This window comes from Pan troglodytes, chromosome 13 (assembly GCF_028858775.2).
Source record: "Pan troglodytes isolate AG18354 chromosome 13, NHGRI_mPanTro3-v2.0_pri, whole genome shotgun sequence".
Classification (NCBI taxonomy): Eukaryota; Metazoa; Chordata; class Mammalia; order Primates; family Hominidae; genus Pan; species Pan troglodytes.
In genome coordinates, this window is record NC_072411.2 from 125,091,022 (window position 1) to 125,235,200 (window position 144,179).

Sequence of the window (144,179 nt, forward strand, 5' to 3'; positions counted from 1 at the left end):
ACCTTTCCACAGAGTATACTGAATCATGTTACGGGAAAGAATATGGGTAGGTGTTGACCTCAAGAAGTACTAGATTTGGGGATCCACATACCCATCTCTTTGCTGGGCTCCACTCTCTGCTTATTGGCCAGATGGCTTCTGAGAGAGAGTAGATATGAATTCAGTAAACTTGAAGCTTGGATATTCCAAATCAGTCTCTCAGGATACAGATGTAAAATACCGGAGATGAACTCTAATTGGTCTTCCCTAGACCATCTGACCACCCTTTGAACCAATACCTGTGGTAAGGGGAGAGGGGATGTTTTGATTGGTGGGTTGGTTTCTGTATCCACTTCTGTGGCTAATGTGGATGAGGTTTGATGTCCTGCAGTTCCAACAGAAACACACAGAATTGGGAGGGGCTATTTTCCAAAGGTAAGAGATAGCTTTTAATACAAAAAGTAGGAGGGGGTTGCTAGGCAGACAATACAAACAGAGGTCCATGCTGGAGATAATCTTTTGTAAATGATCGAATAGCTAGAATTTGTTGCGATTATATAGATTAGAGTTTTGAAATTTTATGTATCACGTTCTTTATTCCCTAGGAGAGTGTGTTTGTCACATCATTACTCCTGATAAATGTGTCCTAACGTATTGAGGGAAATTATTATTTTTTAGAGTTGCTTTAATAGTGGTAATAGGGAGGGCTATGATGAGGTATCTCACCAAAACAAAAAAATTCTTACTAATTGTTAATTTGGTGGTTTTCTTTCTGTACTTGCTAAAAGTAGCTGATTCGGAAGTGGATAGATGAGAATTTGCAATTTTGTAGTTAAAATGAATGTGTGATGAATTACTTTGATTTTCTTGAATTAATCCTACTGATATAAAATGAGGCTGGGAAGCATGTGACTTTGTTGCATACGCATTGTCATCACTCAGTTTAGTTCCATGAGAGGATGGGAGTAGGGAAGGTTGTCTTTAAGGTTAGGTGACACTTTGGAATAAACCTGGTTCTTTTTTTTTTTTTTTTTTTTTTTTTGTGAGACAGAGTCTCACTCTGTCGCCCAGGCTGGAGTGCAGTGGTGTGATCTCGGCTCACTGCAACCTCTGCCTTCCTGGCTCAAACCGTTCTCCTGCCTCAGCCTCCCTAGTAGCTGGGATTATAGGCATGCACCACCATGCCCGGCTAATTTTTGTATTTTTAGTAGAGACGGGGTTTCACCATGTTGGCCAGGCTGGTCTCGAACTCCTGACCTCAAGTGATCTACCCACCGTGGCCTCTAAACTTGGTTCTTTAAAACAGCAAAACAGCCATATATATATATATATTTTTTTGTTGTTGTTGTTGTTGTTGTTGTTGTTTGGTTTTTTTGTTTGGTTTTTTTTTGTTTTTTGTTTTGCTTAGCCCAGATGCTCAGGGGCTGGCAGGAGCTCCTGCTTTTTGGATGAGTAGTAAACAACTAGTATAAACATCAGGTCTGTCTTCCCACCGCTCTTCCCCCAGCCTTTTCTCCATCTATGTGCAGAAAGCTCCACAAGGTCCCTGTTCAGCATGCCAAGGCACTAGAAATCAGAGCTCCTGTATCTGTTCTCTGGGCCTGTCGTTTTCTTCTCTCTGTGCCTGGCTCTAAAGTAAGCAGCAAATATATCCACATTTGGTGGTAAAAGGAACTGACAATAATGTTGAGTCAGTGCTTCTCAAACCTTAATGTGCGCATGAGTCATTTGGCTAAACTCTTGTGAAAATGCAGATTCTGATTCAGTAGATCTGCGCATAGCTCCGTAGATCTGGGCTTGAGACTCTGCTTTTCTAGCAACTCCTAAGTATGGCTACTGCTGCTCCTGGTCCATGAACACATCTTAAGTAACAAAGCAGTAAAGTCACAGGGTTTCCCAAATTTTAAGTAAAGCTGTTTTGTACCTAGGTGAGGTAAATAGGTACTCTCGTTCGACTTTTAGTTAATCCTTTGATACTTCCACAATTTATGCAAGTTTGAGAAATATGCTCTTAAGCAAAGTATGATGACATAATGAATACAAGATTGTTGTGGTTTAAAGATTACATAGAAAATATATAAAACGATAAAATATACAACATATAAAATATTTTTATATTTGTGTGTGGGTTCTAGAAATGTTCCCCAAGATCATTAGAGATTCAATAAAAACAAGAATAAATTACTAGCAAGATGCATACTAATAACCTTTACAAGGAGTTTATTTTTAAAACATTGGTTGTGATGGCATGGTCTTGCTTCATTAAAAATTTCTAGACTGGAAACTGTCCTTATAATGGTAAGAAAAATATAAATGATAAAAAGCTTTTCTTATCTTTTGAGACGGAGTCTCGGTCTGTCGCCCAGGCTGGAGTGCAGTGGTGCCATCTCAGCTCACTGCAACCTCTGCCTCCGGGGTTCAAGTGATTCTCCTGCTTCAGCCTCCCAAGTAACTGGGATTGCAGGCACACACCACCAAACCTGGCTAATTTTCGTATTTTTAGTAGAGACAGGGTTTCACCATGTTGGCCAGGCTGGTCTCAAACTCCTGACCTCAAGTGATCTGCCTGCCTCGGCCTCCCAAAGTGCTAGGATTACAGGTGTGAGCCACCACACCTGGCTAATAAAGCTTTTCGATAGGCAAGATCTGAAAAAGCAAAAGAGAATAATTAAAATGACTTATCTGCTTTGTCAGCACCTTTGCTGACAAATATTTTAAACATCCTTCCCCTCAAATATACTAATTCAACAAACACACACTGGGTGCCCGTTACACATCAGGCACGGTGCTAGGTGCTGGGATACAGTGGTGAGTGAAACAGACATACTTTCTTGTTTTCATGCATCTTATAGTCCAGAACTGAGCTGATCAATACAGTAGCCCCTAGCCATATGTGGTGATTGAGCACTTGAAAGGTGGCTAGTCCAAATTGAGATGTGTTGTAAATATAAAATAAACACGAGATTTAAAGGACTACCCCCCAAAACCTCACTAATAAGTTTTTATATTGATTACAAGTTGAAATGATAATATTTTGGACATCTTGAGTTGCATAAAATACATTACTAAAATTAATATCACTTGTTTTCTTTTCTTTCTTTTTCTTTTTTTTTTTTTTTTAGAGGCGGGGGTCTCCCTATGTTGCCGAGGCTGGTCTTGAACTCCTGGGCTCAAGCAATCCACCCACTTTGGCCTCCCAAAGTGCTCAGATTGCAGCATCATGCCCAACCCTTTTTACTTGTTAATGTGCTATCAGAACATTTTAAATTACATACTTATCTCCTATTCCGTCTCCAGTGAATGGTGCAGGTCTACAGCAGTTGGCTAGCGATTCTCAAACTTTCTTGTGTCTATAAATCAACCCGAAAATCTTATGAAAATGCAGATCTGGGTCACATAGGCCTGGGTGGGGCCTGAGATTCTACAGTTTTAATATGCTTCCAGATGATGCTGATGCTGCTGTTCCATGCAGCACACTTTGACTACCAAGGAACTAGAAGATTTATGAAGATTAAACGTGGATTGAAATATGTGATTAAGGGCTAGGCATGGTGGCTCACACCTGTAATCCCACCACTTTGGGAGGTTGAGGCACGTGGATCACTTGAGGCCAGGAGTTTGAGACCAGCCTGGCCAACATGGCAAAACCCCATCTCTACTAAAAATGCAAAAATTAGCTGCCCGTGGTGGTGCATGCCTGTAATCCCAGCTACTTGGGAGGCTGAGGCACAAGGAGAATTGCTTGAACCTGGGAGGCAGAGGTTGCAGTGAGCCGAGATGGTACCACTGTACTCTAGCTTGGGTGATAGAGTGAGACCCTGTATCAAAACAAACAAACAAACAAACAGAAAATTATCCCTCTGAAATATTAATAAGAAAAAACATATAGGAATAAACTCGTTGTAGAAAGAATAACAAACTGAATATATCGCAGAAGAAATCACTGAAGTATATGTAGCATGAGGATAGTTTTTCAGTTAAACTTTTAAGAAACAGTTGGATGTCTTGTGAGATATTTAAATGTTTAGCCAACATTGGTGTATGTACCCCTCTGAACATGTGCGTGTACGCACAGTTTTCATAGTTGAATTCAACAACTGTGTATTGGGAGAGACATTGTACCAATCACCACATTGGATGGATCTTAGGGATAAAGAAATGAAAGTGATGTGCTCCTTGTTCTCAAACAGCTTATCATTGTGTTACAGAAGGAAATAAACACAACGGACAGTAATACAGCACAAGAAGTACTAAGCTCAGGGTGGTGCCATCTGATATTTTGTTCCACTTCACCTTTCTACTGATACCTGTGGCAAATTCACACCTGCCTCCCCAGCTACATTCCCTCTCTGTTTTGGGGTGTGGATGGCTGAACTCCACCCTCCCTAGAATCCAGTGGTGGAGCAAGTGAGTTAGGCTGAGACAGACAGAAAGATTGAGTGAGGGCCGGGCGTGGTGGCTTATGCCTGTAATCCCAGCACTTTGGGAGGCCAAGGCAGGTGGATCACGAGGTCAGGAGATCGAGACCATCTTGGCCAACATGGTGAAATCCTGTCTCTACTAAAATAAAAAAAAAATAGCTGGCCATGGTGGTGCGTGTCTATAGTCCCAGCTCCTTGGGAGGCTGAGGTAGGGGAATCGCTTGAACCTGGGAAGGGGAGGTTGCAGTGAGCTGAGATTGTGCCACTGCACTCCAGCCTGGTGACAAAGTGAGACTCCATCTCAAAGAGAAAAAAAAAAAAAAAGATTGAGTGAGGAGGGACACATAATCTCTCAAAAGAAATAAGATTTCTGGGAAGAGACTCTGAATTTCCAGTGAGATAGGAGTCTGAAGGGGCTTCTAGCCATCTTTCTGACGTGGGGACCTCAGGCTGGAGCAAACACCAACACCAAGGAAACCGATCTGTGGAACAGACAGACAAAGCTGTTCTTCCTGATTTTTTTTTTTTTTTTTTTTGAGACAGAGTTTTGCCCTTGTTGCCCAAGCTGGAATACAATGGCACGATCTTGGCTCACTGCAACCTCTGCCTCCTGGGTTCAAGTGATTCTCCTGCCTCAGCCTCCCGAGTAGCTGGTTTCATGCACATTCGTGTGAAAAGACCACCCAACAGGTTTTGTGTGAGCAACATGGCTGTTTATTTCACCTGGGTGCAGGCGGGCTGAGTCCGAAAAGAGAGTCAGCAAAGGGTGGTGGATTATCATCAGTTCTTACAGGTTTTGGGATAGGCGGTGAAGTTAAGAGCAATGTTTTGCGGGCAGGGCTGGATCTCACAAAGTACATGCTCAGGGTTGGGGAGAATTACAAAGAACCTTCTTAAGGGTGAAGGAGATTACAAAGTGCCTTCTTAAGGGTGGGGGAGATTACAAAGTACATTGATCAGTTCGGGTGGGGCAGGAACAAATCACAATTGTGGAATGTCATCAGGTAAGGCTATTTTTACTTCCTTTGTGGATCTTCAGTTACTTCAGGCCATCTGGATGTATATGTGCAAGTCACAGGGGATGCGATGGCTTGGCTTGGGCTCAGAGGCCTGACAGCTGGGATTACAGGAATGCGCCATCACACCCGGCTAATTTTTTGTGTTCTTATTAGAAATGGGGTTTCACCATGTTAGCCATGGCTGGTCTCGAACTCCTGACCTCAAGTGATCCACCCACCTCAGCCTCCCAAAGTGCTGGGATTACAGGCATGAGCCACCGTGCCCGGTCTCTCTTTCTGATATTTTTGAGCCCAGTCTCGAGTGTTCCCTGAAGGCAGATATACTCCAGGGCTGTTTAATTTTGTAAGCCAATAAATTCCATTTGCTTAAGCAAGTCTAATTTACATTTTCTGTTCCTTGTAACCTAAGGAGACCTAACTGATAACATGTTACCTAAACAACAGATAACTGATAACATAGCTAATAACTGAGAACACAATACCTAACCAATAGCATAAACAAAACAGAGAGAATGGGACGAGTAATTTTGCATGGGAGCCTCACAGACCACTTGATATTTGAGTTCAATGCCTAATGGACCTGTAGATGATGAGACTGTATTCCTTGTTACATTTATGGATTCTGCAAATAGGTCAGCATTCCTAAAAATGTCAGGCCCGGTCCACAGGATACAACAATATGTTCCTAATCTCTGGCAGAGGCTCTCGAAAGCTGGAGGAATCTTGTTCGCACTATAAATATCAGTCACTTCCTCATTGGAGCTTAAATGTCACCTCTCCGATTTGTCTTCACCGACCTCCCCACCCAAAATTGTCTCTATTTCTTTTTCCCGAGTCATCTGTTTAAATGTCTGAAGAGCACTTTGATTCTGTAATTGTCTTTTAAAATAATATTGTTTGCCGGGCGCGGTGGCTCACGCCTGTAATCCCAGCACTTTGGGAGGCCGAGGTGGGCGGATCACGAGGTCAGGAGATTGAGACCGTCTTGGCTAACACGGTGAAACCCCATCTCTACTAAAAATAAAAAAATCAGCCGGGAGTGGTGGCGGGAGCTTGCAGTCCCAGCTACTCAGGAGGCTGAGGCAGGAGAATGGCGTGAATCCGGGAGGCGGAGCTTGCAGTGAGCCGAGATCACGCCACTGCACTCCAGGCTCCGCGACAGTGCGAGACTCTGTCTCAAAAAATAATAATAATGTTTACTATTTTTATTTATTTATCATAATGATTTTATCTTAGAATATAAAATCCTTAAGGGTCAGAATCTCTTCAGTTTCCGTAAGTGCTATATCTGCAGTGTCTAGCATTCTTGTCTGGTGGCACTTACATTTTGTTGAATTGATGTTCAATTAATTAGAGCATTGAATCCAGGCTTGACTTCCAAATATTTTCATTGATATAGAGAAGCCATAGCAGTTCTAGAGAAAAGAGAAGTAAGTTCACTAAGGAACTTCAAAAGAAATTAATATGAATGATTTTGGAGAACACTCAGGAACCATTTATGTATTTCACAATTATATAAAGTCTCTTTATTAGAAAAATGTAAAAAAGAAAAAAAAAGCAACTGCTCTGTATTGTCACAAACTTCTAAATCAAAGGGAGAAACAAAGAAGAGGACTTTCACTGGCCCTAAAGAAGAACTTGAACTATCTTCAGGTTCTGGGAAGTAGTATTTTCAGCGCCCAACATATTGTGCCTTTCTTCAGCTACCCTACCTTTATCAAGAGGGCAGAGACTGTTGGTTGCTTACCCGGTAACTCTTCTCCCCTTCATGGTTAGTAACAGAACCCTGATTTTATTTCAGATGCCATTGTGTGCTTCTAAGAGATTGTATGTTCAGGCTTCGTTAGTATGTGGTGATATTCTGATCAATGTGATGTAAGATGAGGTGTTGTGTTGAAAAAAAAAAACTCTTTAAAGGAATTATTAGGAATTGCATCTCTTTTGTATTGTCCTCTTCTTTCTTTCTGATGCCTGGAACACAGATGTGATGGCTAAAGCTCCAGCAGCCATTTTATGACTTTGGATATAGATATCAGATGCTAGTAAGTCACATACAGAGACTGGAAGAACAAAAAGAGAGAAGCATCTTGGGTTGGGTGCCTGCTGATTTCATGGAGTTTCCATACTGGCCCTAAATTACCAAGTTCCAGATTCCTTTTATGTAAAATAAAAATCCTTATGTGTTTTAGCTACTATTATTTTGCATTCTTAGTTACATACAACCAAACTTAATTCTAATGATCTTGCTTTTCTCTTTTTAATCAAATATATACAATCTATATTATAAAAGATCTTAATAAATAATAGAGAAACAGCTATTTTGGAGAGAAAATATTATTTCAGAAACTGCCTGAATTCAGGGTTCTTTACGTATATACTTATAAAATAGAAAGGCCCAAATAAATGGATAAATTGCAGGGAAGCTTTAGTAAGTATAATATAAAAGATTTTATATGCAGAGTCTCATACATAGAACGGCAAACAAACAAGTCCAACAAAAGATTCAAAGAGACTTCTACACACATAAGAGTGTGTAGCTCATAAATGTTCACTTCCTTAACTGGGAATTATTATCAATCAAAATGAAACAGGAATAAGAAAGTATGCTTTGTTACTTTAAAAAGCAAATGCATTTTTAGGATATTTTAATGAAAACCTGATGTGTAAGGGCTGGGAATAGACCCTTTTAATATATTTTACAATTGTCAGGTCCTTGGTTAAAATCTGGGTATGCTATTTTATTCTCCAAATGATGAAAAGGGGAAAAGTGCACTAAAAATAATCAAAGGGATAGAAAATAGGTCATTTCGGAAAGACTTTTTTTCTAAAAAAAGATTTGTCTACAAACAAATGGAAAAACATTCTGTGCTCATGGGTTGGAAGAATCAATATTGTTAAAATGGCCATACTGCCCAAAGCAATCTACAGATTCAGTGCTATTACTATCAAACTACCAATGTCATTTTTCACAGAACTATAAAAAGCTAGCCTAAAATTCATGTGGAACCAAAAAAGAGCCCAAATAACTAAAAGAATCCTAAACAAAACCAACAAAACCAACAAGGCTGAAAGCATCACTTTACCCAACTTCAAACTACACTACAAGGCTACAGTAATGAAACCAACATGATGCTGGTACAAAAAAAGACACACAGACCTATGGAACAGAATAGAGAACCCAAACATAAAGCCACACATCTATAATCATCTGATCTTTGACAAAGTTGGCAAAAATAAGCAATGGGGACAGGACTCCCTAGTCACTAAATGGTGCTGGGATAACGGGCCATCTATATGCAGAAAAATGAAGCTGGACCCCTACTTATCACCATAGGCAAAAATTAATCAAGATAAATTAACAACTTAAATGTAAGACCTCAAACTATAAAAATCCTAGAAGAAAATCTAGGAAATACCATTTTGGACATCAGTCTTGACAAATGATTTATGGCTAAGTCCTCTAATCAATTGCAACAAAAACAAAAATTAACAAGTGGGATCTAATTAAACCAAAAAGCATCTGCACAGTAAAAGAAACTATCAACAGAGTAAACAGACAACCTACAGAGTGGGAGTACTTGCAAACTATGCATCCAACAAAGGTCTAATATTCAGAGTCTGTAAGGAACTTAAAAAAAATTACAAGCAAAAGACAAATAATCCCATTAAAAAGTGGGCAAAGTCTGTGAACAGACACTTCTCAAGAAAAGGCACACAAGCGGCCAACAAGCATATGAAAAAATGTTCATCATCACCAATCATTAGAGAAATGCAAATCAAAACCACAATGAAATACCATCTCATATCAGTCAGAATGACTATTAAAAAGTCAAAAAATAACAGATGCTGGCAGAGCTGCAGAGAAAAGGGAAAGCTTTCATGCTGTTGGTGGGAAAGTAAATTAGTTCAGCCACTGTGGAAAGCAGTTTGGAGATTTCTCAAAGAACTAAAAATGGACATAAAGAAGAGAACAACAGACACTGAGGATTATAGGAGGTGTGAGGGAGAGGACAAGGGTTGAAAAACTACCTGTTGGATACTGTGCTCATTACCTGGGTGACGGGTGCAATCATACCCCAAACCTCAGCATTACGCAATATACCCTTGTAACAAACCTGAATGTGAATCTAAAATAAAAGTTAGAAAACAAAGTTTTGTCTGGCTTGGAAAATAAAAAGAAGACAAAGTATTTCATGCATGTGAAGAGTTATTAAAGAAGGCTAGTCAGTTTTTAATCACTAAAGTAGAACAGAATCAAATGACTTTAGGTTGAAGAAATTGCTTATTGATAGTGTTGACAAAATCTGGTGTGATTGAAGGTGGCAGAAGAATCTCAGTCCCTAGAGATCTTTGTAAATCCTGGAGAGGATGTAGGAGACATCCCATTGTCATGTGTCTCCCCATGATCAACCATGAGCCTCACTCCTGAAGCTGAGAGCCTGTGTTGAAAAGGACTTCCTAGAAAGACAGAGTGATGTTTGGCCACAGAAACTCTTAGAATTCTTCTCCTGACTCTTTCTTTGAAATTCAGTCCCTGGAAAATTCCTTGAAATATATTCCTGGCTGGGCGCGGTGGCTCACACCTGTAATCCCAGCACTTTGGGAGGCCGAGGCAGGCAGATCACCTGAGGTCTGGAGTTCGAGACCAGCCTGACCAACATGAAGAAACCCCGTTTCTAGTAAAAATACAAAATTAGCACATGCCTGCAATCCTAGCTACTCAGGAGGCTGAGGCAGGAGAATTGCTTGAACCCAGGAGGTGGAGGTTGCAGTGAGCCACGATCGCGCCATTGCACTCCAGCCTGGGCAACAAGAGCAAAATTCCATCTCAAAAAAATATATATATATTCCAGTTTTTTAACATAAGGGGAAAAGGCAGCCACTGTTTTTCATTTTTATTTTTTATTATTTTTGAGACAGAATCTTGCTCTGTTGCACAGGCTGGAGTGCAATGGCTTGATCTTGGCTCACTGCAACCTCTGCCTCCTGGGTTCAAGCAATTCTCCTGCCTCAGCCTCCCAAGTAGCTGGGATTACAGGCATGTGCCCCCAAGCCGGGCTAATTTTTGTATTTTTAGTAGAGACAGGGTTTTACCATGTTGGACAGGCTGGTCTCAAACTCCTGATCTCAAATGTTACTCCTGCCTCGGCCTCCCAAAGTGCTGGCATTACAGGCATGAGCCACCGCATCCAGCCTAGCAGCCACTGTTGATTGTCTACTTGTAGCAGAGGTTTTGGGTGCCCTGCATACATCCCCTTAGTGTTCCCATGTCTAGGATGTGCTGTTGACACCTGTGACACCTCAGTGCCTCTACCAGTGCCTAAGCCAGTGATTTGTCCTTTCTGAGATAGATCTGTAACCTCGGTGTGAGTTTGCTTTTCCTGCCCACTGATCCTTGCCAGTACCACGATCCGAGGGCTCACAAAATGTCTGATTTGCCATCATAGAATCCTGCATAGCATCGTTCTGGGAGTGAGGGCCCACTTTATGGCAGAGGAGCAGCAATGAGCATGTGACAGTGGGACCTATGGGTCCTACCAAGTGCCTCATCACTGAGAAGTGTCACCAGATGGAACACTTAGAGTCCCGTTAAAAACCCAGCAAAGGAGCCAGCTTGAGGATGATATTCTATTGGAGTGGGGCCTTGTCTTTCAAAATGTGGCATATATAGTACTTTGAACCAAAGGTCAAATGTTACTGTGTCCCCAGTAGCTAGAATACCCTCCCCAAACCCTAGTAGATAATCTATGATTGAGATAGATTTATCAGGGTAATTTCATTTGCCAGTGATTAATTTAGGGGAAATTAGTTGAGTGCATCCTGGAAAGATGTAGCTGTTCAATAAACCCATACTGACGTGTAAGGAGAAACTGCTTTTCTCTTCTGGCTTTAGATGTGTTGTGTAAGATAACATTTGGAGCAGTGGCAGCCATCTTATCACCATGAAGAGAGAGACAACATAGAGACTGAGAATGGTAGAGTGAGCAAAGAGACAGGAGGAGCTGGGTCTTTGATGACACCATTGAGCCTTTAAAGCAGTCCTGGGGCTGGGCACAGTGGCTCACACCTGTAATCGCAGCACTTTGGGAGGCTGAAGTGAGCTGATCACCTGAGGTCAACAGTTCAAGACCATCCTGGCCAACATGGCAAAACCTCATCTCTACAAAAAATACAAAAATCAGCTGGGCATGGTGGTGCATGCCTGCAGTCCCAGCTACATGGGAGGCTGAGGCAGGAGAATTGCTTGAGCCCGGGTGGCGAAGGTTGCATTGAGCCAAGACTGTGCCACTGCATTCCAGCCTGGGAGATGGGAATAAACCCTGTCTCAAAACAAACAAACAAACAAACAAACAAACCCCCTCCCCTCACCCCCCCAAAAAACCAAAAAGCAGCCATGGAACTGTTTCCTCTGGACATTTTGTTAAGTGAAATAACAGATGGTTTTATTAAGCCACTTTTAGTCCAAAATGGGTAATTTCAGGTGATATTCATGGCAGATGTTGCTAGTTAGGCTTTCCCACATTTATCCCTTCCCATGGCTTCCTTTGTGCTGATAGTGCCTCATTTCCATTCCAGAAGCCCAAAATGCCTCTCTAACACTTTCCCAGCCTCCTTTACAGATAAGATATGGATGTGTGACTCAGTTCCCGTCAATGAGATTTGTGGAGGGGTCTGTTGTGAGCCTTCTGAGAAAGGATTTCCTCCTTAATAAAAAGTGACATTTAGGGAACATGCCCTTATTCTTTGGCCAGATGCTGTTGTGTGTTCATGTGATACTTGAAACTGTGGCTGCCATCTGTGACTATGAGTGGACAGTCTAAGGATGAAACCAATATGCTGAGAATGACACAGTGAATGATAGGGAAAATCCAGGTCCTCAATGATATGCAGAGTCCTGAACTCACCTTGGACTTGCCCTGCCTCTTTAGTTCTTTTAATATGACATAATAAATGTCTTTCTTTTGTTTTTTGAGACAGGATCTTGCTCTATCGCCCAGGCTGGAGTGCACTGGCACGATCATAGCTCGCTGTAGCATCGAACTCCTGGGCTAAAGCAACCCTCCTGCCTCAGCCTCCTAAGTGATTGGTACTACAGGCATGAGCCACCACGCCTGACTAATTTTTGTATTTTAAAATATTCATTTATTTATTTATTTATTTATTTATTTATTTATTTATTTATTTTGAGATGGAGTCTCGCTCTGTCACCAGGCTGGAGTGCAATGGCGCGATCTCGGCTCACTGCAACCTCTGCCTCCTAGGTTCAAGCAATTCTCCTGCCTCAGCCTCCCAAGTAGCTGGGGACTATAGGCGTGCACCACCACGCCCAGCTAACTTTTGTATTTTTAGTAGAGACAGGGTTTCACCATGTTGGCCAGGATGGTCTCCATCTCTTGACCTTGTGATCCGCCCGCCTCTGCCTCCCAAAGTGCTGGGATTACAGGTGGGAGCCACTGTGCCTGGCCTATTTTTTTTAAAGATGGGGCTTCTCTGCATTGCCCAGGCTGGTCTTGAACTCCCGGCCTCAAGCAAACCTCCCACCTCAGCTTCCCAGAGTGTTGGGATTACAAGCATGAACCACTGCACCCAGACAATAAATGTCATTTTAAAAACTGTTTTTTGTTGAATGTTCTGCTTCTCAAAGCCAGAGTCATCTGAACTCAAACATGCAGTATCATATGCCACCTTAACTCCTGCCTTCTACCCCCAAAATTCACCGGAAGTGAAAGAACTGAAAGATTTCTGTTAAAATTTTAAACATCAGCTGGTCTTGGTATTGTACTGTAATGACTATGGAAAGTGCTCATAGTATTTTATTATATAGTCACAGACTATTTCTGCCACCCTTCACATGAAACAGATCATTAGGTATTCATGAGAATTATGAAGACATCTCTTCTCAATGTCCCTGTTATTTGGACAAATAACAAAACTATAAAAGGAACTGCTGTACTCCTATAGATGTTTTCATTAATTTGAACATAATAGTTTCTGAATTTAATTTTTATAAAAAGAAGGAAAATATAGCCAAATTCTATAATTCTCAAAAGCTGTCAATAAAAATATATTGAAAACTTTTCAAGAGAAAATCAATTACACACATGATTTTTTAAATTAAAAAAATAAAAAATGTAGAAAGTAGAAATACTACAGGCATACCTGGTTTTGTTGCACTTTGCTTTATTGTGTTTTTTATAAATTGGAGGTGTATTAGTCTGTTCTCACACTGCTAATAAAGATATACCCAAGACTGGGTAATTTATGAAGAAAAAGAGTTGGCCGGGCACGGTGGCTCACACCTGTAATCCCAGCACTTTGGGAGACTGAGGCAGGTGGACAACGAGGTCAGGAGTTCGAGACCAGTCTGACCAACATGATGAAACCCTGTCTCTACTAAAAATACAAAAATTACCTGGGTGTGGTGGCGTGCACCTGTAATCTCAGCTACTCAGAGGCTGAGGCAGGAAAATCACTTGAGCCCTGGAGGCAGAGATTGCAGTGAGCCGAGATCATGTCCCAACCCCAGTCCCCAGCCTCTCCCTCTCCTTGGGCCTCCCTATCCCCTGAGACACAGGGATATTGAAATTAGGCCAGTTAATAACCCTATAATGGCCTCTAGGTGTTCAAATGAAAGGAAGAGTCACACGTCTCTCACTTTAAATCAAAAGCTAGAAATGATTATGCCTAGTGAGGAAAGCATGTTCAAAAGCCCAGACAGTCTGAAAGCTAGGCTTCTTGTGCCAAGCCATTAGCCAAGGTGTGAATGCAAAGGAAAAGTTCTTGAGGAAAATTAAAAGTGCTACTCTACTGAATGCATAAGAAAGCTAATTAGCCTTAATGATGATATGGAGACACTTTTAGTGGTCTGGGTATAAGATCTAACCAGCTATAACATTCTCTTAAACTGAAGTTTATTCCAGAGCAAGGCGTAGCTCTCTTGGATTCTGTGAAGGCTGAGAGAGATGAAGAATTTGCAGAAGAAAATTTGATGCTAGCCGAGTTTGGTTCATGAGGTTTAAGAAAAGAAGCCATCTCTATAACATAAAAGAAGTGCGAGATGAAGCAGCAAGTGCTGATGCAGAAGCCGCAGCAAGTTATCTGGAAGATCTAGCTGGGATTGTTGATGAAGGTGGCTATGCTGAACAACGGATTTTCCAGGTAGACAAAACAATCTTATATTGCAAGAAGATGCCATCTAAGACTTTCATAGGTAGAGAGGAGAAGTCAATGCATGGCTTCAAAGCTTCAAAGGACAGGCTGACTTTCTTGTAACTGGCTATTGCAGCTGGTGATTTTAAGTTGAAGCCAATGCTTATTTACTATTCTGAAAATCCTAGGGCCCTTAAGAATTACACTAAATTTACTCTGCTTGTGCTCTATAAATGAAATAACAAAGCCTAGATGACAGCTCGTCTGTTTTCAGCATGGTTTATTGAACAGTTTCAGCACATTTTTGGGAGTATTGTTCAGAAGACGTGATTACTTTCAAAATATTATTACTATTGACAATGCACCCGGTCACTCAAGAAGTCTGATGAAGCTGTACAACGAGATTAATGTTATTTTCACACCTGCTAACACAACATTCATTCTGCAGCCCATGGATCAAGGAGTAGTTTTGATTTTCAAGTCATTTAAGAAATTTCATGGGGCTGTGGCTGCCATAGTGATTCCTCTGATAGACCTGGGCAAAGTAAATTGAAAACTTTATGGAAAGGATTCACCATTCTAGATCCCACTAAGGACATTCACAATTCATGGGAGGAGGTCAAAATATTGACATAACAGGAGTTTGGAAGAAGCTGATTCCAACCCTCATGGTTTACTTTGAAGGGTTTGAGACTTCAGTGGAGGAAATACCTGCAGATATGTTAGAAATAGCAAGAGAACTAGAATTAGAAGTGGAAACTGAAGATATGTCTGAATTGCTGTGTCTCATGATAAAACTTGAACGGATGAGGAGTTGCTTCGTATGGATAAACAAAGTGGTCTTTCGAGATGGAATCTCTTCCTGGTGTAGATGCTGTGGACACTGTTAAAATATCAAGAAAGGATGTAGAATATTACATAAACTTAGTGGATAAAGCAGTGGCAAGGTTTGAGAGGATTTTTTTATTTTTTATTTTTTTGAGATGGAGTCTCGCTTTGTTGCCCAGGCTGGAGGGCAGTGGCGCGATCTCAGCTCACTACAACCTCTGCCTCCCAGGTTCAAGCGATTCTGCCTCAGCCTCCTGAGTAGCTGGGACTCCAGGTGCGTGCCACCATGCCCAGCTAATTTTTGTAGTTTTAGTAGAGACGGGGTTTCACTATGTTGGCGAGGCTGGTCTCGAGCTCCTGACCTCGTGATCTGCCTGCCTCAGCCTCCCAAAGTGCTGGGATTACAGGCTTGAGCCATCGCGCTCGGCGATTTGAGATAATTGACTCCAATTCTGAAAGAAGTTTAACAGTGGGTAAAATGCTATGAAGCAGCATTGCATGCTACAGAGAAATTGTGAAAGGAAGAGTCAACCTATGGTGCAAACTTCATTGTTGTCTATTTTAAGGAATTGTTACAGCCATCCCCACCTTCAGCAACCATCACCTTGATCAGTTAGCAGCCATCAACCCTGAGGCGAGACCCTCCTCCAGCAAAAAAGATTACAACTTGCTGAAGACTCAGGTGATCGCCAGCATTTTTTTTTTTGCAATAAAGTATTTTTAAATTAAGATATGTACATTGTTTTGTTAAATATAATGCTATTGCACGCTTTATAGTATGAACATAATTTTTTTTTTTTTTTGAGATGCAGTTCACTCTTGTTGCCCAGGCTGGAGAGCAATGGCACGATCTCGGCTCACTGCAACCTTCACCTCCCAGGTTCAAGCGATCTCCTGTCTCAGCCTCCCGAGTAGTTGGGATTACAGGCGCATGCCACCACGCCTGGCTAATTTTTGTATTTTTAGTAGAGACAGGGTTTCATCATATTGGTCAGGCTGGTCTCGAACTCCTGACCTCAGGTGATCCGCCTGCCTTGGCTTCCTAAAGTGCTGGGATTACAGGCGTGAGTCACCGCGCCCGGCGAACATAACTTTTATATTTACTGGGAAACCAAACAATTCATGTGACTCACTTAATTTTGATATTCCTTTAAGCGTCAGTGGTCTGGAACCAAACCCACAATGTCTCTGAAGTATCTCTATGTATTTCTACTTAGCTTAAGTGTTAAACAGCAAACAAGATGAGAATTTAGAATTTTAATTCCCAGGACTATTTTCTTTTAAATATAAGTCCATATCCATAATATATATTCCATAATATAAAGATAATGAAGAAAGATATTGTTGGAATTCTTCAAGTCTGTTTTAGGCTTATGGATAGATAAAAAGTGCAATATTAGTTTTCTTCTCTCGGAAGAAAACCAATATTTTCCAGAGGATTTCATGGTTCCAGAAGTACTACTTCTAAAGCCTGCTTCTCTCTGCAGAGCTGCGAATATCTTTTCAGATAAGAAATTCTGCATTCCATTTATCTTCAGGATGTATCCTTTGATAAGATTTCAACAGATTAATGAGCAACTGAACTGCCATATTTTGAAGTGGGAGAACAGTTTGCCTGAGTCAGGTATCCATCCCTTTAGGTTCTCGATTGGCCCTGGGCCCACGGTGAGTGAGCTCTCTTTGCTTGGTGCATCATCGCTCCACCTAGTTCAAGTTCTGGCGGCTTCCTGATTTTGATTCTCTTGGGAAATGAGGCCTGCTTTAGCCTGAGGCTGGCTCAGGAAGGCAACCTTTCACCTACTTAAGGAAAAGTTCACAGGCAAACTAAACAATATGTTGGGTTAAAAAAAGAGACCAATCCTACTAGTACTGGGTGAGTGAAAATCTTCTCTCTTACAGTACATGTAGTTAGTTCTACTACCTGCACTGGATGCTTTCTTTCTTATCCTTGTTTAGTGTCTAAAACGAGAAACAATGGCAAACTCCTTAAAATACAGAACCACTGTGGATTCCTAAGAACGTTCAAAAACAATAATTTGGAGTAAACTTTATTTTTTGAAAAGAAATAGCAAATTTGCATGGTGAGTGCATTTAGAGGAAAACGGGTTATATGCTAGGTCAAGTGAGGCCAAAACAAGAGAAATGATAATGGATAAGCTTTGAGTTTTTGAGGCTCTTCTTGCCCCAGGCAGTTCCAAAAGCCATTTTATTTGGCAGGATTTGACAGCAATTTCTGCAAGAACGGGATAACTAATCCAGTTAAAAACGAAAAAGAATATGCATACTATTTCATAATTTATATTGAAATTTATACATTACAGCAATAATTGTGCGACTGTAATTTTTTTTTTTTTTTTTGGTGGGGGGGTGTTTTTTCCTGGAGGGACGGAGCTCCTGCAGACCCTATTGGGCTAGCCGCTCCTCCCACGTCGCTGCCGCAGATCCCCGCTCCCCTCCCCCACCCGCGGTCCGTCCCTCCTGGTCGACCCCATTCCCGCCCCCGCCCCCGCCCCGCGCAGACTGCAGCCAGGTCCGGTCCGCGGCGGCTCCGCGGAATGACCCGTAGTAACCTCGCCCCGCCCCGGGCCGCCAGCGCCGCGCTCCCCGGCCCGAATTCGATAGGCCCAGCCCCGCACGCGCCACCGCTCGCGGGCCAATGGGCGGCAGCCTCTCTGCATAGGCAACGAGTGCGGGCCGGGGGTGAGCGTCCCAGGCGGTTCCGCTCAACAGACGCTGCTGTGGCGGCGCCGGGCTGCGACACTGCAGTTGTCGACGCGGCCGGGGCCGGGACGAGGAGGCGTTGGACGGGGTCGCAGACGTTCGTCCCCTCGCATTGCGGCCCCGACAGCTGCGCCAGGAACCCCGGGCGGCGGCGCGGGGCGTGAACGCTCTGGGGCTCAGCCAGGCCTGCGCGGCCCCGAGGCCGGAGGAACCCGGACTCCGGCGTAGCGGTGAGTGCGGCGTGGGTTGTGGGAGCGGCGGAAGCCGGTTGGCGGCGCGGCCTCCGCGTGTGGTTCGGCTGGGCCCGAGGGGCGCCCCAGCCTCGGGGCCTGGGACCCTGTTGTCGGCGCCGCACCTGACCGCTGGGTGTGCGCCCGGGCGGCCCGCGGCACCAGGAGCAGCGGCGAGCAGGGTGGGAGGCGGCCCGTTGGGGTCCGGGAAGCGGCTGACGTGGGGCCTCGGCCCTGAGCCCACGCGTGCCGGGAGCTGCAGCGCGAACGGCGTGGGGCGGCGCTGACCAGGCAGGGAGGATGCACTGCGTGCTTCCCGGCGCTGTGGGGCGGGGTGGGGGGGCCAGCCGCTTGAATTAAGGGGGCTCTGCCGCGGCCCCAGCAGTGCGGTGTCCGTGGAAGGAGACTCAGCCTTGCGATTTCGGAAAACCCTTGTTTGGCGGGGCGGGAGGGGCTGTTGCTGCGTGGGGTGAGAAGAAACTAGGTGCGTGAGGTGGGTCGACCTTGGTGATTGGTTCTGGGCACTATCGTGGTGGTGGGACTGGGATTAAGACTGATGTTTGGGGTTTGAGAGTTGCAGCTTTGCTTTTCCCCAAGTGCGTTTTAATCATATACTGTTGATGGGTTGGGTAACTCGGGGACTGCTTACTACCAGCAGTCCTGTTGGGTAGGTGTTATCAGGCTCGTTTCACAGATGAGGAGCCCGAGGCACAGGTTTTCAAATGGTTTTCGCAGGAAGTCTGATACTAGAAAGTGTGCTCTTAAGCTGTTGTGTAAAAGATCCCTCGAAAATGAAAAGGCTGGAGGAATGTCTTTAAAATTATATGGAAGCTAGAAAGGCAGTAGGCTTTGTGAACGAAATTATAGCTGAAAAGAATGACAAATAGCTGACATTTATTGAGCTTTTATTACATGCCACGCACTGTTCGGAGAGCTTTATGTACAGTGTCTTCACACTGTTAACAGTCCTCTGGGGTGGGGGTTATTCCCATTTTACAGCGGGAGAAACTGCAGATTGGACGAATTAGCTTGCCTCAGATCTCAGCTAGTAAGAAGCTGGGATTCAGACAGGCCTGTGTAAATCCAGAGCTCTGAAATCTAAGCACTATATTTTGCTGCCTCTCCTTGGTGGCTGGCTGAATAGTTTCCACAGTGGATTTTAGTCTGGGTGGCCAGGAGAGTTGTAGTTTGATGATACCTTCTTTCATGATCATCAACCTATTTTGTTTCCCCAAATTAGTTCTGAGAGTTAAGGGTGCTGATGAGTTGCTCCTGAAAGTGTATTAGAAGGGTATTATAGGGGACAGGTGGTGTGACATGGGAATCTTTTGCACAGACTTGATTTTGTTTTCTGGCATTTTTCTGGGCAGTTCCTCACACTTGGGGATGAGTAAGCCTTCTCTTATAATTGTCGCATGCGTTTTCTCTCTAGACTTTTCCTGGTTTCTCTTTTGTATAAAAAGTATTGGTTTTGTAGGATGACATTGGGTGTGGGGCAGAGTGGTCCATTGGACCTAAGGGTCAAGGTGACAAGTCACCTCGTATCTTTGGATCTCAGTTACTGAATTTGTAAGGCTTTAGACTCAGTGACTTAAAGCTTAAATATTCTGAGGGTCTAAAATGTTCTCCTTGAAGGAAGAAAGGAAGAATGGGAGAAATGAAGAACGCACAAATTATAAGGGGAAAATCATCCTCTGTCTGGTTTGGGGTGAGAGTCAGATCTTAAAGCCTCGAGGTCTGTTTCATTTGCTTATGTGTTTCCCTGCTGTTTGGTTCCAGTTAAGTGACTGTTTCATTCCTCATTTGATTAATTGACTCACCTAGAGCCATTTAATTTTTGTGATATGTCAGGCACCTTATTAGGTGCTGGGAATACAGCTGTGAATAGAGGGAAAAATAGACAAGAAGCAAATGGTCATACAAACGGATAGGTGGTTGCAAGTTTGATAGGTACGATGAAGGAAAAGTATTGTGTGAATGAGGATTATGAGCAAGATTGTGATGTAGATGGAAATCTAGTCTAGGGAGCTGTTTTTTGAATTGATGTGGTGAGATTTTGCTAGAGGACAGTCTTGAAATCTGAGCCTGCAATTATGTACATAATGCAAGAGTTTGGGAAGTTGTCAGCAACAATAATTCTTTTCATTGCACAATGTCTTTCATACTCAGAATGTGATCCCAGCTCTCATTGCAAGATACGAAAATGAGATAGGCAACTTTACAAGTTGTCATTCTGTCTGCCTTCAGGGTACTTAAAGCTTAAATAGTCCTCTAATACTTTCTCCCACTCAAAATGAACTGTAAGGGGGAGTAAGACTCTTATGTGAGATTTGGGCTTGAATATTGGATTTAGGTATTTTTTAGGAAAGCTAGGCCAAGGGTGATAGGCTTTTAAAACAACGAGCATCATAATGACTCAAAAGTATCCATTGTAGCATACGCTTCGCAGGGTCATTTAACTTAAAAGTCTCATCATCTTAGGAGATCATTTTTTGATGGCTGGATTGGGAAATATAGATTGTTAAAAATATATAAATGTCTCAGTTGAACATGTATGAAGCCAATTCAAATAATACATTGCAGTATATTTACTTAATGGCCATCTGCATGCAAAACACCGTCCTAGGGGTACCATGTGGCATAAATAAAAAAGATGAACTTGCCAAAGTTCCTGCTTTCAAAGAGATTTCAGTTAATGTATACTAATACTCAAATTTAAGGTTTTTTTTTTTTCAAAGTGCTAGCATATGTTGGCTCATCTGATCCTTTTAAGAGCCATATATGATAAACAGAAATACTGAGAAAATGGAGATAAGAAATTGTCAGGATATGGTGATAAATAGTAAGTGGAGTGGGAGAAAGAGGTGCTAAGTGATTACTAGGTTTCAGACCTATGCAACTAAAGAGGTATGTGTGCTATTCACTGAGCTGGGGCTTACTGGTAGAGAACTAGGTTCTGGATATGGGAAGAGCATGACTTTAGTTTTGGAGGTGTTCAGTTGGAGCTGCCTTTGAGGCCTTTATTGAGGTACTGGTTTTGTGCTGAGAATTGGGGTGGCCATTTACCGTTTTGAAGACCTCCATGTAGAGGCAAGAGCTCAAACCATGGGTACGGGTGAGATTGCCTGTGGGGAGGCTATAGAATAAGAAGAGAAGGAGGCCTGGGATGGAGCTGGGCAGAGGAGGTTGAGCTTGCCAAGGAGACAGGAGTGGCCAGGAAGGTCAGAGGACAGCCAGAAACAGATGTTCCTGCAAGGCGATGAGTCAGTACTGTGGAATGCTCCTATGAGAGAAGAATTGAGAACCATCATTGAATTTAGCAACATGGAGGTCACTGGTGACCTTTGAAAGAGATGCTGATCTGCAGGTAGGGGTGGGATGGGGAGCAGTGGGAGGTGAGGAAAACGGAGACAGAAACTGTTTCCAACAGGTTTGATTTCAGCATGTTTAAATGCTGATGGGAAGGCTCAGTGGAGAGGGAGTGGTTGAGTACAGACTAGAAAAGGGTTTGTGCAGAGTTCCTAAAAGGATGGGGTTGGGATGGGACCCAAAGTACAACTGAGGCCTGTGTCTTTGCTGGGAGGAGGGGACACCTTCCACAGTAACAGAATACAGGCCTGTAGCTTATGAAGTCCTAAGCAAATGCCAAAAATTGTCAAGAACTGTTAAATTTCTAAAAATTAGCCCAATTTTGGTTGACTCATGACAGTCTCTTAGAAAACTTTGTCGCAAGAGCATTGTGTGATTGATTTAAAATGTGGCTCAGTCTTAATTTCATCCCTCAATAGAGTATATATTTTCATCTGACTTTTGATTGTAATTTATTTATTTTCTGAAAAAGGAGACATTGTAAATGTTAAATCCCGTGATGCCTTCCTTACATGTTTATTTTTGGTTTCATTAGAAAAAAGCTTTCAGACGGTTTCTGTTTTCCTGACATCATAGGTGCCTTAATTCTTTTAATTTAAAGTTTAGCTTCTGTTATTATTGGAATATGTTTACTTATGTATTTTTGATGTTTCCCATTTTGAAGGATAAAGAATTGGATGATTCAGTAGTTTCAACTGATCTGCTAATTTTTGTTTAGAATTGAAGATACTTAAATAACCAACCTTTTGGATAAGTGGCCTCCAAATACAGCTTTCTGCTTGTTTGTGAAGGTATTTGTTATTAAGGATTCATTCATTCATGTATTTACTTAGTGTCTGTTTTGCAAGGTACTCAGAATTTGGAAATGATTGAGCGAGTTGCTGCTCTTAAGGAGCTCACAGTTCACCACAGGAAAGAGGTGTATGAACAAATTACAGCATGGTGCAACAGAAGAAGGTATATGAGCAAATGTATTACAGGATGGTATAATCAGTGCAGCAGTGGAATCTGCTAGGAAATAGAGAAAAAGTGCAGAGCAGGCACAGAGTAGGGAAGGAAAAGGGGAGACTTCTCAGTGGAGATGATAGCTGAACTAGGTTTTCCAAGATGAACTGGAGTTTTCCCAGGTCAACAGGGAGCCAGGAAATAGAATGTTTTACCTTGATTTTGGATCCTGTGTGTGTGTGTGTGTGTGTGTGTGTGTGTGTGTGTGTATACACAGATGTGTATGCATTGGAGATGTTATAACGCTACCAAAGAATATTGTTAGAAAAATTAAAAATTGCTTATCTTACTATCCTCACGTTGATTGCTCTAGCTGTGAAAAGCTGCACATTTTCCCCTGTCCTGTCATGGTCAACTTTTCTGTCTCCTGTTTGATGCAGAAAGTAACTGAACTTAATTATATTATTTGGATACAAAGCCTAGTTTTTGTTTTTCTAAATGAATGGTCTTTGGAATAAGGATAATAGCCAACACCTTTATAGTATACTGTGGCCAAATGCTGTTCTAATTTTTATCTCAGCCTTGCAAAATAGGTACTTTTTTTTTTTTTGAGACGGAGTCTCGCTCTGCCCCCCTGGCTGGAGTGCAGTGGCATGATCTCGGCTCACTGTAAGCTCCGCTTCCTGGGTTCATGCCATTCTCCTGCCTCAGCCTCCTGAGTAGCTGGGACTACAGGTGCCCGCCACCATGCCTGGCTAATTTTTTGTATTTTTAGTAAAGATGGGGTTTCACCATGTTAGCCAGGATGGTCTCGATCTTCTGACCTTGTGATCCGCCTGCCTCGCCCTCCCAAAGTGCTGGGATTACAGGCGTGAGCCATTGCGCCCGGACTGCAAAATAGATTCTTTTATCATTCTAATTTTTACAGCTGAGGAAACTGAAGCACAGAGCAATTTAAGTGACTTGCACGATTGTGTGCTAAATGTGTGCTGGATTTCATCCCAGGCACTTTGGTTCCAGAGTCCCTGTTCTTAACCTGGGCGCTGCATCTCCTCTCTGGAGTGACAGTTTGAAGTTCATATTAACCTTTGAAGGCATGATTGTATAGGGAAAGGAGCTGTGATGACATTTAGGGGCAGTTTTATGTCTGTTTTAATTACACAAAGTAGCTGCCCCAAATAAAACTGTCCCGCCCCCCGCCCCGGGGAAATCAAAAGGAAATTGAGAGAATTTAACTAGAATTTTCTTTTTTTTCTTTTTCTTTTTTTTTTGAGACAGAGTCTTGCTCTGTCACCTATGTTGGAGTGCAGTGGTGTGATCTCTGCTCACTGCGATCTCCGCCTCCCGGGTTCAAGCAATTCTCCTGCCGCAGCCTCCCGAGTAGCTGGAATTACAGGTACCCGCCACCACACTCGGCTAATTTTTGTATTTTTGGTAGAGATGGGGTTTCACCATGTTGGCCAGGCTGGTCTCTTAACTCCTGACCTCGTGATCTGCCCATCTCAGCCTCCCAAAGTACTGGGATTGCAGATGTGAACCACCATGCCTGGCCTAGAATTTTCTTTTTGGACTTGAACATAATTCCTCAGGATGCTTTCCCCTTTAACCTTCCTTCACAGGAATTGTTATTGACTTTTTAGATGGGAATATAAAGGAATTTGGGATCCCATAGTCTGCTAATTCCATTTTCTTTTCCTGTCTTTTAACTAAAATATTGACACACTTTCTGTATGTTTGAAAAATATTTCATAAAATTTAATCCACTTAAAGAAACCCACTCCTTTCCCCCAAATCTTACAGCTAACCACTGCTCTGAATTTGGTGTTTATTATTCGTGTGTATTTCTGTACAGCTTTATTACACGTGTGTTTCCTTAGACAGTGTATAGTATTGTTTTGTGTATTCTTAAACTTTATATAGATGGTACTGCATGTATTCTTGTTCAGCATACTGTTTATTTTATCCCCACTCAAAATCACTTATCAGTGTGGTTTCATGAATTGAGTTTCAACTCAATTCATCAGTGTGGGTTCATGTAGATTTAGGTCATTTATTTTTACTGTGACAAGTTAGTACATTTTAGGTCTATACCATATTTATTTCCCCTTTGCTCTCTTGATAGACTTTTAGGCTGTTTCCATTTTTTTTGTTATTACAGACATTATTACCGTTAAGTATTATTGAACACAAGTCTTTGTTTTAATTTTTGACACTGTAGTTAACCTGTGCTCCTTTTTCTCTGTTCTTCACATTTTTGTCTCGGCCTTCCTCTAATCGTTTCATTATTTGAGCTAAGGTACCATTCTTTTTCCATTATACTTAACAGTACAAAACTGTAATGGGCACTTTTCCTCTAAGGCTCTTTTTAGTAATCTTTAGTTAACTTTCTTTGCTTTTTTTTTAAAATAAAAATATCTTAAAATATAGAAATATCTTGAACATATTTTACAGATATATATTATTTTACTTGTAATTCCGTGCATGACTGTAGGGATAATTCACATGTACCCTTTCTCTTGGGAAACGTTTCTGTGTTGATGTACATTTGATTTAGCTAATTATGTATTTTAGTGTTTGTTTCCTTTAAATATTTTCCTCTAAATGTAGTGCACTTTTTTCATTGCAGTTTGGTGGATGGGAACATGAGCTCAGAGTTAAGATTGCTTGGATTGGAATCCGGGCTCTACTTTTTAGCTGTGTGTCTTTGGGCAGCGTATTTAATTTCTATGTCTCAATTTCTTCATCTGTAAAATGGAGATAATAGAAATCTACCCGTAGATTGTTGTGAGATTCAAATGAGGTGAGTGTCTGGCATAGTCATTACTCAATACATATTAGCTATTTTTATTAGTTTTATTTCTTGTTAGAGTATGCAGTATTTTCTAAGCCTACTCAGTTTGTGGTGTTGCCTTCTTTTTTGAAGCAGCATTTTAACACAGACATCTATGCCTCAAGGAAATGTGTGATGTTTTATAACTGTTAGTGGAGATTGGGAAGAGATACTGTAAACTGTAGCAAACCATAAGTTGAGGTACATTAACTAGATTGTTATATTTTAATATCAATAATTTAGGATTTGGTTGGGCGTGGTGGTTTATGCCTTTAATCCCAGCACTTTGGGAGGCCGAGGAGGGCGGATCACCTGAGGTCAGGAGTTTGAGTCCAGCCTGGCCAGTGTGGCGAAATCCTATCTCTACTAAAAATACAAATTAGCTGGGTGTGGTAGCGGGTGCCTGTAATCCCAGCTACTTGGGAGGCTGAGACAGGAGAATTGCTTGAACCTGGGAAGTGGAGGTTGCAGTGAGCCAAGATCATGCCATTGCACTCCAGCCTGGGCAACAGAGGGAGACGCTGTCTCAAAAAAAAAAATTAGGATTTATCGTGTTTCAATTTTTTTGAAATACGTATAAAGCACATTGAAAGTGAGTTGACATGGTGAAATTCTCAGATAATTACCAAGGGTCTACTCTTGTTAGTTTTAAATACCTTTTGTAATATGACCCTGATAATGATTCAGATGGTGTTTCTAAGTATATTATCCTATGTCATCAACCTTGTGTTGTTCAGTGGAGAAGGAGCCATTGCCATCCGTGTATGTAAAGCTTGATAGGTAAATTTGAGCGAGTGACTTAACCTTTCTCAGCCTTCCATTTCAATTTCTGTAACATAAAGATTTCAATCCTTTTTTTTTTTTTTTTTTGAGACGGAGTCTCGCTCTGTCGCCCAGGCTGGAGTGCAGTGGCGCGATCTCGGCTCACTGCAAGCTCCGCCTCCCGGGTTCACGCCATTCTCCTGCCTCAGCCTCCCGAGTAGCTGGGACTACAGGCGCCCGCTACCACGCCCGGCTAATTTTTTGTATTTTTAGTAGAGACGGGGTTTCACCGTGTTAGCCAGGATGGTCTCGATCTCCTGACCTCGTGATCCGCCCGCCTCGGCCTCCCAAAGTGCTGGGATTACAGGCGTGAGCCACCGCGCCCGGCCCAAGATTTCAATTCTTACCTCACAAGGTTATCATGACTTATGTTAGTTGCTTCCTTCATCTCTCTGGCTCCCCTGTCTTCTCTTGTAACTTCCTTTTTTTCTGTTTTCCCTATGTATATTCTTTCTTCCTCTTTGTCCCTTCTCTGCCTGTCACAAGTAGTTTTTTGGTAAATGGTAACAAGACATTCTGAACCAGTGTGTGAGTGAACCCATTGTATTAATAAAGATACACATTATTTAAAGGGGACTAGGAAATGTTAATTCTGTAAGGACAAGAGGTTTTAGGCCATATGAAGTTACAGAGGAGATGTTGTAAATGTTAAATGAGCAGTATAAAGGACAGAGAGGTCATGTTTTGCTAGAGTAGCCAGGGAATGGTCAGCTGAGCAAAATGAGACTAATGTTAGATTTGAAGAAAGATTTGTGAGGAAGGTATTCACATAGGATGTCCAGGGGGCAGTGGAGTTTGGAAGATTGGCAAATAAAACTGAGCCATCAACTGCTTGGGAGGACTTAGGAAGCTGTGAGGATGAATCACATCCCATGGGGAAGAAAGGCACATGTACTTGGAGGACAAAAACAATTAAGACCTAGCATAACCTCTATTTATTGATTAAACTCTGAAAGTAGTTGTTGAATGAATTAAACCTTCTAGGAATAGAAAGGGAGAACTAGCAGCTAGCAAATGAAGAGAATTGAGTGGCTCTGAGTTGTTGCAGGAGGAGCTTTGAAGGTCTGGCCCGAGTTGTTTGTAACCCTGCCGTTGAGACTGGTGGTGTGGCATTGTCTGTGCCATTTAGTCTGACTGGACTTCTGGTTTTTTTTTTTTTTTTTTTTTTTGGTCTGTAATCCTTTCTTGCTTTTGGGGGATGGAGAGGGATCTGCTTCATCACTGTTCTTTTTATCTCCTTTTCCCCCTCCTTTACTTGACTCAGGATTTTTGTTACCTGTGCCATATTTATTTCTTAGGTGTCTTTGACTTTATCAGTTAGCCTTGTGCATTTCCCCATGTATTCATTGATGTGTTTACTACCTGGAATTTAATGGGGTGTTTGCATGAGTCTCTTCCTCTTTTGACATCTCAATAAGCAAGATTCTCATGGAAACCATCTCAGAGGCAGTGGGCAGTAAATAGATGGAGTGAAAGATGAGGCAGAACTGTTTCTCTGCGTTCTATATTGAGATGTACAATTGTTTAACAAATAATTACAAAAGAAAATGAGTGCCGTAAGAGAGTGCCCTAAGGGGTCAGCGGATGGGTAGAGAAGTTCAGGCTGGGGTTAGGGCCAGTGGAGGTTTGGGTATCAGAGAATGCCTCATCAATTTAGATGCTAAGAGATAACTAGGCTTTGAATGTATGCAGAAGAATAAAGGACATTCCAGGTAGAGCTAACAGGGCAAAATGAGCAAAGGCAGAGAAGACAGGTAAGGGAGACAAAGAAGTGGATGGAATTGATTTGTTTGTAGTGTGTGAGGTAGAGAGTTGGAAGGTGAGAGTTGAAAAGTAAGCTGACTTCAAGTTGTGGAGGGTCTTAAGTACTTGGCAGACGAGTTTGGAATTGTTTTTTTATTCCTTCTTTTTTTTCCCCTTTTGGACAATGAGGAGGGAATTGAGATTCTTGAAGAGAGGATTGATGTGAAATACGGGTTATAAGGGAGTGGCAGTGTCACACTGGCAACATGGATGAAGGATGCATTGATGGAGGAGGGGGAGAGGGGACTAGAGACAGGAATAGTTAAGGATACAGTTGAATTCTGCCAGGTGACAGGAGTAAGGACCTGAACTGATAAAGTAACACATGAGAAAGGGCAGGAGGCAGGGGATGACAGAGGAAGCAGAACCATCAGGACTTGGCAACTGACTGGATCTTTGCAGGGCAAGGGAAGGGAATATTACCAAATGCTTTTTAAGTTTTGAGTAATTTTAAGTTTTGAGTAAGTTCTAGAAATGGGAAGATTCAGCTTTCCATTTGAGTTGGGAAAGGTGAAAAGCAGAGTGACAGTAGAAGATGTGGAAAGGAGAATTCAGTTAAAAAAATTTATTTTTAAAAATGCGAAGTGGGATAGCTGGGATCTACTCAAAGAAAGCCACATGAGGGGTCATCTGGGTAGGCGATGGTGAGTGGCGGAGAGTGAACAAAGTTCTGGGCTTAGATGTTTATAGAACGAGGTGAGAAGTCAGTGAAAGATGTGTAAAGTGCTTATCACTAGGGGCCCAGTAGGCATTGTCTAGGGAGGCCTCAGCTAAGGCTGGGTCTCACAAACGTGGCATTGGTCCTGGCTGTATAACTCTCCAGCTGGCAGCCTCGTGAGTAGGAGTGAAGAAAATGCAGTGAATCTGCAGGGAGCTGTTGTGTTTTAGAGCTCTAGGATAGCAAGTGCTCAGGAGTCCTCCAGGAAGGACACCGTTGTCACAGAAACATTGGTTCCTGGGACTAGGCTTTCAGGGGACAAGAGAAGCCACAAGGGAGTTGGTGGCCAAGATGGAGTGGGAGAGCAGGTCTAGTGGGTGAGGGGTTGTGGGGTTACTAACAGCCTATTCTCATTCTGTTAATTTTTAAGGCTTGAATTAGTTTTCTAATGATAGGAGTCTTGGTGCTTTGGGACAACAGATGTGAATGTTATTATTATTATTTTTGCTTCTCTGCTTTATCTGTGGCATTACTGCTCTTGTGGCATTCCCCCCTACCCCTGACTCCCTTGTTTTTGGTGAACATAATAGTCATCATAAAAAAGATGTATAATTCTAGGGAAAAACTTAAGTAGGGCAAATGCTCAACAGGGAAAAGTTCACAATTTAGAATACAGGTGTGCCTAAGGTTATAAAATAGATAATAGTACTAAGACAATTAATTTTTTTTTTTTTTTTGAGATGGAGTTTCGCTCTTGTTGCTCAGGCTGGAGTGCAGTGGCATGATCTTGGCTCACTGCAATCTCCGTCTCCTGGGTTCAAGTGATTCTCCTGCCTCAGCCTCTCGAGTAGCTGGGATTACAGGTGCCCACCACCACGCCCGGCTAATTTTTTGTATTTTTAGTAGAGACAGGGTTTTACCATGTTGGCCAGGCTGGTCTTGAACTCCTGACCTCAGGTGATCCTCCTGCCTCAGTCTTCCAAACTGCTGGGATTACAGGTGCGCCCGGCCGACAGTTACATATTTTTTATAGAAAGAAAGTAAAAGTATTTTAGGAAAATTTAAATAAATTATTCTTCTTAACATCTGTCATCCATCCATCTGTTCGTCTATCCACGTGATGGATGCTCCCACCAGGTACTTTGCTAGTGGACACCAAGGATAGAATGATGAATAAGAGAAATATGGCCCTTCCCTGTTGCATAGAGTGGGAAGATGAACATTAAGCAGTTCCACAGTAATTATTTAATTACAGTTGCAATAGGTCCTGTGAAGGCAAAGTTGTGGGGTGCCAAGGGTGGGGAACCAGAGTAGGCTGTCTTGAGAGGCTTCTCTGAGGAAGTGGCATCCAACTGATCTAGGAGAAGAGGGATGGCAGTGGGGCGGTGTGGTGGTGGGGCAACTGGGCCGCTTTCTAGGCAGAGGCTTGAAGCAATGTGGGGTGGGGTGGGATGGTGACTTGGCTTTGGGGAAAATCCACAAGAAGGGCAGGAGTTTGTGCAGAGGTCCTCTGAGATGAAGCTGGATGCAAAAATAAATGGGCCACAGCATGCATGAGACAGGAATAAAAATAAAGCCGTCTCTTACAAGCCATCCATTGAGAGTAGACTGGGAAGATTAGGGAACTTGGAGGCTTGACTGTGCCAACTAGTTAGCAATATCTGTATCAAGTCAGTATGCTTCTTTGGTCCTCAGTTACTACAAAAAGTTTAAATTTTATTATTACAAAATTTGCAAACAGTTAACTTTTTATGATTTGAATTTTATGATTAGCAATGTTACAGTTTACCAAAATTATCTTCAGCAGTATTAAAACATCTATAAATATATGTAGCAATATACCTGATCATATATTATGTTGATTTTGGTATTGTTCGCCTGTTAAGGCCAATGGGAAACTTTTCAGCTAGATTGGATATTATTTCATAATTCCATAGAGTTGTATGTTTTGAACAGAAATATTTTTAGTGTCGTCTCTTAAGTTTACTATTCAATTTCTTGTTTAAAAGATCATAAATTGACCTAGTGTTTCAGGCATGTCAATACTGTTGCTATATAAATTTGTAGAAATTATAATGAATTTATATATTTGCTTTTTCTTCTAAGAATGTGTGTTTGATGAGAAAGTTTGGAAAATACGTAAAAGCATAAATTCTACATTCTAGATATAGCCAGTGCTGAGGTGCTTTCGGTCCTGATACCTATTTGTGTGTATGTTAACAAAAGTGGAAATATATTGTGTGTAAATATTTAACCTACTTCTCATTTATCATATCATGAGCAATTCCCATGTTATTGAATGTTTTTGAAAATATTTTTAGTGGTTGTATAATAATCTACTATATGTACATAATGTACTTTACCATTTCCCAATTATTAGATTTGCATATTTTCATTACCCATTATTATAAATAGCAAATGGAAATTCTCAAGTAAATTTGTTTTTCTTCATTAAATATTCACATAAGTGGAATTGTTTGGTCAAAAGGTATGAAAAATTTAAAGGCTCTTAATAAAAATTACAATTGCTTCCCAGAGAGGTTGTACTTATATCTGTGCCCGTTAGTTTGAGTGTGTCTTTCCATTGCACCTGTACTTGGATTTATGTTTTTATTTTTATTTTTTTTTGAGACGGAGTCTCACTCTGTCACCCAGGCTGGAGTGCAGTGACGTGATCTTGGCTCACTGCAACCTCCATCTCCCGGATTCAAGTGATTCTCAATGCCTCAGCCTCCCGAGTAGCTGGGATTACAGGTGCGCGCCACCACACCCGGCTCATTTTTTTGTATTTTTAGTAGAGACCAGGCTTCACTGTGTTGGCCAGCCTGGTCTTGAACTCCTGACCTCAGGTGATCCGTCTGCCTCGGTCTCCCAAGGTGCTGGGATTACAGGCATGAGCCACAAGGTGCTGAGATTACAGGTGTGAGCCACTGCGCCGGCCTTGTACTTGCATTTATATATTGAAAACCAGAAGAGAGATGTTGTTTCATATGAATAATATTTTGTATAATTAAAAAAAATTTCTTGGCTGGGCGCAGTGGCTAACGTCTATAATCCCAGGACTTCGGGAGGCTGAGGAGGAAGGATCACTTGCACCCAGGAGTTTGAGACCAGCCTGGGCAGTATAGGGAGACTTGGTCTCTATAAAAATAATAAAAAATACTAACTGAGTTGGGTGCTGTGGTTCCAGCTGCTTGGGAGGATTATTTGAGCCTGGGAGTTCAAGGCTGCAGTGAAAACTGTGATCAAGCCACTGCACTCCAACCTGCGACAGAGCAAGAGACCCTGTCTGAAAAAAAAAAAAAAAATTAGCAACCCAAGTATTTATTTTAGTTAAACCAGTCTTAATCTAGACCTGATTTAAATAAAAAGCAATAATTTTGCTTATTGGATATATCCTGCTGAAGGATTTGGAGAATAGAAATTTTATAGATTTACAGTTTTTAAATTACATTGGCTCACTACTGTAATCCCAGTACTCAGGAGGCAGAGATGGGAGGATTGCTTGAGGCCAGGAGTTTTGAGACAGCCTGGGCAACATAGTGATAACCCGTCTCTACCAACAAAAAAAGAGATATAAAAGTAAAAATAGAATTGAAGAATTAAAAATCTTCATTTATGTGAAAATTTGAATGGAGAGGTGAAGTTAGGAATAATTGTAAAAATGTAGCTTTTGATTTACTTTTTTTTGCGTTATGTATAACCTAATGTTAAAGATAATATATACAAAGTGATCAGAACAGTGCCTGGCACGTATTAAATGCTCAGTAAATGTACCTATTGTTATTGTTACTTTTAAAATGTCTCCTTCCAGCTCTCTGAGGATTAGCTCATATAATACAGTGTCTCTCAAAGTTTTTATCACTGATGAAACTTTATCACTGATCTTATCACTGATAAAATCAAGAAGATTGGGGACGGAAGGAATGGGATTTTTGTTTTTGGGTAAAAACCTTTGGAGTGGTGGGTTGGAGGGAGGAACCTCATATCTATTCGTCATGATTCAGATCAGGATAATAATGAGTTGATCTGTATAGTGCCAGTTGAAATCTTGATTTTTATTCAATGAAATAAAAAAATTCATTGGTTTGGCTTTTCACTGATTGATTTATATCCCATTCTGTATTCCTTTTGGTTCCTGGAAAAGAATAGGAATAATTTCTGTAAATTTGACCTTATTGGTATTAACCTTCATATGGCAATTTTAGCAAGAAGTTGGTGAGGCTTCTTTCCTCTTTAATTGCATTACGTTATAGCGCAGAAATGATCACATCTATGAACCTAGATGGCCTTAGTGATTGCCACTTGACTGGTTGTTGAATGAGCTGATATTGACCAGAGTTTCTACCCCTCCTCCCCTCCCCTTTTGGGTTGTCCAGTTCAGTGTCATAAGCACAGACATAATTCCTTAGCTTATTGCTGGGTTTTTTTTGATGATGTTTCTTTTTGTTTTTCCCTGTTTTAAAATTTTATTCATAAAATCAGCCAAAATTTATTGAACATATACTAGGTAATACTTTGTAGGTTTCTTGGGATTCATATTTCAAAGATGCATCATTAGAGTGTTTACCTCGTTGAAGTAGATAGAAAGTAAAACAGTAAACATACAATCCATAGTTAAAAGTGCCAATGTAGATGTATGTTCAAAATGTTTTGGGTTCTTAGAGGACTGCAAGTAGATATTAGAAGACTTCATAAAAGAGGTGACATTTGAGCTAGAGTTTGGACTGTTTCACCAGTATAAAAGTATTGGGATTAATAAGCAGGGGAAGGAGCAATAGTGTGTGATTTGTAAATCATAGGAGCAGCTTTGATTCTGGTACCCATTCCCTACCCTCATGTGGGATAGCTTTTCTCAACAGATGTTTGAGCAAGAGCTAGTTATTGCTTTATGGTTTTTTTGTTTGTTTGTTTGTTTTGAGACAGAATCTCAGTCCTAGGCTGAAGTGCCATGGCACAATCATGGCTCACTGCAGCCTCAACTTCCCCAGCTCAAGTGATCCTCCCACCTCAGCCTCCCAAGTAGCTGGGACTACAGGCGTGTGCCACCATGGCCAGCCAATTAAAACATTTTTTTTTTTGTAGACACTAGATCTGTTTTGTCCAGGCTGGTCTTGAACGCCTGGACTCAGGCATTCCTCCTGCCTCAGCCATGCAAACTGTTGGGATTACAGGCATGAGCAACCATACCTGGCCCTACTTTACGACTTTAAAATATTTTCTTTATGCCTATTTAAATTATAGAATATAAAATAGTATTTATAAAAGTATACATTTATTCATACCCGCTATGTATCACATACTCTGCTAGATTCTAGGAAAGCAGAGGAAAAAAAAAAAGTCCTTGCTTCAAGAAGCTCACAGTCTGTTGTGGGGAGACAGAAAAGCAAAGTTAAAATACAGTTGTAATAAGTTACGTTAATGGTATGCCTGAAGTGTTTTGGAAGCTCATAGGAAGGACATCTAACCCAGCCTTGATGGAGGAGGGGAGATAAACGATGGAGGTAAAAATAGATGGAGAGAGTTCATTCAAAATCTATATTCCTTTACTTCTGGATAGAGCATAGTTTTTCTGAGTTAGGAGGGGATTGGAGATGGGACCCAGGGGACATACCAAGCATAAAGGCATGGGACAAGAACACACATGGGGAATGCTTGGGGAACTGAAAGGGTGTGACAGGATAAGTCAATTAACAGTAGAGATCAGGCAGGGGGAGGCCTGATAGATTGAGAAAGATGGTGGAGAGCTCAAGGGGATTGGAGTTCTGGATGAGGTCAAAGGATTGAAGTGAAAGAGTTGGTGGAATAGGACTGGTTATGGTAAGAGTAGTTTTGAAGTTTTGTACTTGAGAGATGGTTTTGTACTTAGATTGTTTAGAGGGTGTTTTTTAAAAGTTAGTTTTGTGATTTTCCTTGTAATGAAGAGGTGGAGCAGATGATAGCCCAGATGGAAAGTTCCATGAGGGCGGGATCAGTTGAATACTCAGGGCCTGTTTATGTAAATCTGAACTTAGGTATTGAGAATGAAAAGCATAGCACATTCGTAGATTTACTTTTTTGGTGAGAAACATCTATATTGGCATTTGTTGTTTTTATTAGATACTAACTAACTACAGTGACGGCTACATATACACTTATACCTTTATAAATACCTAGTTCAGAAATGATTTTGTAGGCATGTAACAGTTTCTGTTCTTTGCATTGATGTTTCTGGGGAGAATGGTGGACATAGTGTAAAACTGGCATATGTAATGCCTATATATTATATACTACATCATGTGTTAAATTACATGCTAGAAATTTGGATGGAACACTACCCAGAATCGTGAGTCACTATTTGGGAATTGCCCTTGATGCATGGATAATTTACCTGTAGATAATTGGGAGCTGTGTATTTAAGTTAATAAAATTTCTTTGTATTATATGATGCCAGAGTACAGGCATGTTAACTATAGGTGATCACAGTTTTTGTTTCTTGTTATTAATTTCAAATAGCTTTATGAAATAATTATATTTGCTGTCTCTTTCTTAGATAAGTCAAGAACATAATGTGTTTCTTTTGAGCTCCTTCAGGGAGAGTAAGTTTAATTTATTCTTCCACTAGAAAGAAAGATACTGTGCTTTATTCACTGCTGCACACCCAGTGCCCAGCGTATAGGAGACACTCAACATTTGTTGAATGAATGAATCAGTCTCTGCATCCCTGCCACCTAGCGCAGTAATGGACATGAGATACTGAGTAAGCATTTATTAAATTGAGTTGAAAGATTTGAATATATTACCAGAAAATTTTTGGAAGGCCAAAAATCTCACATCAGAATGACCAGTATATACTTATTAATGGAAGCTCAGGAATTCCTGAAGAATAGCTTTTCTGTTGATAAATATGTACTAACTGGTTGAGTAATATATGCTAATGTAATTTAAAAAATTATGTGATTATGAAGGCAGGAAAGTGATGGATTGTTTCAGGCCAGGCCCACTGCTTGCTGTACTTTAATGTCATTGCTGCTTGTCGCCTTCTCTGCAGCCTTGTTGACACTCCTGACAACAAGTGTTTGTCTTTGGCTTCTAGGGCACTGTTTCCTGTTCCTTTACCTTTCTTGTTGGTTCTTCTGGCATCTGCCCTTAATCCTTTATCCTACAATTGAATATACTGTTTCTGAGGAATTCTGTGTTCTATGAATAGAGTCAATGGTGACTGTGACCTCTGCATCTTCAGCTGTTTGGAGCCCCAGCCCTGTATTTCTCACAATATACTGAATCTCTTTTCTGGTCTTTCCCACAAACTTAACATCCAGCCCTATATTCACGCGCTCATATTTGTGTCTGTTCTTCTTGTATTCCTCATTACACGCCACCATTCTTTCATTCTGGAAATGTAGACTTTAATTTTCAGAGCCCTTACTCTATACATCCTACCTGACAGGTCCTACTAATTTTACCTCAGAGAAGCCTGTACAGTTGGTCCTGTTTCTTCTGTGTCTACTGCCTTAAATTCTGCACTTCATCACTTGGGCTGTGGTAATAACCACATACCTGGAATCCCTTTCAGTTTATTTTCTGTGTTGACCCAAGTAATCATTCTTTAAAAAAAAAACAAAAAACACACATTTAGGACTGGGAACGGTGACTCACACCTGTAATTTCGGCACTTTGGGAGGCCAAGGCGGGTGGATCACCTGAGGTCAGGAGTTCATGACTATCCTGGTCAACATGGGTGAAACCCTGTCTCTACAAAAAATACCAAAATTAGCCGGGCGTGGTGGCGGGCGCTTGTAATCCCAGCTACGTGGGAGGCTGAGGCAGGAGAATTGCTGGAACCCAGGAGGTGGAGATTGCAGTGAGCCTAGATGGTGCCACTATACTCCAGCCTGGGGGACAGAGCGAGACTGTCTCAAAAAAATAAAATAAAATAAAAAACAAATTTAGTTAAATGCTTTACTTGAAAACCGATCTCATCCTATCTACAGCATTTTCATTGCTAACTCCCCCCATATATTTCCTGTGTTCCAGTGATCTCAGGCTACTTGTGATTACTCACTGTATGCTCACCCATGCCTCCCTGTTAGGCAGGAGTGAAGGAGGAATAAGAGCCTGGAGGGATTTATTCAGCTTTGTCTGTGGGTAATTATACTCATCCTGCATCTTGAAAGATGAGTTTATTTTGACAGTCCTCTTAGCTGCTTCTGTCTCTCTCCAATTCCATAACCCATTCCAAGTTTTGGACAGAAGAGTATGATTGGACCAACACATTCATGTTTTTGATAACAGGCTTCACTGGTCACAGGTCTGCTGGATACCTGTGGATGCACACATTTGCCGTAGTCTGCGGTGTTGGAGATGGGGACAGAACAGTATCACATATGTGAAACAGAGCCAGTGCTTCCCTTCCCAACAGTCATAGGCCAGGCAATGTGGACTGTGGGTTGACATCACTGGAGACTGTTTCAGAATCAGAATAAAGACCAATAATAAACCTTTTTTTTTTTTCTATTTATGGAATATGGGAGCTGTGGAAGAGAGGTATTACTAGGCTGGTTGTTTGCTTCAGGGATCTGCTTCTCATCTTTCCAGGACTTAATTCAGCTACTACCTCAGTTAAAATTTTTCTTTGATGCTGTGCAACTTACTGAATAAGTTTTTACCTGCTGATCTGCAATGTCACTATTGCCATATACAAAAGTCCCATGACTATTTCTGGTTTTAAAATTCTGTTTTAAAACAATTCGTGTTTTGATACGGAATAGGGCAAATATGCATTAAATATGCTGTTTCTCAAAGTTTTTTCTTCTAGATAAATGTTAGAATTAATATATCACATAAGCATACAAAACAAACACGTAAGAAAAATCCTAGTAGGATTTTCATTGGGATTGCATTTGGTTTATGGGTTAATTTTGGCAGAATTACATTTATCCTTTCTACTCAGGAGCAAGTCTGTCTTTTCATATATTCAGGGTTTTTTTGTGTGTGTCTATCAGTAGCATTTTACATACACAGACACCCATATGTAAATATGAATGTTATATTACATGAAGTATTTTAAACTTGCGTTTGCTATTGTGACTGTATTTCCGTTTCAATTTCTAACTGGTGATTAATAGTATATAAAAAAACTGTCCATTTTTGGCCGGGCGCGGTGGCTCATGCCTGTAATCCCAGCACTTTGGGAGGCCGAGGTGGGCGGATCACGAGGTCAGGAGATCAAGACCATCCTGGCTAACACGGTGAAACCCTGTCTCTACTAAAAATAAAAAAAAAATTAGCTGGGCGTGGTGGTGGGCGCCTGGAGTCCCAGCTACTCAGGAGGCTGAGACAGGAGAATGGCGTGAACCCAGGAGGCGGAGCTTGCAGTGCGCAGAGTTCACGCCACTGCACTCCAGCCTGGGTGACAGAGCGAGACTCTGTCTCCAAAAAAAAAAAAAAAAAAAAAAAATACTGTCTATTTTTATTATTTACTTGGTATCGAAATATTTTTGTGAATTCTCCCTCTGGTTGGATATTTTTCGAATGATTCCTTCAGATTTTCTTGTCAGACAGGCACTTATCTGCACACAATAATGACTCTGTCTTTTTCAGTATTCATAACTGTCGTTTATTTTTTCATTGCATTGGCTAAAGTGCATTGCTGTTCAGAAGACATGCATTGAGAGCCGTAAATGTAAGCCATATATGTAGTTTTACATTTCTAGTAGGCAATTGATTTCAATACATTTTGTTTAATGTATCCAAAATCTTATTTCAGTGTATATGTTCAATATAAAATTTATTAATTAACTATTTTACGTTCTTTTTTTACTACTAGGTCTTTGGAATGCCATGTGTGTTTTACACTTAGATCACATCTCAGTTTGGACTAGCCACGTTTCGGGTGTGCAGTGGCACTTGTGGTTACCGCATTGGACAGCATAGAGTTAGAGCCTTCTCGATGTATAATAATTATGATCATAGTTGGCCTTGTTGCCCCTTACTTGGATGGAAGTTGCTTTTCAGTATGATGTTTAATGTTGATTTCTAATAAATATACTGTTTTTAAGTTTAAGCAATTTTGTTTCTGAATAAGATGTTCCTTTAAAACTTAGTGATTGATATTCACTCCCCGCCCCACCCCTGAGATGGAGTTTCACTCTTGTCGCCCAGGCTGGAGTGCAATGGTGCGATCTTGGTTTACTGCAACCTCCGCTTCCCGGGTTCAAGCGATTCTCCTGCCTCACCCTCCTAAGTAGCTGGGATTACAGGCATGCGCCACCACCCCTAGCTAATTTTGTATTTTTAGTAGAGATGGGGTTTCACCATGTTGGCTAGGCTGGTCATGAACTCCTGACGTCAGGTGGTCCACCTGCCCAAAGTGCTGGGATTATAGGTGTGAGCCATTGCGCCCGGCTTCACTTTTCTTAAATACTTAAGAAAATGTATGGTGATGCTCACACCTTTCCCCTCCTACTTAAGCCTGTTAAATATAGAGGATGGTAGTAATAAAGAATTCTCATGGTGAAGCATCTTTTCACTCAGAGTAAACAAACCATGCTTGGTTATGGTGTATCATTCTTTTAACTCAACTGGATTAGATGTGCTGACATTTTAGGATTTTTTCCCTCATATTCTTTAAAGAGATTGTCCTATGTGGTATGTCACGTTTTGGAATCAGCATTATATTAGCTCTTGTAAACTAGGTAACAAAACTTCAGATCATTCTGGCTTAACAAAATTGTTTTAAAACTTAAAGGAATATATGCACATGATTGAGGACTTTTTAAAGTAATTTCTTAGCAAAATGTATTTGTGGAATGTAAATTTTCTAAGTCCTTGCAAATCTGAAAATTTCTTTATTCTACTTGCAATTGATTGGGAAATTAGCTGAGAGTAGAATTCTAGGTTAAAACTTTCCCTTAAAACTTTTAAGGCCTTGTTCATAGTTGCCTCCCTTCCTGTGTTTCTGAGACATCTGATGCCATTATGATTCTTACTCCTTTATAACAGCGGTCTCCAAGCTTTTTGGCACCAGGGACCCAGTTTCGTGGAAGACAGTTTTTCCACGGACGGGGGTCGAGGAGGCAGCGGGGTGGGGGATAGTTTTGGGATGAAACTGCTCCACCTCAGATCATCAGGCATTAGATTCTCATAAGGAGCGGACAATCTAGAACCCTTGCATGCTGAATTCCTGCTCCTGTGAGAATCTGATGCAGCTGCTGTTCTGACAGGAGGCAGAGCTCAGGCAGTAATACTTGCTCACCTGCTGTTGCCTATCTGCTGTCAGGTCTGTGGCCTGGGGGTTGAGAATTCCTGCCTTACAGGAAGGGTGACCATATATCCTGATTTGTCTGGAATACCTCCAGATCACTGTTTTTTTTTTTTTTTTTTTGAAGACAGATTCTCGCTCTGTCGCCCAGGCTGGCTGGAGTGCAGTGGCATGATCTTGGCTTACTGCAAGCTCTGCCTCCTGGCTTCGAGTGATTCCGCTGCCTCAGCCTCCTGAGTAGCTGGGATTACAGGCAGGTGCCACCATGCCTGGCTAATTTTTGGTATTTTTAGTAGCAATGGGGTTTCGCTGTGTTAGACAGGATGGGCTCGATCTCCTGACCTTGTGATCTGCCTGCCTTGGCTTTCCAAAGTGCTGGGATTACAGGCATGAGCCACCACACCCGGCCCAAATCACGCTTTTTAATAGTACCTCCTTTTATTCTGATATGTATCCTTCTTTGTTGATCAGTTATAGAATCACCTTATTTGTAGGTGGTTTGCTTTCTGTTTTTTTTTTTTTTTTTTTTTTTTCTTTTTTTGAGACGAAGTTTTGCTCTTGTTGCCCAGGCTGGAGTACAGTGGCAGGATCTTGGCTCACTGCAACCTCCCCCTCCCGGGTTCAAGCGATTCTCTGTGTCAGTCAGCCTCTCTAGTAGCTGGGATTACAGGCATGCACCACTATGCCTGGCTAATTTTGTATTTTTAGTAGAGATGGGTTTCTCCTTATTGGTCATGCTAGTCTCGAACTCCCGACCTCAGGTGATCTGCCCACCTCGGCCTCCCGAAGTGCTGGGATTACAGGCGTGAGCCACCACGCCCAGCCAGCCTTTTGTTTTTTTAGGAAGATTTGAGGATATTCTTATACTCTTCGCTTTGAGAATTTACGTGGCTCTGTCTAGAAGTCAGTTATTTTTTCCCTCATTCATCTGCCTAGTCCTTTCAAACCGAAGACTAGTATTTATCAGCTCTGGGATATTATATTGCAGAGTGCTTTAGGAATTTCTGCTTGCAAAATGCTTCAGGAATTTTTGCCTGTGTGTTCTTTTTTTCTTTTTATTTCTGGAACTCCTTGTAATGGAACTTGAATCTCTTGGATTAATTTAACACTTATTTTTTAAAATGAGAATTAAATTTTCTATATTCTACCCCTTGCTTTTGCTCTTTATCTGGAAAAGAGTCTCCACCTCATTTTCTGACACTTGTATTGACTCCTTAGTTTCAGCTGCTATTAATTTCAAAGAGCTTTTTCTTATTTTTATTCCTTCTGTTAATATATAGCATCGCATTCTTGTTTCATAGATGGCAATAGCCTCTCTTATGCCTTTGAGAATATTACATAGACATAATTTAAAATTTCCCACATTTCCTACATTGTCTGTTTCCACTGAGGCACCTTTTGTCTGCTGTTTGTCTCTTTCTTTGATAGTGATGGTTTTTCACAAATATCTGGTGATTAAGAACTTTATCTTCTGTCTGGATTTTGAATTTTTAAATGGTTTTCCTGTTTCTAGTTTCTTTTTCCACAAATAAATTCTCAACATTTGGCACCAGGTTTAATATTATGAAACAGATCCAAGTATGTCATCCCCCTGCTAATAAAAGTTAGAAGACTTAATAAGAGATCTGGATAATGTTTCAACCACTTAGGGCAGCAAACATTCACAGTGGCAGTGAGGCATTTGTCTTCTAGGGCCACTGCAACAAATCACCACAGACTGGGAGGCTTAAAACAACAGAAATTTATTCTATTAATGTTAATAGAGACCAGAAGTTCAAATCAGTGTTACTGGGTTGAAATCAAAGTATCAGCAGAGCTTTGAAGGCCCCAGGGAAGAACCTGTTCCTTGCCTCTTTCAGCTTCTAGTGGCTGCTGGCATTCCCTATTATCAGTCCCATCTTTCAGGCCAGCATCTTCAAATCTCTCTGCTCCATCTTCACGTCACCATCTCCTTCATGTGTGTCCAATCTCCTTCTGCCTCTCTATTTATAAGGACATTTGTGAGGGCATTTAGGGACCACTGGGTAATCTAGGGTCTTTTTCCAAATAAGGTAACATTTGTAGATCCTAGGGATTAGGGCCTGATACCCTTGAGGTCCTTTATTCAGCTTACTACAACTACTTAGAGTCTTCTGAAATTTCTCTTTTCTTGTATAGTTCCCTTCGCGTTTACAAATAATTGTTATTACTGCCTGCAGTTATTGTCTGCTTGAACAAAAATATATGCGTCAACTCAGTTTATAGTGATTTCCTTGACCTTGTCTTCTCCACCCTAGACAAAAGGCTGCAATTGCCTGTTTTCCTAATGCAGCTGATGCACTTCTCATAGTTTTTGCCATGTTAAAGTGATTTGTCAGGCTCTACCACTGACTAGGAATTTTCTTTTTTTTCAGTACTATGGTGTCATTCTTAGAATGCAAAGTGTCAGGTCTGGAGCTGAGTAAGGCATTTAATAAATATTTGTTGAAGAGATTTTTAACATTTATTGAGGGCCAATTACATACCTAGTAGGACCTGTCACCTTGGGCCATTTAATAAAGCAGGGTAAAGTAAGCATGGCACATAAGTTTCCCCAGGGCATATTTCTCAAAAGGGATTGCTGGGTCATAGGAGTCTACATTTTCAGCTTTTGCTAGATGCTGCCAAATTGCTCTCTTAACTGGCTGTACTTCCGTAAGTGTGCCAAGATCTATCTTGTTTGCCATATCCTTGCCAACACTTGTGAATTTTTTTCATTAAAAAAATTTTAATGTAGGAAATGATACTGTTTTAATTTGTATTTCCTTGATAATTAATGAGGTTAACCATTTTTAATAGGTAATAAACGATGTAGAATTTTCTGTTAATATACATAGCCTGCTTTCTCCTGTTGCTCTTTTTTATTTATAGAAATTCTACAAATATGGATATGAATTATATATAGCACTGTTCTCTTTTACATGTGAGGAAACTGGCACAAGAAATTAATAATAACAAGAAGATTTCTAAGTTATTTCCCCCCTGGATGAATAGATGCATGACCTTGTCTGGAGTCATAGCTAATAAGAAACAGCAGGGATTTTGAACCCAGTAGTATCTGAGTTTAAGGTCTGTCCTTTTTTTTTGAGACAGAGTCTCGCTCTGTCACCCAGGCTGGAGTGCAGTGGCATGATCTCGGCTCAACGCAACCTCTGCCTCCTGGGTTCAAGTGATTCTCCTGCCTCAGCCTCCAGAGTAGCTGGGACTATATGTGCACGCCACCACACCTGGCTAATGTTTGTAATTTTAGTGGAGATGGGGTTTCCTCTTGTTGGTCAGGCTGGTCTTGAACTCCTGACCTCAGGTGATCCACCCGTGTTAGCCTCCCAAAGTGTTGGGATTACAGGCGTGAGCCACCATGCCTGACTTAAAAAAAAAAAAAGTTTATTTATTATTTTACTTTAAGTTCTGGGATACATGTGCAGAACGTGCAGGTTTACGTGTATACATAGGTACACATGTGGCATGTTGGTTTGCTGCACCTTTCAACCCATCATCTAAGTTTTAAGCCCCACATGCATTAGGTATTTGTCCTAATGTTCTCCCTCCCCTTACCCCACCCACCTACAGGCCCAAGTGTATGATGTTCCCCTCCCTATATCCATGTGTTCTCATTCTTCAACTCCCACTTATGAGTGAGAGAACGTGTGGTGTTTCTTTTCTGTTCCTGTGTTAGTTTGCTGAGAATGGTGGCTTCCAGCTTCATCCATGTCCCTGCGAAGGACATGAACTCATTCTTTTTTATGGCTGCAAGGTCTGTCCGTTTTTACAAAAATTAATAATGAATTAAAAGTTAATGAAGCAGTGGTATGTTGAATTAAGTGATTCAAAAAAACTTAGCTTTTAGCTCTACTTGTTAATATATTCTTAAAAATAACTATATAATGACTGCTAACCTATTTGCTTCGCAGGTGATAGAGAAAATCATTGAAAAAATTTGAAAGTGTTTTTTAAAAACAATGTATTAATATCACCACATATACATCTTAATACATATTCTTTATCATCATCATGAGTAAATGAATGCAGCCTTTATAGTATACTTTTTGAGTTTTGGAAATACCTTATTTTTTATAATAGAGTTTATTTTTTAGAGCAGTTTTAGGTGTACAGCAAGATTGAGAGGAAGGTGCAGAGATTTCTCATATACCCCTTCCCCTACACAGGCATAGCCTCCCTCTTTATCAACATCCTGCTACCTCCCCAGAGTGCTACATTGGTTATAACTGATGAACCTACATTGGCACATCATTATCACCCAGAGTCCATAGTTTACATTAGGGTTCACTCTTAGTATTGTACCCTCCGCAGGTTTTAACAAATACGTGATGACGTGTATCTACCGTTATAATACATACAGAATAGCTTTACTGCCCTAAAAGTCCTTTTGTGCTCTGCCTATTCATCCCCCTCTGTGCTCTAACCTCTGGCAACCATGGATCCTTTTACCACCTCCATAGCTTTGCCTTTTCCAGAATGTCATATAGTTGGAATCGTACAGTACATAGCATTTTCAGACTATCTTCTTTCACTTTGTATTATGCATTTAAGTTTCCTTCATGTCTTGTCATGGCTTGATGGCTCATTTCTTTTCAACACTGACTCATTTTCCATTGTCTGGATGTACCACAGTTTATATATCCATTACTTTGTTGAAGGATATGTTGATTGCTTCCAGCTTTTGGCAATTATGAATCAAACTGCTATGGACATGCATGTACAGGTGTTTTTGTAGACATGTTTTCAACTCTTTTGGGTAAATACCAAGCACTGTGGTTGCTGGATCATATATTTGGAGTATGTTTAGTTTTATATGACACTGTCAAACTTCCTTAGTGGCTGTACCATTTTGCATTCCCGCCAGCAATGAATGAGAGTTGCTCCACATCCTTGCAAGCATTGGGTGGTGTTAGTGTTTTGGGTTTTGGGCATTCTTACTGGTGTGTAGTGTGTATACTATATGTTTTTGAAGAAAGGTTACATGATAAAAATTTTGTTTGCTAGCGTGATAAGTTGGTGTTTCCAGAAAAACTCACCGGAAACTTTTCATGTGAGGTTTAGAAGTAAAATACTTCCAGGAAAAAGTTGGCATTCGGCTCTGATTAACTAGACTATGAGTAGTAATGCTTGTCTTTTTTGTGTTTGTTTTGACAGGTTTTGACACAAGGGCGCATATCTTCAAAGCACCTAGTACCTCCTACCATTGTCAACTGGTAAAATATTTAATTTTTTATTACAATAGATTTCTTTTATTTGTTATAAAATAAATATTAAGTTAAAACCAATTATGGCTAAACTGACCAAAAAATTGTAATTCTCATTTTATGATTATATATGGAAGATAGTTTTATACTTACTTTAATTCTGAATAAATCAATTGGGACATTAAACCATGTCATTGAGCAGTATTGTCTGTCTTCCTTTCCTTAACTAGAATTTCACTAAGTATCTGCAAGGGATTTGAACTCAGTGGCCTCTTTATTTTGGATAGTTTAGCATGAATTAGACCATTTTAATATGTGATGGTCATTTAAAATTTGTATGAATGTTACTGTAAATTTCTAACTGGACATTTTAGTAGAGATTGTAGTTTCAAGGGCTTTTTGTCAACCCATAGAAGGTTCTGCATGGTTATTACAGTTGTCATGGGGCATAAGAAATATAGCACAATTTTATTCTTTCTGTGTCATCTGAAGTGAATTAGAGTTTATGAAATTTTAGGGCAAAAATTTAAGGACGAAGGTTTTTAGCATTCTGTGAAATGAAAAAATTGAGTAGGACTGCTGTAGGGAATAGTCTATGTTGGTAAAGTGCTTTGATGATGACGTAAAGGCAGTAAGCATTTTATCCATTAGAATCATGATAGTTGACATCCTTCTTTTCAGAATCTCATTTCGAAGTCTTTTTTCATATCAGTTGAATTTATTAATCTTAACATTTTTAACTGATTTTAAAAGGAAATCACACAAGTAATATGTTTATTATTAAAAACTGTAAGCAATGTAGGAGCATCTAAGTAAACAGGAAACTCCTATGTTACCCTGGTTCTTTTGCTAGGGATTATCCCTTATTTTCATAGAGTGTATCTTTCCAGACGCTTTGTTTGCGACGCTTTGTTTGCGTATCCAAGATTGCCATCTTTTAATGAAGTAGATGTGATGGAAAAAGGAATATACTTTGTCCACTTTAATAGTACGCCTCACTTTGTTTTAGACATGTCTGTGCCTACGTCTCTTTGAGGGATATACGTGATCAAATTAAGAGTGCTTTTGAAGTGACTAGGTAAACCCATTGTAACACAGTACTCCTCTACAAATTTCTTTTAGTAGTTAATGGGTTATGGGAACTCCAAACTTTGAATTCTTAGCTAAGAATGCATCAAGAGAGTTTAGCAGATTTACAATAAAATTGAAATTGCAAAGATAATTATGGCATATTAAATGATAGATTTTAAATAGGTAGACATTTATAGAAATGACTGTAATTACTGTTGAGGATCAGCTAGGTTTGCGTAGGTGAAGAAGTGGTTTTGGAGCTTCAGTGCATTTACGTGTGCTCAGTAGGGTACTTAGGATATTTGAGGAGGGAAAAGGCCGTCAGAAACTGATGTGGGAGGGTGGTGCACAGGAAGAAGTACTATGGTACAGTGACAAAGATAACTTTGTCATAATTTTGCCTAAAAAGAGAAATAAGACTCGTAGTCATGTTATATAGGTTAACTGTGCGATGAAGTAAAGGGAATGTCATGAACTACTTGGGAAACCCAGTGTCTTGAATCCCGAAACTTAGAACTCAACCTTTTCACGTTTGGGAATTGCTTATGTTCAGAAGTCCCATGATTTAAGAGATAATGTAAAAATGGAAGTTAATTCACATTTGTACGTGTCCTTTGTGCGATTGTCGGATTGAAACATTTTAAACTTCTTAAGAAATGTAGCGAAGCAAATTTGGATTTGTATGTGAAAGTGACCTAGATGAGAAGTATGGAAGGAGACGGAGACAGCAGCAAGTTTGCTCCTCCCTTGGTTTCAGAGGAAAATGTTTTTTAAGAGCTGGGCCAGATATTTCTCATAGCTACTTAAGGTGGATTCCTTTTTTCTGTGTCTTCTGTTTTTAAGTGTAATCTGGTTTTTGAGCACTTGCAGAAAAGCTGCAGAGGCCAGGGAATGACACAGCAGAGAATGGAGGTGAGAGGGAAGACAACTGGTGATCTTAGTTGCTTTGATTTTGAAATGTGTTGTTCAGGAATAGCTTTTCTTAGTGGTAAAATAATTGGGAATTTGTAGGAAGAAGAAAATATGTTGTAAAGAATTTAAAGATAAAAAAGCAAGTAATATTTGAATACAACACAAGACTATTGACTAAAGGAAGTAATCGGATGTTTAAACCTTATTTTTAGCTACTTAACCTTTACATAGTACAAATGAAGGCAATATGTTAATTGTGATGCAGGTTATTTATTCTGTATATTTCCACAACATACTTATAAGTTCTAATTATATGTTATTTTCCTTTTCTTAACTTTGTTTTTTTAGCTGGTCCATGCAAACTACAGATAAGAAACTGGGCTTTTGGGGGTGGGAAGGGGAGTGGAGGAAGAGAAAAGGAAACATCTAAGTAATCTTACTGAATGATATATAAATCGTTGAAATTAAAGAAAATATATTCTGGGTAGACTTAGCTTGCAAAATTATTTTAAGCTATTGTAGCTCTTACAAATGGAATAAGCATTTTAAAATCATCTTGAAAATCTTCAGAACCTTTAATTCTTTTACATTCTCAAAGGTTAAACATAACTGGAAGAGCTGTCTTCTCTCAAATATGCATACTTTGTTCATTAGATTTACTTTTGCTAACTTTTTTTTTGTATGTTTGGAACTGTTATATTTTTCCTCTGGCCTTTGAATTTTCTTTAATTTTATTTTTTATTTCACCCTGGGGGAAAGAGAGGTGGGTAGATTTGTTTGTTTGTTTGTTTATTTTTGAGACAGAGTCTTGGACTGTGGCCCAGGCTGAGGTGCAGTGGCGTAATCTTGGCTCACTGCAACCTCTGCCTCCCAGACTCTGGTGATTCTTGTGCCTCAGCCTCCCAAGTAGCTGGGATTACAGGTGCGTACCACCACACCTGGCTAATTTTTTATATTTTTTAATAGAGACGGGGTTTCTCCATGTTGGCCAGGCTGACCTTGAACTCCTGGCCTCAAGTGATCTGCCCACTTCAGCCTCCCAAAGTGTTGGGATTACAGGCGTGAGCCATTGTACCTGGCCGAAAAGAGGTATATTTAAAAGTGAATTTGTTACTTCAACTAACACAACCTTCACTTAAAAATTAGGCTGTCTGTTCACTCTCCTTAGTACAGGTTCATGTAATGCCAAATGTAGTATGTGGCTGGATTGAGTTGGAATTATGAAGATCCTCAAATATTCATGAGCCAGGTTGATGTCATTAAGTAATCCAATAGTTCATGTTCTCCTGAAATACTTATATAGCTGGCTTTCTCATTAATCATTTTGTAGGAAATGATTGGAATAAATAAGGAGTAGTACTGAAAAGAGTAAAGAATCCTATTCAGTATTGTCTTAATCAATTTTGGGAACCCTAGGCATCAGTAGAATATAGTCTTAAAATCGATCTAGTTGAACTGCATCAATATTAATGGTGAACAAATTAAGATTTAGTGACCTGCTCAAGATCTCTTAGTAATTGGCAGCAGAGCTCAGTCCAGTCTAGTGTATGTGTTTATGCACATATGCATGTGTGTATATGTATTTAAAATCCCTGTTGTGTATCTAACTGAAAAAGATATATATTCCCTTGCCTGATTTCTGTTTCCTGTTGATTTTTATCTAGAAGAGGGATAAAAGCTGTTTTTTAAAGAAATAGTGGGTCTTGATCAGTTTTGGGGAAATTGAGGGGACTGTATTTATAGTTTAGGGAGAGTACTCAAGAGTCCTACTGTTATTTCCGCTATCATACTAATAGTACTGAAACAGTTTTAAAATTACACTGGATAACTGAAACTTAAAAAGTTGGCTTTGTTAAACTGCTTTTTCATGTAGATATATTCATGGGAAGGACTTGCTATAATAAATGTTCCTCCCTCCCTCCTTTCCAATGTTTATCTTTAATGCCAACCTTTCATTTTCTGAGGTTAAAATAAATATAGGCTTAATAGTTTTCTTAAAAATAAAATACCAAATTATTATTTCCTCATAAAACTTCCTAGTTGTAAAGTGGAACTTTATCTAATCCAGATAGTAATATGACTAAACCTTCTAATAATGTTTTTAATTGATTTCCTGTCCAGAATCTTTTCGACAATTTTATTTTTGTATTAAGGAGGTTTTTGCATGGATTAATGATCTCGATTTCAGCCCTGTAGTCATTGCGATGTCATACATTGCAACTGTGTGGGCATAGTTGAAATCTTTGAAGTTGTTGAAAGATTGTGTTAGTATTTGAGGATTTGGAGAGGAAAAATTCTTTGTCTTTACTAAATACATAAGAACCACTGTATTACACATAATAAGTTAGTCTGTGTGTTGTTGATATTTGTAAGAATTTAAAACAACTGTCCTACTTTTAGGTCTGCTTTTTTTCGGGAGGGAGGCAGCAGGATATGTAGTAAGTAAATGTTTTAAAACCATTCTCTTGAACTAGGTATCTAGGTATGTATTTTTATTATGTGTTTAGCTTTGGTTGCCTGAGAAGCAAACATGTTTGTGAGAACCAGGGTGCCCCTCTAAAAAGAAACTCTTTCCTGATAGTAAATAATAGTCTCTGGTTGCACTTTCCATTATAACTCTGAGAGATTAATTCTGGGTAGGAAATAGTTCTTTCTGCCCTTCTTGACCCTGGTTTCCTATTTCATAATACATGATTTGCGTCATTCATCTGGGACTCTTAAGTCTCTGTAGAGTGTGTATGACTGTCACCTAACTTTTGTGGAAAGGAGACTCTCAAAAGTAGTGTATTAAAGGATACTTTTTTCTCCCCAACAATAACGTATTAACTATAGAATTTATTAAGAGAGTGTGGGGTCATTAAAAAGTTTGGACATGCCTTGGAGAGACATGTAGGTTAATATCCTACCTTACCTGCTAGCTGTAAGTGCCTTTGGGGACAATCTATTTGAAATTGGGTTTTGTGAGAATTAAATGAGATAATATAAAAAGTTCCCTTCACTGTGCTTGTTTGCCTGCACTCAGAATTGTTTCCCATTTATTGCAAGCTTGGTGAAAAATTCCAGCCACATTTCATACTAGCAAATACGGATTCCTTGATATCCAGCATTGTGCAAGCCACTCATTTATACTTCATTAGAGATAAAATGCTAAGCCATATTATTATTATTGTTATTTGCAGATATGAACAGTTGTATAGTATTGGTGCCTGAGTGTGGTAGGCTGAAAGAAAAATACAGAGGAGGAAATCAGATTGAGTGGTGGGCAGGATTAACTGAGAAGTAAATTGTGGCATATCAAGATGCACCGTCTGCAGTATTTTCTCCTTTTCTGTCCTCTCTTCCCCCTGTCCTCATCCTCTGCTGCCTTTGACTTTGTGGGAGCATTTCTAAGTGTTGGGGCTCTCTGCCTGCTCTGCAAGTTGAGTTTTCGGATTCCTTTTCATGATGGTGGTGGATGTGAGGGGCATAAAATGTCTGCTTGCTCTATTAGTAGGGTGTGAATATAATACCATTGTTGACTTCTTCCCTCCTGTAGACATTGTACATGTCTTAGATTCTGAGAGTGACTCCTGTTTTCTTTGTTCAGTCCATGAGTTTTGTGGAGGTTAATTTCACAGGTCTGCCAATTTTGGGTTGAGTTACCATGTTGTATCTCTCTTGCGCCTAAGAGATTCTTGAAACCCCAGATCTAAGCAGGTAGAACCATTTGATACATTAGTCTGAAAGTGATCCCTGTGGCAACCTACTTTTTTCCTGTTTTTCTCTTAGGAAAACACGTCATCTCTGATAGAAGATTTTCTTCCTTCTCTTTTCTTTTCTCTTTTTCTTCCTTCTCTCTTCTTTTCTTTTCTCTCCTCCCCCTTCCCCCGCTTTCCGCCTCCTTTCCCTCTCCTTCCCTTCCCTCCTCTCCCCATCCCTCCTCTGCCTCTTCTCACCTCACAGGGTTGTTTTTTCTCACAGGGTTTCTTTCTTTCTGACTTTGTCTTTTCACAAAGTCTTGCTCTGTTGCTCAGGCTGGAGTGCTTTGGTGTGATCACAGCACACCACAACCTCAACCTCTGGGCTGGAGAGATCCTCCCACCTCAGCCTCCATTGTAGCTGGGACTACAGTCATGAGCCACCGCTCCTGGCAAGAAGCTTTCATATGAGCATTTGTAGCGATTTTTGTTTTGAAAAATTGGGAGTTGTTACAGGGCATTTGACTATGATATTAATAATATTATTTAATAGCAATTTTTAACATAAAATTTTATTTTAACATCCACTTCATACCTTTTGGAAGTATATCATTTGAAAGTGATTTCCTGGCTGATGGTTAAGCTCCATTACTTTACTTACATTTGTTTCATAACACGAGATCTGAATAACACAAAATCCTGTCTGGTCTCCTTTTCCTCCCGTCTTTCCAAGTCACCTGTGTTCTTCCTCTCAAATAATAGAGGTCATACAGAGAAGAGATCTTCCTTGTGCTTGATCATTCTGATTTAAAACAATTGCTAATTAAAATATAAGATGTAAATAACTCTTTGATCTAATGCAACTGACCATTGGCATAGAACATTTTAAAAACACATTTCAAGTGTTGGAACCTAGCTATTTATCACACAATTTTATATTTCAAGATTTTGTTTGCTCATCTTTATTGTATAAGTAGTAATAGGTCATTTTCTTTTAATGCTGTGAAACTTAATTCATCTTGTTATTTTAATTAGCAGTTGTGAGAGTTTAGTGAAGTTGGGAGTTGTTAAATTCTTCATGGTGAAAGATTAATGGACTTAGACCTGCATTTAAATATTCAGGGATAATTTCTTAAAAACCTTGACTTGCCTATATCTTTTTCTATAGTCAGGCAAGAAGCCAGGCATGCCCGTGTATACATTCTTCTCAGTTGGCAAGGTATCATAGAAGTTCTTCTAGGTCAATGCATGTACATGTAGCTTACTTTTAATGGCTGCATAATAGTCTGTTCAATGGGTATATATGTTTTTCAGGCATTCTTTGATTAATGAATCTTTAGATCATTTTCTATTTTTGGTTTTTTGCCACCGAATCAGTACTGCCATGTCTCCCAGGTGTGTGTGTGTGTGTGTGTCCAAGTTTTATCTTCAGACTATATTACTACTAGTTGCAGTTAACTACTCATCCCCAAATCTGTAAATATGTCTTCCTGTGACCCTGACACTACTCTGTCGTGATTCTTAGTGATTTCAATATCCTTCTAACACTGTGGTCTTATTATTTCATACTCCAGCCTGCCTTTGCTATTCCTTTTCCATGACCATTCATTCTGCCACTCTCCTAGATGACTATTTTATACTTTCTCCTTAATTTTCTAATACCTTCCTTTCTGCCTCCCTCACATCCAATGATTTTGCTTCTTATTACTCTGAGAAAATAGAAGCACCCAGAAGAAAATCTTCTGCAAGCTCCTATTCCTGCACGTCTGTGTCCCTGTTTCTCCCACCCTCTCTCCTCCTCCAGAGGTGTGGCTCTCTTCTGCATAATACTTTCCTCTGCTGGTTCATAGCCATCAGTCTGCAGACAAGCTCTACTATTTATGTTAAAAACAAAAGAACCTCTTTTGTCCTGGCCTGTTACCATTACTTTGTTCTTTAGAGCTCTTTCTACTTACTGTCTTTCTGCCCTTTCTTGAACCCTCTTCATTTGAGCTTTGGTCCTTAACACTTAAGCTCTTTTCAAGTTTAAGGTCAGTGGAGACCTTCACATTATCAAATCCAGTGTTTAACTCCCAGGCTTCCTCTTTTATTTCCTCTTTTTTGGCTTCCCTGTTCATACTCTGTGCCCATTTTCCTTGTGTTGCTTGACTTTTATTTTAATTTATAGGCGCTCTTTGTATATTTTGTCAGCATTTTTTCCTGGACACTTGTTTTCCTTTTGATTCTTTTAAAGTTGTGTTTCGTCATACAGAAATGTTAACTCCTCTGGATTTTGTAGGAAAATAACTCTATAAGAATCAACTAGAATTTTGAAAAACGTGAGTAGTGAAGGTCTTACCAGATATTTAAAGCAGTAGTTCTCAAGCATTAATGTACAAAAACCTGCATGGTTGCATTTTAAAAATGAATCTGTCACAGGAGTTTTCAATTTTTAGGTATTGGGGCAGTAAGGAACATAGGGAGGCATACCTGAGGAATCTTCATTTTAAATGACCTCTAAGGTAATTCTGATATGATTGGTCCATGGGCCACATTTAAGAAAAACATTGCACTTTGGGAGGCCGAGGCAGGCGGATCACGAGGTAGGAGACCGAGACCATCCCGGCTAACACAGTGAAACCCTGTCTCTACTAAAGATACAAAAACAAAATTAGCCGGGCGCAGTGGCAGGCGCCTGTAGTCCCAGCTACTTGGGAGGCTGAGGCAGGAGAATGGCGTGAACCCGGGAGGCGGAGCTTGCAGTGAGCCGAGATTGCGCCACTGCACTCCAGCCTGGGCAAAAGAGTGAGACTCTGTCTCAAAAAACAAAAACAAACAAACGAAAACAAAACAAAAAAAGAAACATTGCTGTAAATTTATATTTGGTATAAAGGGGTATTAGCAAAGTAGTAGGCAAATACATGGCAGGAACAGAATGGTGTTTAGAAACACATCCAAGTGTGAATGAGAAATTATTAATGAAGAGGACATTTTGTCTATTTGAGAAAAGAGTGGTTTATTTAAAAATGCTTTAGGCAGTTTATCTGAGAGGAAAGAATTTAGCTTTCACCGTCATACGATATAGAAAAATAAACTCTGTTGAATTAAAGATCTAGATGTAAAAATTAGGTAAACACTGGAAAAAATACAGGAGACCGATAGTTTAACCTTTGGATAGCTGAGGCCTTTTAAAACTAGATTGGAAACCTAGAAGCTATGAAAGAAAAATTGACAGATTTAGCTGTTCAAGTTTACTTTTACTTTTGAAAGATAATGTTCTGTCTAACACGGTGAAATCCCATCTCTACTAAAAAATACAAAAATTAGCTGGGCGTGGTGGCAGGCGACTGTCATCCCAGCTACTCAGGAGGCTGAGGCAGGAGAATCGCTTGAACCTGGGAGGCAGAGCTTGCAGTGAGCCGAGATCGCATCACTGCTCTCCAGCCAGGCAACGGACGGGACTCTCTCTCAAAAAAGAATAAAAAATAAATAATAAAAAGAGAAAGATAATGTTACAGGACAGGGGTCCTGATCTAGACCTGAAGGGAAGGTTCTCGGATCTTGCGCAAGAAAGAATTCAGGGCGAGTCCATAGTGCAAAATAGAGGCAAGCTTGTTAAGAACATAAAGTGGCGCAAGAACAGCTACTCCATAGACAGAGTAGGATGCTCCTGAAAGTAAGAGGAGGAACGCGCCCACCCTGGGTACAGTGCTGGTGTACATGGGAAGATGTGCTCTGCTACAGGGTTTGTGATAAAGGAATAATTTTCTCAATTACTATATTAAGATAACATTGCAAAAATCAGTGTTATCTTTAAAGCAAAATTAGGAATGCCTTTGTTCTCCAGATATCGGGATATCTGGACACTCCCAAGTCTGGATCTGTTTTTTAAACATTATTAATTTGTTCCCTTAACTGGAAACACCCAGAGGCTCGGAATGCCTAATTTTCTGGGAATGCAGCCCAGCAAGTCCCAGCCTCATTTTCCTAGCCCTCACCAAAGACGGAGTCGCTCTGGTTCAAACGCCTCTGACAGTAATACTCATTCTAAGGTGTAGCAACATAAAGTATCTATGACTAGTTCTAAAGATTTTTTAGAGCCACCTAGCAAATAAGATGCGGTTGTCCAAATTTGTTACTTTACTTAATTTATCTAGAACATTTTAGAAAAATTAAATGGCTTAATTGAATGTGGCTGGTATCACTAGGCTGCATTTGACGCCCTTGAATACTTGCTCTGTGGCTCTCCCCTCCCTTGGCTTTTGCAACACTGTCCTCTCCAGTTTCTTATTGGTTTCCTCAGTGGTACTTTCTCCTTCTCGACCCCATGGATTGGTTTCTTTTCAAAGTTTTCTGTCCTTGAGCTTGATCTTGTAGATTGCCTATGTGTTCTGTTTGGGCATTCTCATTCTTCTCTTTATGGCTCCAAAATGTGTGCCTCTAGCTCTGGCCTCTCTTAAGTTTCACAGTTTGTGTATATTTGGATGACTCACAGGAATCTTAAACCCGTATTTTCAAGACTGTATTTATTTTCTTTCTACCAACCATCCAACCACTGACCACCTATTTTACTTCTTGTATTTCTGTCTTGGTGGAAGGCACCAAGATCATTTTCTCTCCTTGTATTGTTACAGCTCTAATTCATGACTTAATTCTATATTGTATTCAGATACAGAATTCGTTGTTGGGAAGGACTGGGGGAACAGCTGTAACATTTGCCACCCTCAGAAGCTGCTGGTCCTGTGTCACACCACGTTAGCCTCTTGATCGAGGAAGGTAAAGAATTACTTTCACTGATTTTTATCTAATTTCTTTGCCTTTCGTTTCTGCTGCCTTCACATTGTCTTCTACAGATAGTTATTTTCTAAACCTGCATTTGTGTACATTAGAATGCAAACTAAGTTCTATTCAAAGGGCACAGCAGTTCAACTTCATCTCCTCCCGGCCCTGCTCTTCTGGTTTATTTTTTGTTGCTTGAACAAAAGACAAACTTTTTGGTGCTTGGTCAATCTGTGTGGTGCCATAACTTCTAAAGCTCCATCCCTACTCCCACTCCCCTACACCATCTTCACTTGTCCTCAGCCTTTTAGGATCACAAAAAATTGCCATTTGATCCAAGAAGATTTCTCAGAAAATGCCAGAACTAGTCTCTACCTTTTACTGTACTCTTCCTGAAGCACCATTAACACTTGATTAATACTTACCTTTAGGTTGTATGATCAATTTGAGTTAACTTTTTGTATGGTGTAAGGAAGGGTTACAACTTTTGCTTGTTAGTTATTTCAGTACCATTTGTTGAAAAGACTGTTCTTTCCCCATTAAATTTTCTCACCACCCCATTGAAATTCAGTTGTCCATAATATAAGGATTTATTTCTGGATTCTTAAATTGACTCCATTGATCTATTTGTCTGTCCTTTTGCCAGTACCACACCATCTTAATTACTTTTCCTTTGTAGTAAATTTTAAAGTTAAGACATATAAGTCATCCAAGTTTGTTCTTCTTTTTCAAGATTGTTTGGCTGTTCTGGGTGCTTTTAATATCCATGTGAATTTTAAAATCAGCTTACTTATTTCTGTCTAAAAGCCAGCTTTTATACAGCTGAGATCTTTTTTAAGCTAACCTTAGATTTAATGAACTAGTTATTTAGGTCCAAAAGAAAAGGCCGGGCATGGTGGCCCACGCCTGTAATCCCAGCACTTTGGGAGGCCGAGGTGGGCGGATCACAAGGTCAAGAGATCGAGACCATCCTGGCCAACATGGTGAAACCCCATCTTTACTAAAAATACAAAAATTAGCTGGGCGTGATGGAGCATGCCTGTAGTCTCAGCTACTCGGGAGGCTGAGGCAGGAGAATCACTTGAACCCGGAGGCGAAGGTTGTAGTGAGCCGAGATCGCGCCACTGCACTCCAGCCTGGGTGACAGAGTGAGACTCGGTCTCAAAAAAAAAAAAAAAAAAAAAAAAAAATGGAACTCAAATATTGTTGAGGCAGCAAATATTCTATCATCTGAAACCTCAGTGGTAAACACAATACCCAAATTTAACATATTTTTGTTACTTGTTAAATACATGCGTGTAAATATATTCACTTAAGTAAACTAAGTGGACAAAATTAGATAAGTCTTTTTTCATATCCAACTTATTTAACTTGATACACTTTCCAGCTTTCAACATAATTGCAAATTTTTATAATCTTGTAAGATAATGTTATGTAATTCAACTTGTCAGTATTATTCTAGTGCTATTAGCTATATTAATTACATAAGGACATTGGTGTAAGGGGACTCAAAAATTCACAGGTTTGGGTAGAAAATGAGAACTAGACAGTGATTTCATCACTATAAAGTTAGTTGTTACTTAGCGTCCCCTAAGGCTAATGTATGGCAGATCCCTGTAGCCATAAATTGCATTCTGGGCTTTAAGGGATTAAAATATAATTCAAATCCTTCAATAAAATCATACCATTCACACCATTACCTTTGAAAATAAATACTTGGAATTCTAGTACATACCTTAGATCTTGTTTGTACATGCCATTCAATTTATTATAATGCTTTAAAAAAGATATCGATGCAGGATTCTTGCTCCTTAGTTCAGCTAAATCCAGGTTCTTGTCTCATGACCAGAAAAAAATTAGGCATGTGGACACATTGAAGGATGAGGAGGGCGGAATTTATTAAGCAAAAGGAAAGCTCAGCAAAGAGAGGGGTCCTGCAGGCAGGTTTCTACCTCACAAATTGAATACCAGGGCCACCACACAGGAGCTGAAGAGTGCAGACTTCTCCTCTGCGTGAGGCACAAATTCCTGGTGGCTCTACCCTAGGGCATTATTCAGAAAGAATCAGTCAGGAAACGTTGGGCAAACTGGGACAGACTTTCTCCCTCTGGGTCACGGGTTTCAACCTGGACCAGCAGTCCAGTCTTTCAGCCTTCAGGTTGCTTTAGGCTTGAAGGTGAGGTTTCACCGGGGACTCTACCCTATCTGCCTAGGTATTTGTCTGCCTCCAGCCTCTATCAATATGGTACTACAAATAGAAGGAAGAAAAAAAAGTCAAATCACACCTTAGGAAATTACAGCCTAGTAGCATCAGTAAAAATGGTACTGTTAGTCATGGCATGAAATAGACGTAAAATCGAAGGTTGATTTTCTTTTTTTTTTTGAGATGAGGTCTGGCTTCGTGGCCCAGGCCGGAGTGCAGTGGCATGATCTCAACTTATACGCACTTTTCATCTCCTGGTCTCAAGTCATCCTCCCACTTGATTCCGCCTCTTGAGTAGCTGGTACTACAAGTGTGTGCCACCATACCTGGCTAACTTTTGTAGTTTTTGTAGAGACAGGGCTTCGTCATGTTTTCCAGGCTGGTCTCAAACTTCTGAGCTCAAGTGATCCATTTGTCCTGGCCTCCCAAAGTCCTGGGATTACAGTTGTGAGCCACCATGCTGGCCTGTTTTTCAATTATTGATTGCTTTCAATTTGGAAAGTGCATTGTGAAACACTCAAAGATGTTGCTGGTATTATTGAGTTCTTTTGATACTATATAAATAAATGACAGAGTAACACCATAGTTATATGATTGGAACTCAAGAAATATTAAATGATAGGATTGAAAAGAGTTATATGAGTCATTTGTCCAGAATTTATAAATTTTTTTTCTGTATCCCAATGGAATAAATTTAAACTATGTATATTCTCTGAAATAGTCTTCCAGTTTGCCCAACATGCTTGCTCTCCTGGCTAGATATTAGCTAAAAATTAACAAAACAGTCTTTTTCCCTGTTACTGTGTGGTAAAGATGTAAAACCCTTTTTGCCAGCAGGGCTGCCCTCTACTGGACTATTTAAGATATTCAGTGAGCAGGTCAATATGACTATTTTACAAGAAGGTAACACAGTGGGTATAAATGTAAACATCCCATATCCCAAACAAACTGAAGTTCCCTGAATAGGTTTAAAAAAAAAAAGCCCTTTAATAAACTTTTACCATTAAAACAATTATGGTCGGCTGGGCGCGGTGGCTCACGCCTGTAATCCCAGCACTTTGGGAGGCCGAGGCGGGCGGATCACCTGAGGTCAGGAGTTCAAGACCAGCCTCAACATGGAGAAACCCCGTCTCTACTAAAAATACAAAATTAGCCGGGCGTGATGGTGCATGCCTGTAATCCCAGCTACTCGGGAGTCTGAGGCAGGAGAATTGCTTGAACCTGGGAGGCGGAGGTTGCAGTGAGCCGAGATCGCACCATTGCACTCCAGCCTGGGCAACAAGAGCGAAACTCCATCTCAAAAAAAAAAACAAAACAAAAAAACAAACAAAAAAAACAATTATGGTCATTTTGAGAACCGGTAGTGAAGTTTATACGGTCTTAGTCTCCATTTCAACCTTGGAGGCAGATCTGTGGCAATGAGAATAGTAATGTATAGGAACGGTGGGTCTGCTCTGATGTCAGTCTTTTATGATGATTTGTATATTAATACAAATCACGTTTTTGTGAGTCCATTCATGCTGTGGATGTTTTCTTAGGCATTAGCATAGGTCATAGTGGACACATACTGAATAGGTCATATCTGTTAAGGCTCTTGCTACAAAGCATCAAAACTTTTCAGAGCTATTTCCTCTGTGAAAATTCATTTTAAGTAGCAAGTTGTTTTTTTCTGTGGTTCATTCCCATGCCTGAGATTTGCAGTAATGTAGAACTAGTTTACCATCACTGCTGAAACACTCATAGAAGGTTCCAAATTCCTGGTCCAGGGAAGGAGCAAAAGCCTGACTCACATAAATAAACAACTGAGGTTGCAAGTTTAAGGAACTTTTTTGATGAAGTCAAGGAGTCTTTGGATGGTTCGAGTTCACTCTACTGCCTGCTTCTTTGTTTTCATAATAGGAACATGTCCCACAGCCTTTAGTAGGATGTCAGGTTTTTCTTGATGTTGCCAGCAGGATCCTGTGTCCCAGGAAACTACCGTGGAATAAGGGGGGTCTGAAGTGCCTGTTTTGGGGAGACCTCTAGAGTAAGTCCTTTGCTGCCAGCAGCAGTTAAGGGAGGTAGCTGTGACATTGTCTTCAGCTTCTGCCATCTTGTTAGGTCCCAGGTGAGATTTTGAAAAGGATTGTTCAGGAGTGGTAAGAGCTCAAACAGGCCTGCCTCAGCCTCACGATAAGCCACTGCATCTGGCTAATTTTTTTATATATATTTTTTGAGACAGGGTCTTGCTTTGTTGCCCAAGCTGGAGTGCTGTGGCAGGATCACAGCTCATTGCAGCCTCGATCTCCCTAGGCTGAGGTGATCCTCCCATCTCAGTCTCCCGAGTAGCAGGGACTACAAGTGTGCACCACCACACCCTGCTAATTTTTCTCTTTTTTGTAGAGATGAGGTTTTACTATATTGCCCAGGCTGGTCTTGAACTGCTGGGCTCAAGCAATCTGCCTGCCTTGGCCTCCCAAAGTGCTGGGATTACAGGCATGAGCCACCATGTCTGGCCATGATATTATTTTTAATTCAAAAACAAATATGCAAAATTAAATTTTAGTGAGAGAACTTAGTTGGATAACATCTTTCTTCTGGGTTATTAGGGTATGTTTATTCTTTGCAACTCTGATGTTCTAGGTGTAGCAAGACCGTTTGTTTTCATTTTGCCATTTTCCTGTACAGAAAGCTTTAATGTCTCCCCATGACCTTTATGGCAAAAACCAAATTCCCTCGACCAGTCTTTGGATTACTACACAATACATTGTCAAAGAAAATAGCCTGGAATGGTGAACAGAGCCTGAGGCTCAGTTGGGAGTCCTGACTTCTCACCAGCTGTGCATGAGCAAATTTGGAGGTGTTCCTTAACTTGTAAAATCGATTTGGATTTTTGGTATTTTAAGCATGATTTCCTTTAGTTCTTTTTTTTTTTTTTTCCAGAGTGCTAGAATTCAGTCTTTTAGTTCTTTGAACATATTTATAATAGCTGCTTTGCTGTCTTGTCTACTAAGTCTGACATCTGGGCCTTCAAGGACAATTTCTACTGCCTGCTTTTCCCTTCTTTCTATGTGTCATACTTTTCTGTTTATTTGCATGCCTCATGATTTTGTGTTGTAAACTGGGCATTTTAGATAGTATTTTGTAGCAACTCGGAATACTGATTTTCCCTCCCCTCTTCCAGGGCTGCTGCTTGTTGTGTTGTTTCCTTATTTGTTAACTGACTTGGCTGAGCTATTACACTGAGGTTTGTTTATTCTGCACAGTGTACCCTCAGATGTTTCTCCTCAAGAGGGTACACTTGGGCACGCACATAGTCACCCTGGACTGCCCTTCTTGAGAGACGATAGCCGATTTTCAGCAGGGCTTTCTTTAACTCTCAGATCTCCTTGTTAAGCTTCTGCTTTCATTGGTATCACCACCCAGCAACTATTCTTCACTAATTGCTAACTGATTGCTTTATTGTTTTGGACAAAGCTTTGGGCCATAAATTTCCCCACTTGTGATCCAGTTAAATTAAGATGCCCTTTGCATAGGGGTTGTGTTTGATGGCAGTCTTTGAGGCTTGTCATGTCAAGAAGGAGGATTCTTAGGTATCTCTTTCCCTGGTTCTCTGTGAAACTTCTACAGTAGTTGGTTAGTCTTTCACTTGCTGCTGTCACAGAACTACCAGCCTCATTTTTTTTTTTTTTAGATGGAATCTTGCTCTGTTGCCGGGCTGGAGTGCAGTGGCGCTATCTCTGCTCACTGCAATCTCCGCCTCCCAGGTTCAAGCGATTCTCCTGCCTCAGCCTCCCGAGTAGCTGGGACTACAGGCGTGTACCATCATGCCCAGCTAATTTTTGTATTTTTAGTAGAGATGGGGTTTCACCGTGTTGGCCAGGATGGTCTCGATCTCCTGATTTTGTGTTCTGTCCTCCTTGGCCTCCCAAAGTACTGGGCAGCCTCATGATAATTACTTACCACCAATGTCTGTGTTGTTTTTGACAGTGCCATTAGGCATGAACTTTTCCATTCTTTGTTCTAAATATAGTCGGTCTTAGAAATTGCTAAGGGGCTCTGTGTTCTTACAGCCTGCTTCTCCAGCCTGTGCAGAACCTTTGTGCCATTGTTCTGGAGCTGGGGCTGGGGACAGCAGCTTGATTTTCTTATAGTTATATCTGTTCTGTGAGTGGTCTACTAGGCCATCAATGTACCCATCAGTCTTCTCTGTTTGGAGCTTCTTGGCCTGCATGGAACCTCTGCTTTACAAGAGGTGAGGCAAAGATGATCTGTGCTTGGTGTCCTTGGCCTGATGCACCTGGGGTAGAGCTTCTGCCCTAAGAATGGGGACTGGATGAAAGAGAAAGGATTCTTCAGTTCTCTCATCTATCTACACTTGCCTGGAATAGAATTTCTGCAACACAGAGCTAGGGGTAGGAGGTGAAAAATGCTGGCTGCTTGCGTCACTTGGGAAGAAATCGTAGTCCTGGATTTGGAGCTGGGTAGGGTTAACTAGTTACTAGTTCGCTTCAGTTTTGTTTCTTCAAGAATGATGGCCGGATGTGGTGGCTAACACCTGTAATCCCAGCACTTTGGGAGGCTCAGGTAGGAGAATTGCTTGAAGCCAGGAGTTTGAGACCAGCTGGGGCAGCATCATGAGAGCCTGTCTCTACAAAAAAAATTTTGAAAAATTAGCTGAGTGTGGTCACACATGCCTGTAGTCCCAACTGTTTGGGAGGCTGAGGAGAGAGAATCGCTTGAGTCCAAGAGTTTGAGGCTGCAGTGAGCTATAATCTTGTACTGTACTCTATCCTGGGTGAGATCCTGTCTTTAAAAAAAAAAAAAAAAGGTATTATTACCCACCTGCCACACAATGGCTGTTCCCCTCTGCCCGGAGTGCTCTTTCTTACCCAAATAGGCACATGGTACGCTCTCTCTTCCTTATGAGTCTCTGTTCAGATATCACTTAGCTGTAGCACCTCTCCAACGTTGCCCCAGTCACTTTCTATTTTCCTTACCTGGGTTTATTTTCCTCATAACATTTATCACCACCTGGCACGTACACATGCATGCATGCATACCTACATATTTGCTTGTCTACCTCTCCCAGTGAACGTGCAGGTTGCACGAGAGCGGGAACTTAGGCCGTTTTGTTTACTGTTACTTTCGCAGTGCTTAGAGCGATATCTAACATAGTGGATTTTCAATAAATCTGATGAATGCAAAGTACGGAATGACCAAAGTATACTGCTTTCTTGCGTCATAGTTTAACCTAACTTGAAAACTATCTGTAGAGCCATTGTGGAAAATGAATTTTTTGTGTTTGCAAACTCCAGTTGCCTGTTGCTGACTAGAGTGAGAATGGGGCTCACAGGGAAGGAATGTGGTGATTATTTGGCAGTGGCTGCTGGGGCTGTGAGAGAGGATGGGTGTGTTGTATTTGTAAAGTACTTGCCATCCCTAATGCAGTGAGATGCTAAAGCACAGGAAATGGGTAAATTTTTGGTCTTCCCCCAACCCTCTTTCTGACTTGCTCCCTTTTTACTACTGGGAATGTTTGTGGATACTTAAGGTTTTGGTTGGAACAGCCGCCTGTTTACAGTATGATGTGGAAACTTTTCTTGTAATTCCGTCGTTAATAGATATTGTACAAATGAGTCTCTTAGAAATATCGAGACATTGTAGGGGACCAGCGTGGTAGCTGCTGCCTGATAGAAAAAAAAAAATCTTCATTTGCTGATGTAACTTCTCTTTAAATTATTTTAAAATGATTTTGAACTAACGCCTTTCTTTTTCTTCCTTCTAGATTCTCGCTGAAGTCTGTTAATTCTACTTTTTGAGTACTTATGAATAACCACGTGTCTTCAAAACCATCTACCATGAAGCTAAAACATACCATCAACCCTATTCTTTTATATTTTATACATTTTCTAATATCACTTTATACTATTTTAACATACATTCCGTTTTATTTTTTCTCCGAGTCAAGACAAGAAAAATCAAACCGAATTAAAGCAAAGCCTGTAAATTCAAAACCTGATTCTGCATACAGATCTGTTAATAGTTTGGATGGTTTGGCTTCAGTATTATACCCTGGATGTGATACTTTAGATAAAGTTTTTACATATGCAAAAAACAAATTTAAGAACAAAAGACTCTTGGGAACACGTGAAGTTTTAAATGAGGAAGATGAAGTACAACCAAATGGAAAAATTTTTAAAAAGGTAAGATGATCTTTCATTGCCTTTGAATTCTTTCTGAATAAAATATCCTGTTAGAAATGAAGTAAAAGGCAAGCACAGCCTGCCTCCATTAGAATTCACTGTTGAAGGAGAAGCAGTGTAGGAAGGGGGCTAGACTACCTTCTAATTTCTTCCTGTACTTACCAGCACTGATATGTTCTGAGTTTTCGGAAGGACATGGCGACCCAGTGGTGTGGAGCTCTTCCCCATTGTCTACCAGGGTTTGGAATGTCTAGGGCAGTTTTGAGTATGAAACCATACTCCCTGTCTCTAGAGCAGCTGGGTGCTGGAAATGGCTCCAGGTTTTGGGGTGGGACCTGCTGTGTTAAATGTGGCTTAGATGTGGGTTGCAGTGAGTGCTTCATATCTTTGTACTTTGGCTGTGGCAGTTGCATGGTTCTTAAAACATTTCTTTTCAGAAATATGGAGAAACCTGCCATTGTTGATTTGAAACAACGGGCAAGATGTTCTTAGAGGCAGTGTAACAGCGATTAAGAGCCTGGACTCCAGACCCAGACTATAGGTCTGAATCTTGGCTTTGCCACTTACTGGCTTTCTGACCCTGGAAAAGTAGGTTAACTAGTTTGCCTCAGTTTCTTTTTCTGTAATATGAAGATAATGATCATTACTGACACTCAAGAGCCAAGCTGTTCTAAGAGCTTTACATATATCATCTTAAGACTCACAGTTACCCTATGAGTTAGTTGTTATTATTTTCACTTTACAGATGACAGCACTGAGGCACAGATAGTTGAGGTAACCTACCCCAGGGACACTACAGCTAGGGAAGCTGGGACTGGAATCCAGGCCTTCTGGCTCCAGAACTCATACCCTCCATTCTTCACTGATCACAGCTTTCATGCTTGTGAGGATTGTGTGTGTGTGTATATATCTGCAATGTGCTTAGAACAATTTGTGGCACTTAATGTAAATGCTCTAGCTTTTATTATTAGATTACTATTATCTTGAGAATTCAATGAGGAAAATTATAGTAGAAAATTCAATGAGGAAAATTAGATCATGGAATAGTGTGTTTCACTGGTAGTATAGAAATGGTGTGAGAATGCCGTTTATGAACTTGGATATGTGACTTCCTTATGAGCAGTTCTTGAAACTCTAGTAAGTTAAAAATTGAAGATAAAGTATTTTTTAGAGGGGGTACAGTGAAGTGATGTGTAGTTGGTTGATAATTTGGTTAGGTAATAGGTTTAATATCTTTTAACCATTTCCAGCTACTTTGATCCCCAACTGGCTTTTTTTCCTGTCAGTTACAAGGAAACCGTCAACTCTTGAAGGAGAGTCCAAATAACTGCAACTATGGAATGAAAAACTCAGAGCTCCTCTTTTACTGGAGGGCCAGAGGGATGTTGCTTAACCTCCTCTATATATGGCCCATTAATTTTGCCACTTAAACAAATTTCATACATCATTTTCCTCAAAACATGAAGGAGATGCCAAGCAAGTTGATGTCAGTAATTCCTAGAAACTAAAAACATTTTAACTCGACAACAGAATATGTAAATTTCCTCACGTTTAAATAGAGTAGTTGTGTATCTTGTTTTATCTGAAACCATCCTGATTTATACTTGTTGCTGTGACATTAATAGTGCCCCCTTACAGTCTCAAAAGTGCCCTAGTTTGGATAGTTATGTGGTCACCTTATTTTTAAGACATATTCCCTATTTCTTTTGCAGACTTAGAAAAAACTGAATTTTTTTCTATTTAAGATCTCACTGAAGTTAATAGCACATTTCTAGAAATTGAAATCATGAGTTAAGCATGTTTGATTTTTCTTTTCTAGCCTATGGATTGTAATTTCCAAAACATTTTATCATAATGAAGTTTGCTTTTGTCATATTTACATATTTAGCACTGCCTTTTTTTTTTTTTTTTTTTTGAGATGGAGTTTCACTCTTGTTGCCCAGGCTGGAGTGCAATGGTGCCGTCTCAGCTCACCGCAACGTCCGCCTTCTGGGTTCAAGTGATTGTCCTGGCTCAGCCTCCCGAGTAGTTGGGATTACAGGCATGCGCCACCACGTCCGGCTAATTTTGTGTTTTTAGTAGAGACAGGGTTTCTCCATGTTGGTCAGCCTGGTCTCGAACTCCCAGCCTCAGGTGATCCGCCCACCTCGGCCTCCCAAAGTGCTGGGATTACAGGCATGAGCCACAGCGCCCAACCAACACAGCTTTTTATGGCACTCTGTTCTTGAGTCTGTTTTTGAGAAATCGGGTAGTTATGAGAAGGTACTGAAAACAGTACATTTTTATGTGCAAAAGTTTTCTACTTTTCTATCTGCTTATAGATTCATTTTTTTGTCTTTGATATGCTATTTGAATTCAAAGGTTGGATTCTCTTTTAGTCTAAGCATATATACAGAAGTCTTATTTTTCAGGAAGCTTAGTTTTTCTCCGGTATCCCACACATATTTTTTTCATTTTAATGTGGCTAGTATTGTCTTTCAGTCGTCATTCGGTATGTACAGCAGCAAACTAGTTCTCAATTGTGTAAAAAAAAGAAAAGCTTATGTGGTGAATATGAAATTTCTTCCTAATTCGTGTATCAGTATAACTGGACAAAATAAAATCCTGGAGCTATGATAGTTGTTTCCTAAATGTGCGTGTGTAAGTGTATGTGGCTCTTTCCTGCTTATCTTAACCATAGTGCCTTTGTATTCAATGATTATTCAACAAAGTATGAAGTATTTGAACTCATAAAAGTTAGGAGGTGAGACAGACTGTTTTTTAGCAACTTTTTCTGTCTATAGTTCATTACTGTGAAGTTTTATTTAGTTAGTAAAAGGAGGTTTTGAATTTCTATATGTCAGAAGATTTGCCTACTAGCATTTGCTATGAAATTGGCATTTGTGGTTCATCAAACTTTGTTCAGAAGGCTGTGTCTAGACTGTGTCTTGGGAACATGTTATAGTTTTCTTTAGGTTCATTGGGAAAGTAGAATTAATTTTTAGATTTTGCATATAATAAATGAAACAAGTACTTTCTCTTGGCCATACTCAAGAAGAAAGTGTGCAGTGTCGCTGGTTAGCTGAGGCTTTAGTTTCTGTTCATTCTGTGTTGCAGCTGTGGCAGTGATCTGCAGACTGTAGAGTGGGTATCTCAGCTGCATGTTAAACATGCTAGGCCTTTTTCGTTTTCCCCTCTCTTGGTTTCTTGTTACACCCATTGCATTGCATCAGTAGCAGCATCTGCCTAGGATGTTGAAAAGGGGAACTTTCACAACTGGTGGGTTAAGCTGTGTACTTTCTGCTATTAGTGCCTGCTAGCTGATCAAGCTCAGTGAAGTGTGTCTTCATTAAATAGTTTCCATATTTGAAGATAATCTTCAACTGGAAAAGAAAACGAATGTTGTAGCAATATTTAAAATATTTTTTGAGGAAGACTTTTGGGGATTAACCCCAGAATGTATCTGATACGGTTGAAGGAAAGATGCACAAGCCTTATTTCAAATTAATGAACTTTGAAGCTTTGTTTCCATCTTATCCCAACAGTCTATTTTGAGGTCCTGAGGGGAGGATGAGTGGATGAAAAAAGGCAGTGGCGATGACCCTGCTCTCGTTGTGTCCAAGGTAGAGTAGCCACCAGCTTCACTACGACCAGATTCTTCCTTGGGGGACAGAAAAACAAAAGGCACTTGGTTGCTTGGCAGGCCTTTTCAGGGTCCTTTTAAGTTTCATATGGTTTTATAAAACTGTAGCAGAGTTAAGAGCTGGAACCTGTGTCAGCATCACCTGATTCCAGTGTTCCCAGCAGTAAATGCATTGCACTAACGTCGTCTTGAAATGAACAGTGAAATGATTTCAGGACAACTTTAAAATACATGTATACCTGAAATAGAACAAAGCTGCAAAGACTAAAAATAGAAACAGAAAAGAGTACAAGCTGGCTCATATACTTTGTGAGCTATCAGAAACACTTGATTTTTTCTTAGATATTTTATAAAAATAAGAAGAGAATGAGGGATTATGTAATATGGTGCTTAGAGAAGACTTCACTATGACATTCCTTCTAAATTGATCCAAAAAGATAATAGAAACACTCATTTATGTCCTTGTAAGTTGACTTAGCTTTCTTTTCCTCTTTCTTAATGCCGTCTTTTGTGTTATTTCTTAGTCACATTTTTTTACCCTGTTTGTGTATGTGTATAAAACTTATTTTCTGATTTATTAGGACATTTGCATCATGCTATATGTAACAAATTATGGTCAGTCTCTTGGCTGGGATTTGTGGGTTGGTTATTATATTACTCTTCTCTTAGTTTCCCCTTCCAAACTGTCCCTCTCCTTTCATCCTATTTATTAAAGGCACTGCTGCATACCAAATTGTTGAAGCCAAAAAATCAAGGGTGTCTGATTTACATCCCTTACAGCCTCCCCCCGCCTTTTTTTTAGCAGGCCTCCTTGCTTCCACACTTGCCCCCAACTGTAATTCACTCACACACAGCATAAAAATGATTTTTCACAATTGTTAATCAGGCCACCTTACTCACCTGCTTAATAAGACCCGGACTTCTTTCTACAGTGCAGCTGAAGCATTGTGATTTTATGCTTAATCTCTGGAATGAGTTTGCCTGGGTTCATATTCTAGTCCCATTACTTATTAGTTACATGATTTTGAACAAGTTATATTTACTCTACATCTCCATATTCTCATGTGTAAAATAGGGATAATAATAGTAACAGTTTTTTACAGGTATGGTAAGAGTTTAATAAGTTAACACTTGCCGTGTCCTTAGCATGTAGTAAGCACTAATAAAGGTTAGTTACCCTCATTATCATTATCATGATTATTGCAACTATCCAGATCTCTTGAATATTTTTACTCTGTGGCTCCCCTCAGAATAATTTTTTCATAGTGATCTTCAGTTGCAGAGAGAATGGTTAAATGAAGCCAGGTGTACTTTACTGAAGAAGACAGGAACGTGTGTAATTTTGAAATATTTCTAAATAGTGAAAGTAAAACAAGTCCTAGTGCTTAAAGAGGTTTTCAGTAGGAGACAAGATTACCACCTGTAAATAGAGAGAAGGAAGGGTGGAAGGTGTGTGTGTACGTGTGTGTGTGTGTGTGTGTGTGTGTGTGTGTGTGTGTATTTTGAGACAGGGTCTCACTCTTGCCCAGGCTGGAGTGTAGTGGTATGATCATAGCTCTCTGCAGCCTTGAGTTCCTGGGGTCAGGTGATCCTTTTGCCTCAGCCTCCTAGGTAGCTGGGACAACAGGCATGTACTGCACATCTGGCTAATTTTTACACTTTTTTAGACATGGGGTCTTGCTGTGTTGCCCAGGCTGGTCTCGAATTCCTGGCCTCAAATGAGTTGCCTGTCTCAGCCTTCCAAAGTGTTGAGATTACAGGCATGAGCCAGTGCACCTGCCCAGAGGAGGCTATTTGAATAGAGAGAAGGTTTCAGAGGTATTTCAGAGGGTGAGAAAACAAATAGACCAGGGATGTATGATAGGATTGCTTCAGGGTGTCGAGGTCCTAGATTTAATAAGGTTGGCTGTTCTGCAGCAGTGTTCAATGATATTGGCAAGGAATAAATAGTTTAATCTTGTCTTGGGCTAGCCATAGGGACAAAGTTAGGATTAGAAACTTTTCCAGCACAAATCAGATACAATATAGAGTGGGTAGTGTCCTCTAAATGTAATATTTATGAAAAACGTAATTACTAGATGATTCAGTGGTTTAAAGAATTAAAATCATGAGATTCAGATTTCGTTTTATATTTTATTTTTTACATATGTGGAAATCTTACGCTCATTTGATTCCTTTGCCACATGGTGGCATCATTGCATGAGTTTACATATTTAGATTATATATCAAACACCTTTTCAGAACACACATAGTCTTTGAAATTTATAAATCCTGTCACTTACATATTAGAATCTGGAAGGTAGTGCATTCTTAACCTTTAGAGTGTAAAATTCTTAATAATTATAATCCAGTTCCTGCACATTTTGGCCAAGTTGTCATCTATCTTCTAACCCTCACAGAGCTCCTTTTGAAGTCATTGGAGCTCCCTGTGCTGAGCATTTCATGGGGGTAAAGAGCAAGGTGAGAGTTTGGGACCAGTAAAGTAAATAAGTACCATCTTAAATGCAGTTGCTTTATCCATCAAAATAAAAATTTATTTCTTAAATGCGTAATTGCATGGGACACTAGATGGCAGCATTTATCCTTTTCCGTTTTTATCCAACCTCTTCTAGAAATTTCTTAAATGTTTACATTTATAAAATGAACATGGTCAGATGATTTTAAGGTGTTTGAGATGTATATTACTGACACAGCCATGTTTGGGAATTAATTACCTATATATTTTTGCAGAGAGAGGAGCTTTTTATACAGTCCGTATGTAATTAGTTATTTATGGTTTTGTCTAAGTTGAGGAAAATTTCTAAAGACAATATGTTAAAAAACTTCAAAAGGGAGTTTTTACTAATGCATATTTGGTATTACCAGCACTTACGATAAACAGATAAAATATTGAAAACCTGGCGGTGCCAGTAAGCATTTAAGGCTTGAACAGAGGGACTTTGAATAATATAACTAGTCCACCTGGTTATGTAAACAGAAACTTGTTTACTTTGCTTTTGCTTATCCAGAGATTGATATGGCAATTCAAGTTCAGCAATCATAAAGATTTCTGTTAGCTTGGATAGAGAAAGTTTCTGTGAATCATTTTATACCGTCTGATACTGACATTTAGGAATTCCTAAATAGAGAGAAATTAAAATTTTGGCATCTGCGGTACTTGGTACTAGGCTAAATATTAAGTTAACACCTACATCATTTGAATAGATGAAATTTATAAGTAGATTATTAGTGTATGACCATTTGGCCAGGCAGTTGACCTTTACGAGCCTATCAAACTCTCAATATTTTTGAAAACCAAAAATAAAGCCAAAAAACCCCCCAGTTACAATATAAGATTTGAGTTGTTATAGAAGATGTCACAAAATAGCTAATTTTTAAAATAGATTTTTCACTCAAACTCAGTTTCTGGCTTTTTATTAAAAAAATAATTCTATGCAAACGTAACTTTCTGGTTCATCATAACATTTGGACGATATTCTGGTTTCTTTCTGTAAATTATTTTGATTACATTAAAAAAATTTTTTTTTTGTTTTATCAGGTTATTCTTGGACAGTATAATTGGCTTTCCTATGAAGATGTCTTTGTTCGAGCCTTTAATTTTGGAAATGGATTACAGATGTTGGGTCAGAAACCAAAGACCAACATCGCCATCTTCTGTGAGACCAGGGCCGAGTGGATGATAGCTGCACAGGCGTGTTTTATGTATAATTTTCAGCGTATGTAGACTTTCTTATCTTCTGGAAGAATGAACTTACAGATATTTATTGAAATACTTTACTCTGAAGAGGTTAAAATTCTGATGTTAATTTTCACCCAGTGTCCAGTTAGTGGAGAACTCTGTTGTGACTTGGAATTTTTGGTTTATTTTGGAAAATAAATCAATTATATGACAAATTGTACCAATCAATGTTGCAGTGAGGCTTGAACCTCTTCATGGGAGACTTTCAGGTCTTGAGAACTAGACCTACACTTAGGGGCCATTGTTCCAATACCATTTCTCAGGAATCCTCTTTAGAAGTTACTGTCAATTTTGTTCTGTCACCTCTATCAGTAACAACAGTTGACCTCCGAAACACTTCCATACTGAAACCTGGTGAACTTCAAGGTGCAAGTTAAACAATAGAGTTTTCATATTGTAATTATCTGAATGGTAATTATGGTGGCTCAGTCTGTGAGATAGTTCTGGAAGCATAAGTTCAGAGGTCTCGGTGCCAAAATGTGACAGGAATTTGTGGATGTTTAGTCTCATCCTTCAGATGAAACAGAAAATACACTTTCACCAGATTTCTTGCTGTAAATTCCTCCACCTTTTCTTTTTCTTTTTTTTGAGATGGAGTCTCACTCTGTCGCCAGGCTGGAGTGCAGTGGCACAATCTCAGGTTACTGCAGCCTCTGCCTCCCGGGTTCAAGCAATTCTCCTGCCTTAGCCTCTCGAGTAGCTGGGACTGCAGGCGCATGCCGCCATGCCCGGCTAATTTTTTGTATTTTTAGTAGAGATGGGGTTTCACCCTGTTGGCCAGGATGGTCTTGATCTCCTGACCTTGTGATCCGCCCACCTCGGCCTCCCAGAGTGCTGGGAATATAAACGTGAGCCACCGTGCTAGGCCTCCTACACCTTTTCTTTTAAACAAACATTCCATTTTTGTTGTCACAGGTTTGGATTTACATTGTTTCTTTTGAGGAGCTTTTAAAGAATTATTTTCAAAGTCATTTTGTGTATCTTTTTTGAGTTAGGCAGAAAGTAAATAAAAATCTACATTATTCATGTTATGTAATTTCAGCATTTCTGAGAATGTTTGTCTTTAGATATTTTTGCTTGAGAATAAAGTACTGCCACTTGTTTGTGCTCTTTTCTTGACATACACCGTAAATCTGACATTCAGTGTGTCATCCTATTTGTATATGTTCTTTTTCACATTGTAAAGCCAAGTGGCCAACAATTAAGAATTTGAAGTCTTAGAAATCAGTTATAATTCCTTCACAATGTGGTAGTCCCAGAGTAACATCTGTAAGTGAAACAAAATAAAAATTTAAATATCTTCATCTTTAAAAATTGGAAATCTTGGGGCATTTAGGGGAGGATGAGTAGGTGTAATGTTGATTAGTATGGTAAGATAACTTTAAAAAACATAACACTTATAGACTGTGGATTTAACAGTTTAGGGCTCCTAATGCTTTATTATGATTCATCTCCACATTCAGAGACTTTACATTTGTAGTTAAATGTTTGAATATTTGACTGGCTGCTGCTTTTCCTTTTAGTTGTTACATTATATGCTACTCTAGGAGGTCCAGCCATTGTTCATGCATTAAATGAAACAGAGGTGACCAACATCATTACTAGTAAAGAACTCTTACAAACAAAGTTGAAGGTGAGGACTCTAGTTACTTTCTAACTGTCTGATACTTTAGAATTTTCAGTGTCATGAGCCCTATTATTGATACTTAGTTCTTTTATGACTTTTAAGTCCTTAATCTTTGTGGACTTTTATGAATATCATACTTTATTTTTTCCTTTAGAAAATAAAAAGTAGATTTTGTATATATTCATGTATAAGTAATCCAGAGTTATAAATTGTTAAGATGCCTATGTTTAAATTGAAGAAATTACGACTACTTTTTCTCTTATTGTGCTCATCTATTTTCTAGTTTACTTTTAGTAAATTTGTAATTTTGAAGGGTTATATTTTAAACTAGTAATTTTTATTTTACTTCTGAAGCATTAAGTAATTACAAGTTTTCAGAATTGTTTGAAAGTTAAAAAGGGAGACTTTTAATGATATTACAGTAAAAAGAGGTTTCTTTGGTCTCTAGACAACTCCCAGAAATATCTGGGCTATTCTATATGGGGGAAGGAGGAGAAAATTCACATGTAAACTTGTTCAAAAAGAAAATTTTGAACAAGTTTACATGTGAATTTTCTCCTCCTTCCCCCATATATTTTTATGTAGTCTCTTGAAAATATGAGGGGCTTCTGGTTTCTCTACAGTTTAGGCAACCTGTGTTTACATGCCCATTTTATAAGGCAGTACCCTTCTTGATCAGGGTTTTACCAAAGGCCAAGGGTACACACAGTGAATCTAATGCTATAAAATAATAATTTAAATTCAGACCAATACTTAACCATCTGTAAAAAGTGATATTATGCCAGTGTACCCTTTCTTCTTTCTTTTTTGAGGCAAGAAATTACTTAATGATTCACCGAATATGGTAAACTAGTTTTCTTATTCGCTAAGCTGCTTGAAAAATAATGAACGTGATGAATGTTGGTGTATTTCTAGGATATAGTTTCTTTGGTCCCACGCCTGCGGCACATCATCACTGTTGATGGGAAGCCACCGACCTGGTCCGAGTTCCCCAAGGGCATCATTGTGCATACCATGGCTGCAGTGGAGGCCCTGGGAGCCAAGGCCAGCATGGGTATGTTACACTTTTCTAATTCCTTACCTGTGCTTTCTGGTGACCACATTCTCCAGAATTATGCCAAAGTTTTGATTCTGAGGTTAGCTCAAATGACACATCAGTTTTCTAACATCAGTTAGGAAAACAGGTCCCTCTAGGTATACTTTCATCTTGTCTTTAAAGAAAGTTTTAAGGAAAAATATAAACATTAATTATTAATGTTTTAAAGGTAGTATTTATTTGAAATTTAAAATATTTTATATTCAGTTTTCATTTCTTTTTTATGGTGATAGTTTTGGGTGGTTTAAAGTTAGTTTATAAATAATGACATTTATCTTGTCCTATGTGAATTACCTGTAAGTGTTAACAGAGTGGCTAAACCTGGAGGCCTCCTTTTACTCCCTGTTCCAGTTCTTCCCTTTCCTGAGGTGAAAACCTTACCCTCCAACTAGCACACCTAGGCATGGTGACTCTGCAAGTTCCTATTCTCAAAAAAGCATCAGAAAATGTTAGCTAGTGTACTAGTGTTTAGAGATACTGCAAAAGCTGCTGGGATGCTGGGACTGCATTTCCTCTGTAGTTGGAAACCTAGTAATTAGATGTAAGCATTCACTCAGCTCAAATTTTAGGCACCTGGAATTTGAGTGGTAGTGGGATATTTAGATGCAGATATATTGTGGACAGTGGTGTGTAAAAGTCTAGTACTCGAGTTATGTTTGGACTTAGAGATTTGGAAGCTAGAAGCAGTTAGGTTTTAATTATAGCTGTGGGAGTAGGAGGTGAGGTCACCAACAGGGAATGGTGGCTTCAGAGGCTACTAAGGACTAGTCAGAGAGGAAATAAGAAAATATCTAGTAGTATGTGGTTCCTGGAAGCCAAGGGAAAGGAGATCTTGGTGAGTCATCAGCAGGATCAGGGGCTGCATGCAGAGGTCAGATGACACAAGGATTGTAATTTCCAAGAAGTGGTGGTGTTGGAGAAGGGTGCTGTGCATTGAAGGAGTGAAGGGCTGATTTGGAAGTAAAGACTTCCAAGTGTAAACATTATTTAAGAAATGTATCTTGACTGACAGGAGAGGAAGGGTATTCTATTGGGAGTACGTTTAAATAATTTTTTCACACTGATTTAGAAGTTCACATGTAGAGTAGTTCTGGGAGTGGTTCAGACATATCAGCAATGCCAACCATGACCTATTTCTCTTTGTTCTTCTGCTGTGCCACCTCTATAGCCTCTCAACTGTTGTCCTTAGGCTGGTACTCTTCTGATTTCAAATGGTTCACATCGTGTTTTAATGCAGGACTCTGAGTGTAACCAAGTTAGTCACCACTCTGAAGCAGTGAGTAGTTTTTAGCAAACACCTAGATACTCTAGTCCAAAGCTACCTTTATTTCTTAGTTGAATTACTGGGATAATCTTGTCTCCCTGATACCTTTTCTCCCCTTGTAAAGTTAGCCACACAGCAGCCAAAGTGATCTTTTTTTTCACAGATAATAACATACTCCTGTTCAAAACAACATTGCTTTACATCCAGAACGTAATCCAGAGTTCTTCCCGTGGCCTTTGAGGTCCTATGTGTGGTCCCTGATAGTCACTTGACCATTGTTTCTTGCCACTCTTCCTCTTGCTCACTCTGTTCCAGCCACACTCCTTGCTGGTCTTTAGATATGCTGAGCACATTCCTACCTTTGGGTCTTTGCATTTGCTTATTTTTTTCTAATTAGAACACTCTTCTCCCAGTTCCAGGGTTTCCATGGCTCCCTTCCTCACTTTATTCAGGCCTTTGCTAAACGAAACTCTACAGAGACGCTCTCCAGGCTTTTCCATCCAAATAGCATCTATTGTCATCTTCTCACCTTGTCTTGCTTCAGTTTTCTTCGTAGGTTAATCTGTTTGTATATCTCAATAGAATATATCTCCCATACGTGCAGGGACTTGATCTATTTTGTTGATCTCAGTATAACTAATATTTGTTGAATTGAGTTAAATTAACTCAATTTGATTGAGTTATTTATTTGATGATAATGAAAAGAAATAGTTGATACAGCTGAATCTCATAAAAGTGTATGTGTGTGTTTTTTCTCTTCAATGCAGAAAACCAACCTCATAGCAAACCATTGCCCTCAGATATTGCAGTAATCATGTACACAAGTGGATCCACAGGACTTCCAAAGGGAGTCATGATCTCACATAGTAACATTATTGCTGGTATAACTGGGATGGCAGAAAGGATTCCAGAACTGGGGTATGTCATAGTAAAGTAACATTGAGTAGTTAAGTATTTATGTCTGTTATAATGTTAGCATTTGTGTCATTTTATTAATATATGGCTAAATTAGTCCTTCAGAGTCTGTTTGTAGTAGGCATTTCCTTAAAAAATAAAAAAGGACATTAAAATTAATGGCAAAATAGTTATAGTTGTGAGGTTGAAAATATATCATATAGATATATTTTAAAAAGTACAGAACTTAAATTTGTATAGTTGTAAATCCTTTAAGTTGTTTTAATCAGCTTGTATTTGCTGCTGTAGTTTTTTTTATATCTAAATACAATTCAGGTGAACAGGTAACTTAATTTATCCACTAAGTATTTGTTGAGCTTCAGTATTCGGTCTCTGATTTTTCTTGTTAATACAAACTCCAGTGGTAGCAGCGGAAGGTAGAGTGGAGTGGGAAAGAGACTGATGGAGGAAACCAGATGGAAGTTTGAGGGACTGTCAAGGAAACATTGCCAGAGATGCAATTGGTATTCTGATGACCGATAGGGTACAGTGGTTGGATATTTTTGATGCTTTTATGCACAGAAATTACAAACATACACGCACACACACACTCACGTAATTGCTATGGTATTGAACTTGGGGATGGAGGAATGTCTCTTACGTATGCATACATTTCAGAAAAAATTAAGTGCAACAATTTTCTTACAGGTTTGCCTCAGTTACCTTCTATATTTTGGTTATGGGGGCAGCTCTTGAAGTATATACAAATACTTACACATTTTCTGTATATTAAGATCTAATTTATTACGTAATCCAATTCCCACAACAAGAGTCTTATCTGTAAAATTTCTGGCAGATAGTTGCGGATTCTACTGTAACTCTTCTGGTTGGCAACCCACTAGATGTAAAGACCATTTCCTCCTTGGATGATTTCTTCTGTTCTTCAAAAGAACCCTATATTATTATTTGTTTAAGCCACTGTTTCTTGTGCCTCAGTACTTTGCTTCAGCAACGCTTATAATTCCTGAGTGCTTTTAAGTAGGACGGGAAACAGCATTCCTTCCTGCAAGTGTGCGCCTCCTTGCTTTTAGGTTGAGCTGTAATTCTTTTTCCCTCCCATCCCCAGCATCTGTCTATCCTCTGTTTTCACCTGTCTCTCTCTCTCTCTCTCTCACAAACACATACACACTTGACCAGCAAATTGATGCCCTGGGGCCCTTCCATGTGCCTTCAAGCTTGCTCCCATTATAGGGCACTTTTGGCACTTTTGTTTCTGACGTCTCCCTTTTCTTTTAGAGAGGAAGATGTCTACATTGGATATTTGCCTCTGGCCCATGTTCTAGAATTAAGTGCTGAGCTTGTCTGTCTTTCTCACGGATGCCGCATTGGTTACTCTTCACCACAGACTTTAGCAGATCAGGTAAGTTCAATGTCTGTGACTTGAAATACTAAAAAATCATAGTGAATTGTAATGCATTTTTTTCAGTCAGTATGACAGTATATTGCGAGAGCGATGGTTCATTTTAAAATGAGCTTTAGCCTTTTAAGTGCTTCTTAGACTATAAGTACATTAAAATAATTTATAATAGGCTTTTTGATCTAAGAATACCATTGAATTTTAAAAATAAGGATCACTTTATATGGATCACTTTTTCTTATTTTGTAGTCTTCAAAAATTAAAAAAGGAAGCAAAGGGGATACATCCATGTTGAAACCAACACTGATGGCAGCAGTTCCGGTAAGAAGTGACCCTTATTTAATATTGAGTATTAAAGAAGTATCACCCGCTACAAAGCATTAGTGCTAGTGAAAAATATATTGTTGACAAGGTAGTTTATGTAGGATTTATTCCTTATTGATTATGAATCTTGCTTTAGGCGCTATGGGATTTCTTCAGTCTTGTTTTAGCTTGCTTTCTTATTTACTAAGCACTCAACTTAATTTCAGCTTCTGTGTGTAATTATCAACTCGTTTGCCTAAATACCTTCTTGTTAAAATAAAAATTATTTTCATGATATCTGTTTGTGAATTCATTGACACTTGAAGCCTATTGAGAGCTAGGAGGGAAAGTGTGAGATCACCTCCTTTTAAGCAAGCTGTATAGTTACCTCCTGAGTCCTCAGGGAAAGTCTGGCCTAAACACCAAACAAAGTGACAGAGAAGCTGGTGCAGCTTTGAAGGACTTAAGAGGGGCTGTTCATCCTTACATAATATAGGGGCCGGGGAATAAGACAAGGGAAATGGGGCAGCAGTGATTTTCTGGCTCCTTATAACATAGGCTGAGTTTGTTTGGAAATGATGGGAATTATTGTCGGGTACCTAAATGCTTACGTCAAGAATAATTACATAGTTACTTCAAAGTCAAATATAAATAATCAGTAGTTTCGTAGTTTCTTTCTATAATTATAATTTCTTTAGTATCCAACTTAAATTCTTAGTTCACTTAAAAATGACGTATAATTTAAAGTTGTGGAGGAAACATTATTTTAAGTCATTAAAGTATACTTCACAGTAATGGACCTAGCAAGCAAAATGCAGCACAGACAAGGAAAACTTCCTGGTGCAATATCGAAAGACAAATAGCCAAACAAAAACCCCCAAACGTTGCATGGTCTTTTTGTGAGCAAAGAATGTGGTACTGTATATTTTTATAAGATAAAGTTAGGACATTTTGAAAAACCATTTCAGACGGTTGTTCGTTTATTTTGTGAGTAGGTTTTAGTTCAGAATTAGTAAGATAAGCAAAGCAATATAAAGAATATCTTACAATTTATATGAGTATCTAGATATATTTCTGCTTTTAAAAATTATTTTTGTGGAAACTTTATTTTTAAACTAATTGTGGTTCGATTTTAAAAGTTTGATCTTGATAGGATACATCTTTTTGAAAAATTCACAAAAGGTTTTTTCCTTCTTGCTGAATCACATCCACAGTTGAAGAGTACTTCTTTTAAAATGCCTTAATATTGCTAGAAATGTTAATCTAATGCTAAGTGAATATGTAAGGCAGCTGTTATTAACTATGTTAAACTCATTTTTATACATTTAGGAAATCATGGATCGGATCTACAAAAATGTCATGAATAAAGTCAGTGAAATGAGTAGTTTTCAACGTAATCTGTTTATTCTGGCCTATAATTACAAAATGGAACAGATTTCAAAAGGACGTAATACTCCACTGTGCGACAGGTAAGTAAAGACTCTCTACCTCCTTCTTTCTCCTCTTGATAATTTAATCATTTAGTTCACATTAATAGCCCAATTAATTGAGATAGTTATAAGAAAGAAATATATTTCATAAAGTCAAGAGAACTCTTTAAAAAAAATCCATCCCAGGCCGGGCGCGGTGGCTCATGCCTGTAATCCCAGCACTTTGGGAGGCCGAGGCAGGTGGATCATGAGGTCAGGAGATTGAGACCATCCTGGCTAACACAATGAAACCCCGTCTCTACTAAAAACACAAAAAGAAATTAGCGGGGCTTGGTGGCGGGCGCCTGTAATCCCAGCTACTCAGGAGGCTGAGGCAGGAGAATGGTGTGAACCCAGGAGGCGGAGCTTGCAGTGAGCCAAGATTGCGCCACTGCACGATCTGTCTGCCTGGGCGACAGAGCGAGAATCTGTCTCAAAAAAAAAAAAAAAAAAAATCCATCCTGGCTGAACACGGTGGCTCACTCCTGTAATCCCAGTGCTTTGGGAGGCCAAGGCGGGCAGATCACCTGAGGTCAGGAATTCAAGACCAGCCTGGCCAACGTGACAAAACCACATCTCTACTAAAATTACAAAAATTAGCCAGAGTGGTGGCATGTGCCTGTAGTCTCAGCTGTTAGGGAGGCTGAATCAGGAGAATTGCTTGAACTCTCTCGGGAGGCAGAGGTTGCAGTGAGCCAAGATCGCGCCACTGCACTCCAGCCTGGGCGACAGAGTGTGAGACTCTTGTCTCAAAAAAAAAAAAAAAAAAAAAATCCATCTTGACATGGGAGGATTGCTTGAGGCCAGGAGATCAAGACCAGCCTGGGCAACATAGCAAGATTCCTTCTCTGCTTAGCTGAGCATGGTGTCATATATCTGTAATCCCAGCTACTTCAGGGACTGAAGTAGGAGGATTGTTTGGGCCCCCAGTGGGAGGATCATTTGGGCCTGGGAGCAATGACTGCACCACTGCACACCACCCTGGGTGAAAGTGAGACTCTGTCTCTTTAAAAGACAAGCAAACAAAAAACCTTTGTAATAGTATGAGCAGTTTAAAAAACCTGCGATGTCATTAAAAGTGTGTTTTCACTTAAGATTTTGCTATTTGTGAGTTTATATTTTCTGTGAACACTTAGGGAGTTTTAATTATTTTGAGAAATAGTTTCTCTTTTGCTTTTATATTTATTTCAGTATGAATATAATTAAATGTTTTGTATTTAAAGCTTTAAATGATCAGTTTTGTTCCAACTTGTATTTGTGTAGTGTTAATAGAGTACATAGATTTATGATTTGATCATAAAATAGCTTAGAAGTTAGAAAATGGAAGTATGACATTCAAAGTATTTTTTATGGTAATATTAATATAGTTTTCAGATGCTTCACATAATTTAGAACTTAGTAATTTTTTTTCCTGCCTTACGTTAGTTATTTCTTCAGTGAGTTGTAAAGTCGGCCCTCTGTATCGACAGGTTCCACATCTTTAGATTCAACCAACCGTGGATCAAAAGTATTCTGGGGAAAAAACAATAAAATATAACAATATAACAGTGGAAAAGAAAATACAGTATAACAACTATTTACAATGAATTTATATTGTATTAGGTATTATAAGTAATCTAGAGATAATTTAAAGTATTTTGGAGGATGTGTGTAGGCTTTATGCAAATACTATGCCATTTTATATAAGGGACTTAGGCATCTGAGGGTTTTGGTATCCAGAGGACTGGATGCCAAGGGGTAACTGTAAAAGCTGATTTGAAAAGTCTGTTAATACCATTTTTTAAAAATTGTCACCGTGTAGTCTTCACCTTTTGCAAAGATTTTTTTTTTTTTAAGTACTACCTCTCCTTTTTGATCAAGGCAGTATGCAATCTTTGTATTAGTGTATTTTCAGAAACATCAATTAGATGTTTAACTTGTTTCCTTTTTAAAATGCTTCACAGATAATTTACTAGATTATTTTTAACAAACACTTCAAAGCTTGAATTAGTGAAACTTTAAAAACAGATTGTGGTATACAAATTATACACGTTTCTAATAAAGTACATTAAAGCAAAAATTAATTTGATTTTAATACATTTCATAAAGATGATAGAATTGTTCAGCATTAATATATGATAAATATTTTATGTAAATAATGATATAAAAGTGGCCATAAGCAAGGGTTTTCCTGTCACTATACAAAACTAAACCTGACGATTCAAATTCGAATATTACTTGAAAAGCTCTTAAGAGGAAATAATAAATTCTTTACCTTGTTGAACTTCAAAAAATTAACATTTGGGGCTCAAGAGACTCTCCAAATTGGCTGTGTGACCTTGGATAAGTAACTTAATCTCAAAATCTCTCATATCAAAACTGGGGGATTAGTTTAAGTGATTTGGAAAATCCCATTCAGTTTTAAAATCCTGTGGTTCTCTAATTTTTTTCTTTAGCTTTGTTTTCCGGAAAGTTCGAAGCTTGCTAGGGGGAAATATTCGTCTCCTGTTGTGTGGTGGCGCTCCACTTTCTGCAACCACGCAGCGATTCATGAACATCTGTTTCTGCTGTCCTGTTGGTCAGGGATACGGACTCACTGAATCTGCTGGGGCTGGAACAATTTCCGAAGGTAGTGTTCTCCATGGTCAGAGGCTGGAGTGTGATGCCAGACGTTTTTTTGGGGTATGGGATATTTTCTGCAAATATATAGGAGAAGAGTAGTAAGGTGTTTGTGAGGCAGAATAATGGTGGATTCCAAGTACTATGATCATTGATATCAATTTTTAGAATGTATTAGATGCATCTAGAGTCAATAATTTATCTGGAGAAGTTTTTATATCAAACTGATAGGTAATATTAAAAACCACTTAGCATTTTGGAAAAGAAACTTTAGTAACAAACACTGACTGTTTTGTGTACATTTATTTTCTCACATCAGTGATTAAATTTCTTTTTATGTAGAAAACTTAAGGTGCTTTTGTTTATTTGTGTAGGTGAGTATATTAAGGCTCAGGTTCAGAAATGTTAATGAGGATTTCTCTAAGTGTTAGAGAAGGAACTAGGTTCTGGTCTAGGGAATATTATTACCAGAGTTTATCATGTGGTTGTGTTTGAGGAGGAGATCTACCAACTAATCAGCAGTTCTGAGATGAATCGCATAGGACCTCATGCGTCCCTTTTATGGGAGAAAGTTATTTTGCTTTCCGGTACAGGATACAGCTGTGCTTCTCCTACTTTGTATTTGCTATATACGGATAGATACAAAACCTCATAACTGATTTTTCCCTATTTATTTTGAGTGGCTCTGTATACCATTTTCATGTATTACTTCATTTTTCTGTTCTTCAGTTATGTTCTCTGTTTTCGTATATTTTTGGAAGCTAGTTCTAAGTCATGTTTTGTAGGAAATAAGCAATCTTAAATACATGCATAGGGGATTTCTTTCTTCTGAGGATCCTTAATTTCTTCTATTTTTAAGATTCAAATTGAATGATTAATCAGTAACAGTTTATGTGTTAAATAAAAGTCTTTAAAATGTTAAATATCAGCCTTTCATTTCTGATATTTGGTCTTTGAAGAGGAAACATAATGCAATAGTAATTCATAATAGTGGAGGGTTCTTTCCTCACATCCTTGAAAGCCACCAGTCTTATTCTTCAGTCTGGCTCTTGAGCTATTGCTGTATTAATTTTAAATAGGGTGTGATAGCATAAGCTGATGGAAGCCTGCAGAGATCTCACTTTGAAATGGTGATACATTACATGGGAAAAGATTAGAGAGGTGTTTTATACTGCACATCGGTGAGGCCTAATAAGAAAGTAGAATAGACGTAAACCATTGTTTTCATCATCCTTTAAGACAGGGATTTCAAACTCAAGAACCAGGCAGCTACCTATTTAAATGAGTCAAGTGGGCCCTAATGTAAGACAATGTGATGGGTAAGGATTGATTCTGAGGGAACAGGAGCAGGCATGCCCTCTCTAACAGAGGCCGTCAGTTCTGCTGTACCTGAAATGTGGGCCCATTGTTGCTGGCGATTCCACACTTACATCTAAAATTTCCTGATTTTTTAAGAATGACAATAACTAATTTAAAAAACAAAACAAAACAAAAACCTCAATGTAGGCCAAAAAATACGACTCTACAGGCCTCACAGCCTGTGCTTCACCAATATGTGACTTCTGCTTTTAAGGAATAGCTGGGGATATCTCAGCCTTAGGATAAATAATCATTTTTGGTAATTTAGAAAAATGAAGCAATGTATTAGCTACTGTTCTCAAATACCCTTTTTTTCATTTAATTCCTAGTGTGGGACTACAATACTGGCAGAGTGGGAGCACCATTAGTTTGCTGTGAAATCAAATTAAAAAACTGGGAGGAAGGTAATATACTATTTTAACCACAGCATTAATTTTTAAAGTATTAAACTTGAAAATTAGTGCTTCACTTTCTTGCTTTAGAATGTAAACACCCATAAGTGCTCATTTTTGTCCTTTGTGATAGACGTGTTTTATCTCGAACTATATGAATGCATTTATTTTTCTTGTTTCAAAGATGTTTCTGAAGAACTATTATTGTTTTCATTTTACTTATTACGTAGATGCAAGTAAGAATTATGGCAAAAACTTGAGAAATGTACTAATAAGTGAATAATGTCAATAAATTAGGAGTGATCATAACTTTATTTTGCAGAAGTAAAATTATAAAATTTATGAAATTGTGGATTTTTAAATGATTTTTTTCTTTTTTTTCTGAGGGCTTCAACCTTGTATTATTAGAAGGAAATTTTCACTGCAATTCCATAGAAGTCTGTTTGTTCTCATGCCATTTAAAATAATGGTCACTTAAAAATTTATTTGATCCTGTTAAAATATACAAATTATCTGTGTTTTATTGGGATGCACCTTTCCTCTACATCAAGTAAAAATAAAAATTCTGGCCGGGCGCGGTGGCTCACTCCTGTAATCCCAGCACTTTGGGAGGCCAAGACGGGCGGATCATGGGGTCAGGAGTTCGAGACCAGCCTGACCAACATGGTGAAACCGTCTCTACTAAAAATACAAAAATTAGCCAGGCGTGGTGGTGCATGCCTGTAATTCCAGCTACTTGGGAGGCTGAGGCAGGAGAATCACTTGAACCCGGGAGGTGGAGGTTGCAGTGAGCCAAGATTGCACCACTGCACTCTAGCCTGGGTGACAGAGTGAAACTCTCGTCTCCAAAATAAATAAATAAATAAAGATTCTAAGGCTTGGATGTCTTTTAGCTATCTTTAGCAGAATTAGTGGGAATATTTAATAAATTTAGGCTTGGAGTCATTTTGAAATTATCTATAAGAATAAATCTTAATGTGTAGTAACTCACTTTTTTTTTTTTTTTTTTTTTTTTGACACGGAGTTTTGCTCTTGTTGCCCAGGCTGGAGTGCAGTGTCAATGGTTTCAGCTCACTGCAACCTCCACCTCCTGGGTTCAAGCGATTCTCCTGCCTCAGCCTCCCTAATAGCTGGGATTTCAGGTGTGCGCCACCATGCCCGACTAATTTTTTGTATTTTTAGTAGAGGTGGGGTTTCACCATGTTGGCCAGGCTGACCTCAAACTCCTGACCTCAGGCGATCCACCCTCCTTGGCCTCCCAAAGTGTTGTGATTACAGACATGAGCCACTGGCCCAGCAGTAACTCATTCTTATATAGGGATTTGTTCTATTAATTGCATGACTTAATACTTCTGTCAGTTTATCAATATGATATTTAAGATGTTGCAGAATCTTTCAAATAATTTGTCTCTTGTATTTATAATTTTACACAACAAATGGAAGATGTTGGGTTTTAGAGTTTAATTTTTTTCTCGGAATAGAAGTTTGAAAACATAAATACTTATGGTTTAGCAACTGAGATTTTGTGCCTACTGTTAAATTGATAAACTTTGTTCATTCATAGTGTCTGCCTTTTTTCCTTTGGGAAGTTCTAATTGGATTAAAATAAGATGACTGTTTAGAAACTAATAGTTTCAAATTTTCATGTGTTGTATTTAACTCAACTATTAACTCAATTATTATTTTATTAGGTGGATACTTTAATACTGATAAACCACACCCCAGGGGTGAAATTCTTATTGGGGGCCAAAGTGTGACAATGGGGTACTACAAAAATGAAGCAAAAACAAAAGCTGATTTCTTTGAAGATGAAAATGGACAAAGGTGGCTCTGTACTGGGGATATTGGAGAGTTTGAACCCGATGGATGCTTAAAGATTATTGGTAAGTCATCTAATATTTTTTTGAAAATGAATGTTTCTGAAATAGTTTACACAAGAAGCACAATATATTTAGAGGAGGCGCTGAATAATATAAATCTTTATGTAATCTTAGTTTGGGTTGTTGCATCACTCCTGGAATATAAAATATTACGGACTGTGGAATTTATGAGGCCTGACATGTTATGAGTTCTCAAAGATGGTTCAGCAGCAGTGGTATTTTAAATTACTCTTAGATAACCTTTAGTCATTCTTTCCTGCCTGTGTTTCTGACATCTAGAGATTAGTGGATGGAGCTCTCACAATCTGAACTGCACCCTTGCCTTGCCCAGGAGAACAAAGGAAAGCCAGGCAGCTCAAGTACTATGACTCATATGGGTTGAAAAATACCTTATTCTGCTTCTCCTTTTAGGTTCTTTTTTTTTTAAAAAGTTAATGGCATTTCAGTTAGCCGTGTGTGGTGTCTTTGTTGGGCACCTGTAATCCCAGCTACTTGGGAGGCCGAGGCAGGAGAATGGCATGAACCCGGGAGGCAGAGCTTGCAGCAAGCGGAGATCGCGACACTGCACTCCAACCTGGGCAACAGAGCAAGACTCTGTCTAAAAAAAAAAAAAAGTTAATGGCATTTCTATCCCTGTCTTGCTAACTAGAAACCTGGGAGGAGACTCAAGACTGTTCTCTTCAGTCAGCTTCCCATGCCTATTTTATATCCCACTAGTTTATTTTTTGAGCTATGTCTCAAAATCATACTCTTCTCTCTTTGTCTCTCTTATTTGATCATTGGTCAGGCCTGTACCTTCTGCCACCCTCTCCCAATAATTTCTCTGTTGCCATGCTTACCCCCTTAAACACACCCTCTCACTGCCACCATGTAATTACTAAACATGGATCTTACTGGCCACAACCATTTAATGTCTCCTAGAAGCTCAGTTCAGGGTGCCCCTGTTAACATTGTTCCCCTCTTCACCTTCATCGTCAGTTGTTTTCCTCCTCCTCCTTGATGCAGCTGAAATTAGAGCTGATGTTCTTCTGGCTTTTGCCAGTGTTGTTGCACCTGACCTCTCACTTTTCCCTTAGGACTCGGCTCAAGCAGCTGAGCATAGTGACTCAGGCCTGTAATCCCAGCTTCTCGGGAGGCTGAGGTGGGAGTATCACAGGAGCCCAGGAGGCCGTGATTGTGCCACTGCACTCCAGTATGAGCAACAGAGTGAGACCCTGTCTCAAAATCTCAAAACCAACCAACCAACCAACCCTCAGCTCAGGCCTCACTTGCAAGAATTTTTTCCAAATCCCCAGGTTGGAGAGTCTTAACACTTAGCACTACCATTGTAGTACCAATGTATTGAAGTAATACGTTTTTGCATTATGCATGTCTCCAGATAGGTTGTGAACTTGCAGATGGCATTGAATATCTTCTTCACCTGCCTGGTACTAATGGATACCAGAAATAAACCTGTTCAGAAGAACATACTTGAAGCCCTGCTAATGGAGTCCATTAAGTAGAAGTTAATTGTTTTTCTTTCTTTCTTTTTTTGAGATGTAGTCTTGCTCTGTAGCCCAGGCTGGAGTGCAGTGGCATCATCTCAGCTCACTGCAACCTCTGTCTCCTGGGTTCACGCAATTCTCCTGCCTCAGCCTCCTGAGTAGCTGGGATTACAGGTGTGCGCCACCACGCCCAGCTAGTTTTCGTATTAGTAGAGACGGGGTTTCACCATGTTGGCCAGGCTGGTCTCGAACTCCTGACCTCAAGTGATGTGCCTGCCTCGGTCTCCCGAAGTGCTGGGATTACAGGCATGAGCCACTGCACCTGGCCTGTTTTTCTTTTAAAAGCATGTATTTAGCTGTACAAAAATTAGGGCCTAATTTTAATATGTGCTTTTAATTTCAGCATAACCATTAATGCTTAATTTTGCAAAGTTTTAAATAATTTGATAGCAAATTACTTAGAGAATGGCCAGTATTTATATATGTATTAAATGTTATTAATATTATTACTCATTGTTTTCCCCTCTCCACCTTTCTTTGTTTTGCAGATCGTAAAAAGGACCTTGTAAAACTACAGGCAGGGGAATATGTTTCTCTTGGGAAAGTAGAGGCAGCTTTGAAGAATCTTCCACTAGTAGATAACATTTGTGCATATGCAAACAGGTAAGAACGTGGAATTCATACTACTTTTACTTAAAATATTTGATGTCCATAGACATTTCCTACCTGTATGGACCTTCTTTGTAAAAATGTTCTGAGAACTCTTCCTATCTGTTACTTGTGGGAATGGCCTCCTTCTCATTGCAGCCATTAGCTGACTCTTTTCCTTGTAAGGCTTCCCCTGATCTTTCTCTCTGTCCCTGTTTTCTGCTTTACGTCTCACTGCAGTGTCCCATGTAGGGAGGTGAAGAAAATAAAATCTTCCTTCCTGCTGCCTTGGTACCCCTACCTACCTGTCCCTCAGCAAGGGAAGCTTCACAGAACTACTCCAGAGGAATGGGGAGTAAAGAAGTGGCAGTGAGGAGTGTGCTGCTTACTTACTCCCGCTCTACACTTGAGCCTGCTCGGCACTCCAGGCAGGTCTTGGGGCTCCTATGTAAGCTGTGTTAAGCTGCAGCCTAAACACACAGCCTCCCCACCTCATGATGATGAAGAGGCAGCTGGGAACCTGTCTACGACAGTTGACATGAATTATTATGGGAAAATAAAATCTGTTATCAGAAAAACTAATTTAGAAACAGATGTTGGGGGTACAGCCCAAGTTAGAAATGAATTGCATTTATTTATAAATGATTCTGGTCTTTAGCCATTTAGTATTTTCTTTAGTGATGATACAGATCTGGATTTATTCATGTGATAGTAACCAGAAGCATCTTCTTTCTGATGTTACTATTTTATGGCCTTCAAAAAAGTATTTGCCTTCGTTGGGCATAGTCAGAGTTCCTCTATCAATACAAATTCTGATGATAACAAAAGAAAAAAAAGAATATATTCACATCATTTTGATTTGTTGCTGAATTTTTAAGATAGTTTTTAATTTATGTTAAATTTTAGTTTTTTAAAACACATGCTATGAAATACTGATAGGGTTTAAAGGTGAATATTCTAATATTTGTAACTTTCTTTTAAAATGTGTACATGGCGGTATTCATAACAGTTTTTCATAGTTGAAATTCGTCATGAAATGTCAGATTGAAGTTTATTTAGCAACGAACTCTGCCAAAGCATTGGAAAATATTATGAATCAAACAGTAAAACTGGCGGTTGCATGAAATGGATATGCCAGTGCCAAGTATGGCACATGCATTTTTAAAAAAATGAGGAGTTATTTACTACTTGTCACTGTAATAATAACTGCAGTCAACACAGTTTACCATTTTGTTCCTTATCTGTTATCCTTTCTATATTTCAGTTATCATTCTTATGTCATTGGATTTGTTGTGCCAAATCAAAAGGAACTAACTGAACTAGCTCGAAAGAAAGGACTTAAAGGGACTTGGGAGGAGCTGTGTAACAGTTGTGAAATGGAAAATGAGGTACTTAAAGTGCTTTCCGAAGCTGCTATTTCAGGTGAGTATTCGGTTAAACTGATACTAAAAGCTGAGATGGGAAGAGAGTACTTACATGCATTCAACCTGTTTTAAGGTTTAGGGTTCATTACTTTCTGCTCAGAAACCATTTCTACCATTAGTATATGGAAGAGTAAACTTATCAGTCCCCCATTCAAGCCTTGCTACACAAATTAACCACTCCCACCAAACTGATGTACATGTATCTTGAATGTTCTTGTCTCTGCAACCTTTGCTTTCTGGGTTACCCTTTCTCTTATGTCAGCTGTTCTTCAAGGCCTTGCTCAGTTTTCTGGCCACACTAGCCCATAGTGATCAGGCCAAAACTCCTTTTGAAACTTTATACAATGTTAGAGTACTGTTAGTTGGTTGTACTAATAGTTTCATAACCATTTTTGGTGGGGTGAGGAGTGCCCAAGACTAGTTTAATATTGTTGGTCTAATAAAAACATCTGTGTCTTTTGAATTGTTGTGTCAAGCATAAAACAAGCGTGAATTATTTTTTATTTTATTTATTTTTTTAAGAGACAGGGTCTCTTCTGTTGCCCGAACCAGAATGCAATGGCAGTCATAGCTTACTGCAGCCTTGAACTCCCAGGCTCAAGCGATTCTTCCCTTCAGCCTCCCAAGTAGCCGGGACTACCAGTGCATGCCACTATGCCTAGCTAATTAAAAAAATTTTTTTTGTTGTTTTGTTTTGTTGTTGAGATGAGGCCTCACTATGTTGGCCAGGCCAGTCTTGAACTCCTAGGCTGCAGCGATCCTCCCAACTTAGCTTCCTGAGTACCTGGGACCACAAGCATGTGTCACCATGCCAGGCTCCAGCATTTACTTTTTAGTCTCTTCACATTTCAGTAATGTCAGATTCCACACAGTCTTTTAAGTCAGCCCTGTGGTACATGCCTTATTGATTTTGCTCATAGTGTATATTCCTTTGGAAACCACTCCTGAAATATTTTTAATCTTTGAAGACTGAAACCTTGTGTATTATTTCTATGTTTACTTTTACAAGTTAGAGTTAATACATCTTTTTTTACTCCCAAGGCACTTTATGTCTTTAATTTTGCATATTTCTTTCTTTTATTGTAGTAAAAATCTCATAACATTCAATTTACTATCTTAACATTTTAAGTGTACAATTCAGTAGTGTTAAGTGTATTTACATTATTGCACAACTGATCTTTAGAACTATTTCATCTTGCAAAACTGAGACACTATACCCATTACACTAATTCCCCTTCCCTCTCTCCCCCTTCCCTCCACCTTTTTACTTTATGTTTCTAAAATTTTGATTACTTGAGGTACTTCATACATGTGGAATCATACGGTATTTATTCTTTTGTGACTGTCTTATTTAGTGTAGTGTATCTTCAGGGTTTATTCATATTGTACCATGTGATAGGATTTTTCTTTTTTAGGTTGCGTAATACTCCATTGTATGTATATTGCACATTTTCTTTATCCATTCATCTGTGTTTGGACATTTGGGTTGTTTCTACCTTTTGGGTATTGTGAATAATGCTGTGATGAACATAGATGTGCAAATATGGCTTTGAGATTCTGCTTTGAATTATTTTGGATATATACCCAGAAATGAGATTGTTAGATCCTATGGCAATTATTAATACTATATTTAATTTTTTCAGGAAACTCCATACTGTGTTCCTTAATGACTATTGATTTACATTCCCACCAACGGTATTAAGGGTTTCCATTTCTCCACATCCTCACCAACATTTGTATATTTTTTTCTAATATCCATTCTAACAGATGTGAAGTGATATCTCATTGTGGTTTTGATTTGCATTTCTCTTTTTATTAGTTACGTTGGGCATCTTATATATACTTGTTGGCCATTTACATATCTTCTGCAGAAAATTGTCGATTCAAGTCCCTTGCCCATTTTAAATCAGAATTCCGCACCCTCCCCCCCCCACCCCACCCCCGTAGTTAAGTTGACAAGTTTCTTACAAATTCTGAACATGTATTAGTCTGTTCTCACACTGCTATAAAGACATACCTGAGACTGGGTAATTTATAAAGGAAAGAGGTTTAATTGACTCACAGTTCTGCATGGCTCGGGGAGGCCTCAGAAAACTTACTGTACATTTGTGGCAGAAGGGGAGAGAGGGAAGCAAAGGGACATCTTACATGGCGGCAGGCGAGAGAGCAAATGAAGAGAGAGAGAAAGCGAAGGGGGAAGAGCCCCTAAAACCATCACATCTTGTGAGGTCTCACTCACCATCACGAGAACAACATGGAGAAATCGCACCCATGATCCAGTCACCTCCCACCAGGTTCCCCCCTTGACATGTCGGGATTATGGGGAATATAATTTGAGATGAGATTTGGGTGGGGACCCAGAACTAAACCTTATCAGGACATTGCATTTATTTGTGTCTTTTAAAATTTCTTTTAGCAACATTTTGTAGTTTTCAGGGTACAAGTCTTTCACCTCCTTGGTTAGGTTTATTCCTAAGTATTTCTTCCTTTTTGATGCTACATTAAATGGTATTGTTTTCTTAATTTCTTTTTCAGAACAGTTATTGTTAGTGTATAGACATGCAATTGATTTTTCATGTTGATTTTTTTTATCCTGCAACTTTGCTGGAATCTTTATTAGTTATGAAGGTTGTGTGTGTGTCTTTAGAGTTTTCTACATATAACTTTTCTTATTGATCTTCTGATTGTTCTATTCATAAATGAAAGTGGAGTATTGAAGTCTCCTACTATTATTGTATTGCTTTCTATTTCCTCCCCTAGTTATGTCAGTGTTTGCTTCATATATTTAGAAACACTCAAGTTACGCGTATATTTGTAATTGTTATATCATCCTGGAGAATTGACTCTTTTATCATTATATTGTAATTAATGTCCTTCTTTGTCTATTGTGACAATTTTTGTCTTAAAGTCTGTTTTATTTAAGTATGGCCATCCCCTTTAGGTTCTTATTTTCATGGAATATCTATTTCCATCCTTCACTTTAGGTTACGCATGCCCTTAGATCTAATGTGTGTTTCTTGTGGATGGCATATACTTGAGTCTTGTTTTATATTCAGTTGGTCAATCTGTGTCTTTTAATTGGGCATTTAATTTACATTTCAGGTCATTATTGATATGAAAGACTTTTCGTACCTATTTCCATTTTGTTAACTATTTTCTGTATATCTTGTAGCTTTTCCTCTCTTGCTGCCTTCTTTTGTTTTGTTGATTTTTTGTGTGTATAATTACATCTTTGATTCCCTTGTCTTTTATCTTTGTGTATGTTCTATGGACATTTTCTTTGTGGTTGTCAATACAGTTACATAAAACATCTTAAAATTATTAACAGTATATTTTAGTTTGATAACAGCTTAATCTTCTGTCTCATATAAAAACTTGACTCCTTTGTAACTCTGCTCCTCCCTCAAAAAAGACCTTTTTATTGTGTAGTCATTAATATAGATTCATAATTACTTTTTATGTCTTTGTTTTTTAAATTCTATACAGATTTAAATGTGACTTATACACCTATATCAAATTACTTTCAGAATTCTATATTTGCCTATGTATTTACCTTTACCAAGGAGTATTGTAGTTTCTTATGGTTTTGTGTTACTGTTTGTTTTCATTTTGCTTTAACTTGAAGTACTCCTATCATTATTTTTTGTAGGACTGGTCTAGTGGTGATAAACCCCCTCTATTGTTGTTTATCAAGGAGTCTTAATTTTTCCCTTATTTTCGAAGGACAGGTTTAGGTTACAGTATTCTTGGTTGACAATTTTTTTTTCTTTCAGTATTTTGAATACTACTATTTTCTAACCTGCCAGTTTTCTGCTGATAAATGATAGTTCAATGAGAGCTTCTTTGTATGTGATGAGTCATTTTTCTCTTGCTGCTTTCAAGATTTTTTGTGACTTTTGACAGCTTGATTACGAGTGTGTTTTGGTGTAGTTCTCTTCCTAGTGGAGTGTTTTGAGCTGCTTGAATTTATACTCCCATTTCTCTTCTCAGATACAGGAAGGTTTTGGCCATGATTTCTTCAAATAGGCTTTCTGCTCTTTTCTGTCTTCTTTTTCTGAACTCCTATAATGAGCATTTTTCCACTTGATGGTGTCCCATTCATTCCTTAGGTTCTCTTCATTTTTACATTTTTCCTCTCTTAGTAATTTCAGAAGTCCTGTCTTGGAGTTCATAGATTCTTTTTTCTACCTGGTCAAGTTGCTGTCGATCCTCTAGTGAATTTTTCAATCCATTTATTGTATTTGGTTCCAGAATTTCTATTTGGTTCTTCATTTTAAAAAAATTTCTTTCATTTATACTTTCATTTTGTTCATGCGTTGTTTTCTTGTTTTTTTTTCAGGTGTCTGTCTGTACTCTCTTGTAATTCATTGAGCATTCTTATGACAGTTATTTTGAATTTGGTAATTCATCTATCTCCATGTCTTTCTGGGGTTTATTTCTGGAGATTTAATTTGATCTTTTGATAGCCTGTGTTTTTCTATTTCTTTGTATGTCTTTATTTTTGTTGGGATGTCAGCATTTGAAAAATCAGCTACCTTTCTCTGTCTTACAGTCTGCTTTTGTATTGAGAGGACTTTGTCCAGTCAGCCCTACTATGGATTCTAGAGCCAGCCATCTTAAGCCTTTTCCGAGGCTGTGTCCTTTTTGAGTTTGTGGGGTACAATCTAATTGAAGAGGTTTGCTGGTTTCTACTCAGGAGCTCCCTCTGGTGTCTGTCTGTGATATTGTGGCCTCACTGGTGCTGTAGTTGGCCATGGTACTGGAGCTCTACCTAGTGTCTGTGATACTGTAGCCTCTGGTGCATGTTAATCTTTGTTCTTGACAGCTCCCAACCTGGTGCCCTGTTCCTGTTATTTAGATTCAGGAAAGACAGAAGCAAGTTTCTTGCACCCCAGAAGTCAGAATATTGGATGTTGTTCCACTCCTTCTCTTACGGATTTCTTCCCTATTACTTTGTACTGTGCTGAGGGGAGGGTCTCTGGCAAGCGAATGCCTTGCATTTTTCTACCAGCCTTTGATGCGGTTGGTTTCCTTCTGTCCCGGAGTGTAGGAACTTCTTAAGTGGTTTCTGAGTTTCTTATACAGGCAATAAATAGGCCCATATAGCATTGTTAAATCCATGTTTCTGTAGGGGAAGGAGGGACTGCGTTTTCCTATATTGTCATCTTGCTGACATCACTCCTTAACACATTTCTTTCATGTATCATATGGCTAGCTGTTTACCCATTTCCCTTTGTTAGATTGCATGCTACTTGAAAGCAGAAACTTGTCATTTTTTGCATTTTTAAAAGAATGTTTAGTAAAGCACTTTACATGTAGTAATAGTTTTTTAATATTTGTTGAACGAATGCTTAGAAAAATAAGTCAGTCCTACTGACGACATACGGTTTTTCAAAACTACATCTGCCCCTTAATCTCCTTTAAATGTTTTCCTTTCTTCCCTTCCTTTCTCCCTTCATTTGCTGCTATCATGAATCTCCTTAGTATTAGGCAATATGTTAGTGACACAATAGTGAGCAAGCATTCTGTATCCACATAGCTTGTAGGGAATATCCTGGTTCAATGACATAATTTGTCTTAAACTTTATTATTTTTTAATTTCTGAAGTAAATGTGCTCTGCATAATAAATTCAAGGAAAACAAATAGGCATAAAGGAAAAGGTGAATTTCCCCATTTCCTTTCTCCTGGATACCAGGCTCTAGAGGTGTGGAGTTTATAGCTTGGTATGTATCCTTCTCCTCACATCTAGGTGCATATAAGTTTATGCAGCCTGTGCTGGAACTTGTCTTTTTTTTTTTTTTTTTTTTTTTAACCTAACAATAGGCATTTATGCAGCATATAATGAAGTTTCAGTCAGTGACAGACACAGACTGCATATATGACAGTGGTCACGTAAGATTATAATGTATTTTTACTGCCTTTTCTATGTTTAGATACGCTTAAATACACAAATACTTAACTATTGTGTTACAATTACCTATGGTATTCAGTACAATAACGTGCTGTGCGGGTGTGTAGCCTAGGAGCCGTAGGCTAGATAATGCAGCCTAGATGTATATATAGTAGGCTATACCATCGACATTCGTGTAAGATACGCTACGATGTTCCCATGATGGCAAAACTGCCAAGTGTGTGATGCATTTCTCAGAACATATCCCTGTCATTAAGAGATGCGTGACTATATTGGATACCCTATTAGATACCTGTCTAAATGTAATTTTTTTTTTAAATGAGATGGGGTTTCGCTCTGTTGCCCAGGCTGGAGTGCAGTAGCACGATCATAGCTCACTGCATCTTCAGATCTCCTGGGCTCAAGTCATCCTCCCGCCTCAGCCTCCTGAGTAACTGGTACTACAAGCGTATGCCACTATACCCAGCTTATATTTTTTATTTCTATTAAAAAATATTTTTAAGTTACTTATTTTAGAGACAAGGTCTCGCTGTGTTACCGAGGCTGGCCTTGAATTCCTGGCCTCAAGCGATCCTCCTGCCTGAGCTTTCAGAGTTACTGGGATTACAGGCATGAGCCATCATGCCTGGCTCTAACTCGTTTTCAATGACAGAATGTATATTCTATTTTGTTCCTATGTCATATTTTATTTAACTCATTTTCCTCTTGATGGGGACTTGTTAAATAGTTTATTGTTTTACTTATGTTTGTATTTTGAGGAATAGATTCTTTAGAAGTGACATTCATGGTTCACTTGTTGGTTGTGCATTTTGATGGATACGCAAAAAGTGGGGAAGTTACACCATTTGCTAAGAACTTAAATACCTTTTCTTCTTCTTTTTTTTTTAATCATCTTAGCAAGTCTGGAAAAGTTTGAAATTCCAGTAAAAATTCGTTTGAGTCCTGAACCGTGGACCCCTGAAACTGGTCTGGTGACAGATGCCTTCAAGCTGAAACGCAAAGAGCTTAAAACACATTACCAGGCGGACATTGAGCGAATGTATGGAAGAAAATAATTATTCTCTTCTGGCATCAGTTTGCTACAGTGAGCTCAGATCAAATAGGAAAATACTTGAAATGCATGTCTCAAGCTGCAAGGCAAACTCCATTCCTCATATTAAACTATTACTTCTCATGACGTCACCATTTTTAACTGACAGGATTAGTAAAACATTAAGACAGCAAACTTGTGTCTGTCTCTTCTTTCATTTTCCCCGCCGCCAACTTACTTTACCACCTATGACTGTACTTGTCAGTATGAGAATTTTTCTGAATCATATTGGGGAAGCAGTGATTTTAAAACCTCAAGTTTTTAAACATGATTTATATGTTCTGTATAATGTTCAGTTTGTAACTTTTTAAAAGTTTGGATGTATAGAGGGATAAATAGGAAATATAAGAATTGGTTATTTGGGGGCTTTTTTACTTACTGTATTTAAAAATACAAGGGTATTGATATGAAATTATGTAAATTTCAAATGCTTATGAATCAAATCATTGTTGAACAAAAGATTTGTTGCTGTGTAATTATTGTCTTGTATGCATTTGAGAGAAATAAATATACCCATACTTATGTTTTAAGAAATTGAGATCTTGTGAATATATGCCTGTCAGTGTCTTCTTTATATATTTATTTTTTATTAGAAAAAATGAAGTTTGGTTGGTGATGCATGAAACAAAATAGCAAGAGAGGGTTATAGTTTAATAGTAAGGGAGATAACACAGCATGTGTAGCACCAGTTGATAATTGGTCTCTAGTAGCTTACTGTCAAAATGTTCAATGAAGTCTTCTATTCATCTGTTGAAACTAGGAAAATACCCAAACTTAAATGGAAGAATTCTGAAAGAGAGGATAGAATTTAAAAAACAAGAGTATATAAAGTTATTCTTTGAATATTTCATTGAGTATATGTACATTGAGTTATCTATTTGTAAACAAATTAGTCATGGAAAATTATTCTATCCCAAAGTCTCCTTTTAGTCTAGATAATCATTATTTCATTTTAAAATTAGTGTTTTTCATAGTTTGCACTGATGCGTGTATGGATGTGTGTGAGTCAGTGGTAGCTTATTTAAAAAGCACCTTATCCTTTCTCCCATAACCTTTGTACACTAAAAAATGAAAGAATTTAGAATGCATTTGATGATAACATTCTCACTAAGACACATGAGAAGTTAACTTTATAACCGCGTGAGTTAAGATTTAATTCATAGGTTTTGATGTCATTGTTGAAGTTATTTGTAATTCAGAAACATTGCTTGTGTGATACATAGTAAGTCTCTTCATTTATTACTGCTTGTCTGTTGTTATTTCTGGATTATCAAAAGCAATAGTGCACCAATTAAGATGTGCTCAAATCAGGACTTAAATCATAGGCACCACATTTTTCATGTCAGACTAGTTACTTTGCTGATTCTCAGTTACTGTAGGCATCAAAAGGCAAAAAACAAAAAAAAGAAAAAAAAAAAAAGATGAACCTAGGTCTGTGTAAAGTAAGGGGAGTGTTAGGAGCAGCCAGGACTGTGTAGTGTGTGTTTGGTTGCATCACAAACATCGTATGTGGAGACATTGCAATACAGTGTTTTTTGTTTTCAACTTTTCTTGTATTCTTGTATATTTGTATTATGTTTTGAATGCTTTTCTCTTTTCATAATTAAATATTAATGTTTGGGATAACTGCCAAGAAGAAGTAAAAATATTGAATGGAACTTCTATATGAGGATGCTGTGATCTAAAAATTAAATCTCAGTGGGCGGAGAGAATTTGTTTCTGATGCCTTGTCTTTAGAATAATTGTTTGCTTTCAGATGATTAAAAAAAGGAGATTGTATCTAGGAAAAAAGTGTGAATGCTTCAAAGGAGAGATACTGATAATTGTGACTTGAAATAGTGTCAGATGAATTATGTAGCTGATCACTGATGGAACCATCTAATGAGGCAGGCTTAAACTCTATCTAGTTTCGTTTGTTTTCTCATATGAAGTTTATAATTCCTTTCAGTCCTAAAATGTCAGATGCCAGGTGTCAAATGCCACAGTAGAACGTGAAATTAAGTAGAGTCCCCTTTTAAACAAATTTCTCTGTAAGCAAAACTATCTTTAGTGACTTAAAAAATAATATCCTCTAAAATTACCCTTTCAAGAGGAAAAAACTGTTCAATGAAAAAACCACTCAATTATGACTCATATAAGAAATACTGGTTTAACCAGGAGATATTTGGGGAGCAAAATTTTAAGGAATTTCAAATTGCTAAATCTAATACAAATATCTGACAATAAGATACAGATCTAAAAGAATGGTTCTTAAGAACTATTGTTTACTGGGAATAAACTAAGCTCTATGAAGAATTCGTAAACATTACATGTTCCAGTAAGTTTAGCAACTTAGAGCCAAGACTGGTGGCCACCTCCATTTATTTCCCCACTGCTCCTCCACTTGACATCCTTCTTAGCAGAAACTTCATGAAAAAGTTTTTGCTGACACAGAACAAACCTGAAAGTAGTATCTACTTTCTAAATACTACTTTGCTTTTCAGTAGTGGATTTGATATTTATAATGTTCTCTAAAGCTTGCAACTTTTTCAGCAACGTTTAAAAATAGATTAACCTGGAATAACTTACTTGTTTGCTGCTAAAATACTCAAGATTTTGCCATTTTTAAACAACTAGTCCCTGTGATACAACTTTGAAAAATTTTTAAAAATCTCTGATGTGTGGGCTCCTTTTTTTCCATAAGAATTATGTACATCTGTGATGTTTTACAGGGGGATCCGCTTTTAAACAGTGTACATATTGGACCACACTGAAATGTCATATATCCTTTCTCTACTTAAAATTGGTTATTTACTGTGAGTTCATTTCCTATGTGTTCTTGGTTGTTGCTGTTTTCTGCCTGAAGACGTGTATCATAAAGAGCTACATGGTATGGACTATTTATTTGTAATTTGACATAAAGTTTGAAGAATAAAGATCTATAAAAGTTGAAGTTTCTGATATTAAAGCTCTTAATATATTGGCTTTTTTTTTTTTTTTTTTTTTTTTTGGTTTTGGTTTTTAAGAAAAGCTGTTCCCGTAAAAGTGAAACTTTAATTGACATTCCTGAAATACTTGTTGAAGAAGGAGTTTGGGGAATTTTCCATCCTGACCTAACAACCTAACCAAAGGAAAACTTTTTATTCTAGAAGTTCTGTTAATAATCTATTTCCTAGCCTTTTTATATTCTAACTTTCCCCTAACCCTTCCCGAATTGCTCCTTTCCATTCCTCCTTTTTGGTTCTGACTGCCCAGAAGATATACTGTCAGCATTTTAAATTCCAAAATATTCATGCAGCATAAAATCTTGAATAGAGATGGTAAATTAAAATTTGGCATCAAAATTAATGGGGTAGAATCTACAATGTGGCAGAAATATCTAAACTTTGTGCCAACATTTAATCCAATAATTGTGGGAGGAAGAGTTGTATCATGCTGTATTTCAGAAACTAACCTCCCTCACCCACCCCATCTTTGACTGCCAGTCAATATTTGTGGGTATATGTAACTTTATCATAGCATACTTTTGTCTCGGTGTGTAATCCTGTAACAAAACCAGTTAAAGCTTTCTTTACATAAACATTTGGCATCTTTGTGTGTTTTGCATTAACTTAGACAGTTGTGCCTAATTTCTCTTCATTAACTTTGCTCAGGTTATTCTTTTAAACATTGGTAACAATATTTCTACCACACCAAATATGCAAATGATTTTAGGATGAGGCTGGTCTATAGTGTCATGGAATGGTTTTTATGGCATAACATGAAACCGGTTATATGCAGATCTATAGTCTGATTTATGTAATAACATTATCTTCAATCTGATAAAATCTGCCTCTGATTTCCTCCTAATTAGTTGGTCCACATGCAAGCATATAGTCTGCAAGGGCCTGTCCATTTCAGAATCGCCTCTGTAAACCAGATGCCTTAACATGGTGCATGCACGGCCCCCAGAGGAGGTGTTTGGTAACTGGTTTTGAGTGAATTTGAAGTGTTAACGAAATTATTATAACAGTGCATACATATCCTCTAATGTTACATGCCTATTTCTGGTTTGGATTTTCGAAAATGCTTTTCAGCAAACCCTTCCCCATTAGTGTCTTTATTTAGTGATTTTGAATTATGTTCCCTTTGGTGGGATTCATTCAAAAGCAACTTCCTGCATTTGGTGATTTTTTTCTTAGATTCATTCTCATTTGTTTGTGAAGAAAGGTGGTTCTGTGTGGGTTTTTTGTTATTCTATAAAAAAGTGACTTTTCTGCGTGGATTACTTTTATAGAAACAAGGTTTGTCTCCCATATGAATGTTTTGATGCTGAAAGTTTTTCCATGTTAGTGCACTTACCGTTTTTCTCTCTGGAATGTACCCTCTCATGTTGAGAGAGCGAAGAGCTATAGCTACAGGTTTTCCCACACCGTCTGCCTTTGTAGGTTTCTTCCCAGTGTGAGTTCTTTCGTGTTTAATCAAGGCGAGCTACAAGGGAAAAATTCTCCACATTGACCACATTTGTGGAGTTTTTCCAGTATTCTTTACTGGTTACTAAACGACGCTTTTTGCTTAAGATTTCCCCTCCTTCTTTATATTCGTAGGTTTTTGGTTTTTTAACTTATATGAACTCTCACATGTTGAATAAGGGAGGAGCAGTCTTTAGAGATTTTAGATACTTTATGTTCACAGGATTTCTCGCCTGTATGATTTTTCTCATGTTGATTAAGGCAGTAGTTCTCAAACTTTCTGGTTTCAGGACCTCTTTATGTTCTGAAATAAATTATTGAGAACTCCAGAATGTTTGTTTATGTGGCTTATATCTATCAGTATTTCTTTGTAAAGGGTTTGTATTTTATCATGAAACATGTAGAAGTAAATCATTCACTTTGATTTTTCTTCATGACCATAATCATATTAAGAATACAAAAGGTATAAGAGAGTGGCACAGGATAAGGGTTCATTAGGAGGGCTGTATGTATGCCTTCCCCACCCCTGACTCCCAAGAAAAAAGATTATAGCTATCAGAAGAACATAGCTTTGCAAGATTTGTTCTGTGATAAAGGCAAAATTCCACATTTTTCCTCAAAATAGAAATGGAAAACATAACTATGTTGTCCAAATAATTTGATGCCCCAACTTTCAAAATGTTTATGTATAGAAGCCTATAGCTCCAACGCGCTGCCTAGCCCTGCCACTTTGTCAACCCCTTGGCCATATTCTGGGCCCTGTTATCGCTCAGAAGGCCCTTGTCTGGAATCTGGGAAGAGGAGGATGTTGAAGACTTAAAAAGTCCTAATGCCTTTAATGGGGGCCTGGAAGGATGGGACTTCAGGCCTGGCGGGAAAGGAATGGCTCTAACAATCCAGCAATGTGCTGTCCTCAAAGCTCCCAACCCCGCTGTGAGTCACTCACCCCGTTTGAGGACCTCCATGAGTGGCCAGGGCACAGTCCCTTATTCTGCTAGATGCTCTGCCTGCCCTGTATAATCCCTCTCTGCTCAGCCTTAGCACTAACGCCATCCTCACTCCAGTCCTCTCTTGGTTTGAATGTTTTGGATGTCTTGAGAGCATTGGGGCAAGAACTCCGAGAATTTTTTTTCTGTTTTCTTTTCTTTTTTCTTTTTTTTTTTTTTTGAGACAGTGTCTCACTCTGTGGCCGAGGCTGGAGTACAGTGGTACGATCTCAGCTCACTACAACCTCCATCTCCCGGTTCAAGTGATTCTCCTGCCTCAGCCTCCTGAGTAGCTGGGATTACAGGCACCTGCCACCACACCCAGCTAATGTTATATTTTTAGTAGAGACGGGATTTCACCATGTTAGCTAGGCTGGTCTCGAACTCCGGACCTCAGGTGATCCACCCGCCTTGGCCTCCCAAAGTGCTGGGATTACAGGCGTGAGCCACCGCTCCTGGCTTTAGAATTCTTTTAAACGTTTCCACAAATGTAAGAAAAGATGGCTATTTGGTAGCCATGGTCAAAAATAGCCACCCAAATCTGTTTTTACCCTGTTCAGCACATCAGCAGCTCACCTCATGTAGGAAAGTGAGATGCACCAGAGGCTTAAAAAAGTTCCTATGGTTTGCCCACTAATTCCACATCTAGGAAATTGAGATGCACCAGAGGCTTAAAAAAGTTCCTATGGTTTGCCCACTAATTCCACATCTAGGAATCTGTCCTTAGAAAATACTCAAGAGACGCGGGTTGAGATTTCTTCAGGAAGACCTTCATTGTGAAGTTGTTTATAGCAATCCATCAATTGGAAACAAGTGCACTAAAGTAAGATATCAGGTAAATATTAGACACTATCCACTTGATCATAGAGGCGCAAAAAATGTTTATACAGCTTTTTATATTGTGAGGAGGACTTCATACTATGAATTTTATGGGGGAAGAAAGGAATCAAAATTTAGTAGGCGCTTTATGTCATAATGTGTGTGTGTGTGTGTGTTGTGTGTATATTTCATAGAGAAAAGTCTAGAAAGAAATGTGCCATCATTGGCCAAAAATTATAATTGACATTTTTCTCTTCATACTTTCAAAATTCTTTACGTTGGCTTTACTTACTCCTACAATAAAAAGTCAAGCTTGTGTAAAGAAGCCTAGCTTAAAGTATGGACCATGAGCTTTAAAATTTTTTATCTTAGCAAAATTATCAATTGTTAAGAAAAAATATTTGAAGCTATCTTAAGTGTTCTAGTAAAGAAGAAACTAGAAACCCTTTTATTTTCTAATCCCATTCATATTTATATAGTTTTTGAAAGCTCCCTTCAACTATACCCTTGTTTATCAATCTTGTTCTGTTTGTTCCAGCTTTATAACATGATATATGGGTATCTGTGCCTGTCTTCTGTATGTGCATTTTTTTTTTCTGGTAATTCTGCCCATGTTCTGCATATCTTTATTTTCATGTTCTTAATCCTTTTATTTACTGCTTCATGACTCAATTTTAATTTTTCTGTAACTGAATTATGTAGGACCTTGGCCCCTAAATAGCTCTTTTCAAGAAGATTTTCTTCTTGTGTGTCCAATAGATTTGCTATGCCCTTTCTCCTCCTCCTGTTAAATGTAAAACTTTATTAGTATCAATATCTGATATAGTTTGGTTGTGTCCCCACCCAAATCTCATCTTGAATTGTATCTCCTACAATTCCCACATGTTGCGGGAGGGACCTGGTGGGAGATCATTGAATCATGGGGGCAGTTCCCCCATACTGTTACCGTGATAGTGAATAAGTCTCACGAGATCTGATGATTTATAAGGGGTTTCCCCTTTCCCTTGGCTCTCATTCTCTCTTGCCTGCCACCATATAAGACGTGCCTTTTGCCTTCCACCATGATTGTGAGGCCTCCCTAGCTGTGTGGAACTGAGAGTCCATGAAAATTATTTTTCTTTGTAAATTACCCAGTCTCCAGTATGTCTTTATCAGCAGAGTGAAAATGGACTAATACAATATCATATTGTATATTTTTCTGTAGATCATCCATTTTAAAAAGAGATGATTTGCTAATTTTTAAAAACAGCTCCTATAAGAAAAGGGAAATTCAGAAAGATGCTTTTCTTCTATCTTTTCCCTGAAAGTTGCCCAGTTCTTCTTTGCCTTTTGGTTGTTTTATTGGCTGATTCTAGCTCTGGGTCTGGTGTCAGTGTTGACCTGTGATCCCTCATCAGGGCTGGTGCTGAGACCTGTGGATGATTGCACCAGACGTCCTTTACAGACCAGGCTTGAGGCTCCCTGCTATTGTGATTTTTTTAAAGCTTATTTGGAATGTTAGACAAACAGGTGTAAAAATACCATATTAGTTTTTGAAAGATTTTCTTATTTAGCATAACATGAATTTATGCTCATTATAAAATTTCTAGTAATTTGGAGATATAGACTAAAAATGGAAATCCTCCCTATATACACAGGGTTTTTAGAAAACACATAATGAGTTAAATTTTGTCTCTCCTCCCAAATGTATATGTTGAACTCCTGATCTCTAGTACCTCAGAATGTCAGTAAATTTGGAGATAGGGCCTTGAATAAGGTGATTAAGTTAATATGAGGTCATTAGTGTGGCCCCTAATCCAATATGACTAGAGTCCTTGCACAAGGAGATTAGGACACAGATATCCACAGAGTGAAGAGTGTGGGATGCCAACCCAAAAAGAGAGGTCTCAAAAGATACCAGCCCTGCTGACACCTTTATCTTGTCCTTCTAGCCAACAGAATTGTGAGAAAGTAAATTTCTGTTGCTTAAACCACCCAGTCTGTGATTTTGTTATGGCAGCCCTAGCACACTAATACAGACCGCAGTTAGATCCTGGTCTAGATTCTATAACTTGCCTTTTTTATTGTGAGCATACATTGGACATCTTCCTATGTCAGTACGTATATAATGGACCTGATTCATAAATAACCTTGTTAACGGCGAGGCAATATTCCACAGAATGGGTGTATCACAATGTAAACCATTCTCTCATTGTTAGGCACTTAGGTTATTTCAGTTTTTACCATTAGAATCAGTGTGACAACACAAAGCTTTTACTCACATTTTTGTGCTTAAGAGGAAGCTCATCTACAGGACAGCTTTCTAACAGAGGAATGGCTAGGTAGATCAAACCTTAGCAGTTTTGTAAACTATCCAATTGTTATTTGGTTTTGAGTGTGTGTGTGTGTGTGTGTGTGTGTGTGTGTGTATGTACATATATATCTCCTGACTTCTCAGATAAATTTAAATTCCTGAGGAATGGGTGTTTTAGTGATTCTTTGTATCCTCCAAGTCTAGTGTCATATGACTTTCTTCTAAGAGATTCTGAGTGAATGTTGGGTATACTATCGTTTTCATTAATTAGCCTTTTATCATCAATTAGCTAAAATGCGAGAAAGAAGGGGAAACATGGTGTGTAGTGTGACCCAGGCAGGTCCCATCCCTCTGAGCCTTTGTAGACACTGTGTTAGTTTTCTTTTCTCCCTTTTTTTTCTTTTTGAAATAGGGTCTTGCTTTGTCACCCAGTGTGTGATCATGGCTCAAGCAATCCTGCCTCAGTGTCCCAAGTAGCTGCGACTACAGGAGCGAACTGCCACATCTGGCTTATTTATTAATTAACTAATTAATTAATTTAATTATTTGTAGAGAAAGGGACTCACTATGCTGCCCAGGCTGGTTTCAAACTCCTGGCCTCAAGTGATCTTCCCGCCTCCACCTCCTAAAGTGCTTGGATTACAGGCGTGAGCCACCGCACCCGGCCCTGTGTTAGGTTTTTTTTTTGTCATGTGTCTCTTTTTTCCACCTCCTTCCTTCCTCCTTTCCCTCCCTGCTAATAAACAATAATTTCATATGCCTTTTGAGTCATTTGAGAAATTGTTTTGTTCTACCTTCCGGGAATATGTTAATAATGAGTAAAATAAAAATGGGCAGGAATTTGATGTAAAATCCGAAGGCAGATTTGTGTTTGTATATCTCATCTTCTCTCCTCTGCGGCATTTACAGGAAGCAGCAGGGCTGCGTGGGTGATGGATGTTGCTGTCTGTGACCGTCTGCCGCCCATTCCTCTTCTTTGAATCACCAGCCTATGGGCTGTTCACCATGCAGCTGATGTTCACCAGCTCTGTAGCTTCCATCTCCCCAAAGTGGCACGGACACAGAGCCTTGCTCATACACAGTGATGGGAATCTGGTGCAGTAGAAAACAAAATTTTCTTATTTTTCTCCCACCCCAAACCCTGGCAATACTGTTTTCACAGGTAGAGATGGTGAAGAACGCAGACTCATAGCAAGACACCCATGATCACCAGTCACCCGTGTGTCTGTGATGTCGAGGCTGACAATTAGATATGATTACAGATATGTGAAAAAAGGACAGTTTTTTTATTGTAGTACTGGTAACAAGAATTGCTTTTTGAATTTTTTAATTGGGATCTCCTGTTTTTCCCCCCTCCAAGTCCTTCCTGCTTTTTCTTTGCTTTTAAGGATACAGAAAGATGATCACTTTTATTGGAAAAACCTGTTGAGAAGCTATGCTTGCGAGACATTAGCAATCCTCATGCTTGTGAGTTCCGGAACATTATACAGGCTGGGCATGGTGGCTCATCCTTGTCATCCCAGTACTTCGGGATGCTATGGCAGGAGGATCTCTTCAGCCTAGGAGTTCAAGACCAGCCTGGGCAACATAGGGAGACCTCAGCTCTACAAAAAAAAAAAAAAAAAAAAAAAAACCAGATGTGATGGTGCACACCTGTGGTCCACTAGGGAGGTGGGAGGATTGCTTGAGCCCAGGAGGTTGAGGCTGCAGTGAGTTGTGATCGTGCCACTGCACTCCAGCCTAGGCAACAGAGAGAGACCCCTGTTTCCAAACAAACAAACAAACAAAAAAACCAGAACAACAGGACACAACAGTTAACTCAGAATTTGCCAAATATTTGATACATGTTACCTCCATAAATCCGCATGACAGTGACACAAAAATGGGTGTCCTTATTCATGCTGTTTTACAGATTAGGAAGCTGGGGCTTACAGCAGTTAAAAGAGTAAGTGACAGCTAGGTTGGAACCTTGTCTGTCTGAAGCTCACTGCACACTAGTTTGATGTGGTCTGGTCCCCCGACTCCAGCCTTTTGACTAATGCTGCCAGACCTTCTTGAGCCATCCTGTGGTCTTGGCTTGTTGACTCCAAACCCCTCAACCCCACCCCAGCACCTTGCTGACCCATGATGCTTTACTGTATTCTGCCCACCTGGTCTTCAGTTCCAAGCATGGCACTGACCATCCGCCCTGAGCAGTTAATAAAACAACATTTGGCTGCTGGCTTGCCACCTGCCTGGCACTGTGCCAGGTGCCTTGTGTAGCACCAAGTATAAATGGACACACTAGATATGTGCAAACCTAAAGACTGCTGTATCCTTAGAATGGAGTTCTGTTAACTTTGGCTTAGAGTAGGCAACATAATTATTCTGTTCTTGAGACTTCAGTCATTCTGGCTATTTCTAGCTTGGGTTGCATATTAAAATTGAGGCCATATTTTATGATTAAATTTTCCATCTAAGGATTTTTTCTTTTTTAAAATAGCTTTGACCAGGCGCGGTGGCTCACGTCTGTAATCCCAGCGCTTTGGGAGGCCGAGGCGAGTGGATCACGAGGTCAGGAGATCGAGACCATCCTGGCAACATGGTGAAATCCCGTCTCTACTAAAAATACAAAAAATTAGCCGGGCGTGGTGGTGGGCGCCTGTAGTCCCAGCTACTCGGGAGGCTGAGGCAGGAGAATGGCGTGAACCTGGGAGGCAGAGCTTGCAGTGAGCCGAGATCACGCCACTGCACTCCAGCTTGGGCGACAGAGCGAGACTCCGTCTCAAAAAAAAAAAATAGTTTTATTGAGGTATAATTTACATACCATAAAATTCAATCATTTTAAAAGTGTATAATTCAATGATTTTTAGTAAATTATAGAGTTGGACAATCATCACTACAGCCCAGTTTTAGAACAAGTTCCTTACCTAACAGCAATGCCTCATGCCCATTTATGGTTATTCTGGGGGCTTTATTTGCTCCCTCCTGGCCCCTGGCCCTGGACTTTTAAATAACTTCACAGGGAAGGGGCAGGATTCGCACTGTAGACCCTCTGGCTTTTCCTTGTTCCCTCTCCCTGTGGTATCATTTCCAGCTGGTGTGGGACATCATTGCTAATAGCCTGGATGTTGGTTCTTTAAAAAAAAATTTACTTTAAGTTCTGGGATACATGTGCAGGACGTGCAGCTTTGTTACATAGGTAAACGTGTGCTATGGTGGTTTGCTGCACCTATCCGTCACCTAGGTATGAAGCTCCCAATGCATTAGCTGTTTTTTCTGATGCTCTCCCTCTCCTCGCCACACTGACAGGCTCTGGTGTGTGTTGTTCCCCTCCCTGTGTCCCTGTGTTCTCATTGTTCACCTTCCACTTATGAATGATAATATGTAGTGTTTGGTTTTCTGTTCCTGTGTTAGTTAGCTAAGGATGATGGCTTTCAGCTTCACACATGACCTTGCAAAGGACGTGATCTCATTCCTTTTTATGGCTGCATAGTATTCCCTGGTGTATTTGTACCACATTTTCTTTAATGCATGTTGGTTCTCTCAACCTCTCACGATGTTCGATGCTGGCTCCTTCAGGTGAACTCAGACAAATGCAGCCTGTCTCCTGGTGACTTCCCCCAGAGCCTCCTGCTGTGGGGCATCTATGGGAGCATGACACCCACCTCAGTCCCAACAGGATTTCTACCCAGCCTTTCTTTGGGTCCCCTTCACTTTGATGGGGAGGTTCTAGGGGAGCAAAAGCATACTGCCATGCCCTTAGCTACCTCTGGCATGTCCTTAGCTATCTCTGGCAGCCTTCTCTGGGCCCATGTTTGCCCAGACACCTCCCCACCTCCATGCCCATGCCCATGCCTACCTCTGCACTGGGGAAATGGTGGTCGCAGTGGTGCTGCTTCCAGGGATTCTCCTGGGTCAAGAGGCTGCACTGTCATCTTTCCAGTGTCTCTGGAGTGGCTTGCTGGTTGGTCCAGCTGTTATCAAATTGCTAGTGAGGTGTAAGTGCACCCTCCCACCTTACCCCAAGAGATGAGTCCGGGGTCAACATGTTAAGCTCCCTAGATCCCTCCTTTCTGCCCACTTTTTTTTTTTTTTTTTTTTTTGAGACGGAGTCTCGCTCTGTCGCCCAGGCTGGAGTGCAGTGGCGCGATCTCGGCTCACTGCAAGCTCCGCCTCCCGGGTTCACGCCATTCTCCTGCCTCAGCCTCCCGAGTAGCTGCGACTACAGGCGCCCGCTACCACGCCCGGCTAATTTTTTTGTATTTTTAGTAGAGACGGGGTTTCACCGTGTTAGCCAGGATGGTCTCGATCTCCTGACCTCGTGATCCGCCCGCCTCGGCCTCCCAAAGTGCTGGGATTACAGGCGTGAGCCACCGCGCCCTGCCCACTTTTTTTTTTTTTTAATTTGCAAAAGATGTCAAAGCAGATCTGCCTCTTACGGATTCTAGTGTGAACTGAGATCCTTACTCCAGGAACTGGGCTCCTGGAACTGAGCCTTGTAGAATATAGACTGCTGTCGCCAAGTGCTTTGTCCACAGTAATCCCTCCTCCTTCTGTTTGGGTCCTTCGCATATCAGTGTTACAAGTCCGTGTTCAACCCTAGGTTTGCGGAAAATTGAGACTCAGAGATGTTAAGGAGACTTGGCATGGCCACACAGTAGACATACACACAAACTCATCTTACTCCTGACTTGGGAGGAGCAAGGAACAAAGAAGAAAGCAGCAACAATCTATTTGCCAACAGCAGGGAAAGAGATGAAAATGATGGTACAGTCCTATGATGTTTTATGCAATCATGAAAATTCACCTGTTTAAAAATATTTGAGTATCTGTAGCAGTTAGAAGTCGTGGACTAAAGGGAACTTAGAAGCATGCTGAGTAAAACATTAAGGACAGCATGAGCTGTGGACGATGCATGCATTGCACAGAGCTATGTGCATTACAGGAGCGCATACAAACGAGGAGAATGGGATGAAGGGAATGAAGGTAAAAAGTACTGTTGCTAAGTACAAGTATAACACACACGAACGTGTCATTCACTGGGGAATATGACTGACTCAACCCTCTCCACCTTTAAAAAATTTTAATAGCAAGAGCAATGCTTATAATATTCCAAAACTAGGAGCATATAAAAGTGTATAAAACATGATCTGATCCTATCCTAATTTTATGAAAAGGCACATATAAGTGTGTACACAAATATAATGAAAACTAGCCTATCATCTGGTTTACAGCTTTCAGCATTTCCCACATTTTCTTGAATGAATTTCCTTCTATGTTTTTTGAATAGAAAAGTAGCAAACTTTAATGGCAAAAGGGGTGTTAGTCTGGCAACTTCGCCCCGGAAACTGTAATTACTGTGTTGTAAGTTCCTTTTTTGTAAGGGACACCAGTCTCCCTGGACTGGTGTTTAATACAGTTTGAACTCTAATAACCAGCCACAATTCTGTGCCACCTTCAGGATTCCTGAGCTAACATTTTTTATTGGCTTCTTTAAAATAATTTTATATTTTGAAATAATTTCAGACTTACAGGACAGTTGCAAAGATAGTATAAGAATTCCAGTATGCCCTTCATCCAAATCCTTCAAATGTTAACATTTTACCGTATTTGCTTTACCATTCTCTCAAATTTTTTTCAGAACCATTTGAGAGTAAGTTGTAGACATGATACTCCTTTACTCCTAAGTATTTTAGAGTGTATATCCTAAAAACAATATTATCTTATATGGCCACAATTACCTAAATCAGTTAGTTAACAATGACATAGATTTTATTCAAATTTTTCTAGTTGTCCTGTTAATGTCCTTTAGGGCAAGAGAAAAATAAGTAAATAAATAAATCCACCTCCCCCTGGGGGCCAGGACTCAATTAAGATCTAGGTGCTAGATGTACTCATTCCTACTGGGGGAGGGGGTCACTCTTTCTAGGCTGTCTCAGAGGACAGCATTAATAAATACACATATGTATTCACACACACACAGACACATACACACCCTGTATTACTATCTGTATCTGTCTTCCTTTCTTCTTTGCTTTATTCTGTCTGTCCATCCTTCTATCCCTCCTAAAACCTTGAGTTCATACTGGTACCTCCAATACTAACCCAGCAACACAAGGTTCATTCTAGCCTTCCTTCTTTCCGTGTCTGTAACACTCTTCAACAGTTATAAACCTGGCTCCCCTTATTCAGAATAGAGTCACTTAAATCCTCAATCTTAGAACACACAGAAAGACATTTTTTTTTTTTTTTTTTTTTTTTTTTTTTTGAGATGGAGTCTTGCTCTGTCACCAGGCTGGAGTGCAGTGGCGCCATCTCGGCTCATTGCAACCTCCACCTCCCAGGTTCAAGTGATTCTCCTGCCTCAGCCTCCCAAGTAGCTGGGATTACAGGCATGCACCACCATGTCTGGCTAATTTTTGTATTTTTGTATTTTCACCATGTTGTCCAGGCTGGTCTCAAACTCCTGACCTCAAGTGATCCTCCCACCTTGGCTTCTCAACGTGCTAGGATTACAGGTGTGAGCCACCGTGCCTGGCCAGAAAGTCATTGCAGAATGGCTAACCATATCACTGTGGAAAGTGAAGATATGAACTAGAATTCAATGTTTGTTTACAGTTCATTTTTGACTTTAGCTTGAGGGTATATGGTCAAAATTCTGAATTCAAAAGTTACTCCAGTAAGTGTTCAACCCCCTTCAGTGTATTTATATAATTTACTTGAAAATAGGTTAATTTATTTCTGCTTACTTTCAATTTTGGGTATTTTCCTACTCCTTCTCATTTAATTATCTATCTATCTGTCTATCTACCCATCCTTTTTATTTGGATATGTGAAACGTTAACGTGATTCTACATATATGCTATAACATAATTATACCAAAAGGTACACACTCAGGAAATTATCCTTCCCCTAAACTCCTCACCCTGCTCCCACCCCCACCCTTTAACCCTCATTACTACTCACCTCCTGGAAGTCATGGTACCAGCCAGGGTTCTCCAGAGAAACAGAACCAATAGGAGACTATACATGATTGATTATGGGAACTGGCTCACACTTATGGAGGCTGAGAGATCGTACACTATGCCACCTACAGCCTGGAGAACCAGGAAAGCCAATGATGTATTCAGAGTCGGAAGGCCTGAGAATGGGTGTAGCCTGGGGGTGGAGACCTGTTAATAGATTTAGATTCCTAATCCATTTTGAATTTATTTCAGTATGTGGTCTAAAGTATAGATTTAATTTTCTCTTAATCTAAATGGCTAATTAGATATGCAAGTACTGTTTATTAAAAGGTAAATTTTGCCCTAGTGATTTGAGATGCTGCTTTGTTATATGCTAAATTTCCATATGTATTTGGGTCTATTTCTGGACTTTCTATTCCACTTCATTAGTTTATCCACTCATGCACCAGTACCACACTGTTTTAATTATGGAACCTTTATAGTATGTTCCAATGTCTGGTAGGGATAGTCCTTCCTTATAGAATTTCATTTTCAGTGTTTTCTTTTCCAGTGTTTAATGGTCATTCTTGCATGTTTGCTTTTCTATATAAATTTCAGTATTAATATCTCTAGCTACATAAAAATGCTTGCTGGAATGGATATTACATTTATAAAATAAGGATACCTGATATCATTATGATATTGATTCTTCCTATTTAAAAACAAGGTGTGTTCTCACTTATTGTAGGATCCAAAAATAAAATCAATTGAACTCATGGACAGAGAGAATAGAAAGATGTTTATGAGAGGCCGGGAAGGGGAGTGGGGATTGTGGGGGAGGTGAAGGTGGTTAATAGGTACCAAAAAACATAGAAAGAATGAATAAGGCCTACTATTTGATAGCACAATAGGACGACTATAGTCAATAATAACTTAATTGTATTTTGAAAATAACTTAAACAATGTAATTGGATTGTTTGTAACTCAAAGGATAAATGTTTGAGGGGACAGATGGATACCCCATTCTCCATGATGTGCTTATCTCACATTGCATGCCTGTATCAAAACGTCTCATGTACCCCATAAATATTTACAATGGCTATCTACCCACAAAGATTTTTCAAATTTATAATAATAGAAAATAAAAATATATTATGTCTCTCATTCGTTCGTGTCAACTTTTCTTTTAGAATTGTTTTAAAGTTTTTCTTATGTAGATTTTGCACATTTCTTAAGTTTATTGCTATACCTTCTTTGTTGCTATTGTGAATGAGGTTTTATCATAAAACTTTCTAATTGGTTATGGCTTACGTATATGAAGACTATTGATTTCTGTACATTAGCTTTATTATCCTGCTATCTTATTTGAATCTTTTGAGCTAGTTTTATCATTGATTCTCTAAGATTCTCCAGGTATTCTTGCATGTCATCTGCAAATAGCTGTAGTTTCACTTTTTTCAAATTTGTATGATTCTGCTTAGTTTATCTTATCTAGCTGTACTGTCTAAGATTATAGTACATGTTGAAGAGTAGTGGAGATAGTACAGATAGCTTTCAACAAATTACTCAGTGTTTCAGAGGGCTGATTTCCTATCCCACTTTCTCACTCCTTCTTGGCAACAGAACCCCAAACTCACTCAGTCAGCAGTGGATTCAGCTAAAGAACTGCAATCTAGATGTAACTTTACCTGGGTGTGATAATGAGACTAAATTTTGGTAAAAGAGAAATAAGTGGAATCATTATATGGTACTTTAGATCCTTCTCCTTCACCACTTTGCTACTACCTGGAATTGGGATGTAATGGCTGGACCTCTAGAGGGCTTTTTGGGCCGCAAGGTGACTTTGAGAATGGAAGCCATGCATCAGGATGGCTGCATTAGCAAGACAGAAAGAGCCTGTGTCCTTAATTATCAAGGAGCCCCATACCAAGCCAAGACTGCCTGCCACTGGACATTTTTACATGAGATAAAAAACAAACTTTTAACTTGTTTATGTTACTATTTCTTGGAGTTTCCAGTCACATGCAGCCAATCAAAATTCTAATGGAGTTTTGGTTTCTTCATCTGTAAAGTGATAGTATTTTACCTCACTGAGTTATCAGGATTAAATGAAATAGTTCATGTAAAAAAAGGCTGCATGGAGTAGGCACATTAAAAAAGTCTCCCATGATTTTGTGAGGTTTGAATGAGCTCTGTATTTGAGTGCCCTTTGCAAGTTGTCAACGGAAGGCCAACATTTTCATCTGTGCTTTGCACCTGTTCTCTTTCTTCTTTCTCAACTCTTCTATGATCAATTATCCTTTCATTTCTTGAATAGCTTACCTCTCTCTTTCAACTTGACTCTTCATGTTGATTTTAAACATTTGTGAGTTGTTCCCATTAAATCAAAACTGTCCCTTTTCCCCTCCAGCTATGATTTTGTCTTTCTCCTATTCTTCAAAGTCAAACTTTTCAAAATAATGTTTTCTTATCTGATGTATCGGACAGTGTTGGCTGTCCACCCAGACCTTTGAATCCCTGCTTTGTGTGTGTGCCTGCCCCCCTTCAGCGTGCTTTTGCTTCTAACACCCAGCACTATGGCTTCATGAGGACTGCCTTTGGGCTATGAGAACCACTCAGCTCCCACCTCCACCCTCCACAGATCCAGAAGGCCTTGGAATATATTCTAGGTAATTTCAGTACATTCCAGAAGTTCCTAGAATTTACTCAGGGTGACTCAGGGGCAATGCTTGAAAGCCACGCTCCCTCGCCTCAGGCTGGAACAACTGACACCCCAGAGATCCCCAGTGGGATCCAGGATCCGGCTGAAGCCACACTCTGCTGGCGTTTCCTGAGATTGCACCTTGGTTGGCCTCCTTCTCTTGTCTTCTTTGTTCTCCTTTCCCTCCCCTGACTGGCATTTTCTTGGGGCATTTTAATCAATCACTTGCACTTGAATGTCCCAGTCTGCATCTGAAAAACCTAACCCAAGACACCAAATCTCCATCTCCTCCCCTCTTATTCACTCTCCAGCCCAACACAATTTGGCTTCTGGGCACATCACTCCAGGGAAGCAGCTCTTTCAGACAGCCCCCAAAACACGATGTCACTGAATCCAGTGCACACAGTTTAGTTCTGTCTTCCTTGACTTCACAGCACCATTCAATGCCACAGATCCATGGTTCTTGAAGCCCAGGTGTTCCCTGATGACGTCCCTGGCTTTCCCCTACATTTCGTGGCCTTTCTTCAGCTTGTCCTCTTCTATCCAGCCATTGAAACAGAGTGAGTTCTTTAGGCTCAGTCCTCTTTTCCCAGGTGGTCTCACCCAATCTCAGAGCTTCATTGCTACATGAAGGTTACCCACACATGTCTGTTGTAGCACTTCCTCTATTTGCTAAACATCTTTGCTTGAATGTCTCAAAAGTACCTCCAAGCTAAATTCGTAATAACCCTGTGCACAGAAGCAAGCTTGGTCCTCTTGCACTCTGCTCTAATGTGGTGAGTGTAGCACTTCTCCATCTGGCTAGAACCTGGGAGTCATGCTGGACTTCCCCCTCACCCTCGTGCACGTAGCCAACCAAGCACCAACTCCTGTGTCTTGTGCCTTCTGAGTCTCTCTCGAGTGATTCACTTTTCTCTACCACCACCTCCACTCGTGCCTTCTGTCATTGATAACCACGTTGATGGTAAAAGTAGCCTCTTCACTGGCCTTTCTGCATTCATTTCTATACTCCTCTAATTTTTTCCCCCATGACTGCCCGGCTGATCTTTCCAAAACATAAATTTAATTACATCTTAAAAAATAACTTGCTGAGATATAATTCACATACCACACAATTCATCTATTTAAGGCATAAAATTCATGCTTTTTAATATATTCACAGAGTTGTGCAAACATCACCATAATCTAATTTTAAGATTATTTCCATCATCCCAAAAAGAAACCCTGTATTCGTTAGCAGTCACCTCCTGTTCCCCCACACCCCATTCCTGGGCAACCACGAATCTACTTTCTGTCTCTATGGATTTGCCTATTCTGGACATTTCACATAAATACAATCATATAATACATAGTCTTTTGTGACTAGATTCTTTCACTTACTATGTTTTCAAAGTTTATCTATGTTGTAACACGTATTAGTACTTCATTTTTTTTGGCTGAATAATATTTTATTGCAAGGATATATCACATTTTGTTTATTCGTTAATCACTTGATGGACATTTGGGCTGTTTCTCCTTTTCAGCTGTTCTGAATAATGCTTCTGAGAGGTTCACATATAAGAGTTTTTGTTATTTTTTTTGAGATGGAGTCTTGCTCTGTTGCCCAGGCTAGAGTGCAGTGGCACTATCTCAGCTCACTGCAACCTCTGCCTCTGGGGTTCAAGCAATTCTTGTGCCTCAGCCTCTTGAGTAGCTGAGATTACAGGTATGTGCCACCACGCCTGGCTAATTTTTGTATTTTTAGTAGAGACGGGGTTTTACCATGTTGGCCAGACTGGTCTCGAACTCCTGACATCAAGGATCTGCCCACCTCAGCCTTCCAAAGTGCTGGGATTATAGGCATGAGCCACTGTGCCTGGCCTCACATATAAGAGTTTTTGAGCGTAGATGTGTTTTCATTTCTCTCAGATATATACTTAGCAATGGAATTACTTGACCATATGCTAATTATATTATATTCTTTTACAAGCTTTTCAATGGCATTTCATGGCTGTTATGATGAATTCAGTCTCCTTTTTCTTGGTGCCCAAGTTTCCATATGGTCTGACCCTCACCTGCCTTGCTGCTGGTGTGGTCCTTGGATAGACTGTGCCATTTTTTTGTTGATGTCTGTGTCATATTTTGGCTGGAACAATCTCAAATATTAATCTAAATCAACCTTAATCATTTACTGATTTCTATGATATATCTATCATATATTACATGATTAGTCCAATCTTACTGTCAGACTGTGATATGGTTTGTTTGTGTCCCCACCCAAATCTCAACTTGAATTGTATCTCCCAGAATTCCCAAGTGTTGTGGCAGTGACCCAGGGGGAGGTAATTGAATCATGGGGGCCAGTCTTTCTCATCCTATTCTTGTGATAGTGAGTAAGTCTCATGAGATCTGATGGATTTATCAGGGGTTTCTGCTTTTGCTGCTTCTTCATTTTTCTCTTGCTGCCGCCATGTAAGAAGTCACCTCCTGCCATGATTTTGAGGCCTCCCCAGCCATGTGGAACTGTAGGTCCAAGTAAACTTCTTTTTCTTCCCAGTCTCAGGTATGTCTTTATCAGCAGCATGAAAACAGACTAATACAGTAAATTGGTACCAGTAGAGTGGGGTGTTGCTGAAAACATACCCGAAAATATGGAAGCCACTTTGGAATTGGGTAACAGGCAGAGCTTGGAACAGTTTGGAGGGCTCAGAAGAAGACAGGAAAATGTGGGAAAATTTGGAACTTCCTAGAGACTTGTTGAATGGCTTTGTCCAAAATGCTGATAGCAATATGGACAATAAGGTCCAGGCTGAGGTAGTCTCAGATGGAGATGAGGAACTTGTTGGGAACTGGAGTATATGTGACTCTTGTTATGTTTTAGCAAAAAGACTGGTGGCATTTTGCTCCTGCCCTAGAGATTTGTGGAACTTTGAACTTGTGAAAGATGATTTAGGGTATCTGGTGGAAGAAATTTCTAAGCAGCAAAGCATGCAAGAGGTGACTTGGGTTCTATTAAAGGCATTCAATTTTATTAGGGAAGCAGAGGAAAACTTGCAGCCTGACTATGGAATAGAAAAGAAAATTCCATTTTCTAGGGAGGAATTCAAGCCAGCTGCAGAAATTTGCATAAGTAGCAAGGAGCCTAATGTTAATCCCCAAGACCATGGGGGAAATATCTCCAGGCCATGTCAGAGACCTTTGAGACAGCCCCTCCATTCACAGGCCCAGAGGCCCAAGAGGAAAAAGTGGTTTCGTGGGCCAGGCCCAGGGTCCTCGTGCTGTGTGCAGCCTAGGGACTTGGTGCTCTGTGTCCCAGCTGCTCCAGCCATGGCTGTAAGGGGCCTACGTACAGCTCAGTTAGCAGCTTCCATGTGGTGTTGAGCCTGAGAGTGCATAGGAATCAAGAATTGAGGTTTGGGAACCTCCACCTAGATTTCAGAGGATGTATAGAAATGCCTGGATGCCCAGGCAAAAGTTTGCTGCAGGTGTGGGGCCCTCATGGAGAATCTCTGCTAGGACAGTGCAGAAGGGAAATGTGGGGTCGCAGCCCCCACACAGAGTCCCTACTGGGGTACTGCTTAGTGGAGCTGTGAGAAGAGGGCCACATTCTCCAGACTCCAGAATTGTAGATCCACCGACAGCTTGCACCATCCATCTGGAAAAGCTGCAGACACTCAACACCAGCTTGTGAAAGCAGCTGGGAGGGAGGCTATACCCTGCAAAGCCACAGGGACGGAGCTGCCCAAGACCATGGGAACCCACCTCTTGTATCAGTGTGACCTGGATGTGAGACCTAGAGTCAAAGGAGGTCATTTTGGAGCTTTAAAATTTGACTGCCCCGCTGGATTTCAGACTTGCATGTGCCCTGTAACCCCCTTGTTTTGGCCAATTTCTCTCATTTGGAATGGCTGTATTTACCCAATACCTGTACCCCCATTGTATCCAGGAAGTAACTACCTTACTTTTGATTTTACAGGCTCATAGGTGGAAGGGATTTGCCTTGTCTCAGGTGAGACTTTGGACTGTGGACTTTTGGGTTAATGCTGAAATGAGTTAAGACTTTGGGGGACTGCTGAGAAGGCATGATTGGTTTTGAAATGTGACAACATGAGATTTGGAGGGGCCATGGGTGGAATGACATGGTTTGGCTGTGTCCCCACCCAAATCTCAACTTGAATTATATCTCCTAGAATTCCCACGTGTTGCAGGAAGGACCCAGAGGGAGGTAATTGAATCATGGGGGCCGGTCTTTCCTGTGCTATTCTCATGATAGTGAATAAGTCTCATGAGATCTGGTGGGTTTACCAGGGGTTTCCACTTTTGCTTCTTCTTCATTTTCTCTTACCATGTAAGAAGTGCCTTTCACCTCCTGTCATAATTTTTGAGCCCTCCCCAGCCACGTGGAACTGCAAGTCCAATTAAACCTCTGTTTCTTCGGGGTCGGGTGTATGTCTTTATCAGCAGCATGAAAACGGACTAATACAGACGGATTTCTATTTCCTCTTTTTGCTCCAGGACTTTGGGCCACAGTGGGCTTTTTTTCATCCCCTGTCTTCACTAAACTGTAGGTCTGGAAAGTTCTCTCTGGGCGTTAAAATTTTTTCAGTTAAAATATGACATAGATATCAACAAAGAAATGGCACAGCCTATCCAAAGACCATACCAGCAACTGAATAAAATTTCACTGGTGGCAGGTAACTTCTCAACAGTGGATGAGGTCAGGAGGCTTATTGGAAAGTGAACTCACCAGGGATGAGAATGTTGTTTCTCATGGAGCAAGGAACCCCAAGGTCTGCCACCAAACTAAATTACTCTAGGGTAAAATGATGTGTATTTCTTAGGGTCAGAAGCTCATAGCTTGGTTTTGTGACAGGACACCTCCACTGGCTTCCTGTCTAATCCCTGCATGTGCCTCAGAGGGATTAGAATATAAAGTGAGTGTATTTAATTAGAATATAAACTGAGTGTCTCCTCCCTTCCCCTAAACTATGAAACAAGAACATTTTACAAAGAGGATGCTTCTTTGTAATTCCCCCAGTGGGTTTTAAGGAATAAGGAGATAAACAGCTGCACTGAGAGCAAAGTTCTGGCTGCCTTCTGAACGCTGAGGCTTCCTTCTTGCAGTTCTCTAAACTCCAGGACAGGAAATTTCTGCACGATAGGCTGTGGAGCAATAATGCTAACTCCTAAAGGAGCCCCTGGGTCATCCTCAAGATCTCTTGCAGACCAGAGGAAACTTTCTAGACTCTGGGAATAGCTTGAGTCTTGTCTCGGAGCTGCTTCACAAGGCCAGATACACATTCTGTGGGGCCGCTGTGCCCAAGCACCATGGTCACTAAGGAGTAAGTCTCCTCATCGCATCACACGTGGGCCTCTGAGTCAGTCTGTTTTCACGCTGCTGATAAAGACATACCTGTGCTGGGCGCAGTGGCTCACACCTGTAATGCCAGCACTTGGGAGGCCAAGGCGGGCAGATCACCTGAGGCCGGGAGTTCGAGACCAGCCTGACCAACGTGGAGAAACCCCATCTCTACTAAACATACAAAATTAGCCGGGCATGGTGGCATATGCCTGTAATCCCAGCTACTCAGGAGGCTGAGGTAGGAGACTCACTTGAACCTGGGAGGCAGAGGTTGTAGTGAGCTGAGATTGCGCCATTGTACTCCAGCCTGGGCAACAAAAGTGAAACTCTGTCAAAAAATAAATAAATAAATAAATAAATAAATAAATAAAGACATACTCAGGACTGGGTAATTTATAAAGAAAAAGAGGTTTAATGGACTGACAGTTCCACATGGCTGGGGAGGCCTCACAGTCATGATGGAAGGTGAAAGGCACGTCTTACATGGTGGCAGGTAAGAGAGGCTGAGAGCCAAGTGATGGGAAACCCCTTATAAAACCATCAGATCTCATGAGATTTATTCATTACCATGAGAGCAGTATGGGGGAAACCACCCCCATGATTCAATTATCTCCCACTGGGTCCTTCCCACAACATGAAGGAATTATGGGAGCTACAATTCAGGATGAGATTTGGGTGGGGACACAGCCAAACTATAGCAGCATCTGAGGGCTAATCTCCTCCCATTCCTTCTCCTTCCGCTGTTTCAAGCTTGCTCTTAATTTTCCCCTATCTGTCTCAGTCTGGGGTCATCAGAGGCAGACCTTAAGATGAGGGTGTGTGGGTGACAGGTGGAGGATGCACTCCCAGGTCCCCAGGAGGGCATGGTAGGAGCAGCAGAACACCGGGAGGCCAAGTGTGAGAGTGGTTCTCCCATGTCCACAGAAGGAAGCTCCCACTGAATCCTGCAGGGGGCCGTGGAAGGGAAGAGATGCTCTAGCCAAGGCCCAGGAGTGGGCTGTTACATCCCTGTCCCCATCCATTGTGGGTCAAGGGCCTGAGGGGGTTGGCAGCTCAGAGCTTCTCCATTTCCACTCCCTGCACCTGGGCCAAACCTGCCCCAGGAGCCCCGGCCTCTGAAGAAGAGCCACAGGTGCTGGCGTAAGCACAGGAAACAAAAGTACAGGAAAGAAGGTGGGAAACACAAAAACAGTAAAAAGGGACCCAAGGGGAGGAGCACGGACAATGTCCCCTTACCCTGCTAGGGTGTGCATTACAAGTAAAGGTCAAGGCCAAAGACTTCATGTGCATTCCCCGCACACTGCTGAAGCATGCTTGAATTCTCGTTCTTTCGTTCCACTGCCAGCTCCCACGGGCAGATCCAGCTCCTTTGTGTAGGAGCCATAGTCACAGCTTCAGAGGTCTCTTTCCCTCCCGACTGCTCCAGCTGCTCTCAGCTTTATCCTCTTCAAACACCACCTTCACTGTGTCATTTTCTTTTCAGAAATCTCCTATGGCTTTTCATTGCTTTAATGATACAGTTAGAAATCCTGGCCAGGTGTGGTGGCTCATGTATGTAATCTCAGCACTTTGGGAGGCTGAGGCAGGAGGATCCCTCAAGGCCAGGAGTTCAAGACCACCCTTGGCAACATAGTGAGACCCCTGTTTCTACAAAAAAAAAAAAAAAAAAATTAGTCAGACATGGTGGCACATGCCTGCAGTCCCAGCTACATGGGAGGCTAAGGTGGAAGGATTGCCTGAGCCTCAGAGGTTGAGGCTGCAGTGAGCCATAATCTTGCCACTGTGCTCCAGTCTGAACAACAAAACAAGACTGTGTCATATGAAAAAAAAGAACTCCTTTACTTAATATTTTAGGCCCCTGAAAATCTACCCTCAACTTACCTTTCTAGTCATAGAGTCCTCTTTTTAATTGTGAGAACTCTCATCCCTGGTGAGATTTATGAGTGAGGGACTTAGAGCCTGGGGTCATCATAGGTGTGAATTCTACTCTAGAATCAACCACCGTGTGACATGAATGCATTACCTCTCTCTCCTAGGCTGAGTGTCCTGAGCTATACATGAGAGCTGTGAGATGGTTGTGAGGATTCCATTGGGTGCAGCATTAAAGGGGCTTGGAAAAATGTCTGAAGATGCCAATGCTAGAGAAATGGTGGTTGAATCTGAATCTAGGCAGCTTCTGTAGGCATAACTCATGCTCTTTCTGGTCTGAATTCTTTGCTTGCTGGGCTTTGTATCTTGAGACCTCTCTTTCTTCCCACTGGTCAGAATCCTGCACATCCTTCAAGGCTGGGCTGAAAATTTCCCTCCTCTGTGCCGACTTTTCTGACTACCTGAATCCTCAGTGATTAGTCCCACTTCTCAATTCTTACTGTCTTCTGTTATGTCTTTGATAATTTCTTCCTCTCTCTCTGTCTCTTCTGGTTTCTCTTTTTTCGTATTAGTTCTATTAGTCAGATACTGGATCCACAGATTGGTCTTCTAGGTCTCTTATTTTTTTCTATTACCTTTTTTATCTCTTATTTTGAGATCTGTTTTTTGGGAAGTCATCTGGATTTTATTCTCCAACCTTGTAATGAATTTTCCTATTTTTGCAGTCATTAAAAAATTTCCAATAGCTCTTTTTTTTGGTATCTGATTTTTCCTCTTGATATAGCATCTTATTTTTGTTTCATGGGTCTAATTTCTAATTAGAGGATTTTATTTTGTGTTCTATAGCTTAACTTATCTTTGTTTTGGTTGGAGTCATTTAAAAAACTTGTCTCTATTCTGAAATAACTGCACAGTCTTCATCCTTGTTCATTTAAGTCGAAGTGGAAGGCAATGAAAAACCATGCATGTGAACAAGATCTGTCAGGTAGATGGTTTTGCGTCTGGGAGATTGAGGACATCCTAAATGCCAGAATGCAGAGATGTTTCCAGTGGGGCTATCAATTTGTTTCAAGGAGGACCCTTTGATGCTTAGACTGGGGAGTAAGGTGGGGTAGGCCAGGGAGATGTCTGGTTTCTAGTGTGCTGGGAGAGTGCAGTGGGACAGGGCAGCCCATGTCCACACCTTCATTTCACTGCCTTCATTATTCTGTTTCTGAGTGCTGAAACCTATCAGAGTCTGGCAAGGTAGATGGGCGTATCGCCTCCCATAAAGACTCTAGGCCATGGTTCCTCTGATCTACTTCATCTGTTTTCATCCATCTTCTAGTCATTTGTTGAATTTCTATTCAGTGACAGCCCTTCTTTTACTTTCTTTATCGTTGTGCATTAAATCCTTTTAAATTGTCTTGCTGTCATTTTAAAGAGAACCCAGCTGAAGATGGAGTTAAACAGCCTTCCATTTAGAGCTGGAATTCCCCTGTTCTATCCTATTTAATGAGCCATTCAAATCAAGATAGTTTTCTGTTGATGGGACTGGCTTTTCAAAAAGGCACAACTAGATTATAATCCAGAATGGGGAGGAAATAATGCCTTATTTTTTGTTTTGTGGAGGCTAGCCCAGTATCTTTTATTTGATAGGTGCTCAATTAATGTCTATCAATTGAGTTTGCTTTAACATTTAAGCTCTACCATTTTTTTTTTGTTTCACATTTTTGTCTGCTCTCACAAATGTGATTTCTCTTAGAACAGACTCAAACATCTGGAGAGCCATTTGTATCTCCATTTTTATGGCCTTTTATATTTTCAGTCTTGACTATACACTTCTACAGGATTTGAAAGAAATGAGAAAATACAGTAAGCACCCTATGTGGAGAGATTCATATTCCATAACTTGTCTTCAAAGTTATAGTCCTCTTGACTCACTTTACTTGCATGTAAAAACATAACTTGGGCATTTTATTATCCCTTATTGCTTGCTTCTCATTTTGTTGCTGTTCAATAGGGAAAGTAGGTTGTTTCCTATTGTAATTTCCAGAGTTCTTTGAGTTAAGGGGTGATTTTTCCTCCCTTCCCCATGGCTGTGAACACGTGGATGTGCACACTTGCACGTGTCCCTCACCCCCGTGCATATCCCAGTATACTCTGGACATTTTTCTCTTCAAAAGAAAACCAAGTTTCTGATTTCAGGTCATCCAAATAGATACCATCAAGCAGAGCAGCGTGACATGGTTCTTAAGTCCCATAGGTCACGTTTTTGGTAAATAGCTGTGTCCTGTAACTGTCATTCCCGTCATGTCCAGCTTACTCACCAGTGAATGCATGACATTTTCTTGGCCTTGGAATGCTCCATCTCAATTAAAACTAGAGGAAAAAAAAGCCATTCTTCATACTGTAAATATGAGAAGAGTACCTCATGGAGACTTTTCTCATCAAACTGTAGAGGAAGAGCCTGCCCTGCTGGGGCCTCTTGGGAGACATACCTGGTTCAGGATGGAACCAGCTCAGGAGGACTGGAAGAGTCCTTTTAGTTTGTATTGTGTATTGAGAAAATTTATCGTAACATCTTTTCCTTTTGTACTGCCGTAGTCAATAAAACTATATAATTAATTAATTCACACCTATTCAACACATGTTTTGCACAGAGTAAAATTTAGCAAAATACGCAATACAATAAACATAGAATTAGACAACATAATAGAAGGGATATATATATATATATATTCCTTCTACAAATATAAATTGTAATATATATTTAAATTGTTATATATATATATATTTAGGGCTAAGAAAGACATGACTTTGAATAGTAACCCAGTACCATTTTCTTTCTTTCTATCTATCTATCTATCTATCTATCTATCTATCTATCTATCTATCATCTATTTATCATCTATTCTATCATTGTGATAAATATACATAACATAAAGTTTACCATTTTAACCTTTTTTTGAGTGTACAATTTAGTGGCAGTAAATACATTCTCAATGTTATGCAATCATTGCCACTATCCGTTTCAAGAACTTTGGCATCACCCCAAACTGAAACTCCACACCCGTTAAACACTAACTCACCATTCCTCCCTCCCCACAGCTCCTAGTAGCCTCTATTCTACTTCTCATCTCCATTAATTTGCCTATTCTAGGTACCTCAGTGGAATAATGCAATATTTGTCCTTTTGTGTTTGGCTTATTTCGTTTAGCATACACACTTTGAAGGTTTATCCATGTTGTAGCTTACATCAGAATTTCATTCCTTTTTAAGGCCTAAAAATAATACATTTTCTGGGTGCTGTGGCTCATACCTATATTCCCAATACTTTGGGAGGCCGAGGCAGGAGGATCACTTGAGCCCAAGAGTTTGAGATCAGCCTGGCAACATAGAGAGATCCCATCTCTACAAAAAAGTTTTGAAAGTTAGCCAGGCATAGTGGTGTGTTCCTGTGGTCCCAGTTATTTGGGAGGCTGAGGCAGGACGATCACTTGAGCCCGGGAAGTTGATGCTGCAGTAAGCCATGACTGTACCATTGCAGTCCCACCTGGGTGACAGAGCAAGACCCTGTCTCAAAAACAAAACAAAACAAAACAAAACAAAACATTGTATGTTTATCCCACATTTTGTATATTCATTCATCTTTCCATTGGTATTTGGGTTATTTCTACCTCTGGGTTATTGTGAATATGATGTTATGAACATTAGTGTACTAATATCTGTTGGAGTTTGTGCTTTCACTCTTAAGTATGTATTCAGAAGTGAAATTACTGGATCGTATGGTAGTTTTATGTTTAACTTTTTGAGGAAACACCCAACTGTTTTTCACAGCATCAGCACACCATTTTACAGATCAGGAAAATGAGGTTCAGAGAGGTTAAACTACTAGCTCAGGACCACATAGCTGGCCTCTAATGAGGGTTATTAAATTTAGGTTTGTAAACAGCCTTCCATTTAGAGCTGGGATTCCCCTGTTCTATCTTATTTAATGAGCCATTCAAATCAAGGTAGCTTTCTGTTGATGAGACTGACTTTTCAAAATGGCACAACTAGATTATAATCCAGAATGGGGAGGAAATAATGCTTTATTTTTTGTTTTGTGGCTGGATAGTGTGTTCCATAAATGGGCTTTCAATAAATCTTTATTCTCTTCCCTTCCCCTCCTGATGCTAATTCATACATACTGGTCTAAAGTTTAAATTTACTTATGAGTCCACACTCTTTCTTCAATTTTCTTAACATATTACAAAAGCAAACAATCTCTTTGATCTTGGCTAAAATGATTCTAGAACTTTCTCACACCTCAGAAGTGCATGCTTCTTTCAAACAAATCATGTGCTGGTTACAAATCATGGCTCTTTTTCCACTGTCTTTCCTCAGGCAAGCTTGGATGACTGTAGTTAATATAGTTCGAGGGTCTTGAGGTAGTGGAATTGCTGTACAAACCCTTGGAGTGTAGAATTTTCACAATGAGGATGGATCTGGCCCTTTTCCCCTCTTCAATCCCAAACACACAGGATGGAATCAGTGAGTTGACACTATGCATGGGTAGGCCGAGTAGGAGGGAAATTGTAAGGTGTGTGCAGTGGAATTTGGAGGGTCAGGTGGCCTTTCTTGTCCCAGACCTGCCTTCCCCACTAGGTGACTAGCGGCCTTTGTCTGCCCTCATTCTCCACCTCCTGCCTGTAGGTTGGCTGTTGGTCATTCGGGTCGGTATGACTGGACATTAGTGCTCCTCTCCCAGGAGTGTTTACATCTAAAACCTGAGTTCTGACAGTGGAATAAAAGGCATATTACAGAGGGCCCACCGGACTAGGGGGTGGTGTGCTGGCCTCACATGGTGCTGCTGAAATCATGCCTCCTAGGACAGCCCCTTTAGATACTGAAGACTCATCTTACCTGCTCAGTTTCCTGATTCAGAGAGTGAGCTAGATGCTGCTGCTAAGGGAAAGACACTCTGGGAGAAGCCAAACCGCAAGGAGCCTTCAGTTCTCTCCTTACTGGGCCAGGAGGAGGAATTTTTTTTTTTTTTTTAACTGAAAAAGGGAATTACCAGCTTAAAACACAACCAAGAAGCCTTTAGCATTGAGGACTGGTGAGGAGAGGAGGTATTCATTTTGGTGTGGGGAGGAGACATCAGTAAGCGTTTCTTTCTCGTGTACACACACACACACACACACGCACACACACACACACGCTGGGACGTAAAAGACGTGTTTCAGTATGTGTCATTCCCAAGCTGTCCACAAGATGGTGCAGAAACCCTGCTCACAGTCTGTCCTCCAAGGGCACCACCTCTGGAGTGATTTGCAGCCTCTGCCAGGCTGCTGGTAAATTGAGGTTTGGAGAGCAGCATGAAGCTTTCACCGCGGTGAAGATACCTTTGACATTTTTGGGATTCTGATTGTAAATTCAATTAAAAATCGATTGGGTTCCAGTAAACAAAATGAAATGACAAATGTGTACAAAAGCTCCTCGTGCAGGGCTTAGCCTGGAAGAGAGATGGAGGTCATATAGGAAGGCGTGGAAGGAGACCTGGGTAAGCTGCTGTGGGTGATACGACACCTCCTGTTCCTGGGGAATCTCGAAGTCTGCGGGGGGTTCAGCTGTGCATCGCTGGGCATTTACCGTGGATGGCACTCGTCTGCATGCTGTGGAGACAGTCATACGGAAGAGTCCCGGTCTTTAGAGAGCTTGAATCTGTCAAAAACTCATACCAGAAAAATAACGAGTGTGCCAGATGGTGGTCAGCACTACGGGAAAGATATTACAGCCGACCACTGGAGGTGCAGGGTTTCACTTTTAAATAGCGTGGCATCGGAGACCTCTCGGAGCCAGTGACATTTCAATAAGACCTGACGGATTGATGGTGTGAGCCACGGGGGTTTTAGGGGAAGACCATTCTAGGCAGTGGGCACAGCAAAGGCAATGGTCCTGGGGTCGGGAGGTGCCTGGAGGAGGCAGGGAGGACCCAGGAGGCTGATGTGGCTGCTGGGGCAGGTGAAGGGGCAGGGCAGGATATGAGTCAGAGAGATTCTAATGGGGGAAAAGCCGGAGATTTCGAAGCTGAGTGATCACACGAGACCTTGCAGCATAGTATAAGGACTTTCGACTTTACTTTGGAAATTGCTGGAAGCCATTGAACGTTCTGAATAGAGGCGTGGCATGATCTGCCTTGCATTTTGTAAGGATCACTCCGGCTCTTGCATTGAGAAGGTCCTACAGGCAGGAGCCGAAAGACCAGTTAGGAGACAGCTGCCCTGTCTGGGTGAGAGATGGTGGTGACCAGGCCCAAAGGGAATGACAGTGGAAGTGAAGAGAAGTGGTCAGATTTAGGATATCTTTGGAGCCAATAGAGTTGATGGTAGATTGAATGAAAATTTGAGAGGCAGAGAGGGGTCACGGATGACTTTGAGGTTATTTCCCTGAGCAATTGGGCAGATGGAATGGCAATTAACTGAGATAATTTGGAAGGGCAGGTTTTTGGGGGAAAGATCAGGAACTCAGTTTGGGATATGCTGAGTGCGGGATGCCTTTCAGATGTCCAAATGGAGATGTTTAGATCTATGAACCTAGAATTCAGGGGCAGGGTCCAGTCAGATATAAATCTGGGAGTAGCAGGTCTGAAGATGATATTTAAAGGCATAGACTGGAGTGACAATGGGTAGACAAGAGATAAAGCCCAACACTAGTGTGCTCCAATGTTTAGAGTTTGGGGAGGTGTGGAGGAGCCAGCAGAGGTAACTGAAGAGGGTGGACCAGTGAGGTCGGAGAAAACTCAAGGCCGAAGAATGTGGTGTCCTGGAAGCCAAGTAGGTAAAAGGCTGAGGAGGAGGGAGAGGTCTACATGTCAGCACGGCCAATGTTTGGGGCTGGATAATCCTTTGCTGTCAAAGGCTGCCCTGTGCATTATAGGACGTTTAGCAGCATCTTTGTCTTCTTCCCACTGGATACCAGCAGCACTTCCCTCCCTACTAGGTCAACTAAAAGTGTCTCCAGACGCTGAGTGCCACAAATCCCCAAAGGACAAAATCTTTTCTGATTGAGAGCGCTGTTCTAACTCAAGAAGTGGAGAACTAAATTCTAGCACAGGAAGCTCTCTCTTCACCCAGGGCAGAGGAAGCTACTGGAGAGGCTGACATGTTTGAGTTGAACTTGGAAGGTTGGGTAGTGTATTGACAGAGAGTAGCTGGGGTTGAGTGCGGAAGGCAGCTCAGCCTGGGAAAGTTCCTGATGCCTGACAATGTCCCTGCACAGAGAACCAGCATCACTTTTTGAAGCCACGGAAATAGCGATATCACTTTTACCATCTCTTGCTTTAGGCACAGGCATGGTTTCCATGACCTCTGTCTTCCCAACAAAGGAAAGGAGATTAAATGAATTTTTTTTTCTAAAATATAATTTAGGGAGATTTAGGCATGACCATACATGTCACACTATTTAAAAAATGTTATTAAAAAAAGAAAAAAAACTGCACCCCTGCCCTCCTCAGCTCTCCCACCTCCTACCCCTGGCATCTTTCCAAATTATAAATGAGAAGCTTGTCTTTCCCTCAGGTTCCATATACGAGACCAAATTGTTTTTTTCCATCATTGGAATATAAATTATTGCTTTGTTTAAATTTGATTAAAAATCTCTCTCTTCCTTTCAACACACGCACAGTCACGTACACACACGCACACGCACACACACACACAGAACTGAAATACAACTTTGTTTTTTTAAAAATTTATTTTAAGCATCTACTCCATGCTCATTAGGAGTTTTACTGAGCACTTATTGGAGCAATTCTTTTTCTGGACATTTGGCCAATATGTCCAGGGGACGCACTCATGTTGCATATATAAGAATCTCAACAGAAAAAGTATTCAAGGTGAGAAGGGGTAAATTGGGTTTCACTTTGAGAGGGGGGGAGGTTTAGATATGATTCAAGGCCAGTTTAAGTGGAAAGTGTCAGGACTTTGGAAGAAAGGAAAGACTTTTGCAGCAGAGGAGAAGGGAAACTCCTGGGTAAATAGGAGGGACTGGCTATCAGCGTTATGTTATCTTCTTGAAACTTGCTGGGCAAACTTCCTAATGGCAAGTTATAAGGAAATGCATTAATTAATGAACATGACATTCAGATGCAGACTCTGTAAATCTGGGCATGAAAATGGCCTGTTTCAGGGGTTCCCAAGACTGGCCCCTCATCATGATCATCAGGGGTGCTCAAAAGGATGGAACCCTCCCCTAAAGATTCTGGATCTATCCACGTGGGGTAAGCTCAAGGCATCTGTAAGTTGTAGAAGTTTCCCAGGTGCTGCATATTAGTCCTGGGCTCCACATTGCCATTTGGGAATTATTTGCCTAATTTTAACAGAAATGAAGGAGCTTCAGGTCTTAGCCAAGAAAGAGAGTCTGTAACTTTGTGAACCTGACTTCCCTTTTTTTTTTTTTTTTTTTTTGTTTTGAGATGGAGTCTCACTCTGTTGCCAAGACTGGAATGCAATGGTGTGATCTTGGCTCACTCCAATCTCCACCTCCTGGGTTCAAGTGATTCTCCTGCCTCAGCCTTCCAAGTAGCTGGGATTACATGCATGCACCAACACACCCAGCTAATTTTTGTATTTTTAGTAGAGACAGGGTTTCACCATGTTGGCCACACTGATCTCAAACTCGTGATCTTGTGATCTGCCTGCCTTGGCCTCCCAAAGTGCTGGGATTACAGACGAGAGCCACCGCACCTGCCCCCCCTTTTTTTTAAGTCAACAATTTGGTGGCTAAATGAAGATGGTAAGATCTGAGCAGATATGTAGTTCAGAAAATAAATTTTTGACTTTTTATTGTAAGGAGACTTGAGTTGAGCATGTGGCAAACTTCTCCTTTCCTGTTTTCATCCCTCCTCTTCGTCTTGGCAGTGAACCCTATCATCCAGCACTATTTGTGCTTTGGTCCATGATGCTCTGGCCAATGACCTGGTGTGTAGGTCACAGCCAGTAAGTGAGACTCTGCTTCTGCCAGTAATTTATATACACTGATATGTGTTTGCCATTCATATGAAGTGATAGTGACATCATGCATTTCCTCTTTTGACCTCTCTTGAAGAAATGCCCACTTCTCCTAGTGTCCTCTTCAAAATGTCCCTGGTACGTAGGGCTGGATAACCCTATTCACCAGGGATGGGAAAAGCCAAGAGTTTCCCAAAGAATGGCCACCAATACTCTGGTAACAAACCAGCACCAATCCAAGAGATCCTTCTATGCTAGCAATGGAAAGAACAAGACAAGCGGAGGACCCCTCTTCAAAGAGCTTGGCTTGCTTTGGAACCATAAACCTACAACGACATGTGATATTTAAAAAGAGGTCCTTTTTAAATCTTAATGGTCTCCTGACAGGTCCTCAGTAGCCTCGGTCACAGAGCTGTCTTCTAAGCATGTAGGTTGAAATCTATATATATGACCAGCTCATTTGGTATCTTCCTCTATCAACAGGAATCTCTTCTCTCCTTGGATGAAGTAATGAGACATGGTTTATACTCTGTAAAGACAGATGGCTAAGTTGTAAGACATTTTCACAGGCTGCTAATAAATATAATGATAATATTAGCTGATGTCTGTTAGCACTTCATCAGGAAGTAGGCACTACATGAAGCCTTTGCATGCAATATCTCATTTAATTTCCTCAACAATCATATGAGGTGGGTACTGTCATTATTACCATTTTACAGATGAGTAAAGTGGAGGCTCAGAGGGGTTAAGAAGCTTGCTTGAGACTGGTAAGGAGCAGATCTAGGAGTCAAACAAGATCTGTTTGACTCTGAGTTCATGTTCTTAAAAACGTCTTTGCTTTGCTGTCCTGTATGAGCTTTTGACACATTTGTTGCACAGTAAAAACAATGGGGTCCACACGCATTCTGATCACTGTGGATTCCTGCACATCTTACCAAGAACACCTGTCTGTACTTCAAGACTGCTGACCTTAACGTGTCTGTTGCTGGGGAGGGGGAGGAGGAAGAACGTAAGAGGATACAGTTCTTCCTTCTGCTTTACTGCATCACCCAGATCCCCACATAAAGGATCTATTGAAGAATAAAATAACCCGTCTTATTGTTCATCATCTAATCACCCCAGGAAATCAAGTTAAAGATTAAATCCTGAACGCACCAATGTTATTAGACATCACCATCGAGGGCTTTAGCCCATTAGGTAATATCAAGCTCCTGACAGGTCACTGATTTCTTAATTGGCAGCTTGTGACTCATAGCTAAAGAAGGGAAGAAAAGCTCTATGATCCTGCAATGTCCTAATTGCCAATTGAGTTTCTCTCAGAGGGCATGCTCTGTGTATTTTGAAAACCTCATACTGCCACCTGCAATTTCATGATCACCCAGGAAACTTTCAGATATCTTCAAAGATGTTACTTTCCTGTAGGTGTTATTTCCACTAATGAGACCAGCAGGTAAGGCGACCTTGTCTTCCTCCTTCTGAAACTTTGTCTTCATCCTTCACTGTCTGCTATTTACTGCCACAGGGCTGTCTTTACCTAGTCCCTATTTCTCTGAAATTCTTCTTGAATTTTAAACACTTTATTTTTACCCTTTTCAGAGAAGCAGCAATGCCTCTGGCTCAAAGGCAATGCATTTGGGTACAACTGGCTGCCTGCAGGGTGAACCTCACCCTTCAGGCCTTGTCACAGCAGAGGAGTGGCTCAGGCACCAGGGCCCAGGCGCCGGGCACACCTGCTACATTCCTCCAACTGTGAGTAGCCGTGGGGGAGTTGGGGGCACACAAGATGAAAAGAACATTTTTTTTTTTTTTTTTGAGACAAGGTCTTGCTCTGTCACTTAGGCTGGAGTGCAGTGGTGCAATCACGGCTCACTGCAGCCTGGACCTCCTGGGCTCACACGATCCTCCAACCTTAGCCACCTGAATAGCTGGGACCACAGACGTGTGCCACAGTGCCCAGCTAATTTTTGTATTTTTTGTAGAGACAGGGTTTTGCCATGTTGTCCAGGCTGGTCTTGAACTCCTGACCTCAGGTGATCCACCTACCTTGGCCTCCCAAAGTGCTGGGATTACAGGTGTGAGCCACTGTGCCTGGCCAAAAGACCTGCTTTCTGTCTTCAGAGTGTTTACAGTCTAATGTGGAGGAAAATAAAAGTCTATAAAAGAAGCACAGTACAAGAAAAAATGTAGCAGATTTCTTAAGAAATATCTTCACCAAAGTGCTATAGAAATTAAGAGAAGAAAATGGTATTTTCATACAAGCCATGTCAGATGCATTGCAGAAGCCCCCTGCTTTCAAAACTCTTCTCCAGCACAGTATAAATACACTATTAAGCCTAAACCAACCTGATTCTAATTTTTCCCTACAAGTGAATGTGTGTTTAACAGCCCAGGTTGTTCCACTTAACGGCAGGTGTTGCCCAGTATTGCCTCTGCTTCATTCTGTTCCTTTCTTCTCTGCATTTGGCTTGGTGCCCCTGAAGGTCACTCTGTTGTCCAGCTAAAGATGGTGAATGTTCCCTCTCCAGGCAGAAGCAGGCCATTGGGTGGGTATTTCTGAAGGGCTCGGAACATCGTTCCAGAGGGTCCCCAGATTGCTCTGGCTTCTGACAGTGGTACCTGGACATGACACTCAAGTTTCCTTGAATGGAGACATGATGCTTCTCCAGCAAGTGTTAAAGTTACCCAGATACTTCTGAAACTTGTGAAAAGATATGGCTTTTTCATGTATGTTATTTTCACTAATGAGACCGGAAGGTCTTTCCCCTCTATCACCCTGTCTCCATCCTTCTTTATCTATGTCAACATGAAATAATCAAAAGGATCAGAATCCAGTATTCAAGAGTTTGTTCAAGTGAAAAGCTGGGAATAACCATTTAGAAGACACAAACTCCAGAAAAATGGGTTCAGTCCTCCAAAATTAAAAGTTACCTTCCTGCTTATATTGGCAGAAAACAAAGAAGCTTGATAGGATTATAGCATTTTCTATACAGGGCTTGTTGGTGATTTACAACAATTTAATTCATTATAGTTTGTTTTCTTTTCCACAGGGCTTGTTTTCATTTTCTTTCCAATTTAAAAGAACGTATTCAACATTCCATCTTTAGAAAATGTGATAACCATCAAGTCTTTGCATGAGAAAGGTAAGAGGGAAGTTAATCTATAATGAAGATCAACTGTGAAGAGGGAAGGGGTCTTCCCTGCCTCCCTTTAGTCATTTACAACATTTAAAAAAACAATGCAGGTAAGGAAGAAGTCTAATCTATAATGAGAGAAACAACAGTTACACCTGCCCAGGTTACAGATGCCTCTCACATGACTCAGGCACTATAGTCCTATTTCTTTAAAACTCAAAATAATTTGGAGTCCCCACAGCCTAGATTTTATTTTCACATCTGCAAGTCATTGAGAACTACTCCTGTCTCCTTGTCCCTCCCGATACCATTTCCTCCCCCTTCTCTGAGTTCTTTTTCCCAGTCTCCTTTGCTGGGCACCTCACAACCCCCACTCGTCCTTACATGCTGAAGTCATCCAGGATTTGCTTCCAGATTCCTTGCTTCTATTTCTGAACCCACCTGTTCCTTTTAACCATTTGCCTGGTTTAATTCCCATTGCCTTTCCCCTTGTATGTAAAATTTGAAGTATGACTTACTTGCCTTAAAGTGCACACTTCTTAAATATATATGTGATGAATTTTTACTTATATGTACACCTATGTAGCTGCCAGTTAAACCAAGGCTAGAGAATTTCCAGCTTCCAGAAATGCTCCTGCATGACCATCTCAGCCAGTACCCCACAACGAAGCCTCGAGTCTGACCTCCACCATCATAGGTTAGTTTTGTTTACTTTTGGACTTCATATAAATGGAATCATACCGTGTGTACTCTTCTGTCTTTAATTTGTTTCATTGAACATTATGTCTATGAGATTCACACATGTATCAGTAGCTTATTCTTCTTACTTGGAGTGATTTCAGATACTCCCTACTGATAGCATTGTTTCATGAGCATGAGGCAGTGGGGGAAGAGGAAAATTACAGATAAAAATATAAATAACACCAAATCTGCTGACTATAACGGTTTGAGAATTCCAAGGGAGTTTGAGAATTTTGAGACTGTCTCAGGCAGTGAGTCTTTGGTGGTTAAAGTAAAGCCAGAACTGTTTCCAGCCATTTGACCCTTTGAGTCCAATGGTACTTTAGAGTTACGGGAAGTTGTTTACCTGGGAGACGATAATGTCCACATCTCAGTGTCCAGTGCCCTGGTGTTGAACACCTGGACACCTAGACTAGTACTTTCTATTTTGAGCAAAGATGGGACCTTGTGCTCCTGGGACCTTTAAATTTTTGTGAGGAGCCAGTGGATATGTCGGTGTACCGGCATTGAGACTACATGAATACTACGTCTTGCAAATGTATTTATTGCCACTTTTGTGGTCTGCATAGATGCTCTTCTGATTAATAAATATAAAAGTACTAGATGTATCATTGACTCCATTGTTTTCTGCCATTTAGATAGCTTTTTAAAAAATGAAGCAAAAGGAAAAATATGATGACATTCATGTAGAAGTGCTTTGGAAATTTTCTGGTATTAAGATATGTTCTTTTATACTTAGAAAGGTTAGAAACCATCTCAGTTTATTGTACCCAGAAAGCGTTTAGGGCTCAAAATGTGCTCGTTGAATGTTGAACAAACAAGGAGATGGGGCTCCTGGGAGAGTAAGTGACTAGACAAAGGTCTCACTGCAGTTAATGGAAAAACTGCACAGGAAGGCAGGTCTCATGGCATCAAGAAAGTCTAAATTTTTACCCCTAAGGTTTTGCATAGATAACGGCTCCTGGGAACCATCTTCTACCCTCCTTGTGTGTCTGGGTCTTTCTAATTAGGCTTTCTCCCTTGTGTACCAAATTCTCCCACAAATCACTAAAGATTTTATAGGCCTTAAATTGAAAACAAGATGATATCATTTTGTCATAGTGCACAAGTTAGTAATAAAATAGTGTGATTGCTTTTTAGTGATTTGATTTGAGAAGTTTGTCGTTATTTGTGCCCAGACAGGTTAACCAGTAACTGCTTAGCCAGCTTGTCTGCATTCAGTTCACTCTTTAGAAGGAGCAGCCTTTTACTAACCTCTCCCCATTTCCCCCATCCCCAGCCTCTGGCGGCCACTCTTCCACTCTATTTCTATGAGTTTGACTTTTTTAGATTCCACATAGAAGCAAGATCATACCGTATTTGTCTTTCTCTCTCTGACTTATTTCACTTGGCATCATGTCTTCCAGGTTCATCCAAGTTGTCGCAAATGGCAAGATTTGCTTCTTTTTGGCTAAATAATATACAATTATATATATACACACACACAAACACACATATACATGTATTTCACAATTTCTTTATGTATTCATGTCAATGGACACTTATGGTGGTTATACCTTGGTTATTGTGAACAGTGCTCCAATGAATAACAGAGTGCAGCTATCTCTTTGAGCTATTGATTTCATTCCTTCTCAACACCATGCACACACACACACACACACACACACACACACACACACACACTGGTAAGTAGGTGAGGTGATGGATGTATGAACAAAATTGATTGTGGTCATCATTTTTTCACAATATATACATATATCAAATCCTAATATTGTACATCTTAAACTGATAGAGTTTTGTCAGTTAGTTATACCTCAATAAAGCTGGAAAAAATAAATAAAAGGAACATCCTGCTGGCTGTCTCCGTGGGACAGCCTGGCCCAGCAGAGCCACTCTCCAGACACTGCACATGCGTGTGTCCCTGTAAGAAGCCACTGCTGTTCCTTCCTGAACAGTGAAGCTGGTCCCTGTGAGATGTTGCTATCCTTGGGGGAATACCTCAAGTGGCTTCTGCAATGTTCAAAGGCTTCTGCGACAACCTCAAACCCACCTCTAGCCCTCCAAAGATTGTGCTGGACTCTGCCTGGAAGGGTGAGGGAGGTGCCCATTTTTTCTCTTGCCCAAAGACCCTCCCCTTCTTCCATGTGTGCCTGAAGCTGTCTTGAGGCACCAGAGAGCCCCTGTCCGTTTTTCACTCATTTCTGCTAAGCCTGTGTTCACAGAGCGAGGTAAACCCCGCTGGAGAAACAGAATCTGCTTTCAGCTTCATCTGCAGAACTAGGTCACTTTAGTCTTTTGCTAACCAGATTACCAATAAAAATTGCCTGGAAAAAGATGGAGAATGAGGTTCAAAAATGAAAACAAACAAAATGAAACAACATTAAGACAAAAGATAAATCTGTGATAATTTCTTGAGTATAGCATGTTTCTATTTCTGCTTCTGTGGTTCAGATATTAAAGACTTAAAGTAAATCTCTTTGTTGTAAGATTAAAGAGAATTCCCCATATTAAATAAAATTAAAAGCTTGGATTAAAGGAAGCAACACTATCAGCTAGTTTCTTCCATTGGTTGCATCATCGACATCTTTGAACCCCAGGATTTAAGATGGAGCAACTTCCAAAAACTCTTGTCCTTTCAAGCCATTTCTGCGGTGACACTGAGGCTGCTGGGGAATCTGTTTGGCCAGTGGAGGGCACTTCAGCCTCTTGCTCTGGGTGTAATCACTTTGCTTTTCACACATGACCTGGCAGAGCTGATGCAACTCTAGTGCCTCACACAAACAGTTCCATTTGCAACCTACTGGATTGTGTCATTCATCTCTTTTTGCTCTTGCATTTCCTTCTAATATTGAAGGTAGACTTGCTGGCTTGGAAACCTGACATCTGTGCTTTGAAGTCTAGGAGGATGAAAAAGTCTTGAAGCCAGGACAAGATGGCCCGCAAAGGGATCAGGTTTTATTCTGACCAAAATAAAGACTTTTTAAAGACTTTTGAAGCCTTGTTTATGCTATCAGGGCTCCAATTTAAAAGATGTCACCGTCAGTAGATGTCTTCTGATTTTGAGAAGCACACGTGATGAGTTCTGGGTCACTCACCTTCCCATGGCGTCCTCGGTGTTCCCAGCCTCATTGTTGCTCTCAGCCAGCCTCAACCAAAACCACTTCCTCTGGAAGCCTGTCCCTTCCCCCACTCCCATTTGCGAGTCTTCCCAGCTGCCCTTTTCTAGTGCTTCAACCACGGTCCCCCACCTGCCTCTCCCTCTACCTGCTCCCTTAACAGCTCCACCTTGCCCCTCCTCTTAAGGGTGAGCAGTAGCTATAGGTAGAGAAATACTTAACGTCATGCTTTTATTTTTGGACTCCCCAGTAGACCTGAGTGCTTTATTCAAGGAGGACATCAGCATTGATTTTCCCTCTCAGCAAAGTGCTTTAAAGGTGAAAGTGCCTTTTCACAGAGCTGGGGCCACCTTGCATCATAGCCTTGGAGCCATTTCTGTGTGGCAGAGAGAAGGCTACCCCCTCCTTCCCCACTTCCCGTCTCCATTGACAGCCTTTTCTTTGAAGCTGATGTGTGCCTCTGACTTTCTGCAACCCTGAACTTTCAGCATTGTGTTTTTCGGCTAGCCATTCTACAGCTTGATCATCTGAATGCAGATATGCATAGAGGTTCTGCTCGTGACCATGTGACCCACCTTTGTATCCTGCAAGAGCAATGGGATTGGTGTGGAGGATGAGAGCTGGAGCTCTGGAGTCAATATGCCTAGAGGGAATTGTGGATTACTATCATGTAATCTTCAGCAAGCTAATTAATGGCTCTGTGCCTTAGTTTCCTCCTCTGCAAAATGAAGGTAGTAACGGAAGCTACTCATGGGATCATTAAAAGAATTCTATGAGACAGTACTTATTATAAATTTAAAGTGGTTTGTGACATATAGTAAATGGTCAAAAAATGTTAGCTAGTAGTCAAAATAGAAGTAGGGTGAGATTTAATTACATTTATAAAAATAACTCAAGCCTGCAAATGCCCAGTGCACCTGAGGGAGTGACAGAATCATCGTTGTCCAAATCTAGTTCCTACTTGTCCCAAGCAAGAAAATGTCAGGGCCAACAGCTCCGTCCTTCCTTCCTCCATCTGTGAGGTAGCAATGTGAATGCCTCTCTTCCTTTTTCTCTAGGTACCCATAGTAGGAGAGACAATGTATTCTACACCAGGACTTCTAAAATGTTCATATGCATAGAACTCACTTGGAAATCTTAGACAAATATGGATTCTGATTTAGTAGTTCTGGGCTGGGGCCTGAGAGTCTACATTTCTTTTCTTTCTTTTCTTTTTTTCTTTTTGAAATGGAGTTTTGCTCATTTTTCCCAGGCTGGATTGCAATGGCATGATCTCAGCTCATTGCAACCTCTGCCTCCCTGGTTCAAGTGATTCTCTTACCTCAGCCTCCCAAGTAGCTGGGATTACAGGCATGCACCACCACGCCAGGCTAATTTTTTGTATTTTTAGTACAGATGGGGTTTCACCATGTTGGTCAGCTGGTCTTGAACTCCAGACCTCAAGTGATCCACCCACCTCGGCCTCCCAAAGTGCTGGTATTACAGGCATGAGCCACCATGCCTGGCTGAGATTCTGTATTTCTTTCAAGGTCACAAATGCTGCTGTTGCTTCTGGTCTGGGCACCACATTTTGAGTAGCAAAGATCTATACGATGATCTGACCTGGAGGCAGGAGCCCATCTGGGTGAATATTAGGTGGAAAAGAACACCAGGAGTGGCTCAGCTGCTAGGGCTCAGAATGGTGTTTCAGGCTCCTGTGTGGTTATACCCCAGAAATGCAAATGGACTCTTGCTAAAAGGTTCTGAAATGGCCACAAATATTTGAAAATCCTGAGGCCAAGGCCATCTTATTTTGGGCTCAGTCTTTATGTATTTTTATTTTAAATATTTATTTTATAGATCTATCTATCTATGTATCTAGCTATCTAGCTATGTCTGTGGTCCCCCAGCCAGAGATGGACTCAGTACACAAGGGCCATTTTCCACACCCCTGATTGCAGTCACAACCAATTAGCAGGACCCAAGGACCCATTCCCTAGTCCCTATATATATGTACACACACACGCACACACACTCACACACACACTTTTTTTTCAAGAGAATCATAGTAAACTTTAAAAAGGGACTCAAACATGCATTTTGAAAGCAAAGGTAGTCACAGTAAATGCAGTACATTTTTGAAAAAATGATTCAGATATACATTTTAAAAGAAAAGTCACAATATTTTCAGCATTTTAAAGTTTTAGGAATACATGACATAAAGTTCTTGTGACTCTGGAGCCCTACTTTCCTCTTTATCCTCCCTTCTGTGTATGTACAAATCACACATTCATATCCATATTTCATTTGGCTAAAATGATAAGTTTCTAAGCTTGTAATTCTTCACTGTTATTGTAAGGGGAACTTGAGGGAGGTGGTCAAAGTGCGGGGCAGGGAAGGAGCCCTTCCCGGTGAGCAGTAGCAAACTACCACTGGAGCAAGGTCAAGACTGTCTTGATTTGCAGCTAGTTCCATCAGCCCAGAGTTTTTCAGAGCACACCAGCAGCTCTGAAGTTTCCTATCCTGTGTTTTAATGTGGTTTTTTGAGATTTAATTTTGGTGAATCAGATCCTCAGGGGCATACATTTTTATATTCTAGGCTAAAGCTGCCACAGGGAGGGAAACGTAGGGATTCTTTTTTAGATTAAGTGGTATCTGTCATTTGCAGATACTCCTCTTTGCAGATGCCCATCTTTGATGGCACTTTTTATGTAGGTAAGTTTTGTGGTCCATGGGTCTCTGGTTCATAGTACGTGGCTGACTCAGAAGAGAGACTCTATCCCCAAAGGTGTAATCACTTGACAGCCTCTTTGTGCCTGCTGCACAGACAAAACCAATTCACTGAGACCACGGTATTGCAGTAAAGAAAGAGTTTAATTAATGCTAGGCTAAACACATGGAAGATGGAGTTATTACTCAAATCAGTCTTCCCAAAGGCTTGGAAGTTAGGCTTTTTCAAGGCAGGGGACTAGGGAATGGGTCCACATGATTGTTTGGGGATGCAGTCATAGGGTGTGGAAAATGGTCCGTGTGCTGAGTATGCCTCTGGGTAGGTTTAGGGGGTGCAGAAGATCAGTTGGGTCATGAGCCATGAGTCTAGGTGGGATTACTGAGTTTCCAGAATGCAAAGGTCTGAAAAGCATCTCAAAAGACCAATCTCAGGTTCTATAATAGTAATGTTATCTATAGGAACAATTGGAGAAGGCACAAATCTTGTAACCTCTGGCCACATGACTCCTGAGCAGTAGGAGGTTATAGAAACTATATCTACATTTTAGTGGAGTTCAGGCTCCTCCCATAATCCTAATCTCATGGCCTTTCACCAGGTTTTTGCACTGAGCAAGGGGAGAATTAGTTTTAGGGAGGAACTGTTCTCATCCTTGCTTCCAAGTTAAACTATAAACTAAATTCCTCCCATGGTTAGCTTGGCCTACACCCAGGAATAAGCAAAGACAGTCAGCCTGTGAGGCTAGAAGCAAAATGGAGTCAGCCCTGTTAGACTTCTCTCACTGTCATAATCTTTACAAAAGAGGTTTCAAGGTTGCCAGGAGAGTTTCACAGGACCTGGTCCGTTTGGATGTAAGACACCTCTTTCTTCAGACTTCCTCCATGTGGACCCATTCTGCTGCTGGACTGGATATGTTGGTGTGAAATTTGCTGTTGACGTGGCAGTCTACATTCATGCTGCAGAAGGACAGTCGTAGCAATGTATTTCCTGAGTATTGGAAGAAACAGCCAAAAAAGAATTGACTTCACCTTGAGATGAACCCCGTACCCTTGAACCTGTAGATGTATATTCATGAAAACAAATGGAAGGACTTTGCGCACTTGACCTCTATTTTGTTACAATTTATATTATTAGCAGCAGAGATTTAGGCCAGAAGACTGGATTCTTGTTTGTGACCTTGATAGAACGTATTAACTTTATTTATGTTGTAATGTGAATGATTCTTTGACTTTAGGAGAGGGAAGTCCACTTCCTTGAATGTAAGTTATACATTTTATTTTATTTTTCTGTCAACTGGGAGAAGTCCATCTCTCTACTAGGCTGATAAGCTCTTACCATATGTACATGTCTTTCCTTTTATATGTTTAAATCTTTGAATTTTATAGAATACTAAGAATTGAAACTTTATGCACTTTTGAACCTTTGAAACCTTTTTTTCTGCTAGGACCATACGACACTTAAATATACCTAAATTATATCTTATTAGATTTTGAATATTTTATATGGCTCTGTCTGATTTGATGCCAGAACTCATTGGGTAATTCTACTATTATTCTCCCTGGAGTTAAAAACTACTTTTTATTTATATTCACTCTTCCTAATCTTTGTCAGTACACAAATGTGATTGAATAACAAGGCTCAACAGAAATACATGAAAGTATTTCACTCTCTTTTAAAATGTTTTATGTTAACTCTTTTTCATTTTGTGTACAACAAGTATTTTTCTAAAAACTTTGTTTCTCAGACCCCTTTGAGAATCTGACAGGCTGTAGATTCTCTTTCTAGAAAAATACACACACATATAAGACATTTTGTCCCGGCTCTTAATTATTGGTTATTACTGGGTTATATTAAATTCTTTATCTGGACTTCACTTTTTGTGCTATTGCTGTCTTCCTATTTTTTCTTATATTTTCTCATTTATTTGTTCTTTCTTTTAATCAATTTACTTTCTTTCAATTTAATATCTAAGTACTATAACACAGCTATGAGCGCATTGCTATAGGCACATAAAATATTGAACAACGAGCTTCCTCTTTGGGATCAGAGAATATTGCCAAGAGGCAGGAGGAACTTTGAGCTGGAAATTGAGAAATGAGCTCAAGTTTCCAAGGCAGAGTAGATAGAGGAAAAGATGTGGCCCTCCACTCCAGCCAGGGTGAAAGAGAAAGACTGTTTAAAAAAAAATTAGATGAAACAGCACATACTAGGGCAATAAAGTGTGGAAAAGTTTGTGAAAGTCCAGTGAGAAGGGGCAATGGCAGTACAGGGGACCAGGGCTGTGGTTGGTATGCTGGAGAGAAGAGCAAGTGTCAGCAAGAATGAGCATAAGGAGACCTCTTGCTCTATATTTAAGTTCCAACATCATGAACACAGTGAGTGTTTCTGTTCCTTGGTCTGGGGGTTTAGCAGTCCCTGAAGTATCCCATTTGAAGCCAAGAATAGCCTCAATCAATAATAGTATCTTTATTTCTAAATATACAACTTAAACCTTTTGAAAGAATAATTGGTGTTCAATTCTGATTTAGTTAGTTTGGGTGGTCATTACAAAGTATCTTAGACTGGGTAATTCATAAACAATAGAAATGTATTGCTCACAATTCTGGAGGCTGGAAAGTTCAAGAGCAAGGCATCAGCAGATTCAGTGTCTGCTTAGGGCCTGTCCTCATGGCTAGTGCTTTCTATGTGTCCTCCCAGGGCAGAGGGGATGAATAGGCTCCCTCAAGGCTTTTTTTATGAGGGTGCTGTATTAGTCCATTTTCACCCTGCTGATAAAGACATACCTGAGACTGAGAAATGTACAAAAAAAAGAAGTTTAATGGACTTACAGTTCCACATGGCTAGTGGGGGGGAGTGGGGTTCACAATCATGGTGGAAGGCAAGGAGGAGCAAGTCATGTCTTACATGGATGACAGCAGGCAAAGAGAGAGAGAGAACTCATGCAGGGAAGCTCCTCTTTATAAGACAATCAGATCTTGTGAGACTTATTCACTATCACAAGAACAGCAGGGGAAAGGCTTCCCCCCTTATTCAGTTATCTCCCACAAAGTCCCTCCCACAACAGATTGGAATTGGGTGGGGACACAGCCAAACCATATCATTCTGCTCCTGGCTCCTTACAGGTCTCATGTCCTCACATTTCAAAACCAATCATGTGGCCAGACACAGTGGCTCATGCCTGTAATCCTAGCACTTTGGGAAGCTGAGGTGGGTGGATCACGAGGTCAGGAGTTCGAGACCAGCCTGACCGATGTGGTGAAACCCCATCCCTACTAAAAAATACAAAAATTAGCTGGGTGTGGTGGTGCGCACCTGTAGTCCCAGCTACTAGGGAGGCTGAGGCAGAATAATTGCTGGAACCCAGCAGGCAGAGGTTGCAGTGAGCCGAGAGCATGCCACTGCACTCCAGCCTGGGCAACAGAGCGAGACTCTGTCTAAAAAAAAAAAAGAAAAAAACAACAACAGAAATCAAAACCAATCATGTGTCTTAACTCATTTCAGCATTAACTCAAAAGTGCACAGTCCAATGTCTCATCTGATACAAGGCAAGTCCCTTCCACCTATGAGCCTGTAAAATCAAAAGCAAGTTAGTTACTTCCAAGATAAAATGGGATACAGGCATTGGGTAAATATAGCCATTCCAAATGGGAGAAATTGGCCAAAACAAAGGTACTACAGGCCCCATGCAAGTCTGAAATCCAGCGGGGCAGTCAAATCTTAAAGCTCCAAAATGATCTCCTTTGACTCCATGTTTCACCTCGAGGTCACACTTATACAAGTGGTGAGTTCCCATGGTATTGGGCAGCTTCACCCCTGTGGCTTTGCAGGGTATAGCCTCCCTCTTGGCTGCTTTCATGGGCTGGCGTTGAGTGCCTGTGGCT

The 144,179-nt window shown here is 40.0% G+C and overlaps 1 protein-coding gene across 5 annotated transcripts; it reads left to right on the forward strand.

Moving 5' to 3' along the window:
- Positions 1-18,047: 18,047 nt before the first annotated feature.
- Positions 18,048-96,797, forward strand: ACSL3 (acyl-CoA synthetase long chain family member 3). 5 transcript variants are annotated; one of them, XM_001166511.7, is made up of 17 exons: positions 18,056-18,348; positions 45,190-45,248; positions 55,548-55,654; positions 63,628-64,045; positions 71,206-71,383; positions 72,930-73,039; positions 73,949-74,087; positions 76,161-76,311; positions 77,584-77,707; positions 77,954-78,025; positions 79,337-79,476; positions 81,912-82,084; positions 83,763-83,837; positions 85,517-85,708; positions 87,738-87,852; positions 89,102-89,259; positions 96,071-96,797. In XM_001166511.7, exons 4-17 carry the CDS (start codon positions 63,668-63,670, stop codon positions 96,226-96,228), a joined length of 2,163 nt encoding a protein of 720 aa, XP_001166511.1. In that variant the 5' UTR covers positions 18,056-18,348; positions 45,190-45,248; positions 55,548-55,654; positions 63,628-63,667; the 3' UTR covers positions 96,229-96,797. The 5 variants fall into 5 exon arrangements, with proteins under 5 accessions (XP_001166550.1, XP_001166511.1, XP_009442680.1 ...); XM_001166550.7 differs by lacking the exon at positions 55,548-55,654 and having other exon boundaries at positions 18,048-18,348; XM_009444405.5 differs by lacking the exons at positions 45,190-45,248; positions 55,548-55,654 and having other exon boundaries at positions 18,072-18,348.
- Positions 96,798-144,179: the final 47,382 nt, after the last annotated feature.

Coding starts and splice junctions, on each gene's coding strand:
- ACSL3 (XM_001166550.7), top strand. CDS start 63,668: ATGAATAACCACGTGTCTTCAAAACCATCTACCATGAAGCTAAAACAT. Junction 79,477..81,911: donor AATACTCCACTGTGCGACAG/GTAAGTAAAGAC, acceptor TTTTTTCTTTAG/CTTTGTTTTCCGGAAAGTTC. Junction 82,085..83,762: donor GGCTGGAACAATTTCCGAAG/GTAGTGTTCTCC, acceptor TTTAATTCCTAG/TGTGGGACTACAATACTGGC.